At 45.3% G+C, this 104,962-nt stretch overlaps 2 protein-coding genes, 1 long non-coding RNA gene and 1 pseudogene across 9 annotated transcripts; 3 read left to right on the top strand and 1 right to left on the bottom strand.

Annotated features, from left to right (window-relative positions):
• Positions 1-25,813: 25,813 nt before the first annotated feature.
• Positions 25,814-102,353, bottom strand: LOC132434823 (uncharacterized). Of its 7 annotated transcripts, XR_009521427.1 has the most exons (11): positions 101,818-102,353; positions 100,886-100,975; positions 95,477-95,590; positions 80,868-80,928; positions 77,321-77,502; positions 66,450-66,556; positions 63,503-63,581; positions 62,243-62,376; positions 47,758-47,879; positions 29,611-29,664; positions 25,814-28,316 (listed from the first exon to the last, which is right to left on the bottom strand). It is a non-coding gene; the product is annotated as an uncharacterized lncRNA (long non-coding RNA). The 7 variants fall into 7 exon arrangements; XR_009521424.1 differs by having other exon boundaries at positions 95,477-95,608; positions 100,886-102,353; XR_009521423.1 differs by having other exon boundaries at positions 100,886-102,353.
• LOC132435328 (histone deacetylase complex subunit SAP25 pseudogene) lies at positions 30,828-43,010 on the top strand (annotated as a pseudogene).
• LOC132435327 (histone H3.3-like) lies at positions 82,802-83,891 on the top strand. Its single transcript, XM_069541268.1, is given in 3 exon segments — positions 82,802-82,819; positions 83,492-83,530; positions 83,532-83,891. Coding segments are annotated over 3 exon segments (417 nt in total).
• A 521-nt stretch (positions 102,354-102,874) lies between the features above and the next one.
• PCBP1 (poly(rC) binding protein 1) lies at positions 102,875-104,559 on the top strand. The gene has a single exon (XM_060026428.1). It carries the CDS (start codon positions 103,107-103,109, stop codon positions 104,175-104,177), a length of 1,071 nt encoding a protein of 356 aa, XP_059882411.1. The 5' UTR covers positions 102,875-103,106; the 3' UTR covers positions 104,178-104,559.
• The last annotated feature ends 403 nt before the right edge of the window (positions 104,560-104,962 follow it).

Below are 104,962 nucleotides of genomic sequence, written 5' to 3'. Positions count from 1 at the left end.
GCAGAGAGGGGCAAAGAGGTGAATTCTGCATAAAACTCCAGTTAGGGATTCAGAGCAGAGCCCAAGGGAGTCTGGGTGGGCTCTGACCAAAGCAAAGCCTGTGGGGAAACCCAAGGCACCAGCGGGTTCCTTATTTCCAAACCACAAACCCTCAACTCCCAGCCCCGCTGTTGCTGAGTGGGAAGTGCCCGGCACTCACACCAACTCTAGCCAGAGGCCATGGGGCAGGACAGCTTTTCCTTGCCTGGTCCCCCTCCTGGGTCCTGGGCACAGCTCAGGGACAAGGAATTCCTGCCCGGCCTTCCCTGCTCCCGTTCTCCGCTGTTCCAGAACCTCGTCCTCCCATTTGGGTCGCCCTCCAACTCCTTTATCACCTGGTTTAAAAGCCTTCCACCCAGAAGCCGCTCCACTCAGCCCACCGGCTGAATCCACTCTGTCAGCAGGCAGCAAGACGCCTGGTGCCCATCGTCACCCTGGAGGGTCCCCGAGATGTTTAGCGAACAGTGATCTGAGGCCCCAGTGCCACTTGCAGTCCTCCAGGCCCAGGGTCAAGGCCAGGGCCAACCAACAGTCGGTCAAAACAAGTTGCTGACTAACTCCCTAGAAGTTCAACACGCCAAAACCGGTTCTTACCCTGTTCTTAGCTTTCAGTCAAATACGAAGACTTCTTAAGGTGTTCGGAAGGCCTCCCCACACCCCTCCTCACATCCCAGCCCTCCAAACTGGGTTCCTGCCTTCTTCCCATTTCCTGATGCCCCAACCCTAGAAGGTCATGCCCTCATCTCTTTTGCCACCCTCCCTCTGGGCCACAGAAGCCCAGGGGTTCTGCCTGGCCAGAGGGACTGGCTCTAAGGAAAGACCCCAGGCAGATTCCCCTCCTCTCCCATCTCCACGGTCCCCTCCACTTAACTGAGGCTGGGAGTGGGACTCATCATGTAATCCAAACCGCTTTGGAGACGTTGACCCACTTTGGACAAACACCCTTGAAATTTATGAAATATTCAGGCATTCAAAATATAGAGACTGCAGTCTCCAAATACAAGGGGACTTCTAACGACACTAGGAAACTTGGCTCAAAGCTAGACACGTGGAGGACTTTTGTCCAACTTAAAATATCTCCAAGGCAGCTCTGAACTGATCCTGAAACAGTTTTAATTGCTGCTAATGGTAACTGGTATCTGGAGCCGTGCAAGCACATAAAATAGCCGCAGCACAGGAGCTGTTTCTTTTGGATCCATTGTCAACTCAGCTTTGCTCCTAACTTACAGACGACGGGGGGACAAAGGGGGGCACCTTCCCTCTGGCATGTCAGAATGGTCTCTTTACCATCCGGAGGAAGGAGGGGAGGGTGGGAAAGGGAAGGAGGAAAACCCAGCGGAACCCTGACCAGGATGGAAATCTCTAGGTTATCGGTAGCAGCAGTAACACATTTATTGAGCACCTACTAGGTGCCAGACACCGTGCTGGTGGCTGTAAATTAGCGTAAGGCACTCTGAGTCTGCAGTTCTTCAGGCAATGCCAAAGAAGCAGGTTGATTCAATTCTAGACTTATTTCCGGAGGCCAGCTCTGCTTCACATTGAGCGATGAATCAGATCTGAGCCCTCCACTCACAGAGTTCTCAGGTGAGCGGGGGAGAAAGACTCAGACGCAGACGTCCCAATTCCAGAGAGATGAGCACCTCATCCCACCAGAAACCAACCAATATTACCCAAGAAAAACCAAAATTAAAGGAGCGCCAGAGAGGAGCCCGGGGAATGAGGGCAGCCACAAATCACAAACTCAGATTGATTTGTTGTTGCTCTCGGCAGGCTCTCTGGAGGGATTTGCGGGGGAAGAGGCCCTGGGACTGAGCCGGCTCATGTGGACACACCAGACCAGGAAGCCAGTTAGTCTCTGGATACAACAGTCCGACAGAAAATGCAAATATAAGCATAGAAAAAAGACTGGAAGGAAAGACAACAAAACAATGACAGTACTTTTTTCTGGGTGGTAGGCTCATGAAGATCTGTTTTCTTCTGTATCCATTCTGAGAATATATTCTCTAATAAGAAAAACACTATTTAAAAATAAAGAAGCTTCTTGCAAGTTCTGTAAGTTTAAAATTATTTTCAAGTAAAAAAAGATTTTAAGCGGGGGTAGATGGGAAATCGCTGTACCTTCAGATCAATTTGGCTGTGAACCTAAAACTGCTCTAAAAAATAAAGTCTAATAATTTTTTTTTTAATTTTTAAAAAGGCACTTAAAGGAGTGGTAATAAAATAACACTGACAATAGTAATAACTGTTGAAACTAAATGGTAGGTGTAAGAGGGTTCATCTGAGTTTTCCACAACTTTCGGGTGTGTTCAAAAATGTTCTATCATAGAAAGTAAAATACTAAGTACACAAAAGCTCTGTGCCAAGACCCTCCACAGCCTGGCCAGCTCTAGGCCCGCTGTCCGGCAGTCTGCACGTCGCCCGGTCTCGGTCACCGGAGCCGCTGGTCACTCAGGACAGGTAAGCGCAGTGTCCCTGCTGGGCGTCCTCTCCCAAGCCCCAGAGCCGAGGTTCTCAGCTCAGTGCTGCCTGCAGCACCCGCCGGCACACCGCGCCCCAGGCGCACAGCCCTGCTCCCCTTCAGCGACCGGCTCCCCAGACCCCCGGCAGGGATACCAGGCTTGCTTCCTCCTGCCCAGGCTCCCACCTAGCTTCCTGTTGCAGGCCCCGGTCCTGTACTCTGTTTCTTCATGGGCTCCCCTCCCTCATCCGAGCCAACGTGCGCTAGGCTCTCACATCCTAAAAAATACTCCCTCACGTGATCCAGCATTCCCCTTGGTCAATGACTATCTTCCTCCTTCCTGCCCAGTCAGTTTCTAGCAGGGCTGGTCCACACTCGCAGGGCCACGGCATGCAGATGCCCCACTGCGGGGCGCATGGGGCTGAAGGCCACCCACGTCCCTCCCCACCCCAAGCCAGTGTGCTCCAGATCTGTCTGGAGGAAGGAGGGGCCCCTCCAACTCGCACAAAGGTGCCATGTGGTCTAGAGTAGCCCGCTTCCCTCTGTCTCTCCGTGTCCGCTCCACTCACTCCCCAAGCCGCTGCCTTCTGCCCCTCCACCCTGAGCTATGCCCTTGCCAAGGGTGTCAGTGGCTTCCCAATGGCCGCATGGCAGGAGCCCCTGGGGATATCTGATTTTCCTAAGCGTTTGCCTTGCTGCTTTTCTTCCTAGGTCTTTTCTGCCCCATTGGCTCCTGGGACCCAAGTTTTTTGACCTTGTGCCTCAAAGACCATTCTCCTCAGTCTTTCATGGCGCCTTTCTCCGAGGCTCCCTCTACGGCCCTTTCTCTCTCACTCTCCCCCACCTGTACCCCTGGCCTAACCTAGCCCCCTTGCTACATGCCACACCCACCTACAAGTGCCACTTTCCACACTAAATGCATTGTCTCCTGCCTAGACCTGCTCTGCCTCATGTGTTATCTGAGCAAAAGGCACCACCATCCAGCCAGTTTCCCAAGTCAGCCACGCTGGAGTCATCCTCGCCTCCCCCCTCGTCTCGCTGCCCATTCAGTCAGCTGATGGGTGGCCTTGTTCTGCTGGCTCCTCCTGAGTCCCCCCATCCTGCCCACCCTCTGCACCCCGACTGCCCTACCTCAGGCCCAACTGCTGCAGTAGTCCCCTCCCTGCTGTCCCCTCCCTGGTAATCCACTCTCCTAGGGCTGCCAGAGTCCTGAGATAGAAGTATACTCATTGCATTCTTCTGCGCAAAATTCCTCCATGGCTCCTCAGGCCAAAACAAAATCCTGACTCTCAACATGGTACGTGAGGCCCCTCCCTAGCTCACGCTCCACCTACATCAGATGACTTGTATCCCCAAGCATGAGGAGCTTTTCATGCCTTTTCACAAGTCACTCACTTGGCCAGGCAAGCCTTCCCCACACCCCTGTTCCCCTGGTGAACTCCAGCTCTTTCCTCAGAAGTCAGCTAAGGTATTGCCACCTCCAGGAGGTCTTCCTTGATTTCCCTGACAGACTTAAGGGTTCTCTCCTCCAAGCTCCCATCACAGGGACTGCAGTCCTCATGCCACCTGCAAGGTCCTGGAGGCCAGGACCAGACCCATTCCTAGTTGGAGCACCAGCACAACCTAGGCATGAAGGTCATGGTCTTTTGGGGTCTTTGTTCATGTCATTCCCTCTGCTCATCTATCCTCTAAACCCTGCTCACCTTCACCCTTTTCCCAGGAAGCACTGCCTGCTCTCCCTCAGCAATTGCCTCTCCTCTGTGGCTTTGCACGTCAGGCTGGCAGTGCTGTCTTCATCTGGTAGACCACTGTATTCAAACTTTTTTTTACGGTGATCATAGGAAGAAAGACATTTTTCATCATACTCCAGCACACATGTGCATTATATGAAATATATATATACATATGTGTATATACTGTATACATGTATATACGCATGTGTGTGTGTGTGTGTGTGTGTGTGTGTGTGTGTATAAAGCAAAGTGCATTTACCACATGTGACACACTCATATTTTCTATTTTACTCCACTTTTTTCTCTTTCTTTAACGCTGGTAATGACACAGCGTTAAGCTCCCAACCCATGAATTGGTCCCCACCCGCCATTTGAAACCTCTGCTGTAGCCAGTGGGGATCCCTAAGGGTTTCCAGCAGGGGAGCAATGTGATTAGGAAGGTGGGTTAGGAGACTTCCTTGGTGGTCCAGCACTCCCAATGCAAGGGGCCCAGGTTCAATCCCTGGTCAGGGAACTAGATCCCACATGCATGCCGCAACTAAGAGTTTGCATGCAGCAGCTAAGAGTCTGCACGCTGCAACTAAAAGATCCTGCGTGCCCCAACGAAGATCCCACGTGCCACAGCTAAAACCAGACACAGCCTAAATAAATAAATATTTTAAAAAAGAAGAAGAAGAAGAAGAAGAAGTGTGGGTTAAGACAGTGCTTCTCAAATGTTTGAAGTTTTGTACATTTCCAATCTGTCATGTGCTTTATTTTTAAAATACAATAAAGATGAATTATTAGAAAAGAAAATAACAAAGATATAAAAAATAATGCAAGCCCGTATTTGTTATTATGAGCCTCCGTAGACACTGTGGAGTGGCGTCACGAGCACGCTGGGAGATGGACGCCAGACCGGGGCCAGAGGCGTGAGGCGGCTTTGCCAGGCCTTTTGAAGCCTTCAAGCCCTTGACACGTGCGACACCTGCACTGCCAACCTCTGTCCTGGAGGAGTTCCGGTTTGTACAGTCTGAGGTGCTTTGCTAAGGAGAAAGGCGGTGCTGGGCAGGCTCCTTATCGATGGAGCTGCCCTGCCTGTGTTCGAATCCCGACTCAGCCAGTAAGCAGCTGTGTGCCGTGGACAAAGGACTTAACCTCTCCCAGCTTCCGTTTCCTCTTAGGATCATCCTGGGAGATTAATAAAACAATCCATCCGGGCTTCCCTGGTGGTGCAGTGGTTGAGAGTCCGCCTGCTGATGCAGGGGACACAGGTTCAAGCAGGTTCGTGCCCCGGTCGGGGAGGATCCCACATGCCGCGGGGAGGCTGGGCCCATGAGCCATGGCCGCTGAGCCTGCGCGTCCGGAGCCTGTGCTCCGCAACGGGAGAGGCCACAGGAGTGAGAAGCCCGCGTACAGCAAAAATAAACTAATAATAATAATAAAAAATAAATAAAACAATCCATCCTGCAGGGTGGGGCCCAGGAGGGGAACTTGGTTGACACACCCCCTTCTGGCGCTCATGGTTAGGATTTTGCTGTCCTGGTCTCCTTTCTTTCTGAATCAGCCTCATCCTCACAGGTCCCTTCTCTGCCCCTCAGCGACCAGCGTGATCAAACCGCCCCAGCTCCTCCCTTTGTCTCTGCTTCACGCTCTCAGAAGATGGGTCGCATCCTACACGGCAGAGAAAATAGTGAGCCCCAGGTTCTGTCCACTTCCACTCCTTTCTCGGGGACTCTTCACCCATCCAGGCTAATCCCTCCACCTGAGTCTCACTTACCCACCCCTCCTCTCTGCATTGATGGGAGCTTCTTTCCACAGATAATTCCCTCCCTCTTCTGGGAATCCTTTCAAAGAGTCAAGCCTCTGGTCACTCCTCAGCCTAAGGAAATCAGCCCTGTGGTGTGCAAATGTTAAATAACAGACCTGCTGGAGAAAAAAATGTATGCATACATACATATATGTGAGTTTATTATAAACGTTATTGACATAAAGGATGTTTAGCAATTTACAAATAATAATAAACTATACAGTACTCTTGGGACTCCCCTGGTGGCACAGTGGTTAAGAATCCGCCTGCCAATGCAGGGGACACAGGTTCAAGCCCTGGTCTGGGAAGATCCCACGTGTCGCGGAGCAACTAAGCCCGTGCGCCACAACTACTGAGCCTGCGCTCTAGAGCCCGCGAGCCACAACCACTGAAGGTCCTGCACCGCAACTATTGAAGCCCACACGCCTAGAGCCCGTGCTCTGCAACAAGAGAAGCCACAGTAATAAGAAGGCCATGCGCTGCAACTAGAGAAAGCCTGTGCACAGCAGCGAAGACCCAACACAGCCAAAAATAAATAGATTAATTAATTTAAAAACATATATACAGTACTCTTTATTGTCAATTGCATATAGCAAATCGAGCCTTACAGAATGCTTTCATTGATTTTTACCAACCCACTGATTCCATAACCAACCTATAATTATAATTGAAAAATGAATGTAGTTCCAACATGAATGGTGGTTGATATTTTTGTGCCAACTAGCAAGGAAAAAGTGAAACAATAAAGATATATGTTGGAATTTCACTCATTTGTCCATGGCGTAAGCAACTTCCTTACTGAATCAGATAATGGTTTTTGAATACTGGAAGAACATTTGCTCGATTTTTCTGTGCCATTCACAATGTACTGGCCACTGGTACAACATACATTTAGATTTAATGTAATGTGCCTTGTTAACATTTCCTCTATAAATTTCTTAAGTCTAGATAGTCAACAAAACAATAAATCAAGCCCTGATTTGTGATGTTTGCCAGTTTCCATGGTGTAAATATTCCCACCATGGCCGATTTCAAGCTACCAATGTGATGTCACTGTGTGCAGAGCTGGGAAGAAAAGCACAGTAACACAACATTATATAGTATTTCCACAGACGTAAGAGATGTAAAGAATCTTAAAGGCATAAATAGTAAAACATTGTAAAATTCTTAGGAAGTGATGAATTTTGAGTATTTATCTTTGTTTTTAATATAATTTATTTAATTGTAATTTTAGTATAGTCTAATTTTTAAATAATAGCTAGGTTTAATTTTTAAATAATAGCTAGGTTTAATAGTAGCTAGGTTTTCTGTCTCACATAATTCCTGAAAATTTAACCATCAGCTCTTAGGAGCTGGTCTGATCTGAACACACCTGGATCTGACCCCCTCCCCCCCAGCTCTGCCTTGAATGGGACCTTCAAAAAGTTCTCCCAGCCTGATGGCCCCTTCCGATGTGTACATTTCAGGTCCTATCTTATAAGCAAAGCTGAGCCCATTTTCCTGCTCTCAAACCTGCTCCCCTCCAGGGCTACCATCTTGGTGAAGGGCTTCTCCATCCACCCAGGAACCCGCCTCATCACGATCCCACAACCCTCACACCTCCTCTGGCACCAGGTCACTGCCATGTAAACCCCCCTCAAGCCTGGCCCTGCTCTCTGTTCTCTGGCTTGCTCGGGATCACACTCCCATCACCTCCTCCCCGGACCCCCCAGTGGCCTGGCACTGCCCACCTTCCTCACGGCATCAAACCAGTCATTATGTCCTGCCCTGTTCTGTACTGGGCAAAGTCAGGCTTCCCAGAGCACAGTAGTCATTGTCTCTCATCCTGTCTCTCCAGATCCATCTCTGGCATGTCCTGCACACTCAACCTCTGCTCCAGCTGCATCCAGCTGCAGTACTAGCTGCAGTTCCCCTAAGGCATCCCACCCTCCCAAAACCTCCATGCCTCTCACATGCATTCCCTGTCCCTGGAATGCCTTCCTCCAATCAGATTCCTGTTGGACAAAATCTTATTCCTTCTTTTGGACACACCTCAAGTATTTTCTCCGTAATGAGCACCCCGTACTCCAAGCAGAATTCATTCATTTGTTCACTCACACGTTCCTTCATTACTAATGTTTCTTTAGTGCTATGTGCCAGTTCTGTGCTAGGTGCTGGGAGCCAGACTCTCCGAAAGCACTCAGTCTTATAGGGGAAACAGGACTACGGCAATCAGCTCGCTGGCAGACAGAGCTCTACAGAGGGTGTTGGGGAAAAGCAGAAGAGGAACGCCATTGCTAAGCCTCCCGGGGATTATAACCCTTGATCTGAGCTTTGACAGATGGGTAGGAGTTAGCCAGGTGAGGAACGGGGGAAAGCGCTCCAGAAAAAAGGGGGCAGGTACAAAGGCCCTGAGGCATGAGAATGCAGGATGTGTTGGGAGCTGTAAGTGATTCAGTTTAGCTACCCTCGAGGGTCAAGAGAAGCCCACAGAGGAAGGCCAGACCAGATCCAGAGAGATTTTAGTTGGCACATGGAGAAAGTTTGATAAATGGTGATGCTGATAAGTGGTGAAGGCAATGGGGAGCCATGGAAGTCTTCCCCGTCCAGAACTACAGGCCTTTCAGAAGGATCATTTCGAGAAATTAATGGAGAGATACAGAGTACAGGGTTAAGTGATGGAAATGGCAGTGCAGTTAGAAATGGTGAAGGCCGCGTTCGGTGGCAGTGCTGAGGAGAAGAGAGGCCAGGCTGGGAGGGAGTGTAGGAGTAGAACCGGGAGTACCTGCTGACTACCTGGAAGGGATGACTGACGGGGCTGCCCCGATGCCTGGCCTGGGTGACTTGGAGGATGGTGGTGGCATTCTCTGGAGATCCCAGAGGAATGGCTTTATGGGGTGACTATGAATTCATCCTGCGACGTGCTGGGTTGGAGGTACACATGGTACAACCAAGTGGAAAAATCCCCTTGTCAGTTCGATAGTGGAATCTGGACTTCAGGAAGAAGTCCTGATTGAAAGATGGAACGTGGGAGTGGTCAGCAAATCAGCATTTGGGAGCCATCTCCCCATGGAGGGAGGGAGCTGACTGAGAAGAGAAGAGGGTCCCACCCCAGGCCTGGGGACACAGGCATTGAAGGTTCAGCCGCAGGCCAGGAGACGAGGTGAGAGAGGCAGAAGGCCGAGAGCAGAGTGGGGTCCCGGGAGACAAGAGCCAGGGGTGCTGAGGGAGGAGAGAGGGCTTAGCACAGGCCAAGGGTGGGAAAGATGGAGATATAGCTGAGGATTTTAGCAACTTGGTGGCCCTGGTGGCTTTGAGGGAAGGAAGGCCAGCTGCAGAGGACAAGTGCAGGGCAGTGGAGGGAAGGAGAAGGTGGGGAAGAGGGGATGCTGGCTCCCAGGAACGTGGGGCCTGAGAGGGACAAAGGAGGGAGGGGGCCCACCGTCCCGCTGGAAGGGTTAGCCTTGGGCGGGCGAGGAGCTGCCGCTCAGGACGTGTGCAGGGCGGAGCCATGACAGGGAAACACGCAGACGGCGAGCCAGGCAGGTGGTGTGTCCGTCCAGATTCCTTGGGAAGCAGGTGCAAAATGGCATTAGGAGCGAAGGGATTCAGTGGGGAGCAATGACTGTGAGAGAACGGGAACAGGAGCGGGCCGGGGGCGGGGGGCGGGGGGGCCGGGGAGAAGGCCGAGAGCGGGCGGGGCGATGCGCCCGCAGAACCTCACGCTCGCTCGGGGCAGCGGTGGCGAGGCCCGCACAGCCCTGCGACACTCAGCACTGTCTGCGGCTGGGGCCGCTGCCCCCAACCGCCCCCCCACCCCCCACGGCTTCCCTCCGAGGACTGAGCAGCATGCCTCCACGACAGCAGGGGCTCCCCACCCGGTGACCTCAGATTTCTCCGAGACGTGGGATTGGGGCTGTTCGCCAGGAGTGGGGTGGAGAGGTGATGGGTGGAGGGCTGCGGGGGAGGCTTGGCACCATCCTGGGGAGAGGAAGACTAACGCTGGAGGCCTCCAGTTTGTAGTGGCCCCAGTCACCCCATGGCGGAGATGAGGGCAGCAGGAGGCTGGTCTGACCCAGAGCCAGGATGTCTAGCCCAGCCATGGGCAGCGGAAGGACCGACGAGCAGGGCGTGGCGGGTTTGGGGAAAAGGGGTCTGACATGATGGAAAGGGTCTGAGCCTTCCGGAGCGGGAGGTAAGGATGGGCTGGGGCAGGTGCTGGGGAACTCTGTGAGGTTGAGGATGGGAGTGATGGGAGTCGCGGCTGAAAACTCTGTAAGGGAGAAGGCTGCGATCAGAAAGTGGGAATTCTAGAATTGTTTTAGAGCAGAGGTGGAACAGTTCTAGGTAATGACAATGTTGGGTGGCAGAGGACGGCACAGAGCCATGAGGCCAGGCTGTTCCCAGGATATGGGGTCATGGGCTGATGGCATGGACAGGACTGCAAAGTCCTGTCACATCTCCTGTCAGCCAGTTGCCCTGCAACCCTGCGCCTGACAGCCCCCACAGCTCCTGGGGCAGGGCTAACCCTCGGGCACCCCTGGTCACACGCCTGGCAGCTCCGGCCATGCCCCTCTGGGACACTTCCAGGCTAAGGCTTGACCCTCAGGCGGGAGGAAGAGGGTCCACCCCAGCCAGAGGCCACAGAAGGCTGAACAGCCTCAGTCGGTGAAGGGCAGAGCTCCCTTTGAGGAGACACTAGGGTGCAGAGGGTAAGTATAAGAGGGCATTTAACAGAGGACCTGACTGCCTCCAGGTACTCAGGGAAGGCTTTCCAGATTTTGGATCTGAGGAAAAAAGGAGGTGTCCTAGGTGAAGTGGGGGGATCAAAAGGGGGTTCACAGAGAGGCTCCACTTGCCCAGCAGGAGCCCAACCTTTCCTTCCCCGTCACACTGCCTTCCCTCAGGTTTTGGAAGGTCCCTGTGGCCTTTCACCACAGGGCCTTTGCACATGCTGCTCCTCTCCCTGGAAAGCTCCCCTGCCTCCTCCCCCATTCTTTAGGGAATTGCTAAGTTTGGAAAGCACCCGCAATTACTTGAGGAAGACTCTGTAGCAGATACATTTGAATTTGCCATACACTTCACTCACAGACAGAGGCCAAATCTGTGGTTTTCTCTCTGTGGTGCCATGTCGTCATTGGTAAAATGTGGGTCTTGCTGAGTGATAAAGGGGAAAGGAGTGGAGCACGAAGGAGATGTGAGCCTGGAGGCCCCTCACTGTGCGAGGCACAGAGTAGGTGCCCAAATTTATTTGCTGAATAACCGACCAGTCAGGCCCAGCCAACGGGGCCTATTTAACGTCCACAATTGCCCTGCAGTCAATGAATTTGCCTTTGACTGGGCTGAGCCAGACAACCTTGAGGTCAGAGCATATGTTGGAGACTACGCATCTCAGGGCACAAGGGGTTATACCTGTCCTTGCTCAAAAATTACAGGAAGTTGCTAAATGGGCCAAAAGAAGAACCAGCACACTTGCTGCTCTGTCTCTCTGCCCCACCTCCAGCTGTTGCCTCATGGAAGGTCAAAACAAGTAAGATAAAAGCTGACTCACAGCTCCAAAGAGAAAGGAGTGAGAAATGTGACCCACCCTCGGCTCTGCCCCACCCAGCCCCGTCTCTCCCCACGATGTGGCCCCGGGGAGGCCCGACCCAGGACGGGCGACCCCTGAGGCCAGCGCCCCAGCCTGTGCCAGGGTCCCCCTGGTTTCCATTTTTATACTCTTTACCGATCTCTCATGAGATCCAAACCTGGTTTCATTTCTTGATAGTGGGTCTGGTTGTTTTCATCTTCTCTGACAAAAAGTTGGGTGTTACGTCAGGGAGGGTTGGAAACCCACAATCCTCCAAGCCCTGCTCTCAGCCCACTGGCTTCTCAGAGGAGGTGCAGTGGCATTTTTCCTTGGAAGCCAGGCCCAGCTCCCCAGCACCTCGCTCCCTCCCATCTGATCTTGGTGAGGCAGCGGTGTGGCTGGCAGCCTTCTCCCACACCCCAGCCCCAGGAGGCCCAGCCCGGCCAGGAGTCTCTCCGGGGCCCTGGAGGCTGAGTGGAAGCCCTCAGGCAGGCTGTTGGACCAGAGGAGGCTGATTCTCCAGAACCAAGACACATCCTTAGACGTAAAACACATCTTTTCTGGAACCTGACACAGGGCCTTTGCCCAGAGGTGATTTTATTTATTCTTTTTTTTTGGCTGCGTTGGGTCTTTGTTGCTGTGCGCGGGCTTTCTCTAGTTATGGCAAGCGGGAGCTACTCTTCATTGTGGTGCACAGACTTCTCACTGCGGTGGCTTCTCTTGTTGCGGAGCACGGGCTCTAGGCACGTGGGCTCAGTAGTCACAGGCTTAGTTGCTCCACGGCATGTGGGATCTTCCCGGACCAGGGCTTGAACCCGTGTCCCCTGCATTGGCAGGCAGATTCTTAACCACTGCACCACCAGGTAAGCCCCCAGAGGTGATTTTAGATCATTATTTGTTGCATTCTTTCCAGGATTATTTGAGTGAATGAATGAATGACATTGACACTGTCAGGAACCTTCAAAACCTATACATTTCTGGGTTAAGAAAACCCTTTACCAGCCTCTTTCCTTTTTCCCAGAGACACCATCTCACCCCACCAGTGCACGACCGTTGCAGACCCCCTTCTCCTCCAGGTTCAGAGGCTCCCAGAGAGTAAGACGGCATGATGCCTCCTTTCCTCATGGGCGACCGTTGCCTCTTCCCCACACCTCACTCCCACTCTGCTCTGTCTCTGTCACTGTGCTCCAGGTAGAACACACCTAGACAGAGAGCCCTCCCCCAGACCAACCTATGTGAAATTGTCTGAGGATAGAAAGTGCTAGAATACGAAACACACACACACACACACACACACACACACACACACTGAAGAAGCACAAACTGGGCAAAAATATAGGAATTCAATTTCACTGATTTTTGTTTTTAATTACGGGATTTCCCAGTGTCTCAAAAGAAAATTACAACCCCCCAGACAAGCATATATAAGTAAACAACATAAGGACACTGGCAACAAGCCCACTGTGGGTGGGAAATCACCAACAAGGGGAACTCTGCTCCCCTCTAAGAGTTCTGTAATTGTTCCAGAGGCGCCATTCCTGCTCCTTCAACCATAGTGTAAGTTGACTAAGATGCTGTCGAAAGAGCGCAGGGCCAAAAGGCAGGAAACTTGAGTTCCAAAACCACGACGGCCCCTAAGTAGCTGTATAACCTTGGCCGAGCTCCTTAGTATCTCTGAGCTGTCCTCTTTCCATCTGTTAAATGAAGGCTGGCCTTTAGAACTTTTCTTGTACTCACAGTGCCTGGCCCAGTACCGCCTAGGAAGAGCTTAGTCAGTATAACTGGAAAGAAATGGCCCAACATGATTTTTGTATCCATGATCCCAAACCTGACTTAAGATTTGGATAAATAAGGTACCATTTCACAACAAGTTCATCAGGAAAGTGGGATAGAATGCATCTTTGGAGGATCATAAGGTCTTAGAGATTCTCTCTTTTTCAACAACCAATTTTTCAGCCCATGGGGTGAAGGGGAGAGAGGTTGAAATTAGTAGGAGTAAGTCTGTGGGGGCAGCGGAGGGACCTATGTGACAGAATCACTAAGGGGAGGCTTGCTTGTGTCACTGCACCGTTGCAGGCTGGCTCATACCTGTCTCTAGATGGTAAGGCCCAGATGTGGATCCCTGCCTTTGGGGGGTGCATGGTGATAATGGCATGTGCCTATCCATTGCCTGGATGCAAACCCAGATGTCACCCCGAGCCCGGCCCAAGGAGGAAGCGGGTGAGGTACCCTGGACCACCTGTGCAGGAACATGAGTGGAGAAAGGAGGACAGCCCTCTGCAGGATGGGTGTGCAGGCAGGGTCCTGGGCCTACTGTCCAGGCAGAGACCCCAGAACTCTGAGAGATGCTTACTGTTGCCCCCAGAGAACCCTCGTCCCCAGGAGTTCCTATGCATTTCCCAATACCCTCTCCCCAGCTGCTCAGGACTCTGGGGGACATGAGAACCTGGGAGTCTCCTCGGGGAGGGTTTTCCCAGACTGGTTCTCAGAATGGTCACACACGCATCCCAGGACGTTTGCCTTCAGGTTCCCTCTGGCCCAGAGGGGACACAACCCAGTGGGCTAGAAAGCTCAGCGTCAGGGCCAGGCCAGTTCTGCCCCTCCCCCACCATTTGGTTACAAGAAAGCTACCTGGTCTCTGTTTCCTCTCATATAAAATGAAAAATAGGACCAACCTGACAAGCATTAATGCAAATTAAATGAGATAATGTACTGAGAGCACTGGCAACCCAGAGCTAGCTCATACTTACCGTGAAGATTACGCACAGCTACAGACCCCTCACAGGTCAGACAAGCAGCAGGCCTCGGTAACATTCTGTCGGCCACGCTGCTAAAGGGCTCCTGGCCAGGTCATGTGATTGTGACTGGGAAAGGCCAGCCACATCAAAATGAAAGAAAACCTCGTCCCCCCCCAGGACTGGCACACTCTAGGATGGAGAGCACCCATGGCTGCTCTAGAGGTTATGAAACCCACCCCTCATTGCACAGCTAAGGAAACCATCTCAGAGAAAATGGGTAACGTGCCAGAGGCCACACTGCGAGTTTGTGACAGTATTTGGAAAAGAGGACATATCTTCCAATGTCTTCTAGGCGTGGCCAGGTTACTTTCTCAGATATTAACTTGTGTTTAGATGGTTGCATTCTTCTTCTCCCTTCCCATTCCAAGGTCTTAGATCTGTCCTCTTTGAGCTTCAGGACCAGACGGAATCTGACCCTGGGCACAGAAGCCTGACTGTGGTCTGGAGCAGAGTCAGAGCCTCACAGGGCACCAGGGCCCATGCGAGTGGACAGCCCATAGAAGGCCCCTTTCCCAGGCAACACCATGAGCCTCCTGGATTCCAGGGTGACCCTTACCGGGAAGGGGCCTGTAGTGACCAAGATGGAATTTCCTCCCTGTCAGACCAGATGGGAGCTCAGGGTCGGAACTAAGTTGATCTCAGGAGGGTGGTGGACTGAGATTCATACTGTCTACACAAGGCACTTCTCAGTCCCCTTCACAACATGGTTCCCTCTGACCATATCACCCATTTGTACAGCGCTTGACAAAGTGCCTTCATTCGGTCCCTGAGATTTCTCCCATTAACCAGGTGAAAAAACTAGAGCTCAGTAAATGGAAGGGATTTGCTCAAATTCACATAAGTAGTAAGAGAAGTAAGACGAAAGAAGTAAGAGTAGTAAGAGTAGTAAGAGAAGTAGGACGAAAGCACAATTCTTCCGACTCCAAGACAGTGCTCTTGACAACACGTCACTGCCCACCCTGTACTGCTCTTTGTACACAGCTGGCTTCCTGGCTGCCAGCTGAGCCCACTCTCAGAGAACACACCTCACTGTCACCTGGGTTCCACGACCTGGGGCAGGCCTCTGTAGGAGAAACAAATCCTGCAGGGAGCATCTGGGCAGGCCAACCCTTCCCCGGGGCCCCTACCCTGGTGACTTTGCAGGATGCAGTGATGGCTTTCTAGAAACTCACCTGACACTGGTAGTATGTCAGCTTGGATGGAAGCTAAAGGCCTAGACATGGACAAAAACCCCTATAGATGATTGGGAAACCAAAAACAAAAGTACAGCTGGCCACCAAATATGAAAAAATCTGTACACCCAGTAGCAATTAAGAAATGCCTATTAGGGGAATTCCCTGGTGGTCCAGTGGTTAGGACTCTGCGCTTTCATTGCCGAGGGCCTGGGTTCAGTCCCTGGTGGGGGAACTAAGATCCCAAGCCGTGCGGTGTGGCCAAAAAAAAAAAAAACAAAGCCTGTTAAATTCACATTACTGTTTTTGCTGTTATGTCTATTAGGTTGGCAACGTTTTTTTCCTCCTATACTATTGATGAGAATATAAATTGATGCAACTTTTTTACACACACACACACACACACACACACACACACTCAAAAGTCTTAAAAGTATTCACTTCCTAAATACAACATGGTATCTTGAATTTTCCACGGAATGGAAAAAAAACATTAGGAAGAAAACTGGTGAAAAAGCCAAATAAAATCTGGAGTTTAGTGAATAGTAGCACACCAGTGTTACTCGATGAGCTTTGACAAATATAATCTGGCTGGGTAAGATATTGATATTAGAGGAAGCTGGGTGAAGGGTATATGGGAACTCGCTGTACTATCTTTGCAACTTTTCTGCAAATCTAAAATTATTTCAGAATGAAAGCTTTATTTTTTTAAATGCTCACATTCTTTTACCCAGAATTTCACTTCTAAGGTTTTATCTCAAACTTATCAGAGATACGGATGGACACTTACATACAAGGATATTGCCCCACTTGTGATATTCATAGAAATGTGGAAATGAGTATGTCCAAGAATAGCATGTTGTTAGAAGTTATAATAAGGTATATATAACATATATATATAACTTACATATACATATAACATATATATATATATAAGTTGTTATAAGTTATGGTGCATCCAATGATGATAGAATGTGGTCAGAAAGAATCACACTATAATAATATTTATTGGCACTGAAAATGCTTACAATAAAGGTAAAGTGAAAGAATTAGGATACAAAACTGTATATATTTTAAGCACAATATAATTCTTTAAATGATGTACATAAGCAAATACACCAATACATTGAAGGTAGTTATTAATGGGTCATATAATTAGAGTGAATCTAAGTTTCTTCTTAATACATTTATGCATATTATAAATTTTCTACAATGAACGTATATGATGTTTAGAATCAGGAAAGAAGCTATCAAAAATCCCCAACCCATGGCAGTTCCTCAAAAATTTAAACACAGAATTACCATATGACCCAGCAACTCTGTGAGGTGTATACTCAAGAGAATTGAAAACATGTCCACACACAAAAAAAACTTGTACGTGAATGTTCACAGCAATATTATTTATAATAGCCAAAAAAAGAAAGCAATCCACATATCCACCAGGACAAATGCAATGTGGTATATCCACCCAATGGAATATTTTTCAACGATAATGAGGAATGAGGTACTGACACGTGCTATAACATGGATGAACCTTGAAAACATTATGTTAAGTGAAAGGCACCAGACACAAAATGACACTGATTGTATGATTCTGTTCACATGAAATGTCCAGAATAAGTAAATCCATAGCGACAGCAAGTAGATCAGTGGTTGCCAGTAGGGCGTAGGGAGTGACTGCTAACGGGTTGGGGTGATGAAAACGTTTTGGAATTAAATAGTGATGATGGTTCTGCTACCTTATGAATATACTAAAAACCACTGAATTATACACTTTAAAGGGTAAAGTTTGTGGTTTGTGGATTATCTAAAAAAAAAAAGAGAGAGAGAGAAAGAAAAAAATTCCCCTACCCAAATGCCACATTTCACTGCTTCTCATCATTTCCCTTTAAAAATTTATTTTCTTTACTTCGATTTCTTTTATTTATTTATTTATTTATTTATTTATTTATTTATTTATTTTGCAGTACACAGGCCTCTCACTGTTGTGGTCTCTCCCGTTGCGGAGCACAGGCTCCGGACGCGCAGGCTCAGCGGCCATGGCTCACCGGCCCAGCCACTCCGCGGCACGTGGGATCTTCCCAGACCGGGGCACGAACCCGTGTCCCCTGCATCGGCAGGCGGACTCTCAACCACTGCGCCACCAGGGAAGCCCTATTTTCTTTCATTTTAAAAGATGCTAGGCTGGTAGAGTCTAGCTGCTGCCACAAAGCCAGACCTTTGTAGGCAGGGGAGGCGGCCATCTGTTTATGGGGTGGATGGAAGGTGACTGTGACCTGAAATCGCTCCTCATCGGTTCCTTCCTTGCCACCGGTTAGTCCTCTTCACCTTCTTTCCCTCCCTCCCTCCCTCCCTTCCTCCTTCCCCCAGGCACTAGAGCTACACTGCCCAGGGGACCCCACAATGAGGAGCTCATCCTTAGAGTTACCCTTTGCAATTGACACTCTCTCTTAAATCTCCCATAGAAAACACAAGTTTTCTGGGATTTTAAATGTAACACCTGTGTGGGAATTAACTGATCTGAGCCTCCCAACATACCACTGGCTGAAAGGGAAGGCCACACAGGAAACTTGCCAAGGGCAAAGGGAAGGGGAAGGTTCCCAGCAAGCTGTGCCTCCTGGGATGGACAAGTGTTGGTGGGGTGCCAGGGCACTGGCGCTAGGAACCTTGGAGGAGGGAGGGAGGACAAGGGCATCAAGGCAAATACACTGACTTCCCGGTCCTGAGGAGGTAGGTCCGCTTCTCAGCCTACTCGGGCCTGAGGCCCCTTACTGTGAACTCTCAGGCTTGGAGGCCTTTTAGATGTCCTGAGCGGATGATGTTGCTGCCTAGAAGAGCGGGAGCAGAAAAGGGGAGAGAAGAGGAACAGAACGGGCTGGCAAAGCTCGCGATGGGTCCCTCCCCCAAACCCTTCCCCCCACAGCCCTGTGGAGGACTCGGCACTTAAGGATGCTCGGCAATGTCAGTACTTGTGTCCTCAGTCCGTGTCAGTTGAGCCTCTTGTTCTGCTGGAAACCCAAGGTCTCTGGTAGCCTTCCTAAGAACACGGGACGGGGCCAAGTATAAAGTAAAAAGAAGATTCAGTTTCGAAAAAGTATACTTGAAAATTTACCCAGTGGGCTACCCGATCACCAGGTTTCAGGTAGAAGGTGGGAGTGGAGGGGAAACTCATGTGTCAGGGTCAACAGTTCTGCCCGTCTAGCCATCTCCCCCTCCCTTCTTCTGGATACAGCGTCTCACTTTTCTGAGGGAGACCTCCATCTCCCTCAATTCCCAGTGGGACTGTCAGCACAGTATCCAAACCTGCCCATGAGACTCTGTCTGGAGATCACACAAGGAGGCTGGCACTACTTCTGTCCAAAGGCAGCCTTCCTGTTCCTGAGAGTCTAGGTCCAATTTTCCTGGACTTCCTGAGGCCTCCAGGTCAACCCTTTCTTCAAGGTGGTGAGCTAGGATTCTGCTAATAAATGACCTCTTTTGGCTTGTATCAGCTGGACCTACACTGATAAGGTATGCCAAACATGATGCAATGGTACTAAAAATTCCCATTATTTACTGATTATCTACCATGTGCCAGGAACAGTGAGGGGGCCTGTCACATGTATTATCTAACTCTCTTTCCATAGAAGCAGAAACCAGGACTCAGCGGATTAATACCATGTCTACAGTTCCATAATTAAAGGAGATGGAAAGGGGATTCAGGTCCAGTTTGATCTAGCTTCCGAGTCTAGGCACAGTCTCTTGTTCTCTCGCTCTCCTTTCTTCCTTCCTTCCCTCTCTGTCTCTTTTAGATTTGGACCTTGGGGCAGAGAGCTGAGTTAACCAAACTCCTCAGTTCCTGGCACTTGATCACCATTGGTCCACATAAAGTCCCTCTCTTGTTTCATTATCCAAGTTCTTCCCACCTCACCATACCACTTTCTCACTGCCCAGGATCATGGTTCGCAAGTGATAGGGTCTGGCCTCTCACTGACAAGCACTCCAGGTATTTGGGAGAATCTAGCCTCTGGGTTTCTTTATTTCCTTGAGAATCAAAATCCAGTTGGACCTGGGAAACTTTTCCTGTTGACTCTCCAGCACTCCCATCAATTGGCCAAACTATCAGCCTTATTATGGGCTCAGGCCTGGGCTGGACTGAGATGTGGAATTAGTAAGAAAGGGAATGACTGAGTCTCTACTCTCAAGGATTTTAAAGTTCATACATCCATCTAGTCAACAAATACATATGGAGCACAAACTTCATGTGCGAGTTCCAAGGACAGAAAGATGAATGCAACAGTTACTGCCCTCTGAGAGATAAGAGCCTCCTCCACTAGTAGGAGAAGAAAATTAAGCAACAAGACTTGTGTCACAAGTAGGAGAGATGCAGGAGAGGTGAACACGGAACCCAGGCCTGGGCATGGTGTGGCTCAAAACATAACCCCAGAAGTGATGAAGAAATAAGAAATATAAATCTATAAGTACATTTGTTTCTCCTTATCTGCCTCAGCATTGCACAATAATGGTGGGTGGATTTTTCATCAGACTTGGAGGGGAAGTGTGGGATGGCCAGACTTAAAATGTGGACTATGGGGCATGCAGTAAATTAGATGTGGGGAGCCCAGAGGACACCTCAGACAAGGAAGCAGTCATCCTAGACTAGATCTGTCTAGGAACCAAGGGAGGCCTGCCTGCCTGTCAAATGGGACACAGATGTCCCCATATGCAGATGCCTTCACTGGAGAAAAACAGTGTGTCTAATATGAATCCCAATCAAAAGACACAGTGCAGAAGGCTCTGCCCTGCAGGCAGGACCTCAGAGCTGGGCTGCTTCCCACACGGGATAGGTAGTAGTGGGGGCAGTTTAGCTAACAGTGCCCATTACAGGTCCCAGCACAGAGCAGGGCTCCAGAGCAAAGGTTTCTGATCATTGAGGAATGTTCCAATATTACAGCAGACCCCCAAATGGTGTGGGCTTCCTTGTGAGGTAGTAAGCTGCCTGCTATGAGAATTCTTCAGGCAGAGGCTGCAGACCCTAAACAAAAGTGTTTTTCAAACTCTTGGTGATCTATTACACATGCACACAAACATTAGGCAAAAAAACAAGTTTCACAGATGATACAGGTAAATGATACTTACTCTTTCTTCCATGTAGTATGCCCTAATATTTTTATTTGATTTCATTTTTAATAAATGCTTTTAACCACTAAAAACTGGTTTCACGAGCCACAAATGGGTCGAGACCCACAGTTTAAAAACACTCCTATGCTAGCCAGCATGTTCGATTCCCTGACCTCCACAGTACTACCATTTCTCTTGACACCAGTGAGCACCTGTAGATGACTTACCCCATCAAAAGGGTGATTCTCTTAGAGCCGAGCAGGGACTAGAAGGGGAAGGTTCTGCTGACAGGTACAAGGGCTCCCTGGTACAGCTGCCTAGAGACCAAAGCCGCCGATTCATCTGACCCAACAAATATTTATTGAGTACCTACTATGTGCTGGGCACTGTTCTAGTGTCTGTCCCATGAACAAGAGATTAAAAAGCCCTGGAACTTCCCTGGCAGTCCAGTGGTTAAGACTCTGCACTCCGAATGCAGGGGGCACAGGTTCAATCCTTGGTTGGGGAACTAAGATCCCACATCCCGGGCGGTGCAGCCAGAAAAAACAAAACAAACAAACAAAACAAACAAAAACCCCCTGCCACGATGGCAAGAACATAGGGAAACTGGAACCCTTGTACATTGCTGGTGGGAATATAAGATCGTGCATCCTTTGTGGAAAATGGTATGACGGTTCCTCAAAAAATTAAACATAGAATTACATGGCATATACCTACAATGGAATATCACTCAACCTTAAAAAGGAAGGAAATTCTGACACATGCTACCACATGGATGAACCTTGAAGACAATATGCTAAGTGAAATAAGCCAGACACAAAAAGACAAATATTGTATGATTCCACTTATGAGAACAGACCCAGAATAGGTCTACCTAGAATAGACAAATTCATAGAGATAGAGTAGGATGGTGGTTACCAGAATCTGGGGGAAGAGAAGAGAGGGAGTTATTGTTTAATGGGTAGAGAGATTCAGTTTGGGATAATAAAAAATTTCTGGAAAAAAATGGTTCTGAAGAACCTAGGGGCAGGACAGGAATAAAGATGCAGACGTAGAGAATGGACTTGAGGACACGGGGAGGGGGAAGGGTAAGCTGGGATGAAGTGAGAGAGTGGCATGGACATATATACACTACCGAACGTAAAATAGATAGCTAGTGGGAAGCAGCCACATAGCACAGGGAGATCAGCTCGGTGTTTTGTGTCCACCTAGAGGGGTGGGATAGGGAGGGTGGGAGGGAGATGCAAGAGGGAAGAGATATGGGAACATATGTATATGTATAGCTGATTCACTTTGTTATAAAGCAGAAACTAACACACCATTGTAAAGCAATTATACTCCAATAAAGATGTTAAAAAAACAACAACAACAAAAGTTCTGGAAATGGATGGTGGTGATGGTTGCAGAACAATATGAATGTACTTAATGCCACTGAATTGTACACTCAAAAATGGTTAAAGTGGTCAATTTTGTGTTGTGTATCTTTTGCATAATTTTTTTAAAACCCTGCCACATGGAACTTAGGTTCTAGAGGCACAGTCTGGGGAAGAGCTCCTTAACAAAGAGTAGCGCTAACTCTCCCCACCTCAGAGCAGGGGAGTAAACTCAGAGTAAAACTACATCCGGGTTCTGCAGAGTAAACTACATCCAGGTTCTGCAGAATCTGGGTGGGGTGGTAGAAGGGGGTCAAGAGGCAGGAGGGCGGGCACAGGTTCCCACACATTCTTTTCACACAGAATATGTGTTTTCAATTTCAAGCAAGTTCAGATAAAACTCTGGGAAAAGGCCACCACATAGATTCATCAGTTGTAACAAACACATGGACCCAGCGGGGGGTGCTGACGCTGGGGGAGGCTGTGTGTGTGTGGAGGCGGGGGATACGTGGGAACCCTTCCTCTTAATTTTGTTGTGAACCTGAAACTGTTCTTCAAAAAAAAAGTCTTTAGGGGAAAAAAAAGGCCACCACTACTTAAAAACATGTTTTTTCCCTAAACCACTGCCTTCCTTTTTCAAAATGACCACTGGTTGAGAGATGTTTCCATGAAGAGTGAGCAGGCAGGGACCACTTTGCAAGACGGGGTCCCCTGAGCACTTCCCAGGCGGGCGCTGGCTTCGTGAGGGGGATCTCATGAGGAGGCAGGGATTCAGGGAGCAGGAGACAGGCCTGGAAGGGTAGGGCTCTCAGAGCCCTTCTGGCCCTTCCCCGGGGCTGGAGCAGTCAGCTATCAGACCTCTGGCTCCAACTCCTCCCAAGGGCTGGGCTCTCGGCTGAGTCACCTCTGGTGGGGTATGGAAATGGCACCCAATTTTGGCCTTGGAAATCTTCGGTCCAAGTCCTGGCCCTGCCCTTTACAAGACACTTAATGTCGCAGCTTGTTTACTTAGCTGTAAAATGGGGATGACTGACACCACCTGTCTCCCGGCATACGACGTGCCATGACTCTGCAGGAGGACACCCAGCACAGTGCCGGGCACAGAGGAGGCACTCAGGGAGCTTTAGCGTTTGGGGCCCTACAGCTCAGGAATAGGGTCTGCGGGCCCCAGCTGTGCCGGGGGGCCCTGTGGCACTCCTATACCCTTGGACCTGCCAAGCCAGCCTGGCCAGTCCTAGCACTTGGTGGGGTGCAGAAGGGGCACCTCGTGCATAGCCACCCCCAGAGCAAACAGCCAGGGAGAGCACTGGACTGACGAGACAGCAGCCCTGGGATGCCTGGAAATGCTGTGGAGCCAAGCCATGGTTTCAGGAGCTGGTCTCAGAGGAAGGAGGCCCTGGACTGCCACCCCGCCCCACAAGCCTTCCGCCAGTGGCCGTGCCCTGGGCTCCCCCAAACTCCATCCCCACATGTGACACTCCTCCACCTTCCACACTGGACTTTGACTTGTTGAAGGCAGGGAGCCAACCTGCTCATCTCTACTCCTCCAGCACTGTGTGATGAATCAGCGGAGGTGGCGGTGGTGGTGACAATGAGTGGATGACCATCACTGAAGCTATCTGGTACACAGCCCTTACCAAGGCTGTGGAATAGTTCTAAATGCCTCTCTTTAACTCAATTAAACTTCACAGAAGTCCTGGTAGGAGTGTACTATTGCCATGATCCATATTTTTAATGAAGGGACCAAGATGCAGAGAATAACTAGTCAAAGGTAACACACAAAGCGACCAAAGCAGGACTTGGACCCGGAGCCTCAGTTTGCCCTTGTACAGCTACTTACTCCAAAGTGCCTGGGCAAAGGTGCTCTCTGCGGACTCCTCGTCCATGGCAGAGGGAGCATCTTGGGAAGGAACTTTAGAATCCTCATGCCACCTCGCTAGGCATCCCCTCTGAGATGTCCCTGGCAGGGAGGCCATCCAAAGGCCATACAAACCCTCCATTGACAGGGAAGACACAGTGCGTCTTCCTCAAGCAGAACCTAGGCCTACTTCCCTCTAACTTGGGCCGCCCTCTGGACATACAGAATTTTCCCCTTTCACTCTCAGGAGACTCTTCGGGTATCTGGACTCACCTCTCTTCCCAAAGCTGATGGTCCTTGCCACATCACCCACTGCTCTGTCCCCAGACCCTCTCCAACCTGATGACCTGCCCTGAATGTTTCCTTCTTTATTAGTCTCCAGAAGCCTGCACTCCACACTGGACATCCACGTGTCCTAAGGAGCAGGGAGTGGAAATGGGCTGCACCCCCTCCTTTGTTCTGGGTTGGCACCTCCGGTGTGTGCCTGGGCTCTCTTGAGCCCCACACTCCTGGTCCACAAGGAGCCTGTGGAAAACCAGCCCCTCAGGCCCCTCCACAAGCCCATCTCAGGCACCCCCATTACGCACTTGGATGATTAAATTTGTTGAACCCAAATATATTAAATTTTCCCTTATAAAATTTCCTCTTTTTCCACCCTGATAAGACTTTCAAATCCTGACTTTGTCACCCCAAAGCCATTTACTTGTCCCTCCCAGAGCTACGTCATCTTTAGCTTAGAGAAGCCTACCTAGTGGGTCTTTATTGATTTAAATGTTAAAAATTGCTGAAAAGGACAGGTTTCAGTTTCCTTATCTATGTTGAAATCTAGGACTAATAAATGGATCTGTCTCTAGTTAGGCCGCCTCTCCCTGGAAGCACTGATTCAGGGACGTGAGTCAGCCTAGATGGGAAATGTGACAGCGGTCTTTGCCCCCGGGAAGAGGGTTCCACTAACATCTCCTCTACTGTCGGGAGCCTCATTTCATTCCATATGATGTTACTTTTTCGCCTCAGTTTGGGGGCTATTCTCAAGGGAGGCAGAGTTGGAAGCAAATGGGAATTGGGCCCCCTTTTTTTCTCTCTGACATGAATAGTCTGTGCTTCCCCCCAGCAGAAGGCCTGTCTGCCTTGTTCCTCCTCTTGACTTCAATAAGGAAGCAGACAAGCAACCTTTGTGCTGGTTGGGATTCCTTTACAATCTAATTCTGGACTTTGCTCCTTCTGGACGTTCTGACATGGGTGTATCACACACCAGGTAGCCCGTGTACATGTGAGAAAACAGTAGGTTCATTGAAAATCTAAGCTCGTTGGTCTTCTTTTGCTGATGCCCTTTCTTCTCCCTGTTAAAATCATTTCTGATTTCATCATCAGAATCTAATTTCCACTAGTTAGAGTGCTTAAGCTCGAGTGGTTTTTCTCTACCCTTCACATTATATTCCTACCAAAAAAAAAAAAGAATTCCATTAGGCAGCGTCTCAGAACCACCACATCAAGCCCCAATTCATTTCTGGCCAAAGCCCCTGAAATCTTTTTTTTTAAATTAACTTATTTTTATTTTTGGATGCATCGGGTCTTCGTTGCTGCGCACGGGTTTTCTCTAGCTGTGGCAAGCGGGGGCTACTCTTCGTTGCGGTGCACTGGCTTCTCATTGCGGTGGCTTCTCTTCTTGAGGAGCACAGGCTCTAGGCGCACAGGCTCAGTAGTTGTGGCTCATGGGCTATAGAGCACAGGCTCAGTAGTTGTGGCACACGAGCCTACTTGCTCCGTGGAATGTGGGATCTTCCCAGACCAGGGCCCAAACCCATGTCTCCTGCACTGGCAGGCGGATTCTTAACCACTGCGCCACCACCGGAGTCCCGCAAACCCCTGAGATCTTTTCAGAGACTTTTGGTATTGTTACTTTAGTTTATTGTTGTCATTCTCCCCCGGGGAGAAATTTCATCGTTTTGTAGTCACAGGGCATTTGGAAATATCAGTACTAGAATTGTAATGTATTATGCACGCACACTATGTAGCAATCTACTGTTAAGACAGAAACCTCCTGGTGGTGTGACACACCACCAACCCCACTGCCTTCTACTTAAAGGTTGCTTTCTCAGACGATATGGAATAAATGATCTTTGTCTCAGAAACAGCTGGCTTTTCTTTGAGGTCCCCTTACTTATTGGAGCACCCCTGCAGTCACTCAGGGTAACTCACAGAAGCAGATCTGGGGATCAGGTGGCCAGTGAGCCGCGAGGGGACAGGCTATGGAAGAAACAGAGGCCTGGCTCTGTCTCAGTGAGTGGGCTGTCCTCAAGTAGTGAAAGCAGTGAAAAGGGTGGAACTTGGCTTCCAAGCCTGCCCCCCACTCCTCCCTAAAAGCTCACCACAGTCCAAATCCCAGTGGTTTTGTCCTGCTCTCTGGTCATTTAGGCCACCCCATCCTCAGGTGGGGTCCAGATCAGAGTTCTCTCTCTACATCTACCTTCAGAATATCCAGAAGCCACTATCAAGAAGCTTTCAGATTGGAAAGAATTTATTCACAAATTCACACAGGTGAACAACGGAACCCAACAGTAACAGTAATGGAGGGGTTTCAGGCTATGAGGCTGACTAGGGCTGGGTGGGGAGGACTTGCCCGTGAACCTGAGATTACAGCATGCCTCAAACCCATGACTAGTCCTAATCAGGGGCAGTTCAACAGCACCTAATTTATGCAGAATCACTGAGGTTCTCATGAATACTTTTCCTGAAAAGTGAAACTTCAATGCCCAACCACTTTAAAGTGAAATCTTGCTAAAATGTGGTCCACTGCTCTCTAATGCTTTAAAAAATGTCCTTTCCCCACATAAGTGGTCATTAGGAACATTCCCTAAGGAACTAGATAATAACATGATTGTGTCCCCTTCTTACTGTTTCTCTATCCTTCCCCATGGCTTTTACTTTCCTGTTATCTACATGTCTCTCTCTGGAAAAGACCTACCACCACCCTTCCAGGCAATTTTCTTCTGCAGTGGGTTGAGACATCAGATAGCCACTTTTCTTAGAAAAGTGTACTAAGTAAATGTCAACAGGCTTTGAGGATCTCAGAGGGATAAATGCAGGGGTTTTGAGGTAGCTATTTCTGTGGGTTCGGTTTTCAGTAACTTCCAGTTCCAAAGGGAGATGGGGCTCAAGACTCACTGCCCCCTGGAATGTTCCTTACGTATATTTATCATCCATCCTCTAACCAGGAAGATGTTTCTGTCACTGTTACGCTGCAGGCAAGAGCTCCCTGTTTTGCTTTTATTCTATTTGTTATCCATTAGCCCTCCCAGGTGAGCAGCACCAGTGAGCCCCACGGGGCCTGGAAGCTTTGTCTCCATGAGGAGCCTCATCAAATGGGATGAGGTATACAGCCTTGTGACACTTCACACTGAGCCAGCATCTTTCTGAGGGGTGTATGGAGTGCTTTATAGACTTCAACCTCCTTCCACAGCACGAGAAAGCATCTGTGGCCACTTCATGGCACAACCAACTGGGGCCCTGAAAGGAGACTCCACGGAGAAAGCAGAGCACCACCAGGTGGACCACACCGCTGCCAGTGCCATCATCTGCAAGCTCTTCGAGGCACCCAAAGGGCAACATCGGCACAGGGCCCCTTGGCTGTGTTCAGAGTTGTTCTGAGCAGTAATGATCTCACTCTGCATTTTTCACCCTGTGGGTTGTGACCCATTACTGGGCTGTGAAATCAGTTCAATGGGTTATAACCAGCATTTTCCTTTAAAAAATAAATAGAACAGAAAATATCCAAATGCATCACACGTAGTGAGTGTTATTTTTACAAAATTTTTGTTTCAGTTTTATATATCTGTATGTAGGTGTGTGCGGTAGTTGGGACATAAGATATATTTTTCACTGGAAGTTTGAAATGCAGAGACCCAATGCACATCCATCCTGCAGCTACATCTTCCTGAGATCCATCCCTGCCACCTCCACCCTCAACTGGGAAGCCAAATGGAATCTGTTCAGAGCCCTAAAACTGGCCTCACCTGGAAGGGACAGGAGTCGGGGAAGTCTTCTTGGAGGAAGTAGGGTTTACCAAGGCACGAGCAGGAATAGAGAGAGGGGGTGGCAGGGCAGAAGGATGGGACGTTCTAGAATGAGCAAATGAATAATTCATTCCAGGATCGCCTTCCCTCAGGAATGCAACATCTTCCATTATTTCTATTATACCTGTAGTTCTAAATGCAAATGCCTCTGGGAGAGTAGTGGAATGGCTTAATCTCTTACCAAAGGGTAACTGGTTGATATCAAGGGCCTGAAGAAAGCCAGAGTCTAAGAAACCATCAGTGGCAGAGTATGTGTGAAGCATGAGGGTGAACGGACGTCGGAAGATAAGACACTGCCCCCAACTGAATGTGCTGTCGGAGGATACTGATGGAGGATTAAGCTCTTCCGTCTGCAGATGTGGAAACCCTTGAGACCTGTGAGGAAAGGAAGTGACCCGTAGTTATTATTCATCTTCAAGTGAGAAGACTGATTTTATTCCCCAACAGTCCTCAGCAAGGGGGCTATTAATAATGAGAAATAAGTGCTTCTCTGTCTCTAAGGAGGGAGGAAGTAGTGGACGCAGGCCTTCCCAGAGGTGGATGCTTGTGAACTTGGCCCTCTCCTGCCTTCTACACTCACTCTACGACTAGACCCGTGGCTTACCTACCTCCTTCACAGTGATGACTCCCTGAAAATCACCAAAGGCTCAGGCCTACAGATCCAAATACTAACTTGGTGCTTCCACCGGAAGCCTCCACTCAATAGTCCCAAGGACAATTATAACAATCTCTGGCCCACTGCCCACCCCGCCTTCCGATAGTCTCAATTCTGGCTCATCCTCCACCTACTCAAGCCGCCATTCAGGTCAGCACCCCGTGAGTCACCCCAGACTCCTCCCCCTCCCTCCTTGCTCCCCACCCAAGGTCATCATCTTGGCCACCTCTCCACTCTGCCTTGAATCTGCACAGCTCAATCCTCCAGCCCTCACTAGCGCAGGGGCCACCCACTGATCTTCCTGCAGCCTGTCATGGCCACCTCCAGCCCAGTGGTTCTTAACCAAGATAAGCAACACGATGACTTGGGGAGGTGTTTAAAATCTAGATTCTGACTCAGTACATCTGGCCAGGTTGAGAATGTGTATTTTGCAAAAGTGCCCCAGGTGATTCTGATGTGTGCCCTTCATTAAGAACTACTGCCTCCTCCTCCTCATTATTAATAACAACAAAAACAACAATTAACATTTTTTGTGCACTTACATGTACTTCCTTGTGTAATCTTCATGACAACCTTGTGAGGTAAGAGCTATCATCTACTCCCATTTTACAACTGTTGAAACTGAGGCACAAAAGTCCCATGGCTAGGAAGGGGGAGGACCAAAACATGACCCATCACTCCTAACCATTCTGCTCTCCACATACCGTATAGACTTGATATGTGGCTCCCTCCTTAACACTCTTTAAAGGCAGTTCTAGAAAAAGATGGCAACTTGGGGACACACTCATGACTTCCCTCTCTACCCAACCTCCCACCAACAGCTTCTTAACTCTAAAACACCTATCTTGATCAGGGTGGTGGATCCACAGTGTACACATATATAAAAACTCACTGAGATGTATGCTTAGGATTTGTGACTTTATGGTATGTTCATGACTCCTCAATAAAAAAGACCCTGAAAAAGTCACTTAAATAAGAAAAAGCCTAGCAAATGAGAAATAGGGAAAAACTTACATGCACAGAAGAAACTAGGAAGAAGCCATCACAATGCTGCCAATTATGAATTCTCTAGAAGAAACACATTTAAGAACAGATTAAGAAAAGATCCCCAGGGACTTCCCTGGTGTTCCAGCGGTTAAGACTCCACGCTCCCGACGCAGGGGGCCCGGGTTCGATCCCTGGTCAGGGAACTAGATCCCGCATGCATGCTGCAACTTTAGTTGCAGGCTGCAACTAAAGATCCTGCACGCCACAATGAAGTTGTGCCACAACTAAGACCCTGGGCAGCCAAATAAATAAATATTGGAAAAAAAAAAAAAGAAAAGAAAAGATCCTCAGAGCTAACCTACGGAAAATCATTAGAGGACACCAGGCTTGGAGAGCACACTGAGGGCACAGGCTAGAGACAGGATTGCCTGCAAGATGGAGAATAAAACCCCAGTATAGGCTGGCTTGGTTACAGTGGGGAGCATATGGCTGGGTGCTGTAACAGCCACAGCAGCAAGGACATAGGGGCTCTGAGGGTCCACAGGACTGTCTTTGGGCCAGAGACTGGGCGATGCCCCAAGTCAATGGCAGTGAGGGGCTTCTTCCTAAAGAGGCCCCATGTGATTTCTGTATCAAGAAGAAAGTCCAGGCTCACCAAACCCAGTTCCTGGTATATTTGGTGCTTATGAATACAAAGGGTCCCAATGGGGTCACCCGTGTTTCCAGCTCCCACTGTGCAGTCCAAGGGAGCAGGGCTTACAATGATTTTGCAGTCCATCCTAAAAGAACAAAGGAAATTCTGAGGAAAAAAAGTGTGAAGTACACCTTACCCTAGCACCTATTAGATATATTTAAAGAAAATGTGATCAGAACGGCGCTGGTGCAGGAGCAGACAATTCAGTGGAACACACCAGAGAATTCTAGAGCAGACTCAGGTATATACATGGAAATATATTGTAAGACACAGGTGTTATTTCAGATCACAAGAGCAAGGATAGATGTTTTAATCATTAGTCACTTAGGGGAAAAAAAGTTAAATCTTTAACTCACAATCACCAAAATATGACAAATTCCATCCACATTTAAATGTAAAGCCTGTGAGGTGGGCCGCAACCTGGGCTCGCAGGGGCGCACAGGCCAGCACGGGCCGCTGAGGGAAGCTGGGCCCGAGTGGGAGCCGGGAGGGGCCTGGCAGGCGGGCCGGGCGGTGCAGGGCCCTGCCCTGCCTTCCCCCTGGATGTGGCATGTTGCCCTGGACCTCTCGGCGGTGGGGTGCCGGTGAAGAGCAGGTGCCAGGCCTGGGACTCTGGAGAGGAAGCCCTGGGGGAACCAAGAACACCCCACAGGACAGCCTTCAGCCCTGGTCCCGAAGGCCTTCCTGGACCGGAAAGGGCAGCTGCTGCCTTGGCCGCCCCCAGGCCTGGCTGCCGAGTGGTCCCCGGGAGCCCCAGTTCCCCACTCCCCACAGACGACCTGGGAGGTGGCCCCGTCAAAGATGACCCTGCTGGCATCCTGGGACCCCAACTATGAGGCGCAAGCGGGACCTCGGCTGGTGTGGGGACCCAGCTGTGGGTCAGGCACCTCCTTCTCAGGCTGGACCTCATGCCATCCCTCATTCTGGCCTCTGTACAAGGCAGCATCAGGCAGAGGCCTCAGGCCCATCTAGCAGGACATCAGAGTGGAGAGCAGGCACCCAGGGATGCAGGGTTCCCAGTGACACGCTGTGAAGACGTCTTTCTTTCTGACCCTCTGCTGCCCTGTGGGCAGCATGCTCCCCTGCACCTGTCTCAGGCCCCTCAGCAGGTGATGGGCTCTCTGAAACTGCTGCTCCCACCCCCAGTAATGTCCCCCTGGGTCCTCCCCATCCCATCCTCTGGCTGCTCCACCGCCTGGCTCAGTGGGCCTGAGCTGATAGCCCTCACTGGCCTCCTGCAGATGAGCCAGGGGGAGCCAAGATCCAGCTCCCCGGGGGCTCCCATGCCCCCTGCTGGCCCCCCAGACCCTGTCTCTGACCACCCAGGTGCCAGTGGTGGCCAGAGCTGTTCTCACTGCACAGACCCATCTCTCCCATGGGCCCCAGACAACCAAGGTCCATAGCCCCTCTGGGGGCAGAGTGGGCCCCCTACTTCCCCAGGCAGGTTCTGTTGACAATAAAACAGTGTTGGTTTGCAAAAAAAAAAAAAAAAAAAAAAATCCTAAAAAAACAGATGAAACGAAGTATTAAAAGAGAATTTATTTAAATCTATAATTCTGTAGCAGAGAAAGCCTCTCCGAGCTTGACACAGAGACAGAAGCAAGGCCAGGCCTACAGATTCAAACACCAAAGAGGGCTCTCTACCAGGAGGCTCCAACAACAATCCCTAGAGGAATTACAACAGTCTCTGCGCCGGACCCCTAGCCCCTTTCTTCCTGTATTCCCGATTCTGGTTCTTCCTCCACCTGCTCACTCTGCCATACAGGTCAGCACCCTGTGAGTCACCCCAGACTCCTCTCCCTCCTTCTTCACTCCCCCACTCAAGATCACCACATCTTGATCACCTCTACTCTGTCTTGAACTGCACAGCTCCATCCTCTCCAGCCTGGCCCTGACTGTGGGCCTCGTCTTGCCACCTTGGTACCAGTGCAGGGGCCACCAATGGGCCTCCCTGCTCCCAGTCATGGCCACTCCAGCCCAGTCGTTCGGAAAGCCTAGACAGACTACCTCGATTGCATAGACATTTCACTTTTACAAATGCTTAAATAGTGAACAAAACTAAATGGCAAATGACAATCTAGGATAAAATATTTGTAATATAAAAAAGACAAAGAGTTAATAGACTGAATATTCATCAAGTACCCTTATCAATCAGTAAGACAAAAAGAATAAACGACACTAAATAATAATAATAAAATACTGCACAAATAAAACGAAAAAAGACTATTCCAATTGAAAACTAAGTACATAATCAAACAATTTGTCAAGAGAATTACCAATGACTAATTGGCCTATAAAAAAATAAAAGTCCAAGTGATAAAATAATAATAATAAAGAAAAATAAAGCAGTAACAACGAAACACTATTTTGCTTATCAAATTTGCAGTTAAAAATAATAATAATACCTAGTATTGGGAAGGATGTAGTGAAAGAGACACTCTCATAGGACTGGAGAGCCTAAGTTGATATATCCTTTCTGAAAAGCAATTGGGCAATATGTACCAAAGCTGCCAAAAGTGCGCATATTCTTTGATTCTACTTAAAGACTATAACCTAAGCATAAAAATAGGATGTGCACGGTGTCGGTATTATATATCGGCCACCACTGTCAGTAACCTAAAGGGGCAATAACAAGGGATTAGTTAAATCATGGTAGGTACACAGTGAAATACAAGAGACCTTTAGTTTACTGACAAGGAAAACTGTCCACAACTTATCGCTAAGTATAAAAAGCAAGACAAAGAGCAGTATGTACCACATGAGCATATGAACCCATTTATGTAATGAAATGTGTGTTTATACCCATATATGTGCACAGAAAAAAGATCTTAAAGGATGTAACCAAAATAGTAACAACGTATATCTCTGACAAGTGTTAATGAGATTCATTTTCTTCTTTATTCTTCTTTGTGTTTCCTACTTCTTTTACAAGAAACATGCCAGTGTGATACAGACCTCTCTCCCTTCCGTCACCTGGTCCAGAATTCCCATTTGGCTCTGAGGGTCCACATCCCTTATATGTAATATACAGTTGGCCCTCCTTATCTGTGAATTAAACAAGCCAAGGACTGAAAATATTCAAGAAAAAAAAATTCCATAAAGTTCCAAAAAGCAAAACTTGAAATTGCCCCCTCACTAGCCACTATTTACATAGCATTTACACTGTATTTACAGCTATGTAAATAGCCTTTACATTGTATTAGCTATTATAAGTATTCTAGAGATGATTTAAAGTATACTGGAATTCCCTGGTGGTCCAGTGGTTAGGACTCGGAACTTTCACTGCCATGGCCCGGGTTCAATCCCTGGTTGGAGAACTAAGATCCTGCAAGCCTTGTAGCGTGGCCAAAAAAAAAAAAACCGGTATATGGGAGGATGTGCATAACTTATATGCAAATACTACACCATTCTATACGGGAGACTTGAACATCCATGAATTTTGGTATCTCCGGGGTGAAGTGGGGGGAAGATTCTGGAACCAATCCCCAGATATGGGGGGACAGTTATGTATATTTCTGTGCTACTATAACTTTTCAAACTTAATCTTGTCTCCTCGATTCTCTTGACTGTGGGTATGGTCTGTGTCTTACATTTCTTTTGTGTTCCTCTCAGTGCCTAGTACATAGCAAGTTTCCAGCAAATGGCCCAAGAATGGGTATGTCACTTCTGTGCCGGTGCCTCTTAGGCTGCCCAAGCATGGACTGACGGGCTCCACAGGTGTAGCATCCAAGCCTGGTTCCAGGCCAGGCTTGAGGCTGTGTGTTGTGAGCCACCTGTCAATCTGGTCCTGTGAAGATGCCTATTGTTGCTGCTAATTACTGCTGAGGGATGGGGCTGTTTGTTTAAAGCACAGCTTACTACCCCCACACTCAGAGGCAAAGTCAATCCTATGGCATCCTATAATTAATAAGTATTTCCTCTGGTGAAAAGTTGGCTTTGATCCAACAGATCCCTCCCCACTTCTTCTGCCATCCTCACCCCATTTACAACTTCCCATCTGTTGGAGGCCTCCTATGGAGAAGTACCCACTTCATCCAAACTATGGGCGTAGTCAGAACAGCCCTGTGTCCCTGGTGTCCCAAAACGGACTCACCAGCTCCTTCTTGTCCTCCTGGATGATAAAGTTTGCTCTCATGTCTAAGCAAATCTACTATCCAAGCTGCCCAGACCGCAGGCCCAGAGGCTGAAAGAGTCCTAAGAGACCACTGCAGGAGTGACAGGAGGATTTTTTCGTGTAAACTCAACAAGTAAATTTTCATGGTTGTCCATAATCTCTGCCCTCAGTACTCATTTCAGTTAAACCCTCTGAAGAAAAAAATACAAAAGCCACTGGAAATGTCAGAATCAAAGAGAAGGACCAGTTGACTGCTTTTTTTTTTTTTCCTCTTTGTATAGATATAAACAACCCCTGGTGCTCCCAAGGTTCTGGAAGAAGCAGAGAGAGGAGAGAAGTCCTGGAGCACTTGCCATGAGCACTTGTGAGAGGCCAAGCTTAGACTGCTACCATGGGAACCTTGAACTAGTACTTTACAGCCCTATGCCTCAGTTCCTCATCTGTAAATGGGATGATCACAGTGGAACTTGCCTCACAGACTTGTTGTGAGGATTAAATGAGTTAATGGGTGTAAACCACTTAAAACGTGGCAAGCTACAGGTGAATAAGTCGTAAGTGTTTGCCCCTGTTAACAAAAACGGAGAGTGTCATGGTGACAGCCACATGCTGGGCACTGTCTGCCCTCCTGTGGCCCAGGATTTCTCACCTCAACACTACTGACATTTTGGGCTGGATGACTCTTCGTTGTGAGCAGCTGTCCTGTGCATTCATTGTAGGATGTTTAGCAGCATCCTTGGCCTCTCCCTATCCACTAGATGCCAGCAGCACACCCCACCGAACCCCCTCACCAAGTTGCGATGACCAAAAACATCCCCAAACGTTGCTAAATATCCCATGCTGGTGCAGATGGGGGCAAAATCACCCCTGTTTGAGAACCACTGACATAGCGGTAAGTTGCAGACAGTTTTGTCTGTAAACTAATGGATCTCTTGTATTTCACTGTGTACCTACCATCATTTAACTAATCCCTTGTTATTGCCTCTTTAGGTTACCGACAGTGCTGGCCAATATATAATTCTGACTGTGTGCACATCCTTATTTTTATCCTTAGGTTATAGTCTTTAAGTAGAATTATTAGATCAGGTTGATTCCATTGTCTCCACTGCCATGCAGAAGCCATGCCACATACTCTGACCTCCCACTTCTGTGCAGGTCCGGGGTGGATCCAGGCCTAGAAGCCCCACATTGATGTCCCTTGCAGTTAGATGTAGGAGCTTCAGGTGGGGAAGTAAAGAGTAGCCAACTGTTTCTCTAGGTGGCTGCCATTTTCTCTTCTTGCAGATAGAATAGGAAACTGGAATCTGGGCAGTCTCCTAGTTGTTAAGTACCCTCGCCCTTGAGAGACCAACAGGGTACAGAAAGAAAAGGAGTCCAGGGGCTGAATTCTCTGGCAGCTTGTGGCTGTGGCCTTAGTAATAGGGCATAAGCATGGTTACCAAGACTCCTGGGAGCGCAGTCCAACCCAGAGAGGAGAAGGCTAGATAGGATTCAGAGCTAAAGCCCTGGCCACCGCAAAGAAAACACCCTTACCTAGTGAGGTCTCTGGGCACAAGAGGTGGGGCCCTTCTCTTCTCAGGAAACAAGTGGGCTCTGTACTTGATTATGAAAAGAAGCACGCTGCTCTCTTCATAAAATAAACTCCTAACCATTTAGCACTACTGAAGTTTAACATGCATTTATTTTGACCCAGCAGCTGCACTGCTACAAATGTATTCTATGGATATCTCAGCACAGGTACACAGCATATACACAGGGACTGTGGTGTACTAATTTAAAGTTTAGGCTTGGGACCTGATGCCTGATTCAAATTCCAGACCTGGTACTACCACATATGTGACCACGGGAAAGTTACTGACCTCTTTGTGGCTTAGTCCCTTTATTTGTGAAGCAGGGGCAATAACAGGGCCTATATCTCATTGGGCTGTTACAAGGGTTATGTGACTTACCATATACTAAGAACTATGTCTGTGATCAGTAAATGCTAGCTATTATTATGTTCACTGTGCCCTTAATTGGTAATAGCTAAAAATCTGGAAATTTAGGCCAATCAACTGGTTAAACACATGTGGTACATCCATTCTATGGAATACTGGGCATCACTGAAAGAAATAAAGTCAAATTATATCTACTTAAATAATAGAATTTATTTAACAATAAAGGTCAAATTGTTAAAGAAAGAATCAAAAGAGTTGCAGATAAGTACCTGTAGTTTGAGATTATTTGTATATAAAAAGAGCTACACAGAAATAAATACATGTCTTTATCTGCATAGGAAATTTCTAGAACACTCAAGAAGGTGTTAGCAGTAATTATGCCTAGGGAATGGGAATGGATGACTGGAGAACTTCTGCTTTCTCCTTCAGTATTTTTAGAATTTCCTACTATGAGCCTTTATTTTTAAAAAAAATAATATTGTTTTTTAAAAAGAATAAATCTATAGTTACTTCTATGGAAACATTTTTAAGATACATTGTGAAATCTTTTTCACAAGTGGCAAAATATGAATGGTACAAGCAACAGGAAGAAATCTCAGTTCAAAAATTCAGGTGAGCAAGAAACCAAACTTTAGTTTCTATAACTCAACTCAATGTTTATGGTAAGTTTCCATCCTGCCAACAGGCAACTTAATTCTAGGTGTGTCTGAACCCTGAGAAGTGCCAGACATGGGACACAGGAAGGGGCTGTGAAGGTGGCTGAGGCCAGGTCTAGCAGCCTCTGCTGCTCTGTGCCACTGTGGGCAGCGAGGAATCTAGGACCAGGCTACCTGCATCCCTACAGCTTGGTCCCACCATGTGGCCACCGCTCTCTGGGATCTTACTCCTGCCTGCCCAGGTGAGCTGCTTGAAGGCAGGGTGGGACTCCAGAGACCACAGATCTTTCTCCCGTGTCTCCTGCCCCCAACCAGTCTGGGGGATGGGAAGGCTGCAAAGAGTTGGGGGTCTTGCCACTTCGGGTGAAATCCTTCTTCCATCTTGTTTCTAGTCAAAGTATTCAGACTGTGCAAGAGGATCCTTTTCCTTCGATGAGCTATTCTGCAAATCCTGAAGTTTCCCTACGTGTGGAAGCTTTTGATACACAAAAGCCAGAGACACCTGAAGGTGGATTCCATTGTCTAATCTGGAGAGCAGGTTCAAGATGAAATAAGCTCCATGAATGTGAGAGTGGAAAAGGGGAAAATCCAGGGAGGAAAAAAGAGATAATTTTTCAAATATTATGCAAGCCATACACATGTGTAAAAGCAGAGCAAGAAGTCTGAACATTTCCACCAAATAGTTAACCAACCAGCACCTACCAGTAGTGTAAGCTTTAAGACAGGGGAAGGGGTGGAAGAGGAGCTTTACCTTTTTATTCTATGTATTTCTGAACTGCTTGGATTTTTTAATGATGAAGCTATATTCAGTATTACTTATATAATCTATTATTTTAAATAGATAAATACCCATACATTTTTTGCCTCCAGGCTGGAGACGGAAGGTGATGAAGGTCACACTTGTCTGGCCCGCTGGTGGGCAGAACCTTGGGAAGCTATCTTCATGAGTGGTTGGGAGGCCTGTTGGGAAATAACTCTTTCTAAAGGAAGAAGGAAATAGGTACAATGAGCTGACCCAGAGACAAAAGCTTTGGTCTGTGGAAAGGGGGAGGTAATTCTGAGCCAAGGTGGTAACTGTGATTTAGACATACCTGTGGAGCCAAAGCCAATGGCTCTATAAGGCAATGGGGGCACCAGAAACCCCACAGCCCTGCTCTGATAGTGGAGCTGGCTGACCTCATGCCAAAATGTCAGTGACTCCTAGCAGGGGCGGGGTGCCTGATGGGTGTGGTAATGTCCAGCAGAACTGATAGCTCCATGGGGTGTGTCAGGGGCAAAGGTTGCAGAGCTGGAGGAGGGGAAAAGATACCTAGGGGTGGGGGTAGGAGGTAGGGGGTTAAACTGCCTAACCTTATCCACCAGCACATGGGATACACACACCCCGGGGATGCCCAAAATGCTCATGGGGTGAGCGAGTGGGAACTAGGCAGGACCTGGGATCCTGCACTGGCAGGTAGGAGCAAGAGTCAGAGACATACTTGGATGGGCTCTAATGATGTGATAAATGCACACAAGCCCAGCTGTGTGCACAGGTGGGCAGCACAGGAGACGGAGCCACAAAGCCTATGTGCGAGAGGTCAGAGAAGGTCTCCTGAGTCGGCTGACACTGGTAACTCAGAAAGGATGGGAAGGGTGGAAGACATGAGGAAGTGTGTATGCAAAGGCCAGGAACTGTGAGAGAGTGAGCCGGGATTTGGGGGAACTGAAAGCAACTTGGGCTGAATACAGGGGAAGAGCAGATGAAGCCACAAAGGTTGTGTTTCATGGTAAGGAATTTGGACTTTATACTACAGGCAGTGGTGAAGCTCAAAAGGGCGTTTTAAACAGGGAAATGAGATGATCAAATTACCAGGAAAGCTTTCTCACCACCACACTCCCGCCACTTCTAGCTAACTCCCACCCAGTTGTGCAGTCTGAGTGTTGCTTCCTTCAGGAAGTGTTCCCTGGCCACCCCTTGGACTTAGCTAACCCTCAGTTAAGGCTTCTAGGGGTTCCCAAGCACCCCCCCCCCCGTTTCTCTCTATCACGCTGTGTCATGATTCCCTGTGTCCTGTATTTTTTTTCTCTCATACACTGTGAGTGCTGGAGGCCAGGGACTGTTGTCTGTTGTGTTCTGTGTTGCATCCCCAGCAGCCTGCACAGTACCTGGCATAGTAAGAACACAATATGTATTTATTTAATGAAAAAAACCCCAAAAACCTGTGAGAAGGTATCTTGAGATTTCCAGCCTGAGCTGTAAAGTATAGGTTGGAAAGGGAGGACAGGGGATCAGGGAGAGGGTTCTTGCAATAGTTTGAGTGAGAAATGATGAGGGCCCGGTCCTAGGCAGTCGTGGCGGAACTGGAGAGCAGGGAGTGCTTGGGAAAATATTTAGGGGGCAGAACTGATAGGTCTGGGTGATTAGATGATGGAAGTAAGGGGGCCAGATAAGGGGAGTTCCTGGGCTTCTGACTTAACTAGTTAGGTGGATGAACGATGAACCAGGACTGGCTATGTGTGGAGGAAGATGACGCAATCAGTTTAGACATGTTGACTGTGACATGCCTATAGGGCATACAGGTGGAGAGGTACCGGGGGCAGCTTAAATCACAGAACCGGAGCCCAGGACAGATATCTGGACTAAAGATAGAGATTTGGAAGCTTTCAGCCTGCGGGTGATGGTTAAAGACCAGGGAGGGGATAAGATCACCCAAGGAGCGAAGGAGCAGGTGAAACAAGGAGGACACCCACCTATAGGAAGTGGGCTGAGGAGGAGCCTTAGAGAGAAAAGGAGACATGAGAGAGGAAGAGAGAAAAGAGAGCAGTAGCACAGCTGCTGGGGGAGAAGGGGCTTCAAGAACTAGCGAACAGGGTCCAACAATGTGGAGAAACTGAAAACCCACCCAGGCCCCTCCTTACAGTTGAGAAAACTGAGGCACAGGTAGGCTGACTGAGGTGTTCGAGCCCACAAGCTATCATTGCCCATGATCACATAGATCAATTATGATCTCTGGACTCCTGGGGGGTCCCGAAGACCCTCCCAGGGTGGTCAGAGAAGTAAAGACTATTTTTATAATAATACCAAGACTTTCTAGAGTATTCACTTTGTTAACATTTGCACTAGTACAAAAGCAACAGTAGATAAAACTGCTGGGGCCTTAACGCAAGTCTACGAAGTCATATTCTTCACCCCCAAGCACTTATATTTTAACAAAAAGGCCAACTTCACATAAGAATGTCTATAATGGAGCAATAATCATTAATTTTATTAAAACATGACACTTGAGTGCATATCTTGTTATTAGCCTTGCACAAAGCACTTCTGCTGCATACTGAAGTACTGGATACATTTACGTTATTGTTTGCATTGAGAGCTAAACTACCTGCTTTTTTTTGTGGAACACCATTTTTATTAGAAAGAACAATTGACAAACTATGATAATTCAGACTTGGGTATTTAGCAGACATGTTCTTGAAAATGAATGAAGTGAACTCGTCAAATCAAGAAAAACTGATAGTATTTTTTTACCAACCATAAAATTTGAGCTGTCAAGTGAAAATCAGGATGAGCCTGACAGCTTCCCAATACCTAGACTTGGTGATGAAATCAGTGATAATATTAACAAATGTGGTATTATGAACTGAACTGTGTCTACATTTGGAAGATCTGCATAAATCACTGAGCCATTATTTTCCAATGACCAATGCATGATGTTACAAAATCAGTCATGAATAAAAGGCCTATTCAAAGTGCAAGACAAACCAATGGATTTTTTTTTTTTTTTTTTGCTGTACGCGGGCCTCTCACTGTTGTGGCCTCTCCTGTTGTGGAGCACAGGCTTTGGACGCGCAGGCTCAGCGGCCATGGCTCATGGGCCCAGCCGCTCTGCGGCATGTGGGATCTTCCCAGACCAGGGCATGAACCCGTGTCCCCTGCATCGGCAGGCGGACTCTCAACCACTGTGCCACCAGGGAAGCCCAAAACCAATGGAATTTAACACAGCTGACTATGAGAAATTCATTGATATGGTTTCAGATCTCACATTGCAACTAACCTTTCAGAAACTGCCATCTGTCCAGTTTTGGTGACATATCAAAGAAGATACCCACAATTATCTGAAAAGGCTATTAAAGTACTCCTACTGAGCTGGCAAGCCACAACTAAAGGAGCCCTGGAGCCGGAACAAAGGAGCCCTGGAGCTGCAACTAAGGAGCCCACGTGCTGCATCTAAGGAGTTGGTGAGCCACAACTAAGGAGCCCGCCTGTCGCAACTAAGACCTGGTGCAACCAAATAAATAATAAAATAAAATAAATTTAAAATAAAATAAAATAAAATACTCCTACTTTTTCCAACTACAAATCTGTATGAAGCCGAATTTTATTGATCTACTCCAACCAAAGCAAGATATCACAACAGACTAAATACAGAAGCAGGTATGAAGAATTTCCCTGGTGGCACAGTGGTTAAGAATCCACCTGCCAATGCAGGGGATACGGGTTTGAGCGCTGGCCTGGGATGATTCCACATGCCGCCGAGCAACTAAGCCCGTGCGTCACAACTACTGAGCTCACGTGCCGCAACTACTGAAGCCCATGCGCCTACAGCCCGTGCCACCGCAACGAGAAGCCTGCACACCGCAATGAAGAGTAGCTCCCGTACGCTGCAATTAGAGAAAGCTCGCGCACAGCAATGAAGACCCAACGCAGCCAAGTAAATAAAATAAAATAAGTTGTAAAAAAACAAAAATATCCTCCCTGCTCCAGACACACCTGGCACCTAAAATTTCACCATTAGAGGTCCTTAAAGTAACTCAATAGGTCTCTAGGAAAACAAAAAGACCTCTTGATTCAGGGTAGGGGTGGGGGATTAGTGAGAAGTCACAAAAGAACAAACCAGTGGTAGGCCTTGAATTCCTAGATTAAAGGCTTAGAGGTAGCAATCCAGTGGGAAGAGGAGTGGGGGTGGGGAAGTGGGAGGGTTGAGAGTATCTAAAGCCATTTTTCATAGTGAATACAGGGTTTTTAATTACACTGAATATTTATTTGGGGCGGCTTTGGCAAGGGATTGATAGAGATCTGGGATGCTAAAGACTCCCCCGTAAACCACCCCTTGACGGTAACACTGCAACAAGAGAAACAATCAGAGCGCTAAGACCTTAGAAACCAAGACACAAGATTCCTGGACTTGGGGGGTTGGGGGAGAATACCAAATTCAATTCCTTCCCGTCTTAGTCACTGTTTGTCAGGGGCAGGCAAACACCCCAAGGCTGAGCTGAGGAATATCCAAGAGGGTCTTGAGTCCTCAGAATTCTCGGCAGGGTCCCCTCCCTTGTGGAGGCCTTGGATGGAAGTGCAGGAGCTGGGGCCAAGAAAGGCAGGAAAAGGGCAGAATAAATTGTGGGCTGATTGTCCAGTCACATGATGAGATCTCACTGCTTCTTGTCACGTAATTTCTTTTTCCCTCCTCCTCTGGTCTCTCCCTCTCCTCCTTTCCCCTCCCTTTGCTCTTGATTTGGTTAAAATAGATGCAAACTCTGGTCTTTTCTATTTTTAATACCTAGCCATTACATAATCTACGCTGTAATTGCTGACTTGAAAAACTACTGGCAACAGTAGAAAATCCCCAGAGTTTTAAACAGGAAAAGGATTATTACAGCACAAAAGCCTTTGGCAGTTTTACTGACTGGTAAACCGTCTGTAGTCGTCACTTGCCAGTGGAAGTCACGTGGGCCTTGGGAAACACTCTCCCCATCTCAGGGAAAGCAGGCTGGGGGAAGGGATGAACCACAGCTTCATCTGGGAGGAGGATGCTTTGTGTGGCGAGTCAGGGGGTGGGATGGTGTACTGGAGCTCCTGCTGGGCCCAGCCCAGAGCAGGAGGGAGGAAGGAGTGAGCTTCAGGATATCCGCCCCCTCTCTTCCCAGGGGCCACTTTTTACTGCGTCTGTTTCTTGCTAGAGAGTCAAGTCTCCAGCATCCCCAACCTCTCCCTCATCGACTTCCTGGGCTTTCCTACAGCCTCCAACACATTTCTGGGCAAGCCTGAGTGAGGGTGGACTATCTCAGTTAAATAGACCATTTTATAAAGACAAAGGAGCAAGGAAGACTGCTTGTTAATCACACAGATCTGACCCACTCCTCTGCAAGGCTTTCCACATATTAAGTCAACAACCACACTATTTAATTCCTCAATAAAATGACCTTATAACAATATAGCACTAGAGGTTTGATTTAACTAACTCATTAAGACAAAAATTCTCTGTGTATGTGTTGGGGGTGTGGGTAATATAGGAGATACAAAGGTGACAGGGACAGCTTTCCCTGATTTTGCCAATTCTGCCACAATCTTAACCCCAATAATCAAGGAGGGTCAGTCCAATCTGGGTAACTATATGTGACAATTCATTCAATAAATGTTTGCTGAATGCCACACGCTGAACTAGTTGTGGGGATATAGCATTGAGTAAAATCACTGCCCTAGTGGAATTGCCAGGTCAGTGAGGAAGACAGACATTAATCAAAATATTACATAAATATATCATTACTAACTATGATGAAGGGTTAGGTAAAAGTATAGGGCACTAGGGGCATTTAGAACAGGAAGACCTGATAGGGTCTGAGGGTTCCTAGATACCTACGGACTTCAGGGTTCTTTTAATTCAGCGCCCTATCTTCCTTCCCGTTCCCCTTCCTCCCTCCCTCCTTACTTCCTGTAGTTAATATTTACTTCAAAAAAAATTACTTTTTTTCTATGTAGAGAGGATGATACTAGGTTCTTTATGGTCTCATCTGCTTCATAGAGCAAACTTACAATTTAGTGCTTTAGGACAAAACTGTCTGTTAAGAAAAGCCAAACCACACTTTACAGTGAGAACTATATATAATTCATGATGACCTGAATTAGCACTCAACCGGCTGCAGATGACAAAAATCCAAATCACACTTTCAAAAGGAAAAAAAAAAGGGAAAGCCTAGACCCATGTAAAAGAGACATCCAGAGTTAGACTAGCTTAAGGTATGGTTAGATCCTGGTGCTCAAAAGATGTCATTTAGTCTCCATCTCTTTCGATCTTGCAGCTCAGTTTTCATCTGTGTTGGCTTCAGAACTCCCCCTGGTCACCAGCAGCCTCAGGATTACGTACGTTCTACAGGATTGGCAATCCAGTTGGAAAAGAAATGAGAATTCACTACTTAACAGTTCCAGTGAAAGTCCAGAGTCCTGACTGGCCTGAATTTCAGACCATGCCCATGCTAACTGCCATTCTCTGACTGGCACAGTCATGTGTCCTCCATCTAGAACCAAAGGATGGACTTTACTACACCAGAACCTGATCTGAGAGTAGGAAGGAGGTGATCCCTCAGAGTGAATCAAGGTGCTCTTATCTAAGACGGGAGAATGATGCTGGGCAGTGAAAGCCCACTCATCTCTACTGTCTTCAAAGTTTGGAATTACAGTGGATGTTAAGACTAAACAATAGGTTCTTCCATCAACTGAGTCTTCCTCCTTAAGGAATGAGCAAGAGTGCTTATTTAGGGCTTCCCTGGTGACGCAGTGGTTGAGAGTCCGCCTGCCAATGCAGGGGACACGGGTTCATGCCCCGGTCCGGGAAGATCCCACATGCTGCGGAGCGGCTAGGCCCGTGAGCCATGGCTGCTGAGCCTGCACGTCCGGAGCCTGTGCTCCGCAACGGGAGAGGCCACAACAGTGAGAGGCCCGCGTACTGCAAAAAAAAAAGAGTGCTTATTTAGTGTGGCACTGGGTAGATTTGCCCTGTTCCCAATCCAGCTACACGGAGACTTGGTGTCTTTAGGGCCCTCACTGGAGCCTTAATATTTGTTTAGGTACTTGCTCAGAGCAGTCTTCAAGTCCCAATACCTCGTGCAAAACTTTTCCTACCTCCCTTCACTCCCTACACAGGGCTGGCGTGTCCGGGGAGGCCACAGCTCTCCGGCTGTAACAAGCATCCTCAGGGTCTGTGTAAATTACAGGAAAGGAAGTGAAAGACAAGCCCTTTGTTGGCAAGTTTTGTTTCCCCTTTGGAGTCTAAACTGAAAATGGCTTTCCTTGGGCGGAAAGGGGAGTATCAGGACAGTTCCTGGAGCATCCAACAAACAGACCTCCATCAGAAAGAGCTTGGGGTGGGGGTGGGGGTGGATCACTGTTAAACAGTCTGTGAGTTACACAGCACTACAGCAATCATATGTTAGCTGCAACCACCTGCACCTTGGGCATGTTACAGAAGTGCCTGGATCCCCCTATCCAATAGCCTTTTGCAATTTCTGCAAATTCCCAGCAGCTAATACTCTTAGCAGTCCCTTCCGGCTCTGGCTCCAGCTCCTGCTGGACTTTTAATCTCACTCACATCTCACCTCCTGAAGCTGGTCTCTTCCCTCTGCTGAGTTATCCCAGATATGGGACTTGTTTCCCTTTCTCCATGCTTTACCAAAAAGAAAAATATACACATATACCAACTCCATCAAAACACTATGTGTTCATCAGCCTTTCCTAAAGTTATGAAAAGACAGATGGGTTTTATATTACCATGTTGCTTGGCTCCTTCACCCTCTCCAGACACTTCTCTCATTTGGGAGGGGTCTCCCCTTCCCTCAGGAAACTAAATTCCCCTCATATTATTCAGAGCAACTTAGCTCTCCATCCCCCTACCTCTGACACCCAACAACCCATAGCTAGAGTCAGCCCACTATGAACCACCTACTCCAGGTTCCACTCTGACCAGCACTATGGAACATAAAGAAGTTTAAGTTTTGAACTTTCACTCTCTCACCACTACCATTCTGTGGTGGAATGCTTTTTTCCCCTAAGAATATGAATTGTACTACCCTTTTTAGAACAGAACTGGCTGTAGTCAGTTTTGGTTTTAAATAAGTTTCTATTACATCGCTCCATGTGAACTCTCCAGCTCAGAGAAAAGCCTACATTACAAGTCTAAACCAATTCCCATACACCCATATTGGGGTCTACTGACACTGAGAATGTGATTAAGGAACACAGTGCTTCTGACCCAAAGAAGGACAAAGGGGTTATATGTAAGTCCTTGTGCCACCCTGCAATAGAATTCCTACTGTTTCCAGGCTGGAGTTCTGGAGCTTCAACCGCCAGGGAACTAGGCAAAACTAAGGTGTCAGTTTCAAGGATTCCTTTCACCTCGGTTGGTGGGTGCCTAAAACCAGCTGAGAGGCTTCTCCAAAGGAGAAGTAAGGACAAATGCAAGGAGCAGGTTTCCTCCCAAGACCTAGGGCAGCTCTAATAACCCTCGCCTTCCTAGGCCACTCAGGTAATTTTCCCTTTCTAAGGAGAAGAAGCAAGAAAGGCCTCCCTAAGGAGGCCCCTGTCCCTTCCACTGCATCTGAGGCAGGAGGCTGAGAGGCTCTGCAAGGCTATATATACCAAAAAGGAGAAAATCCTAGGCAAGAAGAATTCTGAGCTTTGAATTCCTTTGTTCGTCACACCAGAAACTGCAACTGTAGGCACCATGGCCCAGTAGCCTTCCTCAGGAATCCTTTTCGTTCCAGGAAGGGAGGGGTAGTGAGAGGTCCCTAAATTCTTCACAGAGGCTAAAATTTATAATACCAGATTCAACAAAGAGAGGAAGAGGTGAGGATGGGAAATAAATCTTCTATCTTACATGAAGAGAAGACAAAACTTGATGTTTCATTTGTTAATGTCATAATTATAATAATACAGCCTTAAATATTGTTTAACCTAAAGGAACCCTCTAATAAAATTTAAAACTGGATGAACACATTCCAAATCAAATAAATAGGAATATTAAAAAAAAATTAATAGGGGCCTTTCTCACCTTCTGAGATGGCCCACACTCTGTCTGTGGAGTGTGTTTCTCCCAAGGCCGCTCTTGCCTTCTGAGGTGGCCCACATTCTGTCTGTGAAGTGTGTTTCTCTCTAAATAAATCCACTTCTCACCTATCACTTTGTCTCTCACTGAATTCTTTCTGTGATGAGACATCAAGAATCTGAGCTTCATTAAGTCCTGAGACCAGCTAGACCAACTCCCGCTCATCATCAACACCACTGGGGACGTCTTCTGTGCCGTTTCTTTGTGACTTTTTGGGCACTAGCACCTGGTTGGGAGACTACCTTGGAAGGGATAGCATCTAAAATCATATTTTTTACTCTGATGCTGTTACAACAAGTGCTTCACCATCAAGGAGATTCATAGAAAAGCTATGGAAACAATTACAACTGTTCCACACCAAGATGATGGCTATGCGAGGATTCCAGCCCATACTGACTTAAACAAGGAGCTGTCCTGCCCCTGGGGCCCCTAGATCAGGCATCCAAAGATTTTTACTCCCTGACAGGCAGGGTTGATGCCCCTACTCAGCCTTGAAGCAGTTACATAAGACAGACCATCGCCCTTCTGATTTCCATAAGAATATGGGAATAAAATCTCTGAAGGGGAGAATGAAACATGAGGGAAGGAGGCAGGGCACAACCTTTGAGAGAATGACATAGCCCGAGGACATGACTTAAACTTATTAAAACCACATGGGTCCAAGATGGCAGACAAGTCAACTTCCACTAGACCTTGAGCCTCAGTATATGCTCACGTCAGCAAGCTAAACAACACACCCACAGGCGCCATGACAGTTCCAAGACCAACAATAAGCATCAAAAAGTGGGCGGTGGCCCAATTCCTAGAAATCCCCGCCCCTTACTAAAATAGCTGGAATACTCCTCCCACTCATTAGCCTAGGAAATTACCTACTGTATACCTGCTTTATACTGACAACCCCATACCCTGGTGCCTTTCTCACCTTCTGAGATGGCCCATACTCTGCCTGTGGAGTGTGTTTCTCCCAAGGCCAGTCTTGCCTTCTGAGATGACCCACACTCTGTCTGTGGAGTGTGTTTCTCTCTAAATAAATCCACTTCTTACCTAAAAAAAAAAAAAAAAAAGAAAAATTAATAGGAACATTCTATTCATATTGCTCTGTACTTGCTTCTTTTTTTTTTGGGAGGGGGTGGATGTGAATTTATTTACATTAAGGCCTTATGAAGGCATAAAAAGGTTACATTTTGTGGCATATTTAACAAAATGTACTGACTGAAAATAAAGCTGGAATTGTCCCCAGAAAACTCAGGACCCTTAGTCTCACTAGGCTCTTTATAGCAGTCCTGTAGGGTATACTTGCTCTTTTCACTGATACAGAACCTACTTCAATGTTTTCATGGCCACATAGCATTTCACAGTCCCTACTCGTGGATATTTACCAATGCAATAAACATTCTTGTCCAGAGAACTCTGTGCTCAAGGATACGCACTTCTTTAGACAAAATTCTAGTTTGTGGGCTTCCCTGGTGGCATAGTGGTTGGGAGTCCGCCTGCCAATGCAGGGGACACGGGTTCGTGCCCCAGTCCGGGAGGATCCCACATGCCGCAGAGTGGCTGGGCCTGTGAGTCATGGCCGCTGGGCCTGCACGTCTGGAGCCTGTGCTCCACAGCGGGAGAGGCCACAACAGTGAGAGGACCGCGTACCACAAAAAAAAAAAAAAAAAAAAAAAAAAAATTCTAGTTTGCCCTGCTGTGACTTGCCTATTTGTATTTTTTGCCCATTTTCTATAGGACTTGTTGTCTTTTCCTTACTGATTTTTAGAAACCTTTTATAGATTATAAATACTAATCCATTGGTTTTTTTTTTTAGGCTACATTAGGTCTTTGTTGCTGCGCGCAGGCTTTCTCTAGTTATGGCGAGTGGGGGCTGCTCTTCGTTGTGGTGCACGGGCTTCTCATTGCAATGGCTTCTCTTGTTGCGGAGCACGGGCTCTAGGTGCATGGGCTTCAGTAGTTGCAGCACACAGGCTCAGTAGTCGTGGCGTGCGGGCTTCAGTAGTTGTGGAACATGGGCCCTAGAGTGCACGGGCTTCAGTAGTTGTGGCGCACAGGCTTAGTTGCTCCACAGCATGTAGGATCCTCCCGGACCAGGGCTCGAATCCACATCCCCTGCATTGGCAGGCAGATTCTTAACCACTGTACCACCAGGGAAGTCCCTTAATCCATTGTTTATCACATACATTGCAAAAATTTTCTCCCAGCCTGTTGGTTCTCTTCTAACTTTGTTTATGATGACTTTGCCATACAGAAGTTTCTCATTTTTATGTGACAAAACCAATTACAAACAATTTGGAAAGTACTGCCATGGGAGCAATGCATTCCAAGCTCTGAGCCACACAGCCTCTTCTGCTAGGGGCCACATAGCTGTGCTTAGTAGGTTCCTGTGGTGAAATGGCTGGTTAGGCAATCATTTTCTGAGCTGTTCACGTCTGGTTTTACAGCCAAGGTGGCGGTGTAAATTAATCAAGTTAAGAAGGAGCAAAAGAATTGTGAAGATTTTACTTGCTTGCTCGTTTTCATCTATTTGGAGGCTTCTTTCTTAAATGTTTGGAGTCATGTACTAACAATGTCAAAGAAATCCCGAGCCACTGAAAATCCAAAAACATCTTTATAAACAATAATCTGAGTATTTCCAGACCCTTTCAAATGTGGGCTTTAGGGCACTATTTGCTGTCACTGTGGAGGGAAAAATACATTCCAGACCCCACAGGAACAGAAAGGCTCAAGAGTCAAATGACTCCTAAAGTTTCAAGCAAGAAACCTTTAGAGTTTCCCTTCAGCCTCTCACAGATGATTAGCACTGGCCCCAATCTGATCCTGAACAGTTCAAAAAACCCTAGTGGCCAAATGGGATTTTGCCTGCAAGAGTACTTAGTCCCTGTTGCTGCAAACTGTGCCTACAGGCCCAATACTTGGTGGAGGCCATCCCACTTGGCCAGAACTACCTGCCGCCCCACTACTGAAACTCCACAGTATTTAGGCCAGCTGTGCAGAAGACAGGCCTAAAAGATGGTTCTGGCCTCCTTTCCCCTAGCTGAAACCTGAGAGTCCTTAAGGAACTTGGTTTCTAAACAATGAAGGTTCTGCCATAAGATCATCCTTCAGTATCCAGTGGTACCAAAAGGAGAAACAGATGGTCTGTCTCAATGCTGCTTTAACACCATTACTCCTATAACCTTAAAAAAAATCCTTCCTTTGCTGAGGCCTATACCCAGCAACAACGCTCCTCCTCACTTCTGTAAGCTATTGACCTCCTGGTCATCAAGGACTTGGCCCCTTGATCAGAGTCTGCCTTTCCACTCCAAGTCACACCTTTGCCTGCTCATGGTCTCCTATATCCTCCTATATTTCTACCTCTCCTTGTCTTGTCTTCTACAGTTTCTTCTTCAACTTCATTGAGATTTCCAGCCTCTCGATACCCACCCCCCTCATCGCTTTGCTGCCTATCAGTCCTCTCCTAGATTCACTTCTTTCTCTAGTCAAGTAGACAACCACTCTACTACCAATATCCGAGACTCCCCTTACTCCAAGTCTTCCATTTACCCCACAAAACACAGCTCCTGTTTGAATATGAATGTCCTCTGCTTTAACCCCCAAGTTGCTGAGCACTGCTAAAGCAATCATTTATCATGAGGGCTACTTCCTCTAGAAAGTCACTGTCTCCAATATTAGCTGGGTCTTTAGCACGGCTCAGCTGTCCTCCTCCGTGTCTGCAGATTACAGCCACTGGCACAACGGATTTTAAAAAACATGCCACTGTCCCCACTATCCCACCTGCTCCCAGCAGATGACTTCAATTTCTTCTGCCCAGAGAAAACAAAGCCCAACAGAAAGAAACTGTCTCCTCAAAATACCAAATCCCTCTGCCCCATCACATCCCTCGCCCCTATTAAATGAGAGTTAAAAGTGCTCAAGAGGGCTTCCCTGGTGGCGCAGTTGTTGAGAGTCCGCCTGCCGATGCAGGGGACACGGGTTCGTGTCCCAGTCTGGGAAGATCCCACATGCCGCGGAGCGGCTGGGCCCATGAGCCATGGCCGCTGAGCCTGCGTGTCTGGAGCCTGTAAAGTGCTCAAGAGAGTACTAGCAAAAGGTAGGAAAGCAATAAATGGTGATGTGGTGGTGATGCAGTTAAAATCAGTGATGGCTTTGTCCTTTGTTCAGTTCAAGTTTAATCTCTCTACCAATTCTTAGGATACAGTAGACCCTTCTCCCCTGGAGCCTTGCTCAACAATTTTTATTTCTCTTTTCTGTCTTCAACTTCTCCCTCTCTTCTAGCTCTTTCCCCACTGCACAAGGTCATGCTTGGGTCTCAAAAAACAAATAACCCTCCCTAGATCCTGCGTCCCCCCTTCACCAACTCTCCTCTCTTCACAGACAAGCTTCTTGAAAGAGTGGCCTCCCTAATGGGGTCCACACCCTTGCCTCCATCTGCTAGCTGCAGAGATACTATCTAATAAAAGAGAGTGGACTGCTCTTATTTACCAACGGTCTGCTCTTCGGAAAACTGCTCTAGAGATTAGCAAAGAAACACGGTGAAAAGAAATACACTGTGTTGCGATTAATTCAGAACTTTAATAATATAAATGAAAAGAACAGATTTTCCTTTGTATCAACACTACTTCTGACTAAGGTATAAGCAAGATCGTTTAAAGTGTTAAGACAAAGAAACGTGTTTTCACAAAATTCTGATTCTCTAGATCCAAAGGTAAAAATCATCTCTCCTCTCTGAGTTCCCACAGCATTAGTCTTATACCTGTCATATCCTATCAGTTTATATCAAATTATCATAAAACTCTCTGCAGTTAATAAATAATTAATAAATGAATGCTTATCATTATAGATTGGATAATTCTAATAATAGATCTACTCAACCAATTAAATCAGGCCCCGTGAAGATCCTCCACTGACATTTTGCTTAGTATTAGGCTTTTTTTACACATTGAATTTCACAAAGTTACATTCAGTCATTCACATCCTGTAATTTAGGTTTTCACTTATTTAAATGTACCTTAAAAATATCAAATACTAAGGCATTACCATGTCATTTGGTGTTCAGTCTGAAAAGACTAAGGTAGAAGTCAATGAGGCAGGAATTACCCAATCTGAGGGATGTGAGCAGGGCATTCTGGGGGAAGGAGTGCATCTTCCCTGCCTCACCTGAAAAACAGCCCAAGAGACGCTCCTCCAGGAGGGAAGGAGACGCCCTCTCACACCGTCTGCCCCTTCTGCCTCAGCCCCTTCACAAGATCTGAGTGTTCAGTTCCCTGGCACAGGCACGGCTTTGCCATTCCCGGACCTCCCGAAGTGTGTTCATTTCTGAAACAAGGAAGTCTGCCTAGAAAATCTCAAAAGCTTTTCTCTGATACAAATAACTGCACATTATTTAAAGCATGAAAATCAAATTTGATTTTGAAAAGCAGGTTCAGTGCTTAAAGAAACCCAGTGGTAAATCCTTTTGTGGATATGAAGAATCTCCATGTCCTCGTCCCCCAACCACCCTCAATGTAACTGTTAGATCATCTGTATGAAATCAATAATTCTCCTAAAGCAGAACATGGAGATTGGTGTCAGAAGCTTCTTCCAAAGCACTGATTCCTGCCCCCACAGTCCTGCTGAAGAAGCCAGTCTTTAATCCTCACCCAGGCAGAAATACGGGCTTGGAGGACTGTGTAAGGGTAAAAAGGCGGCCAGGAAAGCACGCCAGGAAACACAGGGCAGGGCCAGGTGACAGGCCCCAGTCCCTCTAGAGCCAGTACCAGAACCTCCCAATTTGCTTTACCCTTGTAGAGGGTGTAATTTCCAGCAGTGCTAAAATAAAATCACCAATGGCACACAGCCAAAGGGCAGGGCCAGGCTGGGTAAGCAAAAGCCAGGGATGCGCCTGAGAGACTCCTGATTTAGAATCCAAGCAGTATGGGCAGAAGACCTAAATAGACATTTCTCCAAAGAAGATATACAGACTGCCAACAAACACATGAAAGAATGCTCAACATCACTAATCATTAGAGAAATGCAAATCAAAACTACAATGAGATATCATCTCACACCAGTCAGAATGGCCATCATCAAAAAATCTAGAAACAATAAATGCTGGAGAGGGTGTGGAGAAAAGGGAACCCTCTTGCACTGCTGGTGGGAATGTGAATTGGTTCAGCCACTATGGAGAACAGTATGGAGGTTCCTTAAAAAACTACAAATAGAAGTACCATATGACCCAGCAATCCCACTACTGGGCATATACCCTGAGAAAACCGAAATTCAAAAAGAGTCATGTACCACAATGTTCACTGCAGCTCTATTTACAATAGCCCGGAGATGGAAACAACCTAAGTGCCCATCATCGGATGAATGGATAAAGAAGATGTGGCACATATATACAATGGAATATTACTCAGCCATAAAAAGAAACGAAATTCAGCTATTTGTAATGAGGTGGATAGACCTAGAGTCTGTCATATAGAGTGAAGTAAGTCAGAAAGAGAAAGACAAATACCGTATGCTAACACACATATTTGGAATTTAAGAAAAAAAAATGTCATGAAGAACCTAGGGGTAAGACAGGAATAAGACACAGACCTACCAGAGAATGGACTTGAGGATATGGGGAGGGGGAAGGGTAAGCTGTGACAAAGCGAGAGAGAGGCATGGACATATATACACTACCAAACGTAAGGTAGATAGCTAGTGGGAAGCAGCCGCATAGCACAGGGAGATCAGCTCAGTGCTTTGTGACTGCCTGGAGGGGTGGGATAGGGAGGGTGGTAGGGAGGCAGACGCAAGAGGGAAGAGATATGGGAACATATGTATATGTATAACTGATTCACTTTGTTACAAAGCAGAAACTAACACACCATTGTAGAGCAATTATACTCCAATAAAGATGTAAAAAAAAATAAAAAAACAAAAACCAGGTCTTAGGATCTCTACAAGCTAATGCATACACAAGTGAGTTAACCATGTGATTCCAAAAGTAAACAAACCTAATGACTTCACAAAAAAATCTTTTTTTCATATAATTAATTCAGACAAACCCTTCCTTCATAGGTCTAAGTCAATATGTTTTTATTGTATTGCTCTCAAAAGAATGAAGCCAGAATTCAATAAACCACTAAGTTACAACCCTAACTCTGCTGTAATCAAACTAGACAACCTTACTTAAAACACCTCAAGCTATTTATGAATAGATTAGGACTTTTTTTTTCCTTTTGAATTCTGTGGAACATCCAACATTCTCTGGTTAGAGGAATGTCAGGGCCTACAAGGGACAGGGGACAGGGCGGTGACTGAGTGACTTGTCTTCCCTGGCTCTCTTCTTCCTCCCACCTCTTAACTGTGGGTACTGCTAGCTCCAGGCTACAGCTTTTGCTCTAATCTTTCCCTCCTTGGAAAATTCATCTCTAAGAGATGGAGAGTAGAGAAGTGAGAAATGGAATTTGAGTCCTGAATACCTTAGTTTGAGTCCTAATTCTCTAACTGAACTTCAGTTCTAGTAAGAAGTAAAGTAATAAAGCATCGTATACAGGATTGTGTTAAATAAGCTGCTGTATATAATGGCCTTTGTAAACGGCAGATTGATTTTAAAATAATGCTGTGGCTGTTGTTTTATTATGATTACTGCCCAATCCTACCTCTCCTCAAGCTCTACTCTCAGGTTCCAACTGAGACCAATGTCACACTCCTCTCCAGAGTCTGCCAAGACTGCCAACAGGAAAGGGAGAACCAAGATATGACCCACCCCTCCTTCAAGAATCTCAAGGGTGTCAAATCTAGAGAGTTCCCACTCCTACCTATTACCTCTATTTTTACAGGTAACTTTTTCTCTAAATGGGAATCCCCACCCTAAAGAACATTTCTTTTCAGATATACCTCTAGCCCTTCAAATTCAACTCCAAGAAACAAATTTGTCTCCCCTTCTAGAACAGTGGTTCTCCTTTCCAGTTACCCCATACTTGTCATGACGAGTAATTTTCCAACTTCACAGGGCAAACACTTTGGCATTATCAGTGACTTGTTATTCTTTCTTCTTTATCCTCTTCCTGCCTGACAGACTACCAGACTAGTGGTTTCTTCTATGAAATGTCCTTCAGATTGGTTCTTTTCCTTATAATCCCATTGCCTACCCCAGCTGACACCTTATTTTCATATTACAGGCCTGAACTGCCACTATAGATTCCTAACTGGTTTCCCTAACCTCATTTTTCATTTCATTCATTTCATGCATTCATACCATAAAACCTTCCTACTTTTATCACCACTATTCATTACCTAGCCCATCAAGGTTTAAAAGAAAATTGTCTGGTTTCAGTCCACCTACCACTCTCAAGTCAGAATCTATTTCCTATTTTTCTTAAATAAATAAGTTTATTTATTTATTTAGGCTGCATTAGGTCTTATTTGCTGCGCACGGGCTTTCTCTAGTTGTGGTGAGCGGGGACTATTCTTCATTGTGGTGCACAGGCTTCTCATTGAGGTGGCTTCTCTTGTTGGCGGAGCACGGGCTCTAGGTGCACGGGCTTCAGTAGTTGTGGCACGTAGGCTCAGTAGTTGTGGCTCGCAGGCTCTAGAGCACAGGCTCAGTAGTTGGGGCACACAGGCTTAGTCGTTCTGAGGCATGTGGGATCTTCCCGAACGAGGGCTCGAACCCTTGTGCCCTACATTGGAAGGTGGATTCTTAACCACTGCACCACCAGAGAAGTCCCCTATTTTTTTAAAGTGGCTTTTCTTTTTCTGAATTAGAAAAGATAATTTCTGTTAACAATGTGTTGTATGATTTTTAAAATATATACACACAGCTATGGCTATATTTATCTCAACTGAAATAGGTTCATATGCTATGTATTTTTTCATGTATATACTGTAGCCATCTTTCTGTGATAATAATTATACATTTACTTCATGTACCGCTGTATGGACATACCACTATTTATTTGACCAATCCCCTATCAATGGCTATTTTGATTGCTTTATAAACTCTGTAATAAATATCATCACACATACATCTCTGTACGCTTGCCCTTAGGATAAATACCTAGAAGTTGAATTGCTGGTTTAAGAGCATGTGTACTTTAAATCTGTTACATATTGCCAAAACTGAACTTCAGAGAGAATGGATTAATATTTATTCCCAGCAACAGAGTATGAGATCCTGTTTCCTCCAGTCCTCGACAGTAATAAATATTTTCTTCTTTTTAATATTTGTCAATCTAACAGTTGAAAAATGATATTTCATTTCTGTTTGTTTTCTGGATTATAAATAACAGCTTTTTTCTATATGCTTTATTGGCCATATTTAGTTTTCCATGACTTTTCCCTTTTTCTTTTTGTGTTTTTTTCCTATTGATTTGTAAGAGCTTTGTACACATTAGAGATATGTTGAAAACTTTTTTTAACCAGTTGACACCTACTTTTTATTTTGTTTATGGTACTTGTTGTGATTTTTTTTAAGCTAATCCACCACACTTTTTCCTTTATGGTTTCTGCCTTTGGTACCACACTAAAAAAACTATTTTCTAGTACACTTATCACTTTAGTTTTTATGTAAAAATCTTTAACACAACATTGTAAATCAACTATACTCTAATAAAAAATAATTTAAAAAAGTAAAATAAAATGAAAATAATAATAATTTTAAAAATAAAAATATTTATCTAAAATTTATTTTACTAGAAGGTGACAGATTTTCTTTTAAATGGTTAGCCATTTGTCCTAAACAGTATCATCTGCCACTGAAACCTAAGTCTGTTTTGGGTCATTCAAATCTATTCTGAGCTCTACTCCCCAACAAGAATTCTTCTTCCCAGTTAGATGAGTTTTTTCATTGCCCACAATAGGTTTTATGTAGGTTGCTGTTTATATTTACATTGTCTCTTACCTTCCCTCCAGAGATCCTTCAAAGCAAAATCATTTCTGGGGTAAGAAGTAGTAAATGCTATTTAAAACAAGAAATACTTCCAGGGCTTCCCTGGTGGCACAGTGGTTGAGAGTCCACCTGCCGTTGCAGGGGACGTGGGTTCGTGCCCCAGTCCGGGAAGATCCCACATGCCACAGAGCGGCTGGGCCCGTGAGCCATGGCCGCTGAGCCTGCGCGTCTGGAGCCTGTGCTCCGCAACGGGAGAGGCCACAACAGTGAGAGGCCCGTGTACTGCAAAAAATAAAAAAATAAAATAAAATAAAACAAGAAATACTTCCAAAAGAGAGAAGATAATATAGAAGAACACATAAGAGGTTCTACAAATCCTTTGTGTGGCTAAGAAGTAGATGAGCTTTTTATTCAGCAGAGCCCTTCAGTGGACCTTGGATATACAGAGGTGAACCTGGGAGGCGAAGTTAGAGTTCAATTGCTTTGCATAATAAAGTAAGAAGTATTTGGAGGCTTAGTGGCAATAGAGTGAGGAAGGTTTGCAAAGGAAAGAAAGATAAGATTGTAAGAGACACCAAGGCCACATATATGGGTGATATTAATGAATCCCTAATGGAAAGGTGGGCAAATTACTTTAAGGGAAAGGGATAGCCAGTATGAGAATTCAAGTTGCTTACTTTGCTGCAATGTAAAATACTCTCCATTACCCAAACTTTAATAAAGTCCGCTACACACAAAAGGCTTTAAGCTGTGAGATAGATTCTGAGTTCTACCGTCTGGTTCGATGTGGATGGAAACAGGAACAGCATTCTTGAGACAATAAGACTGTCTATAATCTGAACTAATTTAATGGGAGCAAGAGATCAAAATCAGTGACTATAAATACATGAGCTCCCAAGAAACTGGTGAATTCCGGGTGAAGGAATCAGAGTTTCCACAAGTTGCAGAATGACACCTTGAGCCAAAAGTTTAAGGGAAAAGATGGTTCCAGCTAACTAATGTGTTACACTATGATATTCAATTCTCAGAACCTCTTAAACAGAATCAAACTGCATGAGGTACAACAGTGATGAACAGAAGTAGCTGGTAGAGGAGGTGCTGATCACTCTGCTTGCACAAGAAACAAGCTGAGGATTGTCGCTTCACCATTGCACATGCTCCCAAAGGGGTCTTGCGGTCCCTACCCCACCTAAGGTGTCCTCAGCCAACTCTCACCTCTTCCACGAAGCTTTCTCCCAAGGTTTTAGCCCTCAGATGTTTCCTTTCCAGAATTTCCAGTTTACTTAAAATCTAAACCTCAGATTAACTTTTATTTTTTCTATCTGTTAATTTCTCTGTGGAATTCAACTGTACATGCCATGCAGATGAGAATTACATGAAAGAAAAGGAAAAGAAAAAGAAAAGAAAAGAAACAAGCCACCTACACACATCCTAAACATCTTATATTACACTCAGAGCCTATTACATTCTTGGTGGTGGAACAGTGCAAGACACTGATGCAGAAGCAAGTTTACTAATCAACCTAGATGGTGATGCTCCTGAATCAAGGAACAAAGTGAGAGGAATAAAAACAGGAAGGAATGCAGGAATAGGGAGAAGAGGATGGGCTAATGAAGAACGTAATCTGGCTTAAGACACCCAGGTTATAATATCAATAGTGTATGGTCATCATGAGTCAGGAACTAGAAGAGAGATTTAGGTTGGAGATGGAGATCTGAGAGTTTTTGATAAGCACAGATGACATCACCCAGGGACAGTTTATAGAGGGAGGAGAGAACAGGTCTAAGGAAAGAATCTTAGGAAATGTCTTCATGTAGGGAGCCTGTTAGGAAAGACTAGTTGGGGAAAGTAAGCCTTCTGCAGTTATAGACAAACTAATAATTATAAACACCTATAGAATGAACAAGTAACTGGCTGGCTCTATTTAAGATCTCTAAATGCCCATTTCAAGCCCTCTTTCCACCTTCCTGCAAGTGAACTCACTCACTGATCTTCACAGTTAAAACCATGGTCTTTCAGAGGAAGTGGCAGAAATGGACAATTGTCACAGGCCAAGGCCCCTAAGGTGGGAGGATGCTATTTGCTGATGTTCAGAGAACACCATACCTAAGGGAAAGTTCAACGCTGAGCCTTTCCATCTAGTTTGTTCTATGATTAGCTCAAGCCAACTGAGTTAAGATCAGCCAAACAAAGATCTCACTCATGACAGGAAAGATCCATATACCAGGGTCTCAAAAGGCCTTAGTCAAGAGCCTTAGTGACTTCTATCTGCTTCAAGGGATCTGTTCCTGTCCTGGTTGAGAATGACATTCAGAGGAAGTGATGGCTTCCACTTTGGTTACCCGCTATGCCCTTGGCACTTAGTCACCCACCCTGACAGATTTAAATGGCTGCAAGACTGCCCTTCCCAGACATGGGTTTATCTTCACTGAAGGACTGAAAAAAATTATTATAGTCTGGACTGCCCATGAGCTATAAAAGAAGAGGGATTTCATAGGCAAAGTAGAAAATTTATAATGTCACACCCATTCCATAAAAATGACCTCCATACCACTTGGCACTGATGCCCATATGTAAAATCAAAATCTTGAACCAGCAGTGAGAACTGGGACTAACGTGGAGATGAACAGTCCCAGAGTGGGAGAGATGGGGTGCCCAAAAGTACTAGAGAAATCCTGGAAGAGGTCAAACCTAGGGAAAGAAGCCTCAGAGAAGCCCTCCTTCCTTGGATCCAAAAGCTGATGTATCTGTGGCCATGATGGCATCACCCCATTCACCATTTCCTGTTTCCACTGGAGGAAAGGGGAAGAGGACCTAAACATGGGAGAAAGAATGTAGCAACCCTACCTCCTTCTCCACCTTGGGCTCCACTCCAGATCAGAGCCGGCCTTCTGCAGACACACAGTTAAGTAGTCACACACATGGTGTGATTCCAGCAGAGACATAAACAGCAGGCGCTCAGTGGGCACTTGTTGAATGAGGAGCCCCAGGAGACATTTCCTATCCCCAAAGAATTTTTTTCACTGACTGTCACATTACCTTTACCTGGAATTACTCCATTTGATGTCCATTCCTTTAGGATAAAGTCTTGTACTTCCCAAAACTGTGCTCCACCAAGCACCATACTCTGTCAGATCTTAACAATTTTCTTCAGCCAGAAAAAAAAAAGGTTTTCTAGTTAAATAAGTCTAGGAAATGTTATATTCTCTATCTCCCTTTTGGAGCTTTATAAATGCATATTAAAAGCTCTTTTTGAGGCAGAGGCAGTTGGAGAGCTAACATGAAATTCAGGACAGGGGCTCAACTAAGCCTAAGAGCCTTGTTCCAGAAGCATAGCTGTACAGACCAGCAAGACAGCCAATCAGCCCAAAGAGCAGTAGACAGAGTTCAAGGTGGTCAACACTGGGATATCAGTGCATGGGCAGAACTCTACTTACCAAAGCGTAGCTGTAGGAAAAGTCTCTAGTATCGGAGAAGGGACCTGGCCCAGAAGAGATTGGAAAGCAAAGGTCACAGCCCCTGATAAGGGGTTGACAGCAGGGTTACACTCCTGGACAGGGCTAGGGGGTCCTCTCAGGGAAAAGCCAAAAAAAAGGTGAGATGGAGGAGAGGCAGAGACTGGTGGACAGAACTGTCACTCAGGGCACATGCCCAGGAGTTCCTCCCTGCTGGGGGCACTGGCTCCAAAATCCTGGTGATCAGCAGATCCAGCTACATCACTAGATCTTGTGTATGAGGCTAAGGTGGTTGGGAAGAGAGGTAGGGGTGTGGTATATCCAGAAATTTCCAAAGAACTGTGCTGATTCCAGTAAGGAAGGAGGTCCACATTATGTCAAACTTTAGGAGGTGAGGGGTAGAGACCATTCTTCAGGTAGTTCTCTAGGAAAATGTGCTGAAAGAAGTGAGAGCCTTAGAGGCCTGAATGAAGCCGAAAGTCTGATCCAAAAAAAATGCTCCAGACTTAGGGTAGAAATGTGGACAAAGTAGAAGTTGAAGCCTGAGGGTAAAGGACATCCATGAACCCAACTGTGAGGAGCTGGGAAAGGCACTGAGATTTGAGCTGTCTCTGTCAGACTCCCTGAGGGAGGAAAGATGTGAGAATTCAGATCACAAAGGCAGTTTGGGAGCACTGCTAAATGAAAGATGAACAGTCAACCAGTAGCGAATTTAATCCACAAAAGTTGAAGATTGAATCCCAGGTGCTATGCTGGCACCTCTGGCTTAGTTATTTTGGCTCCACAAAGATGGAGAACAAGAGGGAACTGCACTTTGCATGGATACCCCAAGTGCTTTGTCACTGCTTTGGACAAGGCTTATTTACTTTCTGGTAAAGCCCTATCGCAGCACAGCTCATTGGGAAATCAAGACCAAAAGCTGTCTGTGACCAGCGGCCACTGAGGAAGTACCCTGCCCATGTTGTCATCGGTGGCCTCTTTTGCGCCACCATTTTACATCATTTATGGGAAGCTGCCTCCTGCTTCCTAAGATCTGTGATGGTCTTGTCTGAGGACATCAGAGCAAACCACAGACTCAAAGGTTCTACACTCCTTATTACATTCTGCCTGTCAGCTGTTCTCCAGATAACACCATGACTGCATATCCAGCACACTGGTGGGGAAATCTCTCTACCCAGCACCCCCTCTGGAGTTCAAGAGCCTCCATTCCCCCCACTCTCAGCTCCTTATCTTTCCTCAGGCAAAACTGTGAAGAAAACAAGGTGTTTCTGGGTCTTCCCTGGTGGCGCAGTGGTTGAGAGTCCGCCTGCCAATGCAGGGGACACGGGTTTGTGCCCCGGTCCGGGAAGATCCCACATGCCGTGGAGCGGCTGGGCCCGTGAGCCATGGCCGTTGAGCGTGCACGTCCGGAGCCTGTGCTCCACAACGGGAGAGGCCACAACACTGAGAGGCCTGCGTACCGCAAAAATAAATAAATAAATAAATAAAAACAAAAAAACAAAAAAAAAAACAAGGTGTTTCTTTAGGAACCCAACTTCTCTTCTCAGGGCCATTATCTCAATCTCAGTGGTGTCTCCTTCCCGTCACTATGACTGGGGGCACAATGCTTTCTCCTCTCTGTCCCTGCCTTAGTCTAGTTCTCAGAAATCAATCTCATAAACTCATTCATACTTCTACTTACATGACCAAACCCTTACATAATCAAACCCTTTCCTGGAGTTTCTTCATTTTTAATAGGGTTTCAAAAGACTTAAGGGAAAGAAATTTCACTTGTGGAATTCCAAGCAACAGCAAATAGCTAAGGCAAGTCTTTGAGGGTCAAGACATATTCTTGGTGCCCCCTGAAATTATACCACTTAACAGACCAGCCCTGTCTCTTCTTATTCCATCACCTGACACCCTTAAGCTGTCTCCTCTGCCAGCCAGGGGCCAGGCTCCCCTGGATCTGGGCCAACACCCACCGCCATCTGGTCTCCCTTGAAAAAGCAAAAGGGAGACATCTCTTGTTTACTCAGTAATAATTCACTGTAATAGCCACATAACAGGTGCCACCACCTCCCAGTTCACGCAGTAAGGCCACACCACACCCTCACCTCTGCCGCCATCATGGCTTATTCCTTGGAACACATCAACAGGTTTTATTTGGATGATATGACAGGGCCTCTTAAACAGTACACCAGAGTTACCAGTGGTGTTTTGATAGTGTGAGTTACACTACAATGAAGACCTAGAGGTAAAGAACAAAGACTTTTTTTAATCCTCCCCTACAGTCAATTGGTTATCTTTCCCACATATGTTGTTGCACCATATCTATATATAGAACCTAGTACTAGTCTATAAACAGGACGCTCTGGCTAAACACGTCTAAACAAGCAAAACTGTGAGATAAAGAAAGATGGTATCTCCCCATCTTCTCTTCTTTCCCCACCCTCCTTTCTTACATCTTGTCAGAGACAGAAGAGCTCTATAAAAACCGCATGGGCTTTGGAATTGGACAGACCTGAGGAGAAATAAATCATAGCTCAGCCTTGTATTAGCTGTCTGACCTTGGGCAAGTTACATAATTTCTTTTTCAGCTTGCCCACGTGCAAAAATAGAAATGATAACTTATTGATTTGTATTATGATATTAAATAAGAAAATATGCAAAGACATCTAATATATGCCTGGCTCTCCAGGGATGTAAATTTGTTCTTCCCAATCTAGTTTATCGTGTACCTGGTCCCCTCATGTTACGCTCTGGTTGTCCAAGGTGTGTGCCACACACAAACTTTCCCTTCCTTTTCCTAAACCCTATCAAAGTTCCCATCCCTTACAAAAGCTAATCTAATCACACTGCTAAAAGGAAAGCAATTCTGATAAAATGAAGTCAAGTAAAACGTGGACGATATTGCTAGGTTCCTATATTAACTCTGTGGGAGATATTTCTTCATTTTAAAAAAAGGGGGGGGAAAGGGGTGTGTGTGGAAATTCAAATGAAAGAAAAGACTTCTAATGATGAAACTCTCCTACAGGACAGGGGATCCGTGTGTTGGCCTCTCTCCCTGCAAGCACAGTCTCTGTGGTAAAGATGAGAAACCATCAGAGATACAGGACACCATCTCAGATTGCTGAATGTCACACCTCAAATCAACAGGTCCAGAATAGAACCTGGGAGCCTTGGCTACCTCTTCTGCTCTGGCCAGCACACACTACTTCCTTAGCCAAGAAGTTACGGTGGTGCTTTTTTCCCTAGGAGGTTTCCAACACTATTTTAAACTCTATGGAAACAAGCAGTAATAGGATTTAATTATGGGTCACAGCCTTGGAACAGCCTATTTGAGGCCTGGGCTCACTTCCAGAATCATACCTTACCTCACTGAATGGTCTCAACAAGGCCCATGTTAATACAGGAAGCAAAGTGGGCCTGCATCTTGACTTCTCTCTCAGTGATCTAGGAAGGAGGAACACAGGAAAATTTCTGGACTTTCCACATCCAGGATCACTGAAGCAGATTACTACAACTAAAAACGGCTGAAATGTAATCACGCGGCACAAAATGCTATGCTGACTATAAATCACAACTCAGCATGGGAGTTCTCATTGTGAGGGACTCTTTAGCAGTGCGCATGTTCTACTTGACCTTCTTGGCAAGGCCCCAGGGAGCCCGGAGCATAGCCCAGGCTGGGCTCTCAGTGGTCTGGACACCACTGCGGGGTGAAAGGGGCTGGCTGGCAGCTTCAGCAGATGGAGTTAAGAGGAAATGAAGGTGAAGTCCAAGGTAAGGAAGGGGCTGGTCCAGGCAGGATTATCTGACAGCACATGCTCAGGGAACTGGCAAAGCAGAAACAATAATAACAAATGTTTTAAATTATTTTATATTTATCCAGGTAGTCACCATGGTAAATATCAAAATTTTGCTGGGTTTTCCTTATACTTTGCTAGATTTCCTTACACTTATTTTGTGTTTAATATTGTTTTTGAAATATATACTGAGGGCTAAAATTACGAGGAACATCATAATCTTCCTATTGCTTAGGCCTCTAAAGTTCTTTTCTGTTTTTTTTTATAAATTTATTTATTTATTATTTATTTTTGGCTGCGTTGGGTCTTCGTTGCTGTGCGCAGGCTTTCTCTAGTTGTGGTGAGCAGGGGATACTCTTGGTTGTGGTGTGTGGGCTTCTCGTTCCGGTGGCTTCTCTTGTTGTGGAGCATAGGCTCTAGGCGCGCGGGCTTCAGTAGTTGTGGCACATGGGCTCAGTAGCCGTGGCTCGCGGGCTCTAGAGCGCAGGCTCAGTAGTTGTGGCGCACGGGCTTAGTTGCTCCGCGGCAACTGATCTTCCCGGATCAGGGCACGAACCTGTGTCCCCCGCATTGGCGGGTGGACTCTTAACCACTGTGCCACCAGGGAAGCCCCGAGGCCTCTAAAGGTCTTAATCTGGTTCTTGACTTCAGCATGAAGCAAGAAAAACCAGGATTCCAAAGCTTCATGGTCAATATTCATTTTTCCATTCAATAAACATTTCTTCAGGGGCCAATAAGTGCCAAGTCTTTACTCAGTCCTGGGATACAGCAGCAAACAGAACAGATATGGTTCCTGAGTTCCCGGAGCTACAGTTTAGTGAGAGGAGTTGAGAATAAGATCAGGATCCAAAGCAAAAGGTCTATATTAGAAAACAGGCAAGATTCTGTAGCCAGCAATGGGATGCAGAGGGAGGAAACCTCTTCTGGGATGCCAGCAGAAGAGACCACGGCTGACAAGGTGCTGTTCAGGGAGATGAGCTGGGTCAAATAATACCCTTATCCTCCCATTCTTTTTGGCAGGGGAGAGAGCCACTGCTGTGGGTTGAGTTAATCGAGAACAAGTGACCAGGGCCCTCGCAGCCAATGCTACCATGAAGCTGTTCCTTCTCTGCTCACAGCCATGAACTGTGACATGTGCCATGTGAGCTATGTGTGAGATCCTGAAATCTCCAAAGGAAAACAAGACTTGAGCTGTCTACTGACAGGAATTCTAGGAAATATAGTGGGCCAGAAATGGGAAGCATAAAAACAGTCGCCAGAAGAAACTTGGTGACCCTCCCCTGAATTGTCACTGACACTTCTGACATTACAAGGGAATGAAAAAAAACGCCTGATTTCACCTGGAGGGGTGGGGTCAGGAAGAGACCTGCTGAAATGATCGGGCTACAACCAGAAGCCTCCTGAGAGGCATTTCTGCTTTAGGGTGTAAAGTGGGCAAGGACGGGGAAATGCTAATACCCTATCAATACACCTAGGCTGGAGTGAGGAAATATCTGCTACAGTCACATCATTTGTTTTTTGAACAACAGAGAACTTACCACTCCAAACTAACAATGGCCCCATCAAAGAAGTCCTCAAATTAGGACCCACTTAGGAGGAGCTTCCAGAGCCAGGAGAGAAGCTGCACCAGTGAGCCCAGCAGCCTCATCATTTAGAATCAACTGTGAGTTCTGATCCCAAACTGCTTTACACAGCATATTCATCCCATAGTTTAACAAATGAATGACTACTGACTGAGTCCAAATATTAAGTTCATTCTCTAAAATGGAGATTTGCTACTTGCTATAGCTAGGATAGCTTACTTTCAAATTGGGGGAGGGGAGAATAGATTCAAGGCTCCTGCTCTTGCTCCTTCAGTAAAGGGGTTTGGGACATACTAAAAAGAAACAGAACCAGATCTCAACTGCTATCTTCATATCGAAATAAATTCCAGATGAATCAAAGATTTAAATTTAAAGATTGAAAAATACACACCCACGCAAAGTACTCAACAAGAATGGGTAACTATTTTTATAATTTTGAGGTAGGGAAGCATGCCTTTTCTAAACATTGAACTAGTAGCAAAAACTATAACGGAAAAGATTATCTTGACTACTTAAAAATGTCAAACTTGCAGACAGATAAAAAATTGTATAAACAAAGGTGAAAAACAAATGACAAACTGGGAACAATTCTGCACTATATACAACCATCAACACTTTAGCTCTTACAAATTATTAAGAAAATATTACTGGGAAAATGTGCAAAGGACATGACATGAATAAGTGATTCAAAAAATATATACATCTGTCCAAAATACATTTGAAAAGATGTTTAATCTTTAATATTCAAAGAAATGTAAATTAAATCATATTTAATGACTAAATATGATGTAAATTAAATCATAATTGCTATGTCTCAGTTACTATTCAAAGCATTTTACTTGGATTAACTGATTTATTTCTCATGAAATAGGTGCTATCATTATCCCTACTTTACCAAAGATGAAACTGAGGTACAGAGAAGTTAAATGACGTACCCAAGGTCACATAGTAAGTGGCTGAGTCAGAATTCAGGTCCCATCAGGCTAGCTCCAGAGTCACATTCTCAACTACCATGTTATACAGTGACAAGACAATGTTTCACCTGTCAGATGAGGAACACAAAAAACACACAAGCCAGTGTTACTGATGATATGGAGAAACAGGCAATCTCATGCACTGTTAGTATAAGTTAACATTCTTAAGGGTAGTTTGGCTTCATGAATCAACATTCTAACTGTGCATATATCCTTTATCTCAGCCATTCCATTTCTTGAAACTTATCCTAAGGAGATACATAGACAAGTGTATAAAGATTATTTACCAAGGTATTTACTATAGAATATACATAATAACAAATATGTTACAAATAAAAATCCCAACAGGCACACCAAAAATCCAACAAATTCATTCATTCAACAAATATTTATTGAGCACCACCTAGGTACCAGGAACTGGTACTAAGCTCTAGTTACAGAGAAGCAGAGTAAAAAAAAAAAAAAAAAAAATCCCTATTTTCATGGAGCCTACATTCTAATGAAGCGTGTTAGGCAATAAACAAATAAGAAAAATATGTAGTATGGCATGTGGGGCTAAATGCTATAAAGAAAAGTAAAGGAGAGAAGGAAGATAGGAAAGGAAGGTTGTCACAACTTTAAGTAAGGGTCGGGGAAGGCATCATTGATTAGAGATGAGATAAACAGATTATACACTAAGAGAATAAAATGCATTATGGTATATCCACACATGGAAGTATAATTCAGCCATTAATTCTGTATTTACTGAAAAGATGTCTATAACACATAATCCAATGAAAAAGGATTCTCACTACACACAAAAAATAGGTAACTATGTGAGGTAATGGATGTGTTAACCACATTGTGGTAATCAGTTAACAATACATATATGTATCAAATCATCACACTGTACACCTTAAACTTACACAATGTTCACATCAATTATATCTCAATGAAGCTGGGAAAAAAGGTGAAAAAAGATTACAAAACAGTATTAAAGAAAAAACCAGGGCTTCCCTGGTGGCGCAGCAGTTAAGAGTCTGCCTGCCAATGCAGGGGACACAGGTTCGAGCCTTGGTCCAGGAAGATCCCACATGCTGCGGAGCAACTAAGCCCCTGCACCACAACTACTGAGCCTGTACACCATAACTACTGAAGCCTGCACTCCTAGAGCCCGTGCTCTGCAACAAGAGGAGCCACCGCAATGAGAAGCCCACGCACCACAACAAACAGCAGCCCCTGCTCGCCGCAACTAGAGAAAGCCTGCACGCAGCAACAAAGACCCAACGCAGCCAAAAATAAATAAAAATAAAATAAATAAATTTATTTTTAAAAAAACAGTATTAAGTTATGGGTCCATTGATTTGAAATTACATGTGTATACATGCTTATGCTTTACATGGGAAAGAGAAACAACACAGAAAGAGACTGATAATACCAAGCAAGGGTCCAGGCTGAGTGCCAGGTAAGTGGTACAGGCAGCATGTGTTTGTTCTCCTACCTGCTCACTCATCCCCCTCTCCACATCTACACTTTGTTCCAGAAAGGATTTAACGACAGCAAATCTACATACACCGCAAGTTCTTTAACTCTTCCCATCCTCCCTCACCCTTTTCCCTGCTCTTCCCAGAAGGCAGGACAGTGACAGGATGAAAGGGATAAAAGCTTAAGATCGTGATAAGCTGAGTGGACATAAGACGGATGGAGGGACACCCCCACAGATCTGGATGGGATTCCTCTTATTGCAGCACATGGGAAACATCCTGGGAGGCATACTTCCTCCATGCAGATCTGTAAGATTTGAAGCAAGGCTATCTGATTTAGATTCCCTATTGTATCTCCTACTAAACCCCAAATGCCTTACGGGGCAGCCAGGAGCAAGACTGACTCATTCACAGGGAGGTGACAAGCTACAGCAGGCCAGAACACTACCCCTGGTACATGAGTGCCTACATCTTCCTTTGAGCAGAAAATGACACAGAGATGAGCCCTTTTTGCCCCTTACCTTATCCCTTCCTCCATGCCTGCACCCAACAAGCTGTCCTTGGCTATACCATGACTACCCTAGAGATTCGGATTTCCCCACTAAGATTCTCAGGCTAGGTCCCTACCAAGAAAGTTGCCCAAAGTGACCAGCCATGCTAGTGTACACTGAAACATTTTCAGCTGCGACGCAGTTTCAAGTAGATCCCTAGATCCAGATATATTTGCTCTCAAATATGTGGGAGCAGAACACACTTCTTGCTTGAGCATAAAGCCACACACAAGAAATTGGCAACTTCATAAAGGTAGAATCCATGTTGCTATTCCCTATTTCTTTAGCCTGAGGGAGCAGTGGAGGCACACAAATAGAGGTAGGGGACCTAGGGAAAGATTTGACTATGTCAAAATATTTCTCAAACACTCTCTGTCACCTCTTGGATACCTACTATATGCCAGGCCTCGTGTTAAGTGCTTTCATATACTTACACCAAAATAGACAAATTACTTTTATCAAACATTCCTATTATGTGCTACTGAATTTAAGACACCTAAGGCACGTACAGGTCCAGCTGCCCTGCTGACAGCTGAATACCCAAGCTTGAAATTAGGTAGAGGGTAGAAATCTAAGACTTCCCTTGAGGCTACGACACAGAAGTCTCACTGCATACTATCAGGCCACAGCCTCAAGGCCCCATTCCAGCTTCTGCTTTCTCTCCTGGGCTTTCAGCAGGGAACATCACACACAAACACACACAAACAGACACACACACACACACACACACACACACACACACACACACAAATCCTCCAATGCCCTTAGTCTGCAAGTGGAAGAAATTCTTCAGTAGGGAAGAGTACAAGGTGAATCAGAGAAAAACCAAAGCAATCATCTCTTCGGCAGAGAAGTCTCTTTCTCTCTTTATCCATTTCTCTCTTGTCTTTCTTGAATATGTAGTTATTGAGCAACTTCTATTATGCTTATCACTATAGGATATAATCATAAGACATGCCTCCTGCCCTCAAGAATTTACTCTGTTTAGGAAGACAAAATCAACGCACAGGAAACATGTTATTGAAAAGGGGGACTCCAATGTATATGTAAAACTGAAACAGACTCACAGATACAGAAGACAAACTAGTGATTACCAAAGAGGAGAGGGACAAATTAGGGATTACAGATACAAACTACCATGTATAAAATAGATAAGCAACAACGATATATTGCATAGCACAGGGAATTATAGCCATTATCTTACAGTGGCTATCTTACAACGGAGTATAATCTGCAAAAATCACTGAATCACTTTGCTATACACTGAAACTAATATAATATTGTAAATCAACTATACTTCAATTAAGGTGGAGGGGCTCTAAGATTTCTAGTGCAAGAGTGGTGCTAGTAACACAAATGGAGGGATAAATGATGTTAGACACAGGGTACACATAGGTATCTTCAATTTCAACACAATCTCCTCTTTTTTTGTTCTATTCTTAGTAGAAATATGTTTCACTTCAAGAAAAATCTCAAATGCAAAAATTCAATACATAAAGTTGGCAATCATTCACTAGAAAAAACCGATCTCTTTGCTGTCAAGTTTAGGGAGATACCATTTAACCTGCCCCCAACACATGTTCCTGTTGCCCCATATACACACAACGTTTACATTCAACTTTTCAGGTTCACAGGGTAAAGCAAAGTACTTTTTAAAATAGATTATAAAAGGCAATATATTGACAGATGAACAGATATAAACAAAATGTGGTACAAACAAAAAATGAAATATTATTTAGCCTAAAAGAGGAGGAAGTCCTATCACATGGTACAACATACAAGAACCTCAAGGACTTTCTGCTAAGTGAAATAAGCTAGACACAAGAAGACAAATAGTATATGATTCTACTTATATGAGGTATCTAAAACAGTCAAATTCCTAGAAACAGAAAGTAGAAGAGTGGTTCAGGGGCAAAGGGGAAGGAAAAATGAGGAATTGCTGTTTAATGAGTATAAGAGTTTCAGCTGTCCAAGATGAAAAAGTTCTGGTGATCTGTTGGACAACAATATGAATATACTTAACACTACTGGACTGTGAACTTAAAAATGGTTAAGACAGTAAATTTTATGTGTTTTTTAATCACAATTTTTTAAAAAGGCAATGCACACATGGGTTAAAAAAAATTTCAGCAACACAAAAAGATATCAAAAAAAAAAAAAAAAACAAACCTCCAGGGGTAGTCTGGGTATAACAAGTATATAGAGTCCTCCCCTTTTTTCAATCAAATACTAATACTAGCATGCCACAAACTCTATTTTGCTTGCTTTAGTTTTCTCTCAACAATAGATCTTAGAGATTGTTCCATATCACTGTGTGAGTGTGTGTGTGTGAGGGTGGGTGTACCTGTCTCATTCTTTTTAACTGCTGAATTAATACGGTGCTATCCACCATAATTTACTCAACTAGTCCCTTATCAATATAGTAAGATGTATTTTTAAGCAAAATGTGTTAAAGGCTTTGCACACTGATTTTGCACATTTTTCCCCCTCAACAAAAATGTTTAGATTTCACTCTTCATAATACCTCCAAGCAACTATAAATGATGACTGACATTTGCTTTAGTTTGAATTTAATAGTGTTTCGCCTTGGCTCATTTCTACTAGGTTGTATGTTGATTTGTCATTGTCACAAGGAGTCACCAACAGTATGATCAAGGGAGCACATGAAATACACACCATCCTCTGAATATTATGGTCACCCTTTACTCCATCATCCTTATAAATGGTTTGTCAATAGTACAGCCGTCCTCCTTTATCCACGTGGGATACGTTCCAAATCCTGGAACCATGGATAGTACTGAAACCTATATATACTGTTTTTTCCTATAGCATACACAGCATGGGTATGCTGAACAAAGGATGATTCACGTCCTGGATGGGAAGGAGCAGGATGGCACAAGATTTCATCACACTGCTCAGAACGGTGTGCAATTTAAAACTTATGAATTGTTTATTCCTGGAATTTTCCATTTAATATTTTCAGACCTCAAGTATTGAAACTGTGGAAAGCAAAACCTCAGATAAGGAGGAACTACTGTCTACCCTTTACTGTGTTTAACTCTGAGAAAATTAAAAATATATACACACACACACATACTTTCATTATTTAAGAAATTTTTTTAAAAAAACACCTCTTTCGGGCTTCCCTGGTGGTGCAGTGGTTGAGAGCCCGCCTGCCGATGCAGGGGACACGGGTTCGTGCCCCGGTCCGGGAAGACCGCGGAGCGGCTGGGCCCGTGAGCCATGGCCGCTGAGCCTGCGCGTCCGGAGCCTGTGCTCCACAACGGGAGAGGCCACAGCAGTGAGAGGCCCACGTACCGCAAAAAAATAATAATAAAAAAATAAAAAACACCTCTTTCACCCAATGTGTCTGGGTCTGCTATTTGGTTTCTTTTAGAGAAAGCACAGTGAAATAGAATGAGTGAGGGCTGTACAGACCACCTGAATCAGGGTTTGAATCCCGTTTCTGCCATTTCCAAGTTAGTCCATCTCCCAGAGCCTGTGTCTTGTCATCTGTAAACCAAGGGCAATACCATCTATCTCTTGCATAGGGAAGATCGCCACACAGGGTGAAAAGTCCATTCAAGAGGACCAAAGTGCTATCTCTATTGAACTAGCACTGCCTGGGGAAGTCAAAGAACTGCTTAGAGAAGTGGTAAAGGACAAGAAGGAATCGGACCAGTCAATGAGAGAAAGGGTGCTCTGGCAGAGGTAACACATGCACAGAGGGTGAGAGTTCTGCAGAGCCACAAAGCACCAACACACTTACTGACAAGAAGGTGAAAGGCAATTTAGTCAACAAATCCTTATCGAGTACCTCTATGTACTCACTAGGCACTGAAGACAAAACTATGAGCAAGAAGGTCCTTGCCCTCATGGAGCTTATAATCCAGTAAGAGGGAAAGATAAACCAGTAAAAAGCATTAAGTGGTCTAACGGAAACAAACAGATGCTAAGATAATAACATGGTGTTGCTTTGTATGGAGAGGCCAGAAAATACCTCCAAAACAAGATAATGCTCAACTGAAACTTAAAGGCAAGTGATAATTAATGAAGTGAAGAGCAGGGTAGAGAGTATTCTAGGCCAAGTCCATGAAGCCAGAGAACTGAAAGAACTGCAAGCAGGTGAGGGTGCATGCAGGAGATAAGGAGGAAAGGGGCTTGAAATGAGACTTAAAATACAGGCAGGGGCCAGATCTTGCTAGGCCTTGTAGGCCACAATTTGGGTCAAATTGTGCAAGACTGTTTATTCCAACCTGAGACATTTGGACTTGATTGTACAGGTAACAGGAATACAAGAGAGGATGTGAAAAGGAGAGAGACAAGGCTGGGTTGTTTTATAGAAGGATAGTGGAAGTTGTTTAGAGGACAGCTGCAATAGGGAGTGACGACAGCTTGGAGACCAAAAAACAGCCTACTTTAGGGCAGGGTCACTGTGTACAGAAAAAGAGGCATCCCAGAGGCAAATCTGAAGTGCAATTGGCAGCCTTCAAAGACTGTGTTCTAGCCTGCTTTCTGAGTCCAAAGTCAAAGTCCGCAGTATACTCCAGAAGTACTGACCTGCCAGGGGGAATCATTAAGGCCCTCTACCTCATCTGGGATCTTTGCCTTCTATGGCAATGAGAAGATGAGGTGTCAGTACATAGGGACAGTTATCCACTGTCCTCAACGGAAGACAGGTGACAGATTAAGGTTCCTGCGACCTTAGGATCCAAGTAAAGGGTTCAACACCCTTTCCTTGGGGCTTCCCTGGTGGTGCAGTGGTTAAGAATCTGCCTCCTGGGCTTCCCTGGTGGCGCAGTGGTTGAGAGTCCACCTGCCGATGCAGGGAACATGGGTTCGTGCCCCGGTCCGGGAAGATCCTACATGCCACGGAGCGGCTGGGCCCATGAGCCATAGCCGCTGAGCCTGCGCGTCCAGAGCCTGTGCTCTGCAACGGGAGAGGCCACAACAGTGACAGGCCCGTGTACCGCAAAAAAAAAAAAAAAAAAAAATGAATCTACCTGCCAATGCAGGAGACACGGGTTCGAGCCCTGGTCCAGGAAGATCCCACATGCCGCGGAGCAACTAAGCCCCTGTGCCACGACCACTGAGCCCGCGTGCCACAACTACTGAAGCCCGTGAGCCTAGAGCCCGTGCTCCGCAACAAGAGAAGCCACCACAATAAGCATGCATGCTGCAATGAAGAGTAGCCCCCACTCACCACAACTAGAGAAAGGCCGTGCACATCAACAAAGACCCAACGCAGCCAAAAATAAATAAATAATTTTTTTTAAAAAAAACCCTTTCCTTCCCTCTAGGGGAGCAGGGGGTCAACACAGTCCTCTAAGTCAGAGTTTCTTCAAATATGGTCTGCAGATGATGACTGGTGTGAGAGTCACCTGGAGGCCAATCAAAATGCAGAGTCCTGGTTACCACCCATACCTACTCAGTCAGGAGAGCAGGAGTAAAGACCAGGAATCTGAATTTTAAATAAGTAGCGAGCCCCTCAATACTCGCCCCCATGGGTAATTCTGATGTATTAAAGCTTCAAAACCATAGCTCCAGGAATAGGGCTAATAGAGGAAGGCCCTCACTTAAGGGTGAATGGCAACGTCGAAATTAGGGGACTACATAGAACCAAGAGTCAAGCTGGGCATGAAATAAACTAGAAAAAGGAGTCCGAAGGGATTATGAAATTTGAAGGCCTCCAAAGCAGAAAATAGAAGGCAGGACATCAGAGCATGGGGATTAGAGAGCAGAGGAATCAAAGACAGGGAGCACTCCTGGGGAAATCACTAACAATGGCCATGATCTCCGGCTGCCTTAGGTTGGTTTCCCCAGTGGAGCACTAGGAAGGGAGTGCAGATGCTTCACCTCACACAGGCCAGGTTACCGGGCCTTTGACTGCCCAGTATGTGCACACAATCACTCCATCCAACCATCAAAAAGAGAATGACACTCCTCCTCAGTGAGTACTGTTTCTATCCCAATGATTCCCCTTCAGCATCCACCATGATGCCAGCTACTGGTCAGTCTGTAGAAGAGCGCCAGGCTAAGTAGAAAAACATACAGAACACCTCTAAGGGGTAATGACCGGCCCTACTCACCAAGATTCTCTGCTTGGCACATCAGAGACCCCTAATGCTGCCATAAACTCTAGGACAATTCCAGGTCAGAAACTTCAGATCCTACCATCATGCATACCCAGCCAGTCTTCTACTACTCCTTACTATGCCTCACCAAGAGAGTCTCGACCTATATTCTACACTCCCATGTCCCTCCCCAAAATTCAGAGAGAAATTCCACAAGTTCAGGTTAGGCAGGGAGTCCTGAACTTCTGAGGCTAGCTCCCATGCCTAGTTTGGTGGGAGGAGGTAACCTGAAGGAGTGCCTACCCCACCTGAAGGGAATATCCTCCGCCTACCTGAAGGGAGCACGAAGACTGCTACAGGCCTCTGTACGGGAGACTTTTTAAAAATATGAGCAAGTTGAACCCAGTATATTTAAAAGGAGGGAAGGGAGGCTCTTCAGAGCAGAGATTAAATTGGGTTATTGGGGGAGGTAAGGTAGGATTTCTGGGGATTTGACTTTAAATAGCACATAAAATACAAAGCAATACAAAATTTAGCTCAAACCCTTACATGTCAACTACCTGATTGTTCCTATAATCCAAAAGCTGGTTCCACACTAAAGAAATAAGACTGCTGGCAGATGATCTTAGTAATCCCAAAGATTATTTATGGCCTTAAAATCCTGAACTGCTTGTCTGTCCCTTCTTATACTCCACCCACTATCCTGGTTCTCTAGGTTTTTGACCTAATGATTTAGCTTCCTGTTTCATCTTTCCCTCACCTTATCCCTAAGGTCTTTTGCTTCCTTCCTTGCTTAGGACTGCACTCCACTCAGTTATTCTGCCATCAGCCACTCGGAACAAATAATCTGCCTATCCAGATCCTCAACCTTGATCCTAGGCACTCATGCCCCCTTCATAGCCAAGTCCCCTGCCAGGCTTACCCTTACTTTATGAAGATGTCCCAGAGAGAGACAAGCCATGTTAGATGGTTCATCCCAAGTATGTTAGTTGGTTCATCCAGGCAAACACTGGAATCACCAAAGGTGGAATAAGGAGAATGACAATGAGCCAGGTCAAATGTCTAGACCTCCCCCTGACATTCTAAGGCACACCTTCTTAGCCCTCAGGTGATATCCCTAGTATTCCATCCCTCCTGCCCACCACCTCCACCTCAAGGGATCCTTCTATCCCACAGCAGCTAGGACTAAGAATACACGGTGAGCAACACATAGGCCTTTGTCTGATAGAACTTACAGTTTAATGAAGGAGAAAGACAATTAAATAATCCCAACATGTATGATAGTTAAAGGCAATGCATGCGGAGCTGTAAGATTAAGAAGGCCAGTCAGGTGAAGTTACACCTAAGATGAAACTTGAACGATCAACAGGAGATACCCAAGCAGTGGCAGAGCATTTAAGGAAGCATGTTCTAGGCAGAAGAAACAGCGTATGTAAAGGCCCTGCAGCAAGAAAGCATATCTGAAGAGATGAGATGAGCTGGGGAGGTCAAGGTAGAGAGAATACCAGCACAGATGATGCTGGAGAGACCAAGAAGGGTCTCATAAGATATGAAGCTGTTTTATCATTCACTTAACAAGTATTCACTGAGTGCTTACAATATGCCAGGCATTGTCCTATGTTTTTATAACAGTAAATGAAATAGACAACATCCCTGTTCTCAGAGAATTCCCGTTCTAATTGGAGGAGACTATAAACAAGTATGTGACTAAACTAGAAAAATATCACTTATTGATAAGTGCTATGCAAAGAACTAAAATAGGTGATATGCTAGAAAATATGTATATGGGTGGTTACTTTATAATCATTAGGTGGTCAGGGGAAAGCCTCTCTGAGGAGATGACATTTAAAAGTAGGTATCTAAATAAAAAGGAACCAGCCATTCAAAGACCAAGGGAAAAAGCATTCTAAGCAGGGTTAACAATACACACATACAAAAGCCCAATGGTAAGATCACTGAAGCTTTTTTAAGCAGAGGAGTTAGATCATGATCGTTCTTGCATTTTATAAAGATCACTCTGGCCACAATGTAGAGAACAGAATGGAGGTAGGGGAGAATAAGATTAAGACTGGAGACAGAGATGAGAGTGGATTATGTAGACTAACGTGAAGAAGAGGAAGAAGGGGACAGTAACAAGGATGATGATAATAGCTAATACTCACATAGCACATACTAGCTGCCGAGCCATTGTTCTAAGCATTTTTTATATATTAATTCATTTAAACCTCACAAATACTGTATCTTATAAATTAGGAAACTAAGGTAGAGGATAGTGGCAATGAAGAAGAAAGCAACTGGGGACTTCCCTGGTGGCACGGAATCCACCTGCCAATGCAGGGGACATGGTTCGAGCCCTAGTCCAGGAAGATCCCACATGCTGCGGGGCAACTAAGCCCATGCACCACAACTACTGAGCCTGTGCTCTAGAACCCGAGAGCCATAACTACTGAGCCCACGTGCCACAACTACTGAAGCCTGCGCTCCGCAACAAGAGAAGCCCGCACACTGCAAGAAAGAGTAGCCCCCAGTTGCCACAACTAGAGGAAGACCCAACACGGCCAAAAATAAATTAATAAATTAATAAAAAGAAGAAGAAGAAGAAAAAAGCAACTGGATCCAAGAAATATTGGGGAGGACAAATCCTATGATAGGCTGGTTGTCGGCTGTGGGAAGGGAAGGGGTAGGACTTAGAATGACTACTAGGCCTTGGGCCCAGCAACTGCATGGGTGGTGGTGCTATTTACCACGTGACAGGACACTGGAGGAAGAGCAAGAGGGGAAGAGCAGAAGGCTGCATTTTGCTGAGTCTTCAAAACATCCCAGTGGAGCTGTCCATGTGAACAGTTGGATATTCTGGTCTGGAGAGAAATTTGGTCATCATCCACGTATAGATGGTAACTGAAGCTGTCACAGAAGTTGAGATCACCTACGGGGAGCAGGAAGAAAAGAAAGAAAAAAAAGCCTAGGAACAGACTGCTGATATTTAAAACACAAGAAGTTGAATAAACAAATAAATTTTTTAAATACATAAGGAAAATTTAAAAAAATTTTTTAACACAAAAAGAATCATTAACAACAACAAAAAACTGGAAATACCTTAATGTCCCTCAATAGGAAAACAGATAAATAAAATACAGTATATCTAGTCTATGAAATATTATACAGTAGCCAAAAAGAATGAGAAGTATCTTTATGTACCAACATGGAATACTGTCAAGGCACATTACTGAATCAAAGAAAGAAATATAAAAATGATACATAAAATGTGACCCCATTTGTGTAAATAAATAAAACACGGCAATAGCATTTTAAATATTTTCTGGGACTTCCCTGGTGGTCCAGTGGTAAGACTCCACGCTTTCACTGCAGGGGACACAGGTTTAACCCCTGGTCGGGGAAGTTCCACATGCCGTATGGTGTGGCCAAAATAAAAAAAAAAAAAATTTCTGGGTTCATACGTATGTATGCAAACACACACAGAGTGTGGGAGGTACACTCTAAACCACTAACAGGTTGCCTCTGGAAATACAGAAATAATTGAAACAGGGGAGCGGGGAGCAGGAGTATTCAAATTATCTACAATGTTCTGAAATTAACAGTTGTCAGTATGTTCGTATTTTAATTCACAACAGAAAAATGTGTTCCAAAACTGAAAATTCATAATACTTGTGTAAACCGTGGAAGATTAAATGTGATGTTATCTTGACAATGTTTTAAATTTTAGAGTCACATTTTATTCTGATCTGAATTTTTATCAAGATGCTAAAACTGGTTTGTTTGAAACTAGTTTGTCATACATACTGTGCATAATCATAGTATTTATTTTCTGGGACTATTGTGAATGTGTAGACTTATGTTTATTGCTATGGGAACAATTATTTATAAAATAATATTAAATCCAGTATTAGCTGCCTATTTCAGACACTTAATACTTGCAGAGACCCATGTTACACTTACTACACTGAAGTTTTTGGTTGTTTGCTTTTTTTTTAAATTTATTTGGCTGTGTTGGGTCTTGGTTGCTGCGCACAGGCTTTCTCTAGTTGTGGCAAGTGGGGGCTACTCTTCGTTGTGGTGCGTGGGCTTCTCATTGCGGTGGCTTCTCTTGCTGCGGAGCACGGGCTCTAGGTGCACAGGCTTCAGTAGTTGTGGCACACGGGCTCAGTAGTTGTGACTCGCGGGCTCTAGAGCAAAAGTTCCGTAGCTGTGGCACACGGGCTTAGTTACTCCACGGCGTGTGGGATCTTCCCGGACCAGGGATCAAACCTGTGTCCCCTGTATTGGCAGGTGGATTCTTAACCACTGTACCACCAGGGAAGTCCCAAGGGTGAGTCTTTTAAAAAAAAAAAAAACTTCAGGACTTCCCTGGTGGCGCAGTGGTTAAGACTCCACCTGCTGGGCTTCCCTGGTGGCGCAGTGGTTGAGAGTCTGCCTGCAGATGCAGGGGACATTGGTTCGTGCCCCGGTCCGGGAAGATCCCACATGCCGCAGAGCGGCTGGGCCCGTGAGCCATGGCCGCTGAGCCTGCGCGTCCAGAGCCTGTGCTCCGCAACGGGAGAGGCCACAACAGTGAGAGGCCCGCGCACTGCAAAAAAAAAAAAAAAACAGAGGCTCCACCTGCCAATGCAGGGGACACGGGTCGAGCCCTGGTCCGGGAAGATCCCACATGCCGTGGAGCAACTAAGCCCGTGAGCCACAGCTACTGACTCTAGAGCCTATGAGCCACAACTACTGAGCCCCTGCGCCACAATTACTGAAGCCCGCGTGCCTAGAGCCTGTGCTGCACAACAAAAGAAGCCATCGCAATGGGAAGCCCGCACCCGCAACGAAGAGTAACCCCCGCTTGCCACAACTAGAGAAAGCCCGCACGCAGCAACGAAGATCCAATGCAGCCAAAAATAAATAAATAAATAAGTTTATTTAAAAAAAAAAAGAATCACCCTCACTGCTGAAAGTAAATGGACTCTTAGGGTGCAGATATTAGTGTTCCAAAAAACATGTGATTATATTAAGGTAGTGGTAGCAGGAAGATAATCTTGATTCCGTTGGGAATCTTAGGTTTTCTCATACATTGGGAAAATAGTTTTTCCTGTACTGCTGAAGTTTCTTTTTGGTAAACAGTACTTTCTAAAAGAGAAGCATGAAGGAGAAACTGAGGTGTGTACATTTCCTCAAATGGCCAGCATTGTAAAAGATACTGTGTATCTTGCAATGAACAGTGTGGAAGCTGTTCATTTTTCAATCTGAAGTAAAATACATTCAAGAACTTTAAAAAAAAAAACTACAGTGTTTTGATTTTTTTAGATTACTATATTCTCTGTAAAATTAAAGATGAATTTTTGAAAAAATAATGGGAATTTCTGTACCTTCTACTCAGTTTTGCTGTGAACCTAAAACTGTTCTAAAAAATAACTCAATTTTGAAAAGTGGGAAAAGAGGGAGGCTACAAAGGACATCCTTTACTTCAGATAGTAAATTTTCTCTGTTCCTTCCATCCCCGACTGGCTTGATGTTTAGATCTTCTGGCTTGCCATCTGCCCATGTCTGAGAAGTTAACACCAAGCCCCCTAATTCCAAGCTCCATCCTGAATCCTTGGCCCCAGGCCAAGTTTGGCCACAGATCCCCTAGACTGGGCCAGAACCCCAGGAAGGGGGGTCAAATACCAAAGTCCTAAACAAATATGGGAGAATAAGTACAGATGCCAGCTTCAAGGACAGGGATCAGGTGGCCTTACAGGCCAGCAGCAGTCTCAAAGGGGAAAAAGTATTTAAAGATCTGGAAGCAGCTCTGCAGTGCTGGAGGATAAGGCTGGGGGGCAGTCAGGCAAAACTGGGCGAAGTGGTACGGGCAAGTTGAAGAAACAGCCAGTTCCACTTATAAAGATTCCAAGTGAAGTGCCATAATATGGTGGAAACCACATTTACAACAAAAGGAAGAGGGGAAGCTGCATTCTGTGAAGGGGTTGGGGGCATGGTGGGGGGTTGTCTAGGGATTATCTAGAGGAATCACTCCACATCAAAGCAGCAATTCCAGGAGGCACAGTATAAAAGTTTAGAAACTGGCTTCTTCCTGAAAAGAAGGTTCTATAAAAGAGGAGAAAAGACACTGAAATAAAGCCTTTCCTTCTTCAGTAAACCAAAGGCAGAGAGATCATGGTAGATCTCTGGTGACCGTGCTCTTAACTTTCAACTTTCTGAGCCTGAAAGACAACATATTTGGTCTACATGTTTTCCTGGTTACCCAAAGAGATGACACTGCCTAGCTGAGGTCTTACCCAACAGCTGACTCACCATCAGTCTGTATCACAGCCTGCTGCGCCTCATGCCACACACAGTCACATACTGGGCGGCTCTGGAAAGAAAACAATCTGGTGTGAGCTGTCAAAGTCCTCTCGGTACCTGACCTCACCCTCTGGGGTAGGTTTCATTTCAAAACTGAAAGGGACAGAAGGGCTAGGGAAATCCAAAGATCAACAGAGCCAGGGACAGGTGGTTCCCAGCAGAAAAGGGTCCCAAGCTGGAACTCAGAACAGAAACCAGACCACTGATAAGACAGTTTATGGTATCTGTCTCCAAGCCTTCAGATGCCATTCACATATTTTCCAATATTTATAACAGGGCATGACCACACTTATCCAACTTCTGACAACTAAATATCTAATTCTCCAAATGTTCAATCAACTTCCTGGCTTTATTAAGTTTTAGAGCTTTGGGGTATCTCCAATAACTGGGATACTGGGGGTGGGGGTGAACTTCTGAATTTTGCAGTCCTTCATATGGGCCATATTTTAATCCTAACGAATTCTATCATCTCCTCTTCCTTCTTCATTTCTTCATGACCCCTTGGAAAAATTCCTGTCTCACTAAAAAATTTCTAATTAGTTCATAATGGCTCTCTCACTAGAGCAATATTCAATACAATGAAAGTGTACCTCATTAAAGGAGTCAGGTTATTTGCTTGAGGTTCATTTTAACTACCTGAGTGACCCTTAGGTAAGTCACTTAATCTTTCTGGGCTCAGTTTCCTCATCTATAAAGTAAGGAGGTTGGAAACAGAAGGAAAGCAATAAAACTTCCCTGAACTGAGAAAAGACTTAAGTTTTTAAGTCTAAAAGGTTTATCAAGTGACAAGCAGAGTTTTGTTTTTTTTTTAAATCAAACCTAAGCCTATCATGATGAAACACTAAGCATGAAGAAAAAATTTACAAACTTTCAAAGAGAAATGGTTATTACTTACAGAGGAAAGAGAAACCTATTGGCAGTGGATTTTTCATCTGTATTACTAGAAACTGGACAGTACAAGGCTGCATACTTTGTAGAGACTAGGACTACTATTCAAGAATCCTTGGGAATTCCCTGGCGGTGCAGTGGTTAGGACTCTGTGCTTTCACTGCCGAGGGCCCAGCTTCCAGCCCTGGTTGGGGAACTAAGATCCCACAAGCCGTGTGGCACAGCCAAAAAGGAAAAAAAAGAAAAAATCCTAAACCCAGCCAAGATATCATTCATACATGAAGATATACACACACACACACACACACACACACACACACACACACACACAAATAAATAAGTAAATAAATAAATGGACCATCCATGTCCCTTTGTCTAAGAAAATCACTCAAAGTATCCTAGTCAAATTAATATTTAAAACTGGAACAAAGCTGAGAAAGACAAAGTATACGCAAGACATGTTTCCCCTCCCCCTAAGAAAACCTTTTCGTGAAATTGTACCAAGTGACTTCTGATGGCATTTCCACGTACAAACAGAAACTGTCCTATACACAACCGTCCCTGGCAGTCTGGGTTTGCGAGTTGTACATCACCTAGTGGCCTGATGAAGTAAATGCAGTTTCATCAAGTGCCCGGATAAACTTCCAGCCATTTTGTGATCTCTGACAGTGTGTACGGGGCAGCAGCCTGATGTCTTAGAGATTCTGAGTAGGGAACTGCAAACCCACCAGGCTCATATAGAACTGTATAGATTCAGCTCACTAACCATCCGTTCTCCAAGGATGTGGGAAGGGTCCACACTTTGTGCTAACTAATCACAAGAAGTGAAGCATAATTTGTTGCAAGGCTGCACTTACAAATAGTGAGAGACAGAGAATGCTTTTGTGCAGACCAATCTGAACTGAAAGCCAAGTTTAGATGCTATGAGAAAACTGCAAATACTCCTTATAAACAGGAAGAACATCTCCAAACATTCACAAGATTGGATGTGGAAGATGGATTACATTTACCCTGTATGGTTCCAGGAGACAGGCCTATAACTGATGAGAAGATACCTCAATTAGATTTCAATTCAAAACAAGAAATAATTTTCTATTAGTGAGAGCTACTCAACAGTATAATGGGAGAAACCATAAACAAAATGAAAAGACAATCTACAGAATGGGAGAAAATATTTGCAGACAATACAATCAACAAGGGCTTAATTGCCAAAATACACAAACAGCTCATACAATTCGATAACAGAAAAACAAACAACCCAATCAAAAAATGGGCAGAAGACCTAAACATACATTTCTCCAAAGATGACATACAGATGGCCAACAGGCACATGAAAAGATGCTCAACGTCGCTAATTATTTAGAGAAACGCAAATCAAAGCTGCGATGAAGTATCACCTCACACCAGCCAGAATGGCCATCACTAATAAGGTCTACAAATAACAAATGCTGGAGAGGGTATGAAGAAATGGGAACCCTCCTACATTGTTGGTGGGAATGTAAATTGGTGCAGCCACTATGGAAGTCAGTATGGAGGTTCCTTAAAAAACTAAAAATAGAGTTGCCGTATGATTCAGCAATCTCACTCCTGGGTATATATCCGGAGAAAACTCTAATTTGAAAAGATACAGGCAGCCAAGCTCCAGCTGAAGGAGAAGTGGGGTAAGTAAGGAGGTCTGTACAAAGCGGGCTGCCTACAAATCGACCCGTGGTAAAGCACCAAGGAAGAAAGAAACTGGCTACAAAAGCCGCTTGCAAGAGTGTGCCCTCTACTGGAAGGCTGAAGAAACCTCAGCGTTACAGGCCTGGTACCGTGGCACTCAGCGAAATCAGACGTTGTCAGAAGTCTACTGAACTTCTGATTCACAAACTTCCCTTCCAGCATCTGGCACGGAAAATTGCTCAAGACTTCAAAACAGATCTGCGCTTCCAGAGTGCAGCTACCGGTGCTTTGCAGGAGGAAAGTGAGATCTATCTGGCTGGGCTTTTTGAAGACACCAACCTGTGTGCTATCCATGCCAAACGTGTAACAATTATGCCAAGCGACATCCAGCTAGCACGCCGCATACGTGGAAAACACCCTTAAGAATTCACTCTGACGGGAAATACTTCTTTCTTCAAAAAAAGAATTTCTCTTCTTCCTGTTATTGGTAGTTCTGAACATCAGATTTTTTTTCCCCATGGGGTCAAAAGGTACCTAAGTATATGATTGCAAGTGGAAAAATAGGGGGCAGAAATCAGGTATTGGCAATTTTTCCATTTTCATTTGTGTGTGAATTTTTCATATAAATGCGGGGACATAAAGCATTAATGCAAGTCAAAATGTTTCAGTAAACAAGTTTCAGCAGTTCAATTTTATAACAATTATATATAAACCTGTTAAATTTTTCTGGACAATGAAAAAAAAATACAGGCACCCCAAAGTTCATAGCAGCATTATTTACAGTAGCGAAGACATGGGAGCAACCTAAATGTCCATCCACAGATGAATAGATAAAGAAGATGTGGTACATATACACACAATGGAATATTACTCAGCTGTAAAAAAAAAGAAAAGAAATAATGCCATTTTTGGCAACATGGATGGACCTAGAGATTATCATACTAAGTGAAGTCAAAAAGAGAAAGACAAATACCACATGATATCACTTACACATGGAATCTAAAATATGATACCAATGAACTTATTTACAAAACAGAAAAAGACTCACAGATATAGAAAACAAATTCATGGTTACCAAAAGGGAAAGGTGGTGGAGGGGGATAAATAAGGAGTTTGGGATTAGCAGATACAAACTACTATATATAAAACAGATACACAGGGTACTTCCCTGGTGGTCCAGTGGTTGAGAATCTACCTTCCAACGCAGGGGACACGGGTTCGATCCCTGGTTGGGGAACTAATAATATCCCAGAGGCCGCGGGTTAAACTACTGTGCCGTGTGGTGCAACTACTGAGCCCGCGCACTCTGGAGCCCACGCGCCACAACTAGAGAGAAGCTCGCATGCCACAATGAAAAGCCCACTCACCGCAACGAAAGCTCCTGCATGCCACAACTTAAACCTGACGCAGCCAAATTTAAAAACAAACAAACAGGGCTTCCCTGGTGGCGCAGTGGTTGAGAGTCCGCCTGCCGATGCAGGGGACACGAGTTCGTGCCCCGGTCCGGGAAGATCCCACATGCCACGGAATGGCTGGGCCCATGAGTCATGGCCACTGAGCCTGCGCGTCCGGAGCCTGTGCTCCGCAACGGGAGAGGCCACAACAGTGAGAGGCCCACGTACCGCAAAAAACAAAACAAAACAAAACAAAAAAACAAACAGATAAACAACACGGTCCTACTGTATAGCACACGGAACTATACTCAGTATCCTGTAATAAACCATAATGGAAAAGAAAAAGAAAAACAACTATAATGGGATTCCTCAAGAAATGATGAGCTTCCCAGCAATGGAAGTATTCAAAAATAACTTAAATCAGCTGTCCCCAACCTTTTTGGCACCAGGGACCAGTTTCATGGAAGACAATTTTTCCACGAAAGGAAGGTGGCAGAGGGATAGTTCAGGCAGTAATGCAAGCGATGGTGAGCAGCAGATGAAGGTTCGCTCGCTTGCTTGCCCGCTGCTCACCTCCTGCTGTGCAGCCCGGTTCCTAACAGGTCGAGGACTGGTACCAGTCCGCAGCCTGGGAGTTGGGGACCCCTGATTTAAATGATCATCTGTCAGGGGACTATATAAAGCAATTCTGTGACTGAACGGAAGTCTGGAGACAAGGAGATTGATTGTATTACCTCAAAGGCCCTTTCCAATTCCAAGTGTCTGTCATTCTATTAAATAAAATGCAAACAAATAAACAAAACAAAAACCACTAATAAATAACTAAAGAGTTTTCCCTCTGCATTTTTTTTCAAGCTCCGACCAAGAAGCCAGTACAACTTAGTGGGTTTGATACCACTTTCCACTTAAGTAAATGTGGACAAATTAGTTAACTCTATTTGCCTCACTCTTATTGTCTGTAAATTTAGAACAATAATAGTACCCATCTCATAAGATTACTATGAAGATTAAATAATACGATACTTTATAAAGTACTTAAAACAGTGCCTAACAAAGAAAGTGTACACAACTAGCAGGTAGCTGTGGTGAATGGGAGTGGGGGTGGAAAGTGAAACCTAAATGTGCTGCTTGTTTTAGTTATCTGTTCCCAACCCTCAACCAAAGCATTCCTGGCTGCTGCTGGCCAGAGGCTAGGTTCCCTTGGCAACCAGCCTCAAAAAAAAGCCCAGTTCTACCTTCTTCAGGAAGGCAGCTCATTCTCTGCCCTGAAATCTATCATCTTCCTTTGCACAAAGCAGGCTCCCTAAAACCTCACAAATACCAATGCTCCAGATCAAGGAGCTGAGCAGGTATTATCCTCGTCACTTCATATGATCAATTACAGAATATCAGAGTCAGAAGGACCATCTCAGAGACCATGTAGAGCGACCCCTTTGTTTAATAAATGAGGACAACAGGCTGAGAAAAGTGAAGTCCTAGATGTGGCAAGTTGGTGGCAGTGTCAAGACAAGATCGCAGGCCGCCTCATTCCTAGCCCAGTAAAGTTTTCCAATTTTTCAGTAGGACTGGCCCTCCTAAGTCCCATGCTACTGACCCACACTACGTACTTTACACAGGTGAAAGAGAAATAGAAGCAGTAGAGTGCAGAGGTTAAGAGCATGGACTCTGGAGCCAGACTGCTTATTCAAATCCCAGCTCTACCACTTACCGTGACTTTAAGCAAGTTTCCTAACCTCTCTGTTTCTATAAAATAGGGATAAGAGTTACTACTTTATAGTTATTTTAAGGATATGATGAGATAATCCATGTAAAATGCATGGCACACAGAAAGTGCTCGATGTGTATACTGCTTCCTCTGTTTCTCATCATTACCAGTTGCATTAAAAAGAAACAATCATAATAACAAATGAGACCAGACAAGCCCCTACTTCTGGTCCAAAGAGCGCTGGGAAGAACAAGCGTATTTGTTTAGCTCCATTTCCTTGTCCTGGCCAGGAACACCCAATCCCTAGCAGGGGAAGACTACAACTAACCCATCACTCATTCATTTCTTTGGATCTAGGAAAGAGTCAACTCAGAGAATAACCAAGTACATGCTATAGTGATAAGATATTTAAGATCACAAATAAAGGCTAGGGAGGTCCAAACCCAAAATGCAATTCTTGTGGGTCCAGTCTCCTCCTCTTAACCCATGACGGGTGGTATAGTGTAAAGGTTAAGAACAAGAGCTCTGGAGTTTGACGGCCTGAAATGCAAATTCCTGTTCCATCATTTATTTGCTGTATCACTTAAGCAAATTACCTTACCTCTCTCTAAGTCTTTATTTCTCCATCTGTTAAATGAGAATAACAGGTATTTTGATTATGATAACAGCTGACATCTGGTGAGCACTTTCTATGTGCCAAGCGCAACATTAAGCACTTTACATGGCTTACATTACTTAATCATCACAAACACCTTATGAGGCTGGTACCTTAGTACCCCCATTTTACAGATGAGGAAAATGAGGCACAGTCTTCTTATTCAAGGCCACATGGCTAGTTACTGGCAAAGCTGAGATGTCAATACAGGAGGTCTGACCTCAGAGTCTATGCTCCCTCCTCCCACGCTGCTCTACTTCTCCATAGTACCAGCTTCATATGGTTACGTTGTTAAAAATAAGCCAATCCATATACGGTGCTTAGCGCAGGGCCTTGTTCATCAAGGTTCCCCATTACCATTATTACTGTTGTTGTCATTATCATCATCATCAATCCCTTTGAGACTCTCAAATACTACTACCTCCTGAGTTCTAATTTCACCTAAAGGGAAATGGTTGCTTTCCTACCTAGATACCAACCAGCTCACTGGGCAGCCTGCAGTGAGGTTCTAGTATTTCATTTCCCTCATGTAATACAGCAGTAAGTATCTGGGTGGAGAGGCAAGGAAATATTTTCTATAAACCTGCTACTCTATAAAAAAATATATATTAAAGTCTGTTTTTAAAAAATAGAATCTTCACTACTCTCATTAGAAAAGAAACACACGCTTATTGTATTTTTCAAAATAAAGCACAGATCGGACTTCCCTGGTGGTCCTGCCTTCCAAAAAAAAAAAAAAGAATCCGCCTTCCAATGCAGGAGACACAGGTTAGATCCCTGGTTGGGGAACTAAGATCCCACATGGCGCAGGGCAACTAAGCCCACGCGCCACAACTAGAGAGCCCACGTGCCCCAACTACAGAGCCCACATGCTCTGGAACCCACGTGCCACAACTACAGAGCCCACACGCCACAGCTAAAGAGCTCACACGCTGCAACAAAGATCCCGCATGCTGCAACTAAGACCTGACGTAGCCAAAAAGAAAAATAAATATTTTTAAAAATAAATAAAGCACAGATATATACTATTTTTAAAAAATTGTTCTCTACCTCCTTCCCCTTTCCACTCTGCTGTTCTCAAAACCAGTAGATTATTTAGTCACTTAATCCTCACAAGAAGTAAGATTGGTATCATTCATCATTATCTCCATTTGACAAGCACAGAAACTGAGGTTCAGAGAGGTTCACGACCGTACAGCTGGTAAGTGGATGTCCAGGGTCTCTGGAAAAGAACTTTCAGATATGGAGGAAGGTAAAGATAGTAAACTTCTTCTCTAAGCCTGAGAGGAAGTGGTTATGACAGATGGTTCCTTGAAGGTTAAAAAGAACCAAGACTGATAATGGGATTTTTAAGAAACTCTTGCTCTAACAAGGTAAGAAGAGATGTTGTAACCCAAAAAGCCAGTAATGCAGTGAGCTATCATCAATCCTGCCCTCCCAGAAACAGTGCAAATTATTGATAAGCCTAACAAAGCAAGACTTCATCTCTGAAGATATCCATACCATACCCCTGCACACCAGTTCTTACCTCCCCAATTCCAAAATGATGTATCACTTTATCCTGCTAGAGAGCACAGTTCAAAGTAAGTGTTTTTTAGAGTGAGCAACTTGAGGGCAGGAACAATGTCTTGTTCATACAGATCTTTCCCTCATTAACTGGTACACAACCTTCTATTTATTCAATACATTTTTGTTTAAAAATGAATAAATTTGGGACTTCCCTGGTGGTCCACTGGTTAAGAATCCGCCTTCCAATGCAGGGGACGTGGGTTCAATCTCTGGTAGGGGAACTAAGATCCCACATGCCACAGGGCAACTAAGCCCGCATGCTGCAACTACTGAGCCCACGCGCTCTGGAGCCCATGTGCCACAACTAGGGAAAAGCCTGTGCGCCACAATGAAGAGTCCACTCGCCACAAAGAAAGATCCCACATGCTGCCACTAAGACCCAACACAGCCAAAAAATAAATAAATTTAAAAAAAAGAATAAATTTATTCATTCAACTCCTATGTGCTAGGTATTGTTCTAGGAGGTGGGGATATAGCAATGAGCAAAACAAAGTGGATGAAATTTACATTCTAGTCATGGGTGACAAATAATAAACTATAGTAGAGAGTTCCTAGAACAGTGCCTGGCACACAGTAGGCAGCACTCAAAATATCTAAATAATGAATGAATGAATGAATGAATGAATGAATAGTATGTCAAATAGTAATAAGTTCTGTGGAGAAAAATAAAGCAGGGAAGGGAAACAAGGAAGGCAGAGAGCAGGAGATGGCTTTTACTTTAAATAGTATGGCTAAGGAATGCTTAGATTAGGTGACAGTTGGGCAGAAACCTGAAGGAGGTAACAGAGGAGGCCACATTGACATCTGGAATAAGTGTTCCAGAAAAAACAACTACAAAGGTCCCAAGGCTTGGCATGTTGGAGCAATTGCAAGGAGACCAGTGTGGCCAGAGCACAAAGGGAAAGTGATAGATGATGAGGTCAGAGCAGCTGGGAGAGGGTGATGTTGAAGATCCCATGCAGCCTTGTAGATCACTTGAAGGACTTTAGTTTTTAATCTGATTGGGACCCTGTGGATAGTTTTCAGCAGAGTGGTATGATGTGATATACACGTAACAAGATTATACTGGTCACTGTTAAGATTAGACTGGGGGCCCTAAGAAAACCATAATTCAAAAAGAGTCATGTACCACAATGTTCACTGCAGCTCTATTTACAATAGCCAGGACATGGAAGCAACCTATGTGTCCATCAACAGATGAATGGATAAAGACGATGTGGCACATATATACAATGGAATATTACTCACCCATAAAAAGAAACGAAACTAAGTTATTTGTAGTGAGGTGCATGGACCTAAAGACTGTCATACAGAGTGAAGTAAGTCAGAAAGAGAAAAACAAGTACCCTATACTAACACATATATATGGAATCTAAAAAAAAAAAAAAAGGTCATGAAGAACCTAGAGGCAGGATGGGAATAAAGACACAGACCTACTAGAGAAGGGACTTGAGGACACGGGGAGGGGGAAGGGTAAGCTGGGACAAAGTGAGAGAGAGTGACATGGACATATATACACTACCAAATGTAATACCAATAGCTAGTGGGAAGAAGCCGCATAGCACAGGGAGATCAGCTCTGTGCTTTGTGACCACCTAGAGGGGTGGGATAGGGAGGGTGGGAGGGAGGGAGACGCAAGAGGGAAGAGATATGGGGATATATGTATACGTATAGCTGATACACTTTGTTATAAAGCAGAAATTAACACACCATTGTAAAGCAATTATAGTCCAATAAAGATGTTAAAAAAAAAAGATTAGACTGGGGGAGACCAAGAGCAAAAGGAGGAAGAACATTTAGAAGGCTGTTCCAATAGTAGCAGTGAAGGGGGTAAGAAGTGTTCAAACCCTGGGTGCATTTTAAGGTAGAGCTCACAGGACTGGCTGGTGGATTGGATGATGAGAGAAAGAGAAAAAACAGAGTCAAGGGAGAGTCCTCAATATAACTGAAACTGAGACGGGGAGAAACTGCCAGAGGTACAGGTTTGAGAGGAGAAGTTCCAGGATTAATGTTTTGAATATTTTAAGTTCAAGAAGCTATTACAGGACTTCCCTGATGGCGCAGTGGTTAAGAATCCGCCTGCCAATGCAGGGGACACGAGTTTGAGCCCTGGTCCAGGAAGATCCCCCAGGCCGCAGAGCAACTAAGCCCTTGTGCCACAACTACCAAGCCTGCGCTCTAGAGCTCGCGAGCCACAACTACTGAAGCCCGTGTGCCTAGAGCCCATGCTCTTCAACAAGAGAAGCCACCGCAATGAGAAGCCCACGCACTGCAACGAAGAGGAGCCCCTGTTCACCACAACTAGAGAAAGCCCGCATGTAGCAACGAAGACCCAACACAGCCAAAAATAAATTAATTAATTAAAAAAAAGAAGCTATTACATACACAAGTGGAGATATCCCGTAGGCAGCTGAATAGAAGAGTCCTGAGTTCACAGGAAGACATTCAAGCTGGTAATATATACTTGAGAATTCTCAGGATATAAATGATATTTAAATTCTTAAAAGAGAGCACTTAGTAAATGAGTGTAGACAGAGAAGTGATCCAAGGACTGATTTGAGTACTCCATCATTGGAGGCTGAGGAGATAAGAAAACAGCCAAAAGGGCGGGGCGGTACGTGGGAGTTTGAGAAGAAGGGGCTCCTGAGGTAGAAGGAGAACCAAGGGAGTGGCATCCCGGAAGCCAAGTGAAACTAGTGTGTGAGGAGGAAGTGTCAAATACTACTGAGAGATCAAGAAGATGACTAAGAAATGACCACTGAATCTATGTACTATTTTCTAAGCATTCCTCCCTAATCCACACATAACACTTTTTCTTTTAATCTAGGTAAAATCCCAGTATTGTCCAACGAATACACATAAGGTTTCTGTTTAATGCAGCTATATCTGCATCTCAAAAAACAAAATCAATGCTCTTAATATGGACACAGCAGACTTTACACAGTGAATAATGCTCAGTAAATGCTTTATCTGGTTGAAGTAACTGTCCCTCTGAAACAATGTCCCCGACCAAGTCTTACTTGTGTTCAGTAGGTGGGATCAGAGAAATGAGCTATTTAAATGTATTTCTTTTGTTCTGCCATAAAGTAGCAATTATTCTTCAACTCATTTTCCTCCTTCCTAACTCAAACATCCTAAGCAGCTAAACAAAGACCCTAAATTTCCACACACACCCCCTTATAAACAAAGCAGAACACAATAAAATCCAAAAGTTGGATGAGAAAGGGATATGCTGCCTATCGTAGCTGCTTTTACCGTACAAAGGGTTAGTAATTATTTGCTAATTCATAGGCTGTACTTTGTTTACATTTTGTCCTTAAAATCTCTAGATAGGAAGTGCGATTTCTAGTGTCTTCACCTTAAAAGAGAATTATTGCTACAAAATAAGTACTTTAACCTTCCGTGCTCTAGCGCAGGGGTCCCCAACCCCCGGGCCACAGACCAGTACTGGTTAGGAACCAGGCAGCACAGCAGGAGGTGAGTGGCGGGCAAGAGAGCGAAGCTTCACATGTATCTACAGCTGTTCCCTATCGCTCGCATTACGGCCTGAGCTCTGCCTCCTGTCAGCATTATTGTGAGTTGTATAATTATTTCATTACATATTTCAATATAATAATAATAGAGATAAAGTGCATGATAAATGTAATGCTTTTGAATCATCCCGAAACCATTCCCCCCCACCCCATCCGTAGAAAAACTGTCTTCCACGAGACCAGTCCCTGGTGCCAAAAAGGTTGGGGACCAGTGCTCTAGCGAACAGAGTCATGTCTCAATAATCTACACTTCTGAAGCAGAACAATAATCACCAAAAACTGGATCATGCAAACATCCTTCATGTCTTCATGAAATGGCTACAACTTCTGAAAGGTCTGAGCTCTCTGCCTTTGGGAGGAATACCCTTCCCTGCCCTCCACCGTGCAATTTGCCAACTTGGGACTCAGCCTGAATGACAACTTCTCTAGGCGGCCTTCCCAGATCCCTTCCAAGGCTGAATCAAGGGCCCTCCTCTGAACCCGTAACACCACAGGTTGGTAAGCACCACAGCTTTCTCATATCCCAATACTTTAACACATTATACTGTGAATCTGTTTACTTCTCTGTCTACCTCTCCAGACCATAGACATCTTGAGGGCAAGGACAATATCTCATTAATTTTTATAGCCTCAGTGTCTGAAACATATCAAACAATCAAGTGTCTGCTGAATGAAAGAATAACATGAAACTTGACCCAGAATACCTTACGTGATTTTTGTAGCATATTTTCCTTGATAAATCAGGTGAACTGAAGCTAATATTAAAATTACTGGCGTCTATATGATCCAGCAATCACACTCCTGAGCATATATCCACACACAAAACTGTAATTCGAAACGATACATGCACCCCTATGTTCACAACAGCACTACTCACAATAGCCAAGACGTGGAAACAACGTCACTATCCATCGACAGCTGAATGGATAAAGAAGACGTGGTACATATACACAATGGAATACTACACAGCAATAAAAAAGAATGAAATAATGCCATTTGCAGCAACATGGATGGACTCAGAGATTATCATACTAAGTGAAGTAAGCCAGAAAGAGAAAGAAAAATACCATATGATATCACTTATATGTGGAATCTAAAACATGACACAAATGAACCTATCTACAAAACAGGAACAGACTCACAGACACAGAAAACAGGCTTGTGGTTGCCAAGGGGGGGTGGGGGTGGGGGAGGGATGGATTGGGAGTTTGGGGTTAGCAGATGCCAACTATTACATATAGAATGGGTAAACTACAAGGTCCTACTGTATAGCACAGGGAACTATATTCAATAACCTGTGATAAACCATAACGAAAAAGAATATAAAAAAGAATGTATACATATTTATACCAGTTTCTTACTAACACAACATTGTAAATCAACTATACGTCAATAAAAATAAAACAGGGGGTGCCCTGGCGGCCTAGGGGTTAGGATTCAGTGCTTTCACTGCAGAGGCCTGGGTTTGATCCCTGGCCAGGGAACCATCCCGCAATGCCATTCAGCATGGCCAAAATACAAAAAAAAAAAAAAAAAGAAAGAAAATAAAATAAAATTACTGGCATCTCTTCACATCCCCAATTGATAGCAGAAACAGAAATTTCCCCTACCTGACACTGGAAATAGAGGATAAGAAAAGATATGTGCTGGTCAAAATCAGATCAGGAGGAGTTATCACACTAGCTGCTCTTCCTTGATTTGTCCCACACCATACGAGAAGCTAATGGACCTCTGGATTGCTCTCTTCACCTCCCTTCCACTGATTCTGTATTCTCATCTTTGCCCTATTCTTCTTTTGTTTGTTTTGTTTTAATATCTATTTATTTACTTTTGGCTGCTTCGGGTCTTAGTTGTGGCACATGGGATACTTCGTTGTGGCCCACAGGCTTCTAATTGTGGCACGCAGGTTCCAGAACGTGTGGGCTCTGTAGTTGCAGCACACAGGCTCTCCAGTTATGGTACATGGGCTTAGTTGGCCTGCGGTATATAGGCTCTTAGTTCCCTGATCAGGGATCGAGCTCTGGTCCCCTGCATTGGAAGGTGGATTCTTAACCACTGGACCACCAGGGAAGTCCCCTCTGCCCTATCCTTTTCTCTCTTTGCTTTACTTACCTTTTCCCACTTCTTCTCATTTTATACTTTGCATTTGCATTCTGTTCTCATTTTCCTTTTAACTTTTCTTTGCACTCTGTTCTCCAGGCCTTATTTTAGTTAAAATGACCCTGAGGAATACATGAGCAATGCTTTGCCCAACTGGGAGAACTTAGGCCAAGGATGTTGCTGTATATCCTGGTCACTTCTGTAAAGCACACCAACATATTTCTGCTGTTTCTGAGGAAACCAAGTAGCGACCCCCTAACAGCAGCACAGGGTTATCAGCATATGAGGTCAAATTGTTACTATCCACAGTGGGTAAGACATGTTTCTAAACTTCACTCTCTAGTATCCTGGAAATAGGGTAAAGGTCCTCTTAATTTACAATAATTTTAAATAAAAGAGAAATGGGAAGCTAAATATGAAGGGCAAAGAGGAAAAGAAACCATGTTTGGGGGAAAAATGCTGCATGCTGATGGGACAAATTTCAAAAGCTACAGGATAATTGCTGGGCCAGGTAGGGTTGGGGCGGGGGAAAAGGTGGTTCCTGCCCCCAGGGAACCTAGTCTCATTCCTACCACTTCCCAAACCCATAAATGTAAACATTAAAGAACCAGAGAGAGGAGAGTCTCTTGAACCAAAAGAGTCAGTAACCTAACATAAGTGAATTGGATGTTCAGGGACAGAAAAATAAATACTGGATAGAAAGCTCTTTGAATTTAAGATAAAGTTATTCCATGTGTTAAAGTCAGTGCCACAAACATCAGAAGCCAAGGAAAGGAACAATCCACAACTAGGAGTCAAGAAGCCTAGCTCAGGTCCTAACAAGCTGTGTAACCTTGGGCAAGTCATTCTACTACTCTGATCCAAAGACGGTTCTTTCATAAAATGGGCATAATAATATCTCCCTGGCAAAGTTGACTGTGATGATTAAATAACACTTTGAAAAGTTTTATATAACATGCCAATGTGGTAAGAGGAAGCAAAAATACTGTGGTTCAACTTCTAAAGTGTAAGCCTGACTCACCTTCCCAACCTTGTTAAACCCTTTAACCAACCTGGGAGAAGTGTCATGTGAGGATCCAGGAGTGGGGTGGTGACTATTTAGTCAGTTGCTCTGTATCTCAGTGGCTTCATCTGTAAAATGGGTGGTGTGGAATTCACTCACATATCTGCAAGATAAGGTAGGTCTGAGGAAGGGAGTGGAGAATTTACCATAAGTGAGCAAAACATTTACCCAACCCTCCCTACCAGGGATAAATAACCAAGATCATCAAATATCATCACTCCCTGGACAGAATTAGAAACGGCCTTAGAGAGCATTTAATCTTGTTTTACAGATGGGAAAACTGAGGCCCAGATAAATGAACTGAATTGTAGAACTCTCAAAGCTAGTTAGTGGCAGAGCTGGAGCTAGGGGCCAGAGCCACCAATTCTCAAGTCCAGTATCCTCTTTGCCAGATCTCAGGGTCACCCAAAGCACCTGAGGCCCTTACAACACATTATCAACACCAAGACACATTACAATTTCATCAACAGCCTAAATGTGGGCTACCCAAGGGAGGGGCTGTAAGACTGATGCAGGCAGTGCTGAGAGCTGGGAAAGAGAAGACTTCATTGGGAAAGTGAGAAGAGTCCTGGAGATACTCAGACACAGAGAGATTAAAGAAATATGTCCGCTGAAGAATTACAAAGGATCATGAGAGATTGCTACAAGCAACTATATGCCAATAAAGTGGACAACCTGGAAGAAATGGACAAATTCTTAGAAAAGCACAACCTTCCGAGACTGAACCAGGAAGAAATAGAAAATATAAACAGACCAATCACAAGCACTGAAATTGAAACTGTGACTAAAAATCTTCCAACAAACAAAAGCCAAGGACCAGATGGCTTCACAGGCGAATTCTATCAAACATTTAGAGAAGAGCTAACGCCTATCCTTCTCAAACTCTTCCAAAATATAGCAGAGGAGGAACACTCCCAAACTCATTCTACAAGGCCACCATCACCCTGACACCAAAACCAGATAAAGATGCCACAAAGAAAGAAAACTAGAGGCCAATATCACTGATGAACATAAATGCAAAAATCATCAACAAAATACTAGCAAACAGAATCCAACAGCACATTAAACGGATCATACACCATGATCAAGGGGGGTTTCCCAGGGAATCAAGGATTCTTCAATATACACAAATCAATGAATGTGATACACCATATTAACAGACTGAAGGAGAAAAACCATATGATCATCTCAATAGATGCAGAGAAAGCTTTCAACAAAATTCAACACCCATTTCTGATAAAAACTCTCCAGAAAGTGGGCATAGAGGGAACCTACCTCAACATAATAAAGGCCATATATGACAAACCCACAGCAAACATCATTCTCAATGGTGAAAAACTGAAACCATTTCCACCAAGATCAGGAACAAGAAAAGGTTGTCCACTCTCACCACTATTATTCACCATAGTTTTGGAAGTTTCAGCCACAGCAATCAGAGACAAAAAAGAAATAAAAGGAATACAAGTTGGAAAAGAAGAGGTAAAACTGTCACTGTTTGCAGATGACATGATACTATACATAGAGAATCCTAAAGATGCTACCAGAAAACTACTAGAGGTAATCAATGAATGCGGTAAAGTAGCAGGATACAAAAGTAATGCACAGAAATTTCTTGCCTTCCTATACACTAATGATGAAAAATCTGAAATAGAAATTAAGGAAAAACTCCCATTTACCATTGCAACAAAAAGAATAAAATACCTAGGAATAAACCTACCTAAGGAGACAAAAGACCTGTATGCAGAAAACTATAAGGCACTGATGAAAGAAATTATAAAGATGATACAAACAGACAGAGAGATATACCATGTTCTTGGATTGGAAGAATCAAGATTGTGAAAATGACTATACTACCCAAAGCAATCTACAGATTCAATGCAATCCTGATCAAACTACCAATGGCATTTTTCACAGAACTAGAACAAAAAAATTTCACAATTTGTATGTAAACACAAAACGACCCCAAATAACCAAAGCAATCTTGAGAAAGAAAAACGGAGCTGGAGGAATCAGGCTCCCGGACTTCAGACTATACTACAAAGGTACAGTAATGAAGACAGAATGGTATTGGCAAAAAAACATAAATATAGATCAATGGAACAGGATAGAAAGCCCAGAGATAAACCCACGCACATATGGTCACCTCATCTTTGATAAAGGAGGCAAGAATGTACAATGGAGAAAAGACAGCCTCTTCAATAAGTGGTGCTGGGAAAACTGAACAGCTCCACGTAAAAGAATGAAATTAGAACACTCCCTAACACCATACAAAAATAAACTCAAAAATAAACTCAAAATGGATTAAAGACCTAAATGTAAGGCCAGACACTATAAAACTCTTAGAGGAAAACATAGGCAGAACACTCTGTGACATAAATCACAGCAAGATCCTTTTTGACCCACCTCCTAGAGAAATGGAAATAAAAACAAAAATAAACAAATGGGACCTAATGAAACTTCAAAGCTTTTGCACAGCAAAGGAAACCATAAACAACACGAAAAGACAATCCTCCGAATGGGAGAAAATATTTGCAAACGAAGCAACTGACAAAGGATTAATCTCCAAAATATACAAGCAGCTCATGCAGCTCAATATTAAAGAAGCAAGCAACCCAATCCAAAAATGGGCAGAAGACCTAAAAAGACATTTCTCCAAAGAAGATACGCAGATTGCCAACAAACACATGAAAGGATGCTCAACATCACTAATCATTAGAGAAATGCAAATCAAAACTACAGTGAGGTACCACCTCACACCAGTCAGAATGGCCATCATCAAAAAAATCTAGAGACTTCCCTGGTGGCGCAGTAGTTAGGAATCCATCTGCCAATGCAGGGGACACAGGTTTAGGCCTTGGTCCAGGAAGATCCCACATGCCGCGGAGCAATTATGCCCGTGTGCCACAACTACTGGGCCTGCGCTCTAGAGCCTGTGATCCACAACTACTGATCCCGTGTGCCTCAACTACTGAAGCCCATAAGCCTAGAGCCCGTGCTCCGCAACAAGAGAAGCCACCGCAATGAGAAGCCCGTGCATCGCAACCAAGAGTAGCCCTCACTCGCTGCAACTAGAGAAGGCCAGCGCACAGCAACGAAGACCCAACACAGCCAAAAATAAAATAAATAAATAAATAAAAATTAAAAAACAATCTACAAACAATAAATGCTGGAGAGGGTGTGGAGAAAAGGGAACCCTCTTGCACTGTTGGTGGGAATGCAAATTGATACAGCCACTATGGAGAACAGTATGGAGGTTCCTCAAAGAACTAAAAATAGAACTACCATATTACCCAGCAATCCCACTCCTGGGCATATACCCTGAGAAAACCATAATTCAAAAACAGTCATGTACCACAATGTTCACTGCAGCTCTATTCACAACAGCCAGGACATGGAAGCAACCTATGTGTCCATCAACAGATGAATGGATAAAGACGATGTGGCACATATATACAATGGAATATTACTCAGCCATAAAAAGAAACGAAACTAAGTTATTTGTAGTGAGGTGCATGGACCTAAAGACTGTCATACAGAGTGAAGTAAGTCAGAAAGAGAAAAACAAATACCGTGTGCTAACACATATATATGGAATCTAAAAAAAAAAAAAAAAGGTCATGAAGAATCTAGAGGCAGGATGGGAATAAAGACACAGACCTACTAGAGAAGGGACTTGAGGACACGGGGAGGGGGAAGGGTAAGCTGGGACAAAGTGAGAGAGAGTGACATGGACATATATACACTACCAAATGTAATACCAATAGCTAGTGGGAAGAAGCCGCATAGCACAGGGAGATCAGCTCGGTGCTTTGTGACCACCTAGAGGGGTGGGATAGGGAGGGTGGGAGGGAGACGCAAGAGGGAGGAGATATGGGGATATATGTATGGCTGATACGCTTTGTTATAAAGCAGAAACTAACACACCATTGCAAAGCAATTATAGTCCAATAAAGATGTTAAAAAAAAAAAAAATGCCTGCCAAAAAAGGCTTAAAATTGCAGTCTTGGGAAGACAGACCCAGTGGGTAAAATTTTCTTTAGGGAAAAGAAACAGGTGACAGATTTAGAGGACCAGAATGCTTTGAATCAGGATAATTCTTGATTATATGCAATTTAGTCCTTTTGTTGTCTCCTAAGTTTTTAACATTTACTAAGATCAACTGTCTCTCTACAAGATAAGGCCCTCTCAAGAGACCACAGACGGTCTACCTTAGTGGTTAAGTATATAGGCTCTGGGCTCAAATTGCCTCGATCCAAATCTTCGTTTTACCACTTAACAGCTGTGTGACCTTAGATAAATCCTTCTCTTTGTACCTCTGTTTAAATGGAAATAACATCACCCCCAACTCAGGAGGATTTGTGAGGTTTAAATGTGTAGATTAATCATACTGGTCACAACCTAATAATGGGTTTTTCATCCTTTAGTGTGATGTGTGCCTCTTTTTTTTTTAATGTAAAGAAGACAACAGAATTTACCAGAGTACATTGCATGTAGTATGAATAAGTACTGTTTTGCAAAAATTTTGTTTCCTTTATCTATATGTGTGCATATATGTTTCAATTACATAAAATATACTTCTCATGGTGGTTTGCTTTTAAAAATGTGAGAACCACTGAATTAACACACAAAATAAAGGTTCAAACAGTGCCTGCCTCAGAGTAAGCACTTAGTGCTATGACTGTCGTTGCTGCTGTTATGTACCTACCTGTTAAAGTTGTTTGTAGGATTACCTAAGGTAATATGAAAGCACTTTGGAAAGTCTAATATACAATATTAGTGTAAGTTAAAGGAAGCAAAAAGCCCTTCTCTCCACCTCTTAATACCCATACAAGCATAGCCCTGTTTCGGCACATATTTGTTGCTTGGTCCACAAGTTATTTGTTACATTGAACTGAAAAGTCCACAGACCATGACTTATCTACCACTCTGTCATGCTCTGTCAATATCTGCAGAGAAATAGAGGCATGGTGCCAGAGTAAATTTATTTATTTTTACCTGGGTGGAGGTTGGGATGGGGAAGGCAAAAGTCATGCCCATGGGTAGCTGAAGGACGCAAGTGAGTCAGAGAAATTGCCTACTCCCACAGAGCCAGGTAGACTCAAATGCGCCACAGACCAGGCTGGACTGACAGATACCTGTGCCTTTATGCAGGGCTGAATCACTTCTCTCTATCCTCACCCAGGCAACTCATAAAAAAAAAAAAAAAAGCCTCTGAGCTCCTCACAGGCATAGCTCACACCAGGAAAAACTGGGAATCCCCAAAAAGATACAAACAGGGGGTGACTATGCAACAAAAAGTTACCTGAGGGATTCCTTGAAATAACAAGCCCACCTAAACGTCCAAATAGCATTTAAATTCAAAACCCTGACTTAGAGAAAAATTCGGAAATGTGCTCACCAATAACTGTATCAGGTCTGGATTCCATCCTCAACACTGTGTGACCTTGAATTAGTCACTGCATCTCTCTGGCCTAAGTGATTTCATCTGCTAAAAAAAAAGAGAGATAAGCCGTACCTCACAGGGTCATTGTAAAAATTAAAGACATTATGCAGTAAAATGGCTAACACAAGATCTGGCACTGGTAAATGCACAGTAAATGTCTGTCCCTTCTAGCCTCCAAGTCAACAACTACGGCAAACTGAGGTTCACTGGCCAGCTCATAGGCATCCCAGTCGCTTCATGGAAATTGCCTTCTTTTAAAAGAAGCTTTATAATACCATTTCTTTACCTCTTTAGCACAATAGCCTATTCTAGAAGTCTAGGAAAGAAATAATTTCCCATCTCATTCTTTACAAGTAGTGATTCCTAAATGTTTTGGTACTGAGTGCCCAAATTATGCACTGGTACTGCCCCCCTCCATCCATTATTAAACGAAATGAGCGAGAGACTCGGTATGATGACTACGTTTTACAGTTATTTGCGTTCCCGTTTCAAATTAACGAGAGAAATGTATTAAAATTCCCCCGCTGAGGCTGCGACCAGCCTGCGGGGTTTCATCCCAATCTGGTCAGCGCACTCGCTGCGCGGGGAAGGCCCCGGCTCACGGACGGGAGGGGGGAATGGGGGGGCGGCCGCGTTCTAGAGCTTTCGGCCCGACTCGTTAGCGACGAATATAGGCCACGTGTCGCCATTTTGTGTTCAGGAAACATGGCGGCCACCCCCACGGGGAAGAAAGGGGGGGAGGGAAGGACCGCCACGTTAGCCGCTTTCCCTGAAGGATCCTAAAGCACCCCGTGCACTCGGCCTTTTCTGTCTGGCTCAGCCGAAGGAAAGGAGAAGGGGCAGAAATCACAACTGGCGCCCCAAGAGCCCCAGAGACCTTTCTTTACCGGGAGGAACGCGCGGCTCCACACACGGCAAGAAAGGCCCTCCAAGATGGCGGGCCCTGTTGGGGGCCGCCCCCGGAGAGCGTGGGCGCCGTGGCTGCACCGAGCGGGGAAAGGGCCGAAAAGCAGCAGCGGGAGAGTAACTCGCGCAGGGAAAACCGCAGGAGCTCCCCAGAGCAGGGGTAAATGCGGTCCCCCAAAATGCACGCCATTGTGTTAAATGTCTGACGAGGCGGCAGCGACTAAAACGACACCGCGCAGGAGGTGGGGGTTCTGCAGGTTTAACGAAAGAGTTGCAAAATGCAGACAAAGCATTATGTAAATGGACGCCATTCTCTTTATGGCCATGTTTCTAGCACTTCCCAGAAACCATGAGCAGAGCCGTGACTTTGACAGCGGCGCGTGGTGGGTTTTGGTCTTTCTCCCAACCGACCACCGCCACGGGGCCGAGGCGGGGGTGGGGGCTGGCGTGGGGCGCCCCGACGCCGAACATGAAGGGGCCCCACGTGCCCGCCCGGGCGGGCGCCCGCCCCGCAAGCCTCGCCTCGCCGCCCCTCCCCCCCGGAAGACCGCGGCAGCCCCTCCCGTCCTCCCCACACCCTCACGCACGCGCTCTGGCCGCCTCGAGCGCATGTTTTAAATCCGCGGCGTCCTAGCATCCGCCTGCAGTTATCGCCGGGGCTGCCCGTGTCGCTCCGCGCTTAAACCGCTTTTGTAGGGCGGGAAAATAATGTGTCGCCTCCGCGCAGAACACTACCGTTTCCAAACATCTGCCGGCGCCTCTGGGGTTAATAAAATACATGTTCGTTTTAAAACTTTGCCGGACTCACAGTTTCTGCCTACCGGGGCTTTCTTTTCAATGCTAGGCTGTTAAAAGTGTATTTTAAAAACTACTCTATGGGGGTTGGCGCAATCTTGTGACCTAAAAAGGATGGGTCCTCATTTTTTTTCAAGGGGTCCTGCGCAGCAAGCACTTCCGGGGTCAGAGGGTACGCGGGGTTGAAAGCGGGCTTCCCGCCCCGCCCAGACCGCCGAGGCTGCCGCCGGAGTCGCCACCGCCGCGCCCTCGCCCACCCGCCCGCCCGCCGCTCCCGGCCCCGCTCGCCCCCTCCGCCGCCGCCGCCCGCCCCTGCGACGACGCCGCGGCCTCCCGCCCTCGCCCGCTCGCTCCCGCGGCCCTCGCTCGCCTCGCGCCGGCAGTTTTGGGCCTACACCTCCCCTCCCCCAGCCAGCCACCAAAGACTTGACCACGTAACGAGCCCAACTCCCCCGAACGCCGCCCGCCGCTCGCCATGGATGCCGGTGTGACTGAAAGTGGACTAAATGTGACTCTCACCATTCGGCTGCTTATGCACGGAAAGGAAGTAGGAAGCATCATTGGGAAGAAAGGGGAGTCGGTTAAGAGGATCCGCGAGGAGAGTGGCGCGCGGATCAACATCTCGGAGGGGAATTGCCCGGAGAGAATCATCACTCTGACCGGCCCCACCAATGCCATCTTTAAGGCCTTCGCTATGATTATCGACAAGCTGGAAGAAGATATCAACAGCTCCATGACCAACAGCACGGCGGCCAGCAGGCCCCCGGTCACCCTGAGGCTGGTGGTGCCGGCCACCCAGTGCGGCTCCCTGATTGGGAAAGGCGGGTGTAAGATCAAAGAGATCCGCGAGAGTACCGGGGCCCAGGTCCAGGTGGCGGGGGATATGCTGCCCAACTCCACCGAGCGGGCCATCACCATTGCTGGCGTGCCGCAGTCTGTCACCGAGTGTGTCAAGCAGATCTGCCTGGTCATGCTGGAGACGCTCTCCCAGTCTCCGCAAGGGAGAGTCATGACCATTCCGTACCAGCCCATGCCGGCCAGCTCTCCAGTGATCTGCGCGGGCGGTCAAGATCGGTGCAGCGACGCTGCTGGCTACCCTCACGCCACCCATGACCTGGAGGGACCACCTCTAGATGCCTACTCGATTCAAGGACAACACACCATTTCTCCGCTCGATCTGGCCAAGCTGAACCAGGTGGCAAGACAACAGTCTCACTTTGCCATGATGCACGGCGGGACCGGATTCGCCGGAATTGACTCCAGCTCTCCAGAGGTGAAAGGCTATTGGGCAAGTTTGGATGCATCTACTCAAACTACCCATGAACTCACCATTCCAAATAACTTAATTGGCTGCATAATCGGGCGCCAAGGCGCCAACATTAATGAGATCCGCCAGATGTCCGGGGCCCAGATCAAAATTGCTAACCCAGTGGAAGGCTCTTCTGGTAGGCAGGTTACTATCACTGGTTCTGCTGCCAGTATTAGTCTGGCCCAATATCTAATCAATGCCAGGCTTTCCTCTGAGAAGGGCATGGGGTGCAGCTAGAACAGTGTAGGTTCCCTCATAACCCCTTTCTGCTGTTTTCCCATGATCCAACTGTGTAATTTCTGGTCAGTGATTCCAGGTTTTAAATAATTTGTAAGTGTTCGGTTTCTACACAACTTTATCATCCGCTAAGAATTTAAAAATCACATTCTCTGTTCAGCTGTTAATGCTGGGATCCATATTTAGTTTTATAAGCTTTTCCCTGTTTTTAGTTTTGGGTTTTTGGGTCATGAATTTTATTTCTGTTTGTCGATAAGAAATGTAAGAGTGGAATGTTAATAAATTTCAGTTTAGTTCTGTAATGTCAAGAATTTAAAAATTAAAAAGTGGATTGGTTAAAAAATGCTTCATATTTGAAAAAGCTGGGAACTACTATCTTAAACTCTTTGTTGGTGCATTTCTTTTCTTCCCTTCTAGTGTTAGGCTTTTGTAGGGAGAAGGGTGGGCCCGTCCCTGGTATTTTCTCCAGCCCTTTTCACCTTACTGGTAAGATTCCATTCCCTTTCCATCCCAACAAAGGAACACGGCAGGCTGGGCCTGCTTTGGGACGTTTGCAGAGACTGTGGGGGTCTCTTGGAGAGTGACATCCCTCTAGCCAGGTTCCAGAGAGAGGCCTCTGCCCATTTCTCTGGTAGAAAACATAAGGGGTTTCTCAGATGGGAAAAGTATGCCCACTCGGTAGGACCTCTGATGAATGGCAGTGTGTCCTCTAGTCCCACCCGCCCCGCCCTCAATCTCACGTGCAAAACTCTTAGCCAGGAACAAAAAACGTTCTGAGGTGGGAG

The sequence above is a fragment of the Delphinus delphis genome, chromosome 12 (genome assembly GCF_949987515.2).
Source record: "Delphinus delphis chromosome 12, mDelDel1.2, whole genome shotgun sequence".
Classification (NCBI taxonomy): domain Eukaryota; kingdom Metazoa; phylum Chordata; class Mammalia; order Artiodactyla; family Delphinidae; genus Delphinus; species Delphinus delphis.
This window is presented reverse-complemented; position numbering and strand designations above follow the sequence as displayed.

Coding starts and splice junctions, on each gene's coding strand:
- PCBP1 (XM_060026428.1), top strand. CDS start 103,107: ATGGATGCCGGTGTGACTGAAAGTGGACTAAATGTGACTCTCACCATT.